This window comes from Corapipo altera, unplaced genomic scaffold (assembly GCF_003945725.1).
Source record: "Corapipo altera isolate COAL_440 unplaced genomic scaffold, ASM394572v1 48, whole genome shotgun sequence".
NCBI classification, from domain to species: domain Eukaryota; kingdom Metazoa; phylum Chordata; class Aves; order Passeriformes; family Pipridae; genus Corapipo; species Corapipo altera.
Genome location: NW_020884931.1, coordinates 1,934,548 through 2,078,726, shown reverse-complemented (window position 1 = coordinate 2,078,726; position 144,179 = coordinate 1,934,548). Strand labels below are relative to the sequence as shown.

At 40.3% G+C, this 144,179-nt stretch overlaps 1 protein-coding gene across 2 annotated transcripts; it reads right to left on the bottom strand.

Moving 5' to 3' along the window:
- Nucleotides 1-39,525: 39,525 nt before the first annotated feature.
- Nucleotides 39,526-126,801, bottom strand: FSHR (follicle stimulating hormone receptor). 2 transcript variants are annotated; one of them, XM_027659349.1, is made up of 10 exons: nt 126,617-126,801; nt 93,723-93,794; nt 68,626-68,700; nt 68,162-68,236; nt 60,486-60,557; nt 58,240-58,317; nt 54,475-54,543; nt 54,282-54,356; nt 49,250-49,435; nt 39,526-43,238 (listed from the first exon to the last, which is right to left on the bottom strand). In XM_027659349.1, the coding sequence occupies exons 1-10, from the start codon at nt 126,799-126,801 to the stop codon at nt 42,011-42,013; spliced, it is 2,115 nt and encodes a 704-aa protein (XP_027515150.1). In that variant the 3' UTR covers nt 39,526-42,010. The 2 variants fall into 2 exon arrangements, with proteins under 2 accessions (XP_027515150.1, XP_027515151.1); XM_027659350.1 differs by lacking the exon at nt 68,162-68,236 and having other exon boundaries at nt 126,617-126,795.
- Nucleotides 126,802-144,179: the final 17,378 nt, after the last annotated feature.

Sequence of the window (144,179 nt, the reverse complement as noted above, 5' to 3'; positions counted from 1 at the left end):
TTTCTGCCACAGAGCTTGAACTGTGACAGCCAGTGGTATCCTATTCTCTCTACTCACCCCTGAAAAAGGCAGAAAGCAGGAAGGATATTGTGTGAACAGCGCATGGAAGCCAAAGGTTTTTTTTTGTACCCTGTCATCCCAGCAATGAGACAGGCAGCCTGCTGAAGGGAGACAGCAATGGCTCTGAACAGCTCTGGGGAAGGGCTCAGGTTGCACTCCTCCATTCCACTGAAATGTGCAGCACACCTTGCCGTGAAGCAAACAAGCAAACCTCAAAAAGGGAAGCAATATGCTGCCCTTGCTCAAAGATCCTATCTCTTCACAGAAGGGACTTTAACTGCCTTTGGGAGTTTTTACTACTACTCCAACTTGCAATTCTCTTCACATAGCGCTTTAGTCCCCAAATAGCATCTTAGAGCTCTAAAAATCAGAACCCCCTAGACCTCCTGCTAGCATAATAAGATTTGTTTCCTGCTTATTCGAGTGTGTCTGTGCGTGTTAAGAGAATTGAGGCTGGGAGCAGGGGGTTGAAGGAGACGATGCCAGGTTGAAGTACCTGTTTTCCAGCTAAACTGCTGGGAACACATAATTATAATCGGCAACTTAAAATATCAAAACATCTTTCAGAAATGCTTCCACTCCATAGCAGCAATTATTGCTGTACAATCATGAGGAAACATCATATTCAAGAACACTTTACAAGAACATGTATATTCAGAGACTAAAAGAACAATAAATGGAGTTATTCCTCCAAAGGCATTGAAATTCATTTGAGCTGATGGCCTCTAATGCATGTTTGTCAAATACAGGTAATGTTCAGCTACACTGTAAATCACAGACTACCAGGGCTTGTGCCTACTGATATTTCATGAAAAGGATGAGCTAATGCTACTTCTGCCTGATTTTGTCAGCTGTATTTAGCTTTATATTTAATATTTATCTAATAGTGGACTGAACCTGTATAACTTAATATGTCTTTCCTTGTTAAATGTAGATTTGGTTTGACTTGTGGCAGAGGTGTGAGAACAGGTCAGTCAGGAACCTGTCTCAGAACTTGAAGGTTTAAGTTAATCTAACTTATTTTTATGTTTTAGGAAAATTAAGAAGTCTATCCTTTCTACCTGTTCTTATAGTCCTCAAAAGGTGGTGAGCTGAGCTAATATTACAAGTCAGGGCCTTAGCCATCTCCTGCAATAACTTTGGTTTTGCTGACACATAAAACATTTAATTAAAAGGTTGAGGGTTTATATAGGCCTCAAGTTGGGAGACTGTTTCTAGTTTTTAATCACATTTTTGAAGTAGGAATGGGAGAGTCCATGTGTGTTTATTTTCACTGTAATAAATATTTCTCCTGGGTGGTTGCTCTAGGGGCTTAGAAATTGAGTGGGCTGCTATAGGGTCTCGACACAGAGTTTGTATGAGCTTTTAAGATCAATGGGCTTAATAACTGGATTTGATCTTTGTCCCTCCATTAGTAACTGTCAGCATTGGCTGGAGCCTCCTCAGCTTCCAAAGGGACTATTGTTCTGTGAAGAGACAGTTTCTGACTACCTGAATCACTGACATCCTCTTTGTGCAACTCCTTTTTGGCCTGTATTTAACTACCATGTCCATTGGAATGTCTTCTAGCACAAATGAGTTGGTACTGGGACTGAAGAAGCAGTTCCTCCCTGGAAGGTGTTTGAGTAAGCCCTGGTCAGAACTGAAACACATGGAAAGGAGATCTGATAGGCACTGCAGGGTGTTCACAACAGCCATCATTTTCCAGGAGACCGCTTGAGTAAGTGTATTCATCCTTTTGAAAACAACCTGGGAAGCTGGTGAAAGGAACCTGCTAGAAAAGAATTAAATGACCTAGAAATGAAGCTTTGGCTACAAAGTGAAATATTCAATTTTGTTTTTTTAAAAAACTTTGTTACTCAGTATAATTTTGTCTGAAGTTTTCTCACACTGTTCCTGCTCTTGGAAGAGGGTATGTGGCAAAACTAGGTTCTAAGGATATGAATTTGTCTGAAGGCCATTTATGAGAGTGCATGTTGCTAAGAAAGTACTGAGTTCCCTCTATATACCTTTTTACTACCAAGGAGGAAAAGTGTGAGATACGTTTAGCATTTGGGGTTTTCATATGTCAGAACTACAAAAAAAAAGGGGGATGCAGAGAGGAACCAGACCACACTGACTGCCCTTCCTTCAGTGCTGTCTTACTCTGCAGTATTTTGCTTCCGCAGATACTGGTCCATTGCTCAGTTTCTTTGGTTCATCAGTGCAATAATGTGACAAAACTTTGCAGGAGGTGATGCTAAAGGAGTTTGGTTTAGACTGTTACCTGCAATAAGTTGAGTAATGTCAGTGAGATAGTCTTCAAACTGCTAGATATAAATGATTTGGGATAAAAATGTCACTCTTATTTTTTTTCTTTTTTCTTTTTTAATATATAACTGACTTCTGATTTCATCATTTTAAAGAATTTTAAACATCCACTCAAATGTTAATTGACTCACAATTGGGTAGCATGATGAGCAGATGCCACTTACCTGTTCCTTGGCACCCTGAGCAGATACCACCTGCCTTCTACAAGGCATCATAAACAGATTCAACCTGTTCATTGGCAATGTGAGAGAAAAACACCTTCTGTATTCCCTGAAAAATGGGGAGGTGCCACTTGCCCTCTTATTATCATAAGCAAAGAGCTGGCATGTACTTTCTGCCTTGTGTCAGCAGTAGAGATCAGAGATTGCCATTTATTTCAGATGCGCTCTCAACTTTAGATGCATCTGATGTCTCATTTTTAAAGAACAAGTAGTTGTAGAAGCAATCATCACAGCAATAACAGCAATGCTGTATTTGTGCCTGGAAGCCCAGTCTCAGATCTGTTCATGAGGCTGATGGATTTTCCCATAACTAAAATTTCAGGAAAGTTGCCAGATGAGGTTAAGTAGTTTGTCATTATTTAACTTGGCTTGTGAATTGAATTTATGGTGGTGTTCACACAAAGCTTGAAGGATCTCTGAGTGTTTTGGTCGGGAGTTCCTGATAAACTTGAGGTTTGCTTTCTCCCTTAAATAGCTGATTAGCTGGTGGCCAAAGAAGGAATTCAGGCTGGAGTGAACACCCTAATGCTATGAATGTTGGCTGGAATGAGCCACTGAGACCTACTTTGCACCAAAGGAAACCTATAGAATTTGCACATGCGAGAATTAAAAGCTTGAACTTGAATTAAAAACTCTAATGGTCTGGAGAACAAACCAGAGTGTCCTGGAGCTGTTCTAGCTGTCCTGTGAAATGATGTGAGAAGGGTAGAATTCATCAGGGATTTTTCAGAGTGAAAGATTCTCGGTTTCATTCACATCTGTGCTAAGGATGAAAATGGGCATACTTATTTTATATATATACTTTATTTATGGCTTGCAGGTATCAGTCTCAAATGCTGTTGCAGAGAGAATTTTCTTAACCAATCCCTTTGGCTATGTATTTCATTTTGTCCTTCTCCACAGCTCTCCCTTTGCTGACAAGCAGTAAATATACTTGTTATTTGTCCTGACTTCAGTGAATGACATATCTTACCCTTCAGTATTATCTCTCATTAAGTTGTTGCTCCTGCTTCTTTCCTGCCCAAGGCAGAAGCCTCCAAAACATTTGCCTTATTGACACTGCAAATGTTTCTCTGTCTTCTTCCATGCTGTCTTTCATTCTTGAATAAACTTCCTGTAAAAATTCATAAACTCCCTCATTATTTTCCTTTAAATCCCTTTTAAAAACTCTCCTAGGCTATGATACCCACAAGAAACTCCTGAATAACAGACCACTGGGTGTATAGATCACAGTTTCTTGCAATGACTGAGAGTATTTCAGTGTTTTCTCCCAGCAGATGATATAGTTTTGTATTGCTTTAATTTCTTCTGTGAAGCTGCCGTGTGTGAATGGTGGAATTCCAATATGACTGTGGATGGACAGAGCTCCTGCAGACCTTGAGGAGATGATGCAGAAATATTTGCCTCATGGAGAGGCAAGAGAAAGCTCTCCTGGGCAGCACCAGAGCCTAAATCAGAATGGCAGCCCAGAGGGATGACACATGTACGCCTTGTTTCAGCCAGGACCAAACCATGTAAATTTGTTTTTTTCTTTGCAACTTTGTTGCCAAGTTAAAACTCAGTTCCAGTGGTTTCCAGCGTTGCATTTCTATACAGCTGTTACAATTAGGATCTGTACCTTCTAAACTACCGACAAAGCTTTCATTTTAAAATTCATGATGCTGGTGGAGCAATGTTATGCTGAGCAATGAGCGTCCAGCAAGCTGTGTGGGCAGCACAAAACAGTAAATAGAATTTCTGAGGATACAGGCATCTATTTGAACAAGCTCTTGGGCACATCAAACTGTCACATAAGATTTCCATGAAGAGCTGGCATGAAATTCAAATTATGGGCAACTATTGCTTTCCACTCTGCTGACAATTGAGAATGGCTCTGAGTCTCTGCTGCAGGCCACTCCTTTAGCTTAACATGACCTGACAGACAGTACCCAGCACTGTGCATCACAACACAGAACATCACACAGTGCATCTGAAGAGAGAAAGGGTCAATCCCAGGGATAGAAATACTTAAAATAGATTTTATAGGGAAAGAGTAGTCTTTATTCACAAAAGCTCAGTATGGAGGGATTTGGCTTTAATTCCCCTCTATAGCCTCAGGAAGTTGGTGATGTGCTTCTAATGCAAAAACTACCACCACTACCATCCTGCACCATGGATGATGCTTGGGTCAGTGGGAAATTCAATGACCAAATCTCTTGCTTGCCTTGTGGCAGCAAATTGGCACCCTCTGCCTGGGTGGCAACTCCTGGTGCATCACACACTGAGCTCGCTGCAAGAGCAGCGATTCTCAAGCTGTGTTTGTATGGCTTTCAAATTGAAACATGCCTCCAGCCCCTTCTTCTGCAATACACATGTAAATTGCATTTAAAGTCTTCTTCCTAATTTAATTTGGAAATAATATAAATCTCAACCTTCTCTCCAGGTGATCAGAACTGCATGTGCTGTGTCAGGAAAAGACCGTGCCCAGAAGGGTAGTTTGGCACAGTCGTCTTCTTTGTGTATGAAATATCTAACTGCATTTCAGACCTCATTATAATTTATCTTGCTCTTCCCTTCTCTACTTCTTTCTCCCCATATATTAGGTCCTACACAGCCTGCAAACTCACTGAGCTTAATGTGTGAATAAAACTTTTCACTACGCTCTTTTACAGAGGTTTCAGATTAGATCAAATAAGAAACTTAGCTGACTCTGCCCAATGTCTCAGCGAGTTTGGGTCCTCCCAGAAGGTCCATACCTATAAATAACACATTTCTGCAAGCTCAGTAGCAAAGCATAGACATGTAAGTGTGAGCTGGCCTCCCTGAACCTGGCAGTGGCAAGTACACCATCTGCATTTGCAGAATCAGAGGCAGCTGCATTGCATAGCGAGTAGTTACTTTGGAGCAGCCCCATTTGAAATGATCTGGGAAAGCCACAGCCCTCTGCCTGACCACTGTGCCAAAAAAGATATTGGTGTGTTCCCTGGAAGGAGCCAATATACCTTTTCCAATTTCACCACAGCACCATATGGGCTGCAGAAATACAAGGGCACAGTGCTTTTTTAGCCAAGGAACTGCCAGAGGTTCAGTGGGAGGTGATCATGGGCTGCTGGTGCAATTACAGTGAGGAAAGTGCAGCATCAGTGGCCTTGCATGCAAAAGACTGTGGGGATGTAAGAGGGATGGAGTTCTCAGTGCACAGTTTAGCAACTGTGCTGCTCTTTCTGTTCAGAAAGTTAAGTGGTAGCCTACAGGTCTGGAGATGTTGGCTCATGTTTGGTTCAGTTCAAAAGCAGAATTGCAGTAAAGTGATAAGGGAATCCAGAGGCATCATTCAGACAGAGTAGAATTAAGGCCTTATGTGGATTTACATTCATTTACCAATTTCTGATTTTCAAGACATGTCTTTTCCTGAACTGGAAAGTTCAATTGACAAATCTTAGCTCTTCACTTCACAAGTCAATCCCTCCTTCTCTCTGCTGGGAATAAAATCACTATTTGTAAGAGCAAGGACTATAGAGGGAGCTGTAATTACCATCCATATTTTCAGATCATGCTATGGCATAGATGAGAGGTCTATGTAATTTTGACAGAAACACAGAATTACAGAATTTTCTAAGTGAGAAGTTGGAAGGGATTTTCTAGTTGGAAGGGATCTACAAAGACCAGTTTCTCCAGTTGGAAAGTCCTGTTTATTTTACTTTTGAGTAACTAACTCTTTGAGTACTTGACGCAGACCTCTCCCTGCCCACCTCTTGCAGCCCCTTCCTGCACCCCCCACCTGAGCCCAAGAGCTGCATCATCCCTGGCTGGAGGAGTTCAGCTGGTGCTGAGAGCAGCACTCCCTTTTACTTCCTGCCAGGGATGTGCCATAGCTAGGGTGAATGCCAGGTGATTAAGTCTCTAACTAGAAATGTTGTCCAGCTGATCGTGTGCATAGGAAGAAAATAAGAAACACTTTTCCTTAGAGGAGTGGGAGTAGGGGCTGTACTCTGGGCATTTCTGACTTCCACACCTCTGGAGTTGGTTAGACTCTGCCTCTTGTGGTGTGCAGCATCTGGTCTTTAAATAGAAAGGGTGTTTGGGAGATATATGCAGTGCCACGTTTGACTCCATGTGATGTAGTGAGCTGAATGAGAAGAGCCCATGTCACCTGCCCCAAGCAGTAGGACTCCCCCATTCACCTCAGAGGTTCTCTGGGTTCCTCTCACAGCCTCCTCCTTCCCCTCTAACTACTGTCTGGGGCTGTGACAGTTGTGATATTTGCATGTCTCTAATATTTGCCTCATTTCAGGCTGCTGGGATTGGTAGAGGCTTCAGTGTGCAACTCAGCTCTGGCACACATGGTAAAGGATTTTCCAGATCTAAACCTGTGGGCCTGCAAGGATGGGGCTCAGGGACCTACCAAGTGTGGGAACACATCATATCTAGCACATACAGGACATGAGTATAAGGTCCTATGGGTGTCCTTTTGCAAGTTCCAGCTCTTAAAAGAGAACAGAAACCACCTGGGATTCAAGGACAGTGAGATCCCAGATCATACAAGAAAATCCCATCCTCTAGTTCATCTTTTAGAGGAAAGTAGAGCTTGAAAGTTGCTATGCCATTATTCTTCCTAACTTGCTTGGCTCCCTACCGTCACATTATTTTTAACCTTTTGTTACCCTTATGTGCACCTCTATCCTTTTTGTGAGTCCTCTAATTTTTTTCTACCTGTCACACGTCCCATTTCCTCCCTGTCCCCATCCTATATTCCCTTTCCTTTCCCTAATCCCTCCCTGCAAGATTTTGTTTGTCACTTTCTCTTTGAAAATGCTTCTAAACATCTTCTATTTTTCTCATATCACATCTTCCCAAGATAAAATTCTATAATACCCCTTTTGACAGAGTCAGGCAGCAGTAACATTTGTTTTTCTTTTCCAGGCTCCTGCCACCTCTCTGATATGAGCTGACACTGATGGGGTGTAGGTCAGATTTGGTGGCTACTGCATGTCCCCCCAAGCTAGCCAGTGGATGTGAAATCTGGCAGGCTAGACAGCCTTTCAGCTACTTGGCCTACACAGGCACTAAGCAATTTGTTTGGTCTATGAGCATCAGGCTCTATCTTTATCTCTCTGTGGAGCTTAACTCTTTACTGGATGCTGTTGGAAATGGTGCTGTCATCAGGTGTGTTGTAGATGCCATTAACTGGAGTAATTGTTATTTGACCCCACTGTGTGGGAAGTATGAGAGTTCAAGGAAGCCTCCCAAGATGATTGAGCTGTCATGGTGATAGATAGAAAGGATGAGATCTGACTGCCTAATCATGCAGCACACGGGCTAAGGAATGAGCGGTGCCCTACTGCAGAGTACAACACCTTCCTGTGCTGCTGTGATGAGGAGCATCTGCAGCGAGGGAAGATGGGAACACTAAATGAGAAGGAAAATAAAAGTAAAGGGATGGGGGATAGATGCTTCAGATCCATAGGAAGATTATCCTGAAGAGCACTAATAATGGGTGGGGTGAAAATCCCAATAAACACAACAATTATATCTTGAGAGGTGTTTGGGCATCTTCACATAGAAACCTCTGGATATACAGTGGCCCAGAGTTATGTGAATGTTATTCCCTGGCCCTTCCTTAAGTTTCTTTGTTACTACTATAAAGGTATATTATAGTAATCAGATATGATGTTGCCATTTAAAATAATTCTAAATAAGGCAAAAATTATTACTGTTGGTTGCCAGCCAAGCCAGTTGGTCTTTTCCTCATTTGATGGACTAAAATCGCCAGCTCATCTCTGCTTGGATTTTCTAGCATTTCCTGGGCATCCAAATTCCAATTGTCTCTTGCTACACTGACACAGTCTGACTGCTATGTTACTGTTTGTTAAACTGATATTTATCCTTATCCTATTCTACCTATGAAAGCTATTTGATATCTAAACCATCTGCATCTATACCTGTATCTATCTGTTCTTGCATGCATAAATATTAATCTTAGGCCTACTTAAGAGAGCTTTGATTGAAGAATGGCTCTATACCACTGACCAAGTTGACCACCTTGAATATTATCACAACCTATTTGAGACTCTGGTTGGTATTAGCAAGACAGTGTAGTGGTCTGTCAACCTGTCAGTCCTTTCAGCTGTGCTTTAATGTCTCCAGGTGGAGCTCAAACCCTTCCTTGTACAACCCTCAGGTAAACTAAATTAACACCTGAGTACTCTGAATCCTGACTTTCAAACAGAAGAGGTTGTTCCCCTTAACTTGGTTAATGCATCACACCTACCTCCTGTAACTTGTGTTTTCTTGTAGTAGTAATGGTCAGGCTTAGCTGGTGAGATGTGTTAGGATTTGTGAGCTTCTGGAGGTCTTTTTGCTGTTGTGGCCGCGGTTCCAATAAAGGTGCTGACCTTGGGATAGATTTACCTTCCACATCGAGGGACAACATCTGGTGACAAAGTTTAAATCGGTGGAGTGAAATGGGCAGGTAACACTGACCTATCAAAGGGAACCTGGATGGTGATATAGCTCATTCTTTATATGGAGGGGCTGGGTGGGCTCATCTGGTGAACTGGTAGCTTTACTAATCCGGAAATAATATCTAGAGACTACACTCAGCCCTTTACCAATGTGGTAAGTTAGTTCAAATTAAGCTAATTAGCTCAAATGATAAAATCTGAGGTAGACGCACTCAGATATATTCCTGACTGTTCGTGAAAATGGAATGAAATAAAAAGTTTAATTATTTTAGCTCTTAGAGGTTAAGCGAAATAAATCCTGCTTTATAGCTTTTTCAAACTAGATGATGGCAGAAAAATAAGAATGATAGGAGAGTGAACTTGATAATGAATGTCGTCAGTAACACCCATACAGTAGGCCAAAACCTCCTCCTCTGAATGTCAAAAGTAATAAGTCTCTTTATCAAACCTATAGTGTGCAAGGGCCATGCATAACTGAGGGTCAAGATAGGGGATCAAGAATCATATTCCTGAGTAAGCTTAAAATGCTCTAAAATTAATACCCTATGTATATGTATCAGTTTATAACCTCAGCTTCTTGTTCTTGATCGCAGTAATTATCAATAAAAGAGTGGATGACTGAACACAACATAGAGACCAAAATCTGTGAGTGCTGACAGAGAGATACTCTTCCTTCTACAGCTGGCTGGCGCATTAAGCTCTGGATTAAGCAATGTCACCATGTTGTCATCCTGGCTAGTTTTATTCTGAGGAGGAGGAGCACCTTTGGCTCTGTTCAAACTCAATGAGAGAAAATTGGTACCTGTGGCTGGTGTTTCAGGGCAGAGCCCAACTTCCAGGACTGGATGTGCATGAGCATGAAAAAAGTCTGGATGTCTGCTGCTCTCCAGTATTTTATGTGTTTACTACACACATGAAAAGCCACCAAAATTAAAGTCAGGACTCTATTAGAGTGCACTGAATGGAGTGGCTTGGGAGTATCGTGTTATCAGATGGTTTAAGGATAGCAACTTTGTAATTTGATATAAAGCTGTTCCCAGTTCTTCCTCTTTCACTGCCTTCTCTCTCCACCTGTGGCTCAGGTTTTTATTACTCTATCTTGTTCTTTTGCACCCATAACATTTTTCCTTCTCTTTATCCACTGTCTCCTTCATGTCAAATTTATTGTTCATTATTTTATTTCACTCTTCTTTTTTTTTTTTCTTATTTTACAGTTCTTCTCTGGTTATCACGCATACTATTTCACTACCTTTTTCCCCTGTAGCTTAGTTTTAGGTCACCTACTCCTTTCAGCTGCACATCTGTTCCCTCATTATTCTTCATCTTCTCCACAGAACAGTAATGGACAATAGCAACCAGCTTCCTCTCCTTCTGTACATGAGGGTCTTAGGGAACTATGTTAGAAAAACAGGGGCATGCAAAAGAGCAGAGATCCTCTTTTGCTTGCTGGTCAGTGAATGAGCTGTTCTGGTGGGATGAATTTGGCAGGCAGAGCGACCGGGAGGAAGGCAGCTCAGAAATGACTCCTTAAGGCATCCCTGGAGACTGGGAAGCAGTGCTATCTGCTTTGTTCTCCTGTAAGCATTTGCTTTTGGTCACTGTCAGAGGCAATGAACTGAACAGCCCTCTGGTTGGCCCTAGCAAGGCCAGCCTCAAGGCTGCCTGTTAGTGAGCAACACAACTGTACTGTCAACACTGCTCAGGCAAGGGCACCCTCTCCGCTGGAGGGGACCCAAACTCTTGGTGAACCATGGTATTTATTCCTCAGAGGCAGAAATCAACTCTCAGGTCAAGTTCTCACCTCCTGGGGATTTGCACAAGTATTTTCAGCCATATACAGACAAAGTTTCACATGGATGGCTGAGTCCCACAGCTCTTGTCAGATTAGAGGGACATTTCTGCCTGCCCACAAAGAAATGATAGAAAAGGAAAAAGCAAAATGGCTAGCACAATCCTGTAATAGGATTACAAACATCTCAACTCAGTCTCCCTCTGCTTGTACTTGCTGATTACTTACAAGACAGTCTTTCCCCACCAACAGCCCTAATCCTGGGCTTGAACATGCCAAATCACTGTTCAGGGCTATCAGCCCTAACCCTGGGCAGGTACAACAACACCCTGCTCAGCTCTGTGATCAGATAGAGAAGATGCACATGGTATTTGGTTACTTAACTCTTTGTGAGAACACAGGGAAACACTTGGCATCTTTGTTCACATCATCTTCTGCTGGCCCTGGGAATCACAGATGTGCCACTGGTTACAGTGCAGTGTATGTAACTGTGTTTTGTTATAGGAGTAGCCCACCAAGAGTAAACCTGCAGGTGGAGCATGGATGCAAATGTGTGAGGCTGCATGGCATCAGCAGGCAAACCAGTGCATGTAATAAGAAAGTAGCAGCAGAAAAGTTAGGAAATAAAATATGCTGGGAATTATTTTAAAGGAAATCCATGGTATACTAGGAGGGAAATATTAAATGTGTCAAATATTGGTTCTAACCTACTGAAGTCTACTCTGGCTGCATTTTAGATGTTGCCCAAAACAATCTTCAGTGAGTGATGAACTATTTGAAAAAGAGGTAATCACACAGCCAGCAGTGTGTGATCCCCAAGAAGGATATCACTATAGACTCATCCTTTTTAGGAAAAAATCAGGCACCAGGAGTAACGTGGTGAGCAGGCTGTGACAACAACCCTTCCTCTGACCACTGATGCCTTCTGGCAGGTCTGCTTTGGCTGGACACTGCCTGCTGCAGCCTCCACGTGCCCCCTCCAGTCTTTATGGTTGGTGGTGAGAAACAGAGACAAAAGCAACTTGTGACACCCCCAGCTGGCTAATTGGGAGTCTTTGCCTGGTCAGTCAGTGCACGTCTTCCTTTCAAGGGATGGGACCGTGGGTCCAGGAGCCATCCAATTTCTCCCACAGCTGCCCAGGCTGCATTTTGAGGTTCCTCCCCTGGCAGGGAGGTTTTCTTGCCTGGCTTCTGGCTATGCAGAGCTGTGGACGTCCTCACATGGGTTTGGTAACTATGTTACCAAATTGTTAATATGTGCTACCAAATATTTTTACTATCTGCTATGGAGAAGACCTAGAAATGTGACTTCATTGCAAAGGGAATTATTATTTTTTTCCTAATGATTTGCTACAATCAGTAGATTCTGGTCAAATATTTAGTCTACAGACTAAAACTGATTTTCTTCCAGAAGTAAGGCAAACACTGGGTACTCAAAAATGAGCTTATATGCACTGCAGTGTTAATCTGATTTTAGAACTAGCAGTCATCATTTTCTTTATGCTGAGAATGATGGACAGGTAACAAAATAGCTTGACTGTAGCTCTCTATTCCAGCTGGCAGAAAGAATTCACTTACCTTCTACAGGAATTTCCAATAAATCTATATTTAATATCATTCATAGTTTATCACTTGATGAAATTACTTTCCTTCGTGAATGTGCAATAAAGTCTGACGGTGAAATATGTAAGAACATTAAATTCTCAATGGCCATGTTATGAGCAAAGGTGATCTAACAAAAAATAATATACTTTAAGGAGCAGACAGCAGGGCCCTGTCTCTGATCTCATTGACAAGGCTTAACAGTGGTAGACCTCTCTTTACATTAGTAAAATCGTTCATTTATATGGATGCATGGGAGAGAAGCTCTTTCTTCCACAGATCTGCTTCTCCTCTCCCACACAACAGCTCAAATGGGTGATTTTACTAATATAAAGTGTATCACTTTTTTCTAGATCACTTTTGTTCATGAGGTCTGGTTCAGTGTAAAGTCAAAGATAGAAATTCATTAATGAAAGAAGAGAACCAATTAATTGTGTGACAAAGCCTGAAAAAACTATAACTATCCCACCCAGAAAAAAATATTCCCCTCAGCAGACTATGATTTCCCCTATACCACTTCCCATTTAAGCTTGGAAAGCTGAAATTGTGCTGTTTCTCATACAGAGGAGAATCTCAACATTGGTAGTCACATTTCTTTGGGTTCCTGGTGCTTATCATCTACTCCTCTTACAGGGTTAAAGATCTGGTTCTATTTTTAGAAATAAGAAAAAGACTAGCATTTGCTTGAGGATTATGGTTTAAAGTGAGTGATGTGCTCATAAATGTTTTCTTATAACTGGGTACTTTGCATATTCTCTTATTATCTCCATTTTACCTGAGAAAACTGACTGTCCTTACACAGCCCTTTGCTTTTCTCTCTCTCTCTTTTAATTGTGTGTGTTTATTGGATTTAATTTCTGGAAAAGTTTTTTGTAACCTAGTTAAAAGGTGCTGCCCTTTTAGTGGTCAAATAAGGCTGAAATCCAATTTGAGCCCTCCTGTGTGGTGCCCTTATTTATGGTATCATTACAGGTTGTTTCAGAAGAGCAAACCCTCTGCAAAACTTTGAGGATACTTATCTAGCTAACACCGTCACTTAGCTATGGCTGGACTCCAATCTGATACCTTAAATTCTAGCCTCACATAAAGATAATGCTTTTAATCAGAAAAGTGAGACAGGTTGTAAGGGCTTGTTCACAGTATCTGTCAGCAGGGAGCTGGAGTGAAATCAGGACAAAGCCTAAGCCTTTGTTTCCAAAGATGTTTGTGGCTTGAGCTCTGAAGGCTTGCTAGCAGCAGGACCAGATAAGTGCAAGGAGAGGAAGGACGAGCCTACACTGCTCAGGCTTGTACCTGGTAACTGCCACAACTGCACTCCCACCCTATAGAAAATGTAAGGTTGAGTGTGCTCAGTTATAGAGAGACAAGAGGCAAAAGCATGGACAGGGGTGAATACTGCAGAAGTGCTGATGTGATACAGATCCACTCTCTAGCAGTGCTTGGACATCTGCATTGCAGGTTTGCTGTGGACGAGGTGGAAGCTGATGGGCCAAGAAAGCTACTACAAAGTGTTTGAGGTTCATCAGCTGTTGTGGGAATTATCAGCCTAATTGGTTTTCCTGTGCTTGGAGGCCACCACTAAATTTTTGCAGAAAAGGTGTCACTTGAGGGAATTTGGAAACAGTTGATTAACCTGGCCTGCTGATTGCATCTGACATTTATAATGCGATATTCCAGGTTCCGTTTCAACATTTCCTCTTCTATAAGGGATCAGATAAGAACAGAAAGAATTACTCACTGCAGTAGTGCAGGAGCTGATTAACCTATATGAGTGTAAATTCCTAACTGGGACAGATCAGCTACTTTTGCATTGTGGCAATTTATGCAAACTCAGAGTTGTATACTGGTGATGTATGAAAAAAAAATTCTTAAAAATAAACAGCCCAATACTCAACCAAAATTTCTGAAGTAAACATAAAAGCATAGTAACTTTCATAAGTGCAATGAAATTGTACTGGATTTAAATATTTCCTTACCATCTCTCTATAAATAAAAGTATAGGAAAGTATCATCTTTACAGTTTAAAGGAAACAACTTTCTGGGATGAGATAAGGATAATTTTACAAGTTATAGTTTTAAATATAAAGAATTCATTTATCTTAAAGCCTAGTTTTAACTCTCCATAAAAAATATAAATATGTATTGGTTTTGGATAAAAGACCTCTCCTTGGGAGTTTGCACAAGGCTGAGCCTGCAAAGTAGTTACATGGCTCTAGGTCCACATCTTCATGAGAGGTAGAAATTGAACTGGAGGTGTGAAGACATGGGAAAATTCATAGCATGCCTGGATGCTCTCGCTCAGAAGTTTTAAGTGGCTGTAGATCTCTGTAGTTTATGCCTTGGAGAATTAAATTATAGTGAATTAAAGACTCTGCTGCACAAACTCCAGTGATTCATGGTGGGAAGATTTAACCGATTAGCAGTCTGTTCCTTCCTCTAGCTGGAGACTTCTTCTAGCAGGGTCATAACTTGGCCTGCCTTCAACCTCTCTGCAGTGAGTGCTGCAGTTATCACTCTGTCTTATTAATTGCTCACACAATCAATTGCAGTTTGGATTAACTCTCGAGGCAATGAACTGTGGCACCAGGAATTAGAACTTCCCCTTTGCCTGTGCTCTTGCTTTGGTGATAGAAATAAGTGGAGAGGACAGGCAGGTGGAAAAGACAGTGTCCTCTGTCATGCCAGCTAAATCTTGCAGATCCTATGTGTTCGGACCCTGAAGCCACCTAAGCAGCTTCCTGAAGACTGAATGTGCTTTGAATTATGCACATCGGCTCCTGCCTGCTGTAGGTTTGCTTTGACCTTCCTGAGCATGTATGTGTAAACAGGATCCTAAAAAGGGGGGAGTTCTGCCCTACCCAGGCATACAGGAGAGGGAGGATGTGTAAGTGTCCTTGCCAGCTAGAGTCACCCCAGGAATAGTCATATAGGAATTAAAGGGCGCATTTGCTGTTTGCCTCCTGGTGTTGTCCGGTTTTCTTACTGAAGCTGTAAGCCTGAGTGTCTTGCTATAGGTAGGGATGCTGAGTGACAAAAGGTCTGTATTACCCACTTCAAGAAAAAATACGCCAGTGTGCAGTAGGTACAGAAAGAGTTGAACCCCATAGGGATGTATATTGAGAAGTGTCTGAGCACGGTGTATTGAAGGAAATGAGATAAAAGGGAATCAGGGCACGAATAGACTTGTACATGATCTGGAGTGGCCCCCTTGCCTGCAGTGGCAGGAGAAGGGGATGCTGTGGCTGTGGTCCTTTTCTGTGTCTGCTGTGATTTCCCATGGAGGGATCTATGCTGGCCGTGGCAGGGGGGCTGAGTGCCAGGGGGCAGGACAGCTCTCCGCCTCTTCTGCGCGTCAGGAACAGAAACCAACATACTGGAAAGCCCAAAACAACCATCAAGGCCACAGGAATGCCCTGAGTTAATTCTTATTTGAATAATTAGTGAAACCAAACCAACTCTTCCCCTTTTTATGCAACATTTTTCTGTGATGGAGAATCCAATTTACTCTTGGGAAATTGATCCAGTGATTAAATACAAACCCTGTTCAAAAACTGCACTAGGTTTTGAGCCTCATTTTTTCTAGTTGCAGATTCTAGCCATTTGATCTTTGATATATTTGTCTGGGAGGTAACAAATTGAGATCTGCTCAAATTCTTTATCCCTAGATAGGAATTTTTAGGACCTACTGAAATAACTCCTTAGACATGATGGGATAAACAGCTCGAACCCCTAGAGTTGGTTGTTCATAAATGTGCTTTCAAATTCCTCAGTCATTCTCAGGAAATTTCTTGGAATCTTTTCTAAGTTTTCAGAGTTTTTTTGAGTGACAGATGCAGCATTTCCATCACAGATGGGTAAGTCTCATATGCAGAGAAAATCTAAGTTCCCTGCTTCTATCAATACTCTTTAATTAGGTACCTAATGACTGCATTTGTCCAGAGCCACAGCGCTGTATTAAGAACTCACATTGAACTGTTTATCTGCAAATCTGTCCTGCTGAAGATGTTTTTTTACCGTAGAGAGCCAGGGGAAGATTTATCCTGCTGCTGCTTTAAAGTGCAAATACTTTTTCTAGGTGGCTTTGCTAAAGCATGCAAGATGCCTCAGACAGAGAGCCAGGCTCTCTAGCCCAGCTAGTATTCTGCAGTGACTTGCTCATGTTTTACTATGTGAAGACAGGAGGCTGGTTTTTGCAATGATGCTCTGTCCCACTCTTGGTCCATGGACACAAGAAAGAATTTAAATAGACTCATAAGCACCAAGGGAACAGAGGGAGGCACAACACAGCAACTGGCACCACTCTCACTTGATTTCCCATAATGGCTTTGTTATCAGGACTAGATGCACTTGTCAAATTTCCTCTCCCTTGCAGAAAAAAAAAGAGAAAAGGTGACAACAATACATCCCTGAGGGCTTCGCACCCGGAGCTAATCTCTCCAGCTCATCCCAAGGCTGTGAAGTACTGCCTGAGGAACACCAGTCTGTGAAAGCAAAGTAGCCAGCATGCAGTTTATTTATAACAGCAGCAAGACCCAGAGGAACAGTGCCTCGGGGATGGTAGAGCTCTCCATATTGGTTTGTATAATAAAGACTGAATATTTAGTCTTTCAGGCTTCTATTGATGCTACATGTTTGTGTTCTGATAAGGTGGTTTGCCCATAACCTGCAGATATCAGAGGAGCAGCAGGTCATATCCTGGTGGCCATAATGTATAACATCCTAGGGAAATGATGTGATTAATGGGGCTGGAGACACTTCCTATGTGCTACAGCAGTGAACTGCACAAACAGTAGTCAGCAAAACCAGCACAGTTAATAATTTCAGTGTAATAGGTATCTACCACCATGCTATAGGGACACCCAGAAAAGCTTTCTGCAGCGAATGTGCTCAGGTGGAGGAGGGGACCTCTGGGCTTAAGCAGCACAGAATGTAGATTGGAGACATGAAGGTACAGGAGGAAGTACATTTGAGAAGGGGTTTGGGTATGATTCTCTACACCATTACTTTTAACTTCCTTTCAAGTGAGAAAGGGAGACATTTATACCTGTATGTGTTGGCACTGAAGAGCTGCAAGTGACAGCCCACTGGAGGGGTGACAGGGGAGTGCCACAGGAGAGGGCTGGAAGATGTGTGAGTTGCCTTGGGTCTAAGACAGCTGCCCATCTTCTGGGGAGTTGCCTGACCAAAGTGACCCAGAAGATTTTAAAGCAGCATACAAATGAGAGTGAATTAAGAGACACACTGCACATTTGCTCTAGTCATATTACTTAAACTCAAGGTTACAGCAATGTAAAAGCACTGAGGCATTTAAAGAAAAGCAGTTTTGTAACAGCCTTTCTACCAACATGAGAAGCTTGGGGAATAAATAAGAAGAATTACACATTGCCGTTTGTGAAAAGAAATTAGATACTATTAGGAGTAGTGAGAAGTTGGTTGGAAGACTAAGATAGCTGGAGTGCCCAAATACTGGCCATAACCTCTGTAGAAACATTAAATTGGGCAGCAGAGGTGTGTGTATTTTGGGTGCTGAGAGGAGCTCTCTGTATTAAAGATGCCATTTGAATCTCAGAGCACTCTATTTCTAAAAGACTAAGAGTTCTTACATGTTGAAGCTCACAGGGTTAGATAAAGAAGGGTTGGGAGGCAGTGGCTGAATGGTGGAGAAAGAGTGAAGGTCAAAGACCTTTGTAGGTCACCACAAATAGGACGTAGGTAGCATCCCGTAATAATCTAAGTGACTTAAGCAGAGGGAATAAGCAGAGGAGGTCAAATTTTGGAGCACATATACATTCTTCAGTTCACGCCATAACCTTAGAGTTTCTAAACATGGTAGGCAAGGACAGAAGGACAAAATCCCCCAATGTGTTTGACATATCTTTAAGAACACCTTGTATTAGATATTATTCTGTTGAATAAGGCAGCTTGGTTACTTCAGAAGAAAGTAAAAAGCATTCTTGAAGTTCAAGTGATCAAACTAAATTGCATTTGCTAATCCTAACTGGAAGACAGGTATATCTAGCAACCTCTCTACCTTGGTTCCTTTCTGCTCTAAAAAGGGATAGTTCTCAAAAGACAAAATCATAATGAGAAAAATTGAAACACCAGCATACAAACAATAATACATAGATAATTCTTCAGGAAAGTTTTATTAAATTTCAAGCCCTTGCAATTCAGCAGTGGGGGAAAAACAGGCCACAGTCTCCTGCTGATTAGAAGCAGGAGCAGTGATTGTATGTGAAACCAAATATGTGTATACACATTCACACACATTCCCAGATAGGAAATTGGAATGTGAGGATCTTTCATTTAATAGAAAATTCAGAAAGTTGATAAAAGAGGCTAAAACCAGTGCTGAACAGCCTAGGCCTCTTTTTTTAAAGGGATTCCTCAAATGTATGAGGAACAGATGAAACCTTAGTATTCATACATGGAGAGTCATAGAGGAGGGTGAAATTATCCTGATAATAAAAAACTGGAATGTTTGTCATAATGATGTCGTTGGAATCATGATTAAAGATAAAGTATATTTTGCAGGAAGTGATAAAATCTTTTATTAGACCTCCTATATCAGTATGATCAAAACTATTTGTTAGTCTAACAAAGATATTATCTCTCCCTGAAAGCTTTGTCTCAGGACTGTTCAATAATTGTTTGTTCTGTGCTCAGAAAGAAGGAGAATGATGGTTTCACATCTCGGTGTGGTAACACTCTCTTCTGTTCTTAATTAGGGAGGATGTTAAACAGCAACTATTGAAGTTAAACATTTTAAAATCTCAGGACTACAGTACTTGTGTCCAGAAGCATTGAAACATTTACCTGAGGAGATTTATGAACTGCTTGTACTCATTTCTAGCAAGTCTTGGATCATGAGGGCTGAGGGATGCCAGAGAGAATATTATGTCACAATTTAAAAGGGTGAATTGAATGACCCAGCAAATTATAGACCAATTAATCTAGCGACTCTCTGAAGGAGACATCATGTAAAATAGAAGAGGATCCATAATTAACGAATTAAAAATAATGGAAGAAGTATTGTTTTAGGTTTATGAAACATCAGTTTGCTCAGCTTAATGATGTCAACGCAGTATATTTTGATTTCTGAAAAACAACTGACACTTCCCATATTGATGAAAATATTAGTGGTCTGGAGATACCATGGTGGGGCCTCTCTAGTGGATCATATGCCAAATAATTCTCTTAGTTGCAAAATGTGACTGTGAGTGGAAAACTGTTATCCAATGGAGAGTATGTTTGTTAGTCCTCCACAATAATTCATTCCAGTACTTGACACTTGAACAACTACTATTTAGCAACTTTATGATTGATTTGGAGTAATGATCACCTGTGGAGCTTGCAGTAGTGGTGAAACTGGTGGAGCGATCAAGAATGCTGGAGGGAATACCAGCAGGCATACAAGGTAACGTGTATAGGGAGAAAGCGTGACGGGCATCTCGTTAACAGCATTAGATCTTCCAATGCAATAATGCTGAGACCTGCTCAGGGCTGGCAGTGGACAGCCTGTTGGACATATGTACCAGCTGGGCTGTGGAGGCTGAGCAGGTAGATGCACTGCTTGGGTGTACAGGGGAGAGGCTGGCAAGAGTGGATGGGGTTGTGGCAGTAGCTCTCTGTGAAGCAGCAGTGATGTGGTTAATGTTGCACTGCACGCTGTCCTGACATCCTGACTGTGAAGCACCAAAGCACTGGGAAATTGGAGAGGGTTCAGAAAGGAGCGCCTAGATTATGTGCAAGTCTGAAAACATGCCCTGAAGACAGCAAACCTGCAGTGCAAGTGAGTTTCTAATCAGAAAGGCTGGATCACTCGCTGTGCAGACAGCTTTAACAGCCATTAAACTTCTTTTAAAAAGAGAGGTTAAAGTTGTTTTTATTGCTAGGGTGTGTCTAGTTTATCCAAGGCAAAGAGGCAAGCTGTTCATTGTATATGTCTACCTAAAGGAGAAGGTGCTGGTAAAAGCCAGCTCTGTAATGCAGCAGGAAAAAAGAGTAAGAATGGATACGGGAGAGAGATGATTCAGGGTGGACATAAATATATAAAGGCATGCTTTTCTTTCTTTTCTCTTTAAGCAGTGATAGAATCACTCATGTAAGCATCTTATGTTGGGGTTACTATGCTACTTAGACCTCTAACCATGGTTAGTTTACCTTTCCAGGGGACTCGGCACAAGTGCAACAAAGCTATAAATTTGCTGCAGATGATGCTGGGTGAGGTTGTCTGTGCCATGCAGATACCTCTGTCAGTATTGCCCTTCTGGCCTTAAAATGCTAGAAATGAGAAATGTCTCACTGGTTTATGTGAGCAGGGACATCAGTGTGAAGACGTAAGTAAGCTCAGTTGACAAAGTAGTGGGAATCTTCTGTCAGGCTTGGGTTTAAGGACAGTTAAATACAGTGAAGGGTTGGGGTCTTCTGACAAAGCAGTTCATTGGTGCTGCTCTTTACACTGACAAAATCATATTTTTTTTTTTCTCCTCCAGAATTTTAATGATCCTGTACAGATGTAACTTTGTCAGTATGGGAGAATGGTTCTTATGGACACAAGTGCTCAATTTGGAGATCTCAAACCACCTTTACAACCTTCATCTCTTCAGTAAAAGTCTCTGGATGGTGAAAACTTCAGAATACCCATCTAGCTCTTATGAAATCAAACCCTTAGGTAAAACTCATAAAAAAAAAAAAAGCAGTTGGAAAAGAATGATTTTATTTTGAAGAACTTTGCATTTTGCTATATATTAAAATATATTTTGCTCTAATCTATTCCTATATTTGCAAGCAGAATCTAAAAAGAGATAATACCATGCAAAGAGCGCAGTGACCCGACACATTTACCATTACCATATACTTGTAGAAGCCAAATGAAACAAGAGTGTTTTCAATTCCATGTAAATAAATATGTATTTTAATAACAGTTAGTGTCGGTTCATAAAGAGAAGCACACTAGGAGAGTTCTTTAAGAGAAGATTACACTCTCGATGCAAAATCCTTTCCTAGAAAGTGATTGAAAAGAAATATGAACTTACAAAATATCATCTCCAACATAGGAAAGTCTCAGCTCCATTTTGTTCTGTCTCCCTTAGGAAAGTGGAAAGGCATTATTAAGGCATATCAATCAATTTTGGTAGCACCTTTATTGCCTAATGTTATCGTTTTGTACAAACTGATAATTTCTCCATGTATTGTTTACATAGTACATTTTACCCATCCCTGCTTCCCCCTCATAAAAGTTATTAGAAAAAAGTGCATGTGTTGAATAATACATGTGCACAAACCTCTCAGTGGTACTTTGACATTATCCACCACTGGCAAAATCCACAAGAAATGTAAAGAAGAGGTGGTCCCTTTTGCTTTAGTATCGTAATCCCTCAACATCAGCCATAGCCTGTACTCTTCATTGGCTTCACCTTCAAATTGTACAAGTCTCTTTCAGGGAAATGTGTCACAGAGTGGTGCACAAAGAATAAACTATAGATGTAACTAGAAATTAAAAAACCTGCACTGTACCACAAATCTGCTGTCAGACTCTGGTTTTGCCTAGAGTTCAGTACTATTTGAATCTTGGGTTTCATCTCCAGTCACTGCAGACACAGAGTCAAGGTTGAAACTACAGTAGTTTTTCCAGCATCTCCTTTGGTTCTTACATTTATTTATTACTTACTTAGCATGAAACAGCATGTAGTGAGTCAGTGCTGCCATGCAGGAAAGTGGGACTGCAAGAAAAGAGCTGTCTTACCAACCAGGCCCTCCCCATCAAAGGCAACATGTTTTAAACATTAGATTACAAGGAACCACTGAACACCCCTTGCACATACAATTCTTCTCCTTGCCAGCTACAAAATAAACTGAAGAAATGTGGTAAAATACCAAAACCACCAAATACAGTGTGAGGTTTTAGCTGGAGAAAACTCCCAGTTTGCCATGAAGAGGGCCATACCAAGTGACAGAAAAAGGGGAAAGCAAAGAAACTAAAAGCAGTCAGCAGGGGAAAAAAAATGATTGTTGCAAACTGATCTGGATAGAAACAGGCTTGAGTCCAAACCAGATGATTAATTTAACCCTGAACAAATGAGGGAAACATGCCAGATGGGCACCTGGAGGGGTTTAATATCACTGAGCACACACTGTACCGTCTCCTTTGGACCAGTTTTTGTGCTTCAGAAGAAGGTGAGAAAAGACCAGCCCTTCACAATCCAGGTTATGTATGCATAATGAGGAAGAAAAAAAGCAAAAGAAGCTCCCATGTCCCCTGTCCTAGTACTCTCAGAGATTTGAGGCACGCATAAGTGCAAAATAGATAAAATGTGAACAAGTGCTATTAACAAGTGAGCTCTGGTCAACTCCCTGCTCTGAAGATATTGAGAATTTGGGAGTTTGGGGATTGATACAGCAATCCTATGTTTTAATCCCTTCTTTATGCAATCCCGTAAGTATATCATCCTCATTTTAAAACAGTGGGAGGTCCAAGGTCTCACTGTCTTCTATGTAGACTGCTTCACAGTTTAATTTTTTTGGTTAATCAGACCAAGTTTTCCATTTTCCAGTCTGAATTTGTTCTTGATTCTCTCATATCTATTTGATTTTGTATCAGTGTTATTCTTAAAAAATTTTTATTTCCTTGATGTGCACTTTATAATCCATTCATACATAGTTATGATAATGGTGATGTCACCAAGAAAACGGTATGTTTGAAAAATGGAACTGGGACAGCCCACATCTTCTGGCAAGGAGCAGTAACTGTTGACTGCCTGTGACTGCAACTACTTCTGGAACTTACATTTTTGGCTAGTACTGCTGAAACACTCAAACTATTTCACAATAGACCTCTTGCAAGTTAGAAGTGAGAAAATGCTATGAGTCCATAATTAGCATTTCAGAGACCCGGGCTCTCTTAGTACACGCAATGCAGTATCTGCATTAGCATCTTCAGGCAGAACCAGAGTGGGTTTTGAAAGTAGCTTCCTGACCATCTCTCCTCACTCTACTTTTGGTTCCAACTATGTGGTAGTCTTGGACCACATGGCCTTTTCAGAGCAAACTAGAGACATGCACCTAATGCACTCTGCCTGTCAGTGTGGGTTTAGCTTTATGGGCCCTGACTAGAAATAAATATGTAGCAAGGATTGCTCCATGTGGGTGCTGTGAACTGAACACAAGTATCATGGACTTCTTTGAATATTTCTCTTTACAGCTCCACTCTTCTTGAGCTGTGCTACTTGATCAATTTTAGATATCCTGCATGACCACTACAAGTGATTTCAGGATCTGTGGCCCATGTTTACCAGCTGTAAGACAGGAGTAGTAATTTTTCTTGAGATCATTAGAATTATTTGTGACTTGTGCTGTGCACTTACAGCAGTGATCACAACAATTTTTATAACCTCTTCCTCTTTGTGACACCAGAAATTTGACACTGCTGTTAATTAGTAACCAACTGAGAAAAGGAAGAAAAAAAATATAGCTGAAAATTAATTTACTGAAAAAACCACATGGTTTTGAAGAATTGATTTTAATTTATTATTTATTTTTTAAATGAAAGGTTTTGTTTCAATGTTTTACACTACTTTTTAAAATTTCCACAAAACATGTTATTTTTCATTTAAACTTGATATAAATTTTGTTTTAAAATATAAAACCTGATTATATAACAGAAAAATATATTCAGAGCATTTGATTTTTAAGACAATATGGCATTTTTTTACCTCATCCGGAATATATACTTTTTCAGAGTTTTTCTGTGTCATTTTTCAGGTAAAAGCGTAAATAATCTGGTACAACCTGAAACAAATTTCTTGTAATTTTTCAGAACAATCACGAAATTTAGAAAGAAAAATTTCATTATTTCTTAGGCTATGTAACAAAACACTGAAAGCAAGGAAAATAAGCTGAGAGTGAAATTACTTCTGAAAGAAGAATCTGTGCGTAACCTCAATACTCAGCACAAGCCTCCTGTGGTTACACTACATCACTGGAGTGCAGCTTTGAATCCTAGAACAACAGTCTTTGGTGCACTAATACATCATTAATGTGTCTGCCTTTGCCTCTGAGCTGGCAGAGCATCTCTGCAGAACATCTCTGCTTGAGACAAGGAAATGTGTACCCTCTGGGAGGAGGGGTTTGCGCCTTCATGCAGCGCTAACTCCAGAGGGTATCTGTCCTCAGGGGGCAGCCACCACAAACAGCTGGGTCTCATATGCAGTTGTGCTGAATATATTCACGCGTTTAAAGCATTCCTCTTTACACTGACTCAGACTCCACTAACAACATTAACGAACCCCTTTAGCACAGTTTGACAATAGTTTCAAATTAAGCAGTTTTCTTCCTTTTTTTCTTCACTTTTTTTCTTCACTTTTTTACTCTCTCCCTGTGTTGTGAAGCACACAAATATATCTGAATTTTTTCCTTTTATGAATGCAGCTTGAAATAATTAAATTCAGTAACTCACTTCTACCCAACAGTGAGAAAGATTTTCCATCATACCCAAAGTCATGTGATACTCTACTGGTTTCTGGTTCTAGATCCACTAGGATTTTCTTTCAAATCTATTGGAGACTGCAAAACTTCAGCAGAAATTGCAAACGGAATAATTTAGCTGCCTCCAGAGCAGCACAATTTTCTTGTGTCAGAATCTCCATTGATTTGTTTCATGATCGTTAATAAAATTCACATGGCAAGTATTCTGGGCTTTCTGAGCTCACACACAGGAGGTGATAGAATAGTCTCAGTGTCAATCCCTGTTAGATATTTGTTATGTTCCACGTTATTTATTTCCTTGTGTTTTTCATACCCCCAAGTGAGCCAAATGTGGAAGGCTGCCCAGGTCTTGTAAACCACGATTCCCCAACCTACCTATAGGAATGGACACACTGATTAATTAGAAGGAGACAATTAATTAATACAAGATTCAATGCCATAGAGCATCTGTTCCAATAAAGACAGGCCAGTCACTTCAGATTCTAGAACAAAAACAATAATGTAATGTGTGGCAATATTTTTAAAAATGCCTGATTTTGCCCATGACCCTCCAGTCAAGCAGATGCTAAAGAAGAAGGAGGTTTTTTTTAAATCAGTCAGGCTTGGTTTAGCCAGTGCTGGGTGGATCTGGAGGGCTTTCACTGTGATTCTGCTTTGTGTCCGCATTAGTTATTTTTGTTATTTTTGTCCTCATCCTTGAGGCAGCAAAACGGCCAAGGAGCCTTGAGCTAGCCCTGAGAAGAATACAGTCTTCTAGCAATCTGAAAAGCACCATGTGCATACCTAATGGAGAACTGGGTTGTTCAGCCCAGATTTACACCACGATTTAGACAATGAGTTACCTAGATTTGTCCCTTCATGGGTTTAAGATTAACCCCGCACTCTGATTGTGGTGTTAGTGTGTATGTTCATGTGGTTAATCATATATATCATGCAAGCTTCAGTGATGGAGGATGCTAGGTAGGAAGGAAACATTAAGGAATAAAACCAAATATGTTAAGAGCATACGAGCAAAGCAAACTTTATGTTGCAGATATTCCTTTACTTATTATTTAATGAAATTCAGGCACTCCTGTTGGAATGGGTCTGCAGGAATTCTATTTCATGTCCTGATTTTCCTGTTACACCAAACCATAAGTTCATTCCTCAGTGGACACGTATGTTCAATAACATTGCTTCTAAAAGGAAATAAATATTCCCAGGGCAGTGTCTCTGCCTACAGTCCTGGAGATGATAGCTACAGCTCTGATGGGAGCAACCCTCCTATGAAGAGCCCCTTCTTCCTCAGGTCATGTTTTGTTGTTGTTGGCAACCTGACTGTATGTTTGTCTTGGAGCCTTGTGGTTCACTGTTGTGGATCTGGTGCGTTTGGTGGAAAAACAATATTCCCTTGGCACCTTTCCCTTCTGGGTGTCAAAATGCACTGAAGGGTTGCATAATTTGCTTTGCAGCGTTTCTCCCTTTTGAAACATATTATTACATTTAATCTATCAGTGTTGTGGGTGTTTGGGGTTCATGCTGAGCAGAATGCTTGCATACATTCCCTCCTCGGGATTTCACACAAATATGACAACCTTTCCAAGAATAGCTCCAGGAACACAGTCGGCAATGTTTAAAGTTTCATTTTGTGGGGGTTTTGCTGCTGCTGTTTAATTTTCAGATTTTTCTTAAATTTTTCATAGAAAGTATCTCTTATATCATAATTCACATACAAACTGTGAACATGCTAGGCCAATAAATAACACTTAAATTCTTGGTATTTTACTAGATTATTGTAGTACAGCTAACAATTCAGAAAAATAAAAATAAGTTTTCTTATTAAAGAAGATTTAATACCAGTTTCTCAGTATAATCACCAAATAATATCTGATATCATTAAAAGGATTAAGGGTAAATCTGCAGTGAGCACTACCACTGCAGCCCATTTAAACTGCCTGTATTCAAAATTTGTAACCTGGGCATCAACTTTTGTCCAAAGGCATATGGAAAACACTTATTTTCATGGTCTTCACAAGGGAATTCTGAGGATCTTCATCCTACTGAGCATGTGGAGCATTTTGCAGGAATTACTGGGGACCTCAGAGAGATAGTCCCTCTACAGGAGTTGTAACCTCACTATAGCAGACCTAACTCCCAGAACACATTGTCTTTTTATTGATATATAATCAACCTTCTGCCCCATAAATGGAAAAACCTGGAAATGCATTAAAAAAAACCCCTTGAAAGCATAATGTAAGTCTTTACTAGTGCGGAGAGAGAAATCCTGAAGTGAATGTGCATCTCTTACAAGGCTGGAAATAAACTAATCCATTTTTCTGAATTTCATTCTAGGTGCAGTGCTTATTTGCGGAGGAGAGAGAGCAACAAAATGACATATTTGCAGCAGTATGTGACAAAAAATATATCAAGATGAATGCCTGCCCTTTTGCTGTGAGTGAATCTCTTTTGTCAGACTCCTATAGGGGTTCACTCACCTGTGCAGCACTGTCTCCAGCTTCTCACCTGGTATCAAATGCATCCTAACTCCTGTCAGCTTCAACAGCATGGGCAGCAGAGTTGAAATTTGGGGATTTTCTACACAGCACAGGAGAAACTACAACCCCAACCACAGTCAATTATCTGACTCAACCCTGTTATAGCTCTTTTCCTGGGCACATTTCAGATGCTGTTGACATGCAGAAGTCAGCAAAGTGCTGAGCATTTGCAGAATGGTTGTAGACGGGATAAATTCTTATCACCTGGCTATGCTTAGGTCCCTCTGGAGATGGGTTAACAGGGCTGGCCATGGGTCAGGGCCAAAAATATGAGCCTCCCCTGAAGTCCCTTCTCATCCTTCCGTGTCAAACTTGAGTGTGCACTGCAGGGACCCCTCACAGTTCTTTTCTCTCCTCACACCCCCAGGAGATTCTGGGCACCTTGCTGCTTTTATATAGGTGGGACTACAAAACTTCTCTTACACACCCCATCCTATCTTCAAACAGTTATCTCCCACAGGTGGGAAGCAGAGGAACAACACAGGCAAGGTCACGAGCATCAGGGTGGAAGGAGTTGTCCTCTCCCTTCCCTAGCTGCCAGCACCCTTTCATTTTAATCATGCTTTTTGAGATAAACTTTCTGCTGTTGTCCTTAAGGAAGGAGTGTTTCTCAGTATAGGCATGATGTAATGCTCCTTTTTCACTTCAGAAAGAAAACAGGCGTTACAGTCTGTGCCTCAATAATATCTGTGCTGTTAAATAACTCACTCTGCAGCTGTGTGTGGGAGCACACTGCAATGTCATCTCAGAGTAACTCATTTTCCAGGCACAGCAGTGCTGAGAAGGAAACTCTCTGGCACAGAGCTGACATTGGATGGGGGGCAGCAGCCAGGAGACAGTACCATGCTGGAGGCTGCTTTGCCTGCTGTTTACCATCTGGGGAGTGATGGTGGATCCAGGCATAACCTCCCCCCAAGGCATACTGTGAATGAGGCAGAGCTGAGCATCGTGGAATTGGCTCTCTGTGGTGGACCTGTCTCACACAGCTCATTCCTCTCACCTCTGGTTCCATGGCTTTCTCCTGAGCCAGAAGATCAGCAGGAGGGAGCTGCTGTACCCAGCAGTTTGTTCTGTCTGTGGGACATTTCAGACATTTCCCAGGAATGAGGGGGGACCCTTCCCACCACCTTTCAAGCCTGAGGTGCATGAGGCATGCACTGAAAATATCAGTGTCTCTTTGGGCAATGGGAAAAATTTCCCTTGATGTTCAGCAGCTTGATACACTCTCATTGGTATCAGTGGCACATTTTCCATAGACCAGGGTATGGGTGAGCTGTTGAAGCACCGTGATGATCCTGAGCAGGTTGGACATGCCCTTCAGGGTCTTGCTCACTCACCTGTTTGGGACTGTGAGCCTCTGCCTCTTATGCAGAGATTGCCCCAAGAACCTGAGGTTGCCATGGGGCATGCCCATCACTTTTATGCCAGCTTTCCTGGCCGCAAGCTCTGCTGTATCCCCATAGGCAAAACATCTGATCCTGAGACTGTTCAAAAGTTTTCAGTTGCTCAGAAACTTCTGTCAGCTCCTGCTGCTCAGCCTTGGTTTTCATGTCCTTCTCTGAACCTGAGCCTTCAACATAAAAGACTATTGTGTAGCCACAAAGCAAGACTAGAATTTATTAGTATTTTCACTACTTTGCTGGCACAAAGTGACTGCTGTGAAAGTCCATCACAATAAATTCCTGCGGGATATGATGGCCTGAGCCTGATCAAAGGTGTTAAGGAAGCAGAGAGGAGAGTGAGTGTTTCCAACTGCTGCACGTGTACCAGGAATGCCAGCACTCCTGAGAACTGATACAAAAGGGAGTAAGGTGTGCCCAGCAGTGTCCTGATGGCAACCAGGACTTGGACAGTACTATGAAAAAGGGATTGTGGTTTGTTTTTTTAAACACCTCACCTAAAAGCTTGCAAGGTCAGGAGTTATGTGGCAAATACAATACATTTTCCTGAGGTGCGAAAGCATGGGATTTGCTAATACACAGTATTTTTACTAATCAAACTGGTTAGTAAAAAAAACCACCTCCCTGCAAGTCTATGGAATCTTACTTTCCAAGGAGGAAAAATAAATCATAGGTCAAAATGGATCTCTGGTCTGACCAGCTGTACAAGCCACTACATTTTACTTCTCAACAATCTCTAATGTGTCAGGACCTTAAGCCTCTGCAGAAAAATTTATACTATTTGTCCAAAATGGCTCAGAGGTCAATATAATCTTGTGTTGCAATGTGAAGACTATTGCTCTCTTAACTGAAAGCAATAAGTCAGTCCTGGTTTTATTTTTAGTACCATACACACATTTTCATTAAGCTACACTAAAATGTCACATCCTTCTTCTAGATAAACCAGAAAAAGCTACAGGAGGAATAATTTTGGTCTAGGAGAAGAAGATTAGAGAAAGAGGGTAACAGCTTCTTCTCCCTCAGTCATGGCAAGAGAAAGGGTTAAACGAGCTGTCCAGAAAAACTTGATGAGGCTGCAGGTGTGAGAAAGGAGGAAGCAATACTCACTTCTCCTAGAAGAAAACCTGATGTCCACTCCTGGCATATGTGTGGGTCAAGTTTAGAAAGCAGAGCAATCAGGTGTTGAATAATGTGGAAGGATTTGACAGAAACAGGTATTGAGCAGCAGCGTAGCTAATGCCAGCCCGTTCATATGCTGAACACTGGATACAGTAGAAATCCAGGACAGCTGCTTTCTACTTGAAGAAGAAAGGGAAGATTCTGAATTATTAATATGGGTGGTTTGAGACTGGATATTCTATGCAACTGTGAGTTAATCCCATTAAAGGGAATGTCTAGGAAACCATGATGAAACATCACAAGTACAAAAATAGCAGGCAGTCACAAAACCCTGGTGCTGGGAGAGCTCGGGTGCACTGCACAAGCTTGCCCTGTCCTCTGACCCCGCCAAAACCAGCTGGTGGAGACAGCTCATCCTCAGGTCCCCATCTGCAGAGGCCGTGCCCTTTCTTTCTGCCTGCAGGGCTTACCAACCAGAAGGAAAATGTACTAAGAGCTGGGAATTTGAAGAGCGGAAAAGAAGCATGTTCACAGCAATTGCCCAGCAACTGGCATTTCTGCTTTCTCCAGTGGCTTCTCAATCCTAGGAACTTGGCTGGGCCACCTGTGGAGTGTGGGGTGCACATATCCAGTTCAGCTTGATTTTGTGGCCAGAGGCTGCTTAGCAGTGCTTTTTTTTTTTTTTATCTGGCAGGGTTTTTAAAGCACAGAGCTTTCTTTACTGTGTTATTGCTCTTATTACCTAGAAAATGCTAGCCACTCTCCTGTAAATAATGTGACAAACAGTTTTCATAATTGCTGGCATCTCTACCTCTCCATCAAAATGTATCTAAACCTAGCCCTTCTGAAGGGTTCAGTCTTTGGTCTCAAATGTCTGTTCCAAATCAAGACTAATCCTTTGGGCTAGGCCAAGGCTTATCCTTCTACTACTTCTGAATCTCTCTCAAAAAATAGTCCCACCCATCAGCCTCTTGACCAAGATCAGGCTTCCCGCGTTGAGCCCCTCAAATCTCCTCCTAACCTATTTGTTTGCTTGAAGAGTGCAGAATATTCCCATCTGGGTTGGTTCAAAGAAATATATCAGAGAGGGAAAGGGCAGAAACAAGAAAGCACTTGAGCAAAAAGAGAGAGAAAAGCAACACGAGTGCCTTTCCAGGTGGTGGAGGAAAACACAGGAGGTGATTACAGAAGTGAAATGTGGTGCGACTCGGTGACTAATGAAGGACGAGGAGGAGCTGTAAATATAGCAGAGCTGTAGGCACTGTAAGTACTGCCTGGTCCTCATAACCAGACCAACTGCATGCTCTCTCCTCTCTGAACAAGTGGATGCCTTAGCTTTTAAAATGTTACATGTAAAGAATATGTAGATTTGGGGGACAGACTCTCCCACCACCCAAAAAAGTCAGGGCCCATGAGTAGCTGTTCAACTCAACTTCGTCTCAGGAAGCCTTAACATCGTGTCATTGAGTAGTTAGTGGTGTTCAAGCATTACCTTATTTTTATGTCCTGGCTCTTAGCAAGGAGCAAGAACAGTGCACTAGCAAAACACAACATGTTCATTTCCCCAGCTCCATTCTTGCTCCCCATACACATTGCATAAAAAAAAATTTGCATTTGGACAAAGGACCTGTGTGAAATGGAGGGGAGGGTAGGGACACCCCAGTCCACTGTCTGCTCTCTCCACACAGCCCCCCACTATCTGTTTTGCTTTAGTGCCCACACAGTAGGTGGGTTAAAATATGCCCGATTATTTCACATGCTATTCTCTGTAAGTTACCCTGATGCAGCACATGACCAAAAGCAATTCTGCGAAAGCATTGAGGTCTTGCTCTTGTTTTGCAGCACCTAACTTGCAGTCTGGGGAGAGCAAGCCTTGCATACAGATTTGTAAGTTTGTCAGGCCATGCAGCTCAGATGAGCTCCAAGGTGTGAAGAAGAGGCTAAAGTCAGTCTGCAGATGCTGCTGTGATTGTTGATTTTCGGCATTATTGCCCTGGAAGCAACGAAGGATGGGGTCCTGGCATACCTGTCACTGTGCAGACACAGGTGGGAAGAGAGTTTACTCTGCCACTAGTGGAGATATCAGTATCCTGTGAAGGCAGGGGAGGACAGCAAGAGTGGCTCGTTGCAGACAGGCTTTCCAGTGGTAGGAAGAACTTGGTTAGAAAAAGATTGTTTTCATGAAAGCTGTAAGAAAAGATGGAGATAAAGTATGGAGGTGATGAGGCAGTGACAGAGTTGCATTTGGTAATGGTAAAAGTGGTGCTTGGTGACGAAATGCATTTTTGTTGTGTTTGTGTGTAAATTTGGCCCTAATTCAACAGAGTAGTTCGTTTGGTTTTGTTTCTAGGTAAGAAGACATATGAATCCCTGTCAGAAGCAATGATGAGCCCAGTTGCTTGGCACTTGAGAAGACAGAATATTTTGTGGCCTCTACCCTGCCCTCTTGTCACCTTCCAGTCCTTCCACCACCCTCTTGCAGAGACTAGGGTGTTTGCTTGGAGAGGCTGAGAGCTGAGACACCCAAATCCAGTGCACCTTCTCTTTGACTAGGCTTTCTTCCCTCTGTTTGTTTTTTTTTCCCATACAGCTAGAACAGACAGGAGCTCATGTGTTTCTGTAGCCTGTATGTCTCTTTTCTGCGATTTTCAGCTCAAAAAGCACTGTCTCAATCCCAGGTAATAAGCAGGAGTTGCCTATCTTTTGAGGAAGAATTTTACCACACATTTGATTTTAAAATAGCATGTTGCTCTGGTGCTATTGTGTGATGTAGAGCCTCGGAGCCAAAAGTGCACATAAACAAATGTATGTAAGGAGTGGCTGCGGGTGACACGGCAGGAATGGGCAATTTTTCATAGGCAAAAGACAGGCATTCCCTCCTCAACATGCAATTTGCTGCAGTGCAGAGGGCCAGCACAAAACTTACGTATCATGTCAGCCCCACTTTAAAGGTCATTTATTGTGGAAAATGTCCTTGTGCTGGTTCTCTGAACAGGGATGAATATTAGTCTCTGTGCAGAGCATTGCTCGGTCTTGGAGGCCCAGCTCAGAAAAATTAAACATTGGGTTTTTTTATGAGCCACCTCAGTGTAAATCTTTTCACTCCCTTCATAAAAATTATTTGCATAGTTTTATTTTAAGTAAGAGAAATTTCATTCTGTTGTCCTCCTCCCTTCTACCCCAGCACTTTTTCCTCAGAGTTTGCCAACATTAAAAAAAAGTATAAAGCCTTTGAAAGCATCACTAGGACTCTCTCAGACAGCCATCTTCTCCTTACTGGCTGAAGAGCACAAGACATGTAAGATTTTACTCCAATACAATCTGGGTTCTGGTTGCAGCCTCAAGAAAATTGTTCTACTTCTGAAATATGGCAAAAACTCCTGCTAAGTGCATCTTGGTTTTGTGGACACTATTTATCCGTCCATCGATCCATCCATGCATTCATCCATGCATCCATCCCTCCCACCATAAGCAAATTTGCAGATGATACCAAGTTGAGGGGGCATGTTGATCTGCTGGAAGGCAGGAGGGCTCTGCAGAGGGATCTGGACAAGCTGGAGAGATGGTCTGGTTCCAACGGGATGAGGTTCAACAAGGCCAAGTGCCGGGTCCTGCACTTTGGCCAAAACAATCCCCCGCAGCGCTACAGGCTGGGCACAGAGTGGCTGGAGAGCAGCCAGGCAGAAAGGGACATAGGAGTTTGGATTGACAGGAAGCTGAACATGAGCCAGCAGTGTGCCCAGGTGGCCAAGAAGGCCAATGGCATCCTGGCCTGCATCAGGAACAGTGTGGCCAACAGAACCATGGAAGTGATTCTTCCCCTGTACTCAGCACTGGTGAGGCCACACCTGGAGTACTGTGTCCAGTTCTGGGCCCCTCAGTTCAGGAAGGGCATTGAGGTGCTGGAGCAGGTCCAGAGAGGAGCAACAAGGCTGGTGAAGGGACTGGAGCACAAGTCCTATGAGGAGAGGCTGAGGGAGCTGGGGTTGTTTAGCCTGGAGAAGAGGAGGCTCAGGGGAGACCTCATCACTCTCTACAACTCCCTGAGAGGAGGTTGTAGCCAGGTGGAGGTTGGTCTCTTCTCCCAGGCAACCAGCAGTAGGACAAGAGGGCATGGTCTTAAGCTTTGCCAGGGGAGGTTTAGGTTGAATATTAGGAAAATATATTTTACAGAGAGAGTAATCAGACATTGGAAAAGGCTGTCCAGGGAAGTGGTGGATTCACCGGCCCTGGAGGTTTTTAAGATGAGACTGGATGTGGCACTTAGTGCCATGGTCTAGTAACCATGGTGGTGTTGAATCAAGGGTTGGACTTGATGATCTCAGAGGTTTTTTCCAACCTGGTCGATTCTGTGATTCTGTGATCTCCCTCCCTCCTTCCCTCAATTGTAATTCTCCTCACTCCTCTAGCAGTGAGTCCTTCTTCAGGCTTACCCTTCAAAAGCCTTTTTAGTTTTTTGGGACGGGGAGAAAACCATGAGGGTAAGAAGAGCACTGCTGGGGACCAGCCTTTGTGTCAGCAAGTATTAATTAAAATAGCGTAGATGATCATCTTGTCTCACGTAAAATCAAAACCTCTTCCCTCAGTTCCCTTTAGTTTTCCAAGACTAAAGGGATGCTAAAACATCAAGCCTTCAAAGGAGTTCTCCCCATGAGTGTCCATGAATCCTGGACACCTAATTCCTAACACCTATAGTTCTCTGCTTGCATTGTTCACTCTTGTCTACATGCAGCTGTTAACCTGAGCTTTGCAGGAGTGGGGAAAGCATGGAGATTGCATTATGCAAACAGCCTCAGCTCGCTTGAAGCCTCAGGCATCACCATCTGTGTCTGATAGGCAAGAGGATGCCAGACACCACTGGAGCTGTTTCTCACCTTTTGAAAAAAGGGACAAAGGGTCTTTAATTAGGAAAAAAGTAACCAGAAGCCACTTGGGCTACAACTCACATGGGGCCTTTGCAGAAAGAAAACAAATGTATTTGCTGATGAATTATTCTGAGAGAGGAAACAAACGAAAGGATTCCTGGATAGTTATTTTCCAGAAATTAGGTCAGACCTAATTAGTTGCATAATTAATCGCCTGATTACCCAGCTAGTTAACTCTTAGTGATCTTTTTTGGCTCATGGTGTCAAATGCATACACGTATTTTTTACAGTAGAGGTGCCACGGTGCTTTACAAACTGCAACTCCAACGTCCTGAGTTCTGGGGCACAGCTTAGCACTGGTGGTGCTGCCCCCTAATGCTGTGTGATACGTGCAGGTTTACCTACAGCAACAAGGAGAGATGCCAAATTGCAATTACATATGTTGTGATTTGGCTGCCCTTCAAGTGCTCTTTGAGGTCTTCGGGTGATGACAAGGCTGATGTGAATGCAGGTCACCTGTTTCCTCCCTGATTTCTTATGACTTCACAGGTTGCCCTCCTCATGGAGGAAAACAGATCTCTTAAAACAGGACTAGCACCTATAGTCAGGGCAGTCAAACTGGGAGGTCTCTTTTGAGGGTCTGAGAATGATGACACTTGTCTACACAGGTGCAAAAGGGACATTGAAACCGAGACCAAAGGCACCATCAAGCCTGTGCCTTCGTTAATGGTGTACTGTAGGACAGACGCTGAAGCTGAGGAATAGTAAAGATGGTGTTAAATGTGTGGAAAAATATTCTGAGTGTTACCATGAGGTAAACAACACCTCCAAGTGAAAAAACAGAATACTGATGCCTTGAAAGCTTTTTCAGTGACTAATAAGTGCTTCAGTTGTGACTTTGGAGTAAAAAGATGCCACCATCCATGAAAGGAAGGGAAACTGATACTAAAAGTGGTGATTGTGGACAGCAGTGACTGTTGAAGGAAGGAAGGAAGAACAAATAGTCTAAGAGAAAGGTAATGATGGGTAGCAGGAGAAGCTGAAGCTGATGGAAAAAAACCCCAAACCTTAGTTAATTTAACATGGTTGAAAACACTCTGCCATGCCTGTGCCTCTCCTAGAAAAAAAGTCTAGTTCAACTCAATTGTTCGCCTAGTCCAGGCAACTTGGCTCTGCTGAGAAACAGTATTTCAGCACAGGTACAGCATTGAGGAAAACCTCTGTTTCTGGTGCCCTTGTTAAACTCGGTATTTGCGCAGCCTACTGCCATGTAGACCTATGCAGAGACCCCAAGGCAGAGTGAATCCTGTATTAGTGCAGACTGTAGTGCAGAAATGAAAAAAAGAGAATGGCTTTGGGCTTTTCCTTGACATGAGTTCTGACAGTCCTTGGAGCATGTTGGGATCCTTTAAAAACTGCTCTAATCTGGCTGTGCTTTTCTAGCTTTTGATGGGCCCACTTTATTGAGACTGATTCCTCCCTCCTCCTTCCCCAGTTTCTCCTGCTACACTTAGGGATGCCTTATGCCACCATGACAAGGCTAAAATGCAGATGACAATGTGGGAAAGGAAAACTGTATATACGCTATGTAAAAATAAGATTTTTCTCCCCCCCCAGCGAAATCCAGGGAATGTGTAGAGTCAGGGAGAGGGATCTATTTTCATCATCCTGATTTATGGAAGTCAGCTGGCTCAAACAGAGACTATTTCAAAGCAGAATGTCTTAAGCTTGGGAAAGGGCCAGTTATCCTCGCCACAGTCACTCAAACAAATAACCAAAAATGGGAGAGGGAAACTGGAAGGCAGCATAAGAATACATGTGCACACTGGTACAGAGAGCTATGAGCAGGCTTCTGATCTTCCAACTGCTGATTTCTGAAGAAATATTTCTAAGGGGTGTGGATTCTGTTCCTGCATGATTGCAGGTAAAACAGAACACACTTCTAAGCACAGACAGCATAAACCATCATTTTGAAAAGGACCAAGATGAGGTGAAGTTGAGGCAATGAAGAGTGAAGAGTACAGATGTTCAAGAGATACATACCTATCCATACAACATAGTCAAGAAAAGAAGAAACTGGGAGTATCTAAAGCTAATCAGGCATTTGTAGCTCACAAGCAGTACAAATAATTGCAATGCAAAGGTGACTGGTGATGGTCCAGTGTGGTGCCTGGATCCTTTTTTTTTCAGAGACAGTGTATACATGCTGTTTTTTATCAATCTTTTGCTTTTTTCCTAGTACAATTCTTCAAGAATGAAATAAAATATCCTGACTTGAATTTCCTTTAAAGTTTATCTCTCCATAGGATTTTCCCATGGAAATTTCTATTAGTTCCTGGGAACAATACTTCAGCCAAAATATCCCCTTTAATGCAAAATTTTAGCCACTGGATATTCAGATAACTCATCAGAAATGTCCATATTACTCAATCTTGCCCTGCAATCTTCAATCTACTCATAAATACAGTGTGTCCCCCCCATCTGTGCTCTGCTCTCATTGTGAATTTGCTAATTTTCCCTGTTCTTTTATTGTTGGGGGTACAACTTGATACAAAAGTCCAGATTGGGATAACAAAGACCCAGGTAACACATGGCAAAGTCTGTATAAGACAGAAAAAAGAAAATACAATATTTTAGTTATAACAAGGTTAAGTGAAGCATACATCTGATGAGTTGGGCCTGGAAACATATTTTTGTCTCACACAGCATCATTTCTCTTAGAAAACCAGTGCTTTATGAAAGATTTTCAATGGACTTGGGAAAGTGGGGGGTAAAGGGCTCCTCTGCAGCTTCTTAATGCTTGAAATCCATTCCTGAGTACTTTCATCCCTAATTAAAGGTCACCCACTGGTTCGAGAACAACTGTTAATGAAGAGTTTAATTATCCAGATGACAGCTATAAAATCCTACTCCTGTGCTTGAATATTTTAAAGCAACAAGGCCCACATTTTCAAATATGTGCTTGTAACCAAGTACTTAGACAAAAACTCTCACTGAAGAAGATTGTGTATGAGCCATTCACATTTGCATACACAATGGGAGATTGCATATGCCCACATTAAAGATGCAAATCTGTGAGGAGGTTTGTATGTGCTTACTTGACCGTTTGAACCAGACCCACCTTTCTTTTCTGTTCTTTCATTCAGGGAGGGGGAGGGATGTTTAAATTATTCCTTGAGGATAAATCATTTCACATTATTAACTCTTCTTAACAACAAAGCTGCATAAATTAAATGTAAGATTATCTGCTGTGTTCTCGGTGGAATGATTAGGAGGGAATCTACAGGAAAGAAATGTGGTCAAATGATTTGAAGACTTGCTAAATGGGATGCAAATCTCATCTTGCATTCTTAACAAGCTCAAATGTAGACCTGCCTTCTAATGAGCAAACTCTGCTTGGCATATCTGTGCAACCCCCAGAGCAAAGTTATAAAGAAAATGGATCATGGTTCATTTTCTCTACTGAGTCAGGTTTTTGCTTTTATTGACGCCTTTGACCAGCTGCTTCTATTACCTTTACCCATGGTGACAATTTCTGTGATGCTGCCCTTAGTCTGCCAAGCTGAAATGGTCCCATTTCTCATTTCCCATCACAAGATGAGTGTTTCTCAGGGAGGTCAGGTTTGGGTTCCCCACAAGGTACATGCCTGAAAGAATGATGCTTCTATCAAACAGATGAAGAAGTTGCTTATCATGATCTCACTGCCAGCACAGTCTCTTTGTATCACTGGTGGTGGCACCATAAGGCCAAAGAGAGTCATAATTCTTTAACTGGGCATTTTTGGGGTCTTAGTGAAGTCTAAAATGCAATGGATCGCCACATAAGGGCAGTGAAGAAAACCAGAAGGTATCACAATATTGTCTACTGTCAAGTGGTCTTTGGAGCAAGCTAGCAATGGGCTCCAAAACAAAACAACTCCAAGGTTTTTTCTGTGAGTTGGAGTTAGGCTTTGACTCAGTTTTCTTGTTACCTGTGGCCTCTCTCTCCTACATGTGTGCACACACAGACACATGCTTATTTGTTGGAGCAGAATACTCCACAAAATAGAATTTCAAGCCCAGGATGTAAGAAGGAGGGGAAAAAAATTAGAATGTATCACATAACAAGAACCATCTATATGTATTGAAAAGGAAGAAAATACCTTTCTGAGCTCTATCAATGGATAATATCTTATTTCATAAGAAATATGAATTAATAGAAGAGAGATTTGTTAAAAAAGACCCAAAACAGGTCAGTCTTAGTATGTTATTTGTTGAAGAGGTTTCAAACATACTTTTCTGTGCTTTGTTAACTCTCCAGGACTCTACAGGAGGGTTTTCTGTGCAGTGTCTCACCAGCTGAGCTTCATCTGTAGGTCACAGTGACCTGACTGTGGAGGCTGTGCCGCAAAAATGGAGCTCTCCAGATAAGCAGTAACATTTATTGCATACTTTGTCAGCATATCTCTGGCCATACACTTGTTCTCAAGACACTTTGTTGTGATATTGGTTTTATTAAAATGGATTTCAAAAAGGGAAATGTAAAACAGTTTAAAGGTTACAACATAAACATGTTGTTCAGTGCTGAGAAAATCCACACCAGACTTGTATATTACAAGTATGAAAAAAAATGTATCTTGCATTTTTTTGTTATACTGCTTTCTTCAAACAAAAAACACAAAAAATTCCTACAAACAGACCAATGTCTCATACACAGGTCACACAATGTGTCTCAAAATCTGGAAAATTAAGAATATTAAAATCCAAAGAAAAGTTAAAGTCAAGGGGTTCTAAGGACTAGAAGAAGGAGGTTTTTGTCTTGGCAACTGCACGGTCAATCTCCCATCTTTGGAGGTGCTGCCACAGCCTGAGTTGCCACCAGAGCTCCTGAGCAGCATGGGCAGGATGACATGTCCTCTTGCCTGGGACAAGGCAAGGTGTTCAATTATGCAGGTTCTATTTGCTCTTCAAGTATCAAATCTGACATCCTCTGGAGGAAGAGCTGTGGGCTAAGGTGGCTTCGTCCCTTTGGTGCTGATCTGACTCTGTACACAAGATACAATCCTGCAAGGTCTCTTTTCAGGGATGCTAATTTGTAAAGCATATTTAACTGCGTCCTAATTCTGCAAATGTCTGGGCAATGGGTTTGCACGAAGTAGATCAGATGTATCAAGCCCATGTGCCTGACAAGACTACTTACAAAACTGGCTTCTAGACTATCATGCCTGTGCTTTCCTGAACTACCAGGTCTCATCCTTGGCAAATGGACAGTGCCCAGGCAAAAAAGCGTGACGTGATGCACTACAAGAATTTTCCCTATTTATCAACAAAAATGGGGTAGTATTTGTCAAATAACACTCCTCATTTTTGGCCCAAGAATAGAATCAGGAGCCTTTTTTTAGTGTAACTAGAGTATCTGTCTTTTTGGAACATCATCATTCAGTCATTTCTATCAGGATGGGTTTTAATGGCTGCACACCATTGCACTATATATGATATAAAGTATTTGTGAAAAAAATCATTCCTTTGAATAATCAGAAGATCTTCCCAGAGATGAACTGTCTTTCCGCTCTTCTCTTTCATTCTTCCTTCCCCTGGATCTTGGATGGAGTGTTACTTGTGTAATCCCAAAACAACCCCCAAATCACACTCTTTTTTATCTCCCTTGTTTTATGCACTGGGGAGCTGATAGTTCCTTCCCCGGCTAGGACTGAATGAATAATCACCTCCTGTAGTTATTCACATCAGGTTCATATGCTGAAATGTGAAGCTGATGATGGGAGATTATGGATAGAAGCATCGAGATTTGCTACTGAAATTTTATGAGTTGTAGGTAGGAAATATTTAAAGCACATCGCTTTTAACCATGAAGACTCCAAAGATTTATAACCTCATGGGGCAAAACTGTGAACTGTTTGTGAGGGGGAAATGAAGCCCAGAATCCTCTCTTGGTGTTTTCTTTATGCTCACATATCCACACATATCCACACAATCAGCATGAGAAAATCCTACCCATCCCTAAATCTTTGATGTAATTTGGAATGATTAACCCTCAAAAAGTTTAATATGCAAATCATGTAAAAAGTCTGTACATTCATTGAGATCTCAGTAAAAAATCCTCTAAAATCAGGAAATCTGGATGTGGACACAAAGGATTTTTTTTTTTTTCTGAAGGGAAGGGGAAATCCTAAAAATATTTTACAAAAAATTAGGATTTCCCATAAACTTTTATACTTTTATTCAGAGTTTCAAAAGCCATACCTAGGTCCATTGTCCTTTACACAGGCCAGGCAGGTTAATGCACTAATATTACTGTATGGTAAACCTGCCTCTTGTATCATCTTACGGCAGCCCATTGGCCCATCCTGGCATATCCAAGGGGCCCAGACACACAAAAGTGAATTCAACCCAACTCCGTGAGAACAACTTGAGAGAACATCCTCCTTATTATAAGGGGTTTCTCCTGCCTTTGTTCTTGTGCTTTCTTACCTTGAAAACAAACCCCAAATCAAATCAACTTCTAGAGACAAACTTAGACGAAAAATGTTTCTCTGAGTCTGCCGATCTACATCAACACAAAACCCACCCAAAGCGACACTTCTGTGCAGAGTAAGGCAGGTCCATGCAGTGTGAAACAGAAAACATCAACATAGCTGGAGATGTCTTCTGTCCCTCTGCTGTGGTCAACAGAAATGGAAACAAGACAGGATATTCTCGTTCCGAGTAAGTCTGCTCAAGGAGGGCTTAAGTAGGCCTTCTGTCTCCTGCAAGCCCAGGAAGTACAATTAATGAAAAAGCCTAATTATTTGTCATTGTTATAACACACTTCACACAAAAAGAAATCATTTCTACACATTTTTTCTTCTTTCAATTGTATATAAACACTACTTAATTCTCAATAAGCAGCCAGCATCTTCCTAGAATGAAGGGAATCTCTGTCTGCATGGTGGGAGATACTGGTTTATGATCTAATTCTTTCTTAAGGTAATTCTATGAGAAGACTTTGGCACTTTGGTCTTCAAGAGCTGATGAAGATGATGTACCATCTCTGATGGTTGTTCACTGAACAAAAATAGCAAAGTGGAATTAATTGTTTCTTTCCTCATTAAACCTAAATTTACATGCTATGCTGAAGTCATTATTCAAAAGCACTGTTGGACGTGATTATCACACTGCCTCAGACACAAATACATGCAAGTGTTTCAGTTCAAGTGATTCAGAGGAACCAATGAATAAATAGGGCCATCACTGTTTTTTGATGCAGGAGGGCAATGACTGTTTCTTGTGTGGAAATTAGGAGCAGATGAGGAGGTCTCTGTTCTGTAAATCTGGGCTTGCATTTCACAGCAACCAAACTTGCTCAACAGAATGAAGAAATCCCTGCGGAAAGTCTTGGTGAAAATGGCGTAGAGGAAAGGATTAGCACAGGAGTTGATGGGGTAAAACAAAACCAGAAGGATCTTGGATTTGGACACTGTGATGAGAGGAACCTTGAGTGAGGCTGATATTGCAAAAAAGGATATGGGTGCCATGCAGAGGAAGTCTGTGAAGATTAGTATGGCCATGCGCTTGGCAATCTTGGTGTCACTGTTGGAAGAGATCACATTGGGGTTCCTCACAGTGGAGTAGATGCAGATGTAGCACACGCATATAATCACAAATGCGAGCACATTCAACACTAAAAGACATACAACATAAGCCTGAGAAAATGGTGTTTCTATATCCATGGGCAAACAGATGCTGACCTTCATGTAGCTGCTGACTCCAAATATCGGAAGAAGTGCTACTGTGAAAGCAAACAGCCAGCCAAAGACCATTATAATCACAGCGTGACGCAATCGAACCTTGCGGTGCAGCTGCATGGCATAGGTGATGGTGTGCCACCTCTCCAGGGTGATCACAGTCAGTGTGTAAACAGAGAGTTCACTTGCAAACACTGTGAAAAATCCTGCAGTATTGCATCCTGCCCCAGTTTGCCAGTCTATGGCGTAGTTGTAATACTGGCTTTTGGTCTGGATATCCACAGATGCAATAAACAACAGATAGATGCCTATGCACAGGTCTGCAAATGCAAGATTGCACATCAGGAAGCGAGGTACAGTGAGCTTGTATTGGCTGCTTATTAAAATAATGAGGACAACAATGTTCCCAGTGATAGCTAAAATGCTGATAAACCATATCAGGACTCTTAGAATGTTGTATCCCATGATATCTTCACATGGATTGAAAGCATCAGGTTTTGGTGAGCAAGCTACATTAACTATTTCGTTGCATAAACCGTAGTCAAAGTCATGCTCTGCTGGATCAAATCCTATGCCATAGCTTGAAATATAATCTTCAGCTGCCGATTGTATCTGTAGCTTTTCGCCAGGCTGCTCCTTAAGGTCTTTCTTGGCCTGAGACATGATACATATCGGATGTAATTCGGTGCTGAAATTGTAAAAAGAGTGGAGTTGGAAGCTAAGAGACACAGTGTGAGGTATACAACACAAAATCATCCAGTTTCCGTTAACAGCTCAGTTTTTCTGTTTAACTGATTATATAGATTACCTGGAGCTTGAAATTAACAGTCTGGCTGGTCCTTATTTATAAAATATTACAAGAACAGGTAAGTGATTTGGAAACATCATAAAATATAAGGGAAACAAAAGCCTAATGTTTGCCTAACACCCATGATAGAGTTATCCACCTGGATAACAGCCTCTCCGAGAAGCCTCCCTTATTTGAACTGAATTTCTCACATAGTCTGTCATTGATAAGGTGATTTGTGCGTGGGGGAAATACATGATGATGAATAGCAATGTAAGACTGAGCTTTGAAGAATTAGTCAATTCATCTGTGTTTATAAGGACTCTGTTGAACCACAATAATGCTATGATCCCTTAATATTATTCTCAAATTCCCTTTTTCCTAGAGGTTTTGACCATCACTGTGGCATAGTTCTGTAACTCCATCAGGGCACAGAACACCTCCAGTTTGTGCTGTTTATTTCTTAGTATCTCATAACATTACTGGCCAGTAACATAAGTAAATAACACAAATAAGCTCATGTAGGTTTCCAGATAATACCTAGAAGCCAGATGCCAACATGAACACAAGACATGGTAGACCATTTTGTTAAAAACTGTTCTTCAAAGAAAATGGATTAGAAAGCAAGTGAAGCAAAACCAAGCCAAGCCACACTAAACCAAACCAAATCAAACCAACATTTTAATGGAAGAAGTAGTTGCTTTTGTTTCTGCCAGCAAGTATTTTTTAAACACTCCAAGAATTTTTAGCAGCACAAGTAAATAAAGGAAAAGAGTTTCAAGGGAAAAAAAAGCCTTTGAAGGTTAAACTAGTATTTTTGATAGTTTTGTGTTTGGTTTTATTTCATAGAGTATTAGCTCTATACCCTTCTACATCCCTAAACAAACAAAAGAAACAAATATTTTGACTGAGATGATAGAAAGATGAGTAGGTCCATCAAGTTAAGAAATATCAAGATATATTCCTGTATAGACATGAAATGAAGGGTCAGACTTTACAACAGCTTATCCTAGGCTACCTTTGAAGTTTGCTGTCCCATAAACTTGCATTTTATAACTATGGATTTTATAATCCATAGTTTTGGATGCAGACCTAATCTGAGTTGGGAAATAAAGCAGGGGAAAATGTGTTGCAAAACCAACACAGTTCAGGTCTGCCTACATTCAGCTACAATCCAGACTGCAACTTAGGTGTAAAATTTCTAGGACAGGACCCCAGCTTATCTTCCACCCTGACTTTCAGTACAGTCAAGAGAAGAACTCTCTAGACAAGTTAGGTTGAAAATTTTGAACAACTGGTAGTGGCTTAAAAGGGAGAATTCTTCTTTGTAACCTAATTTTACCCTTTGACTTTGTGCACTCACTATATCTTCCAAAAATTGAGTTTAAAAGGTCTGCAAGAAAGGAAAACTAATGAAGGCCCAGCACCAGAAGGTGAGAGACATTTCCTATGAGGTTCTGAACATCCTCTACCATTATCAATATTTTTTATCTTGCCTGTCAACTGAGGTAGAAAACTGATTTTCTGTGAGGTCAAATATGCACTATGAAGGTCACAATAGCAATAACAAGGCATTACATTTTGCTCCCCTGTGTTCTACTCGCATAAGGATGAGTGAGGGGTCCACTGTATTGATCAATATATCAACAGTTCTCTAGCTGAAAGGGAATATAGGCTTCCAAGGAGCAATAATGGGACAGAAAGTCCCTCATTTTTCGTGCAACAATCACCCAGGGGTACTGCAATTGGTGGTTCTTCGTAAATGAACTGAATGAAATGTTTGTATCCAATCATTTCTCAGCATTAGTTAAAAGTAAACCTTTTCCCAAATTACGGAGGCACTGCCTGGACCTAAGTCTATTCCCTGCTACGTAAGGCCAATTAAATATTTCTGATTATTACAATTTATTAATTCTTGAATTATTTTACAGCCAGTGGTCCCACGTAGAACCAGGGTCCCGTGGAGTTAGCTGCTGTGTTTGCTCCGAGGAGGGTGACAAGGCTGGTTACCTGTACTGTGAGCAGGTAAGAGGGGCAGCTGCGATATCCCACGGGAAGGAAGAGGCATCCTCTGATACTGACCCTTACAATATCTTTGCCCTGTAATGTTTACTCCTTGGACTGTGCAGTGCATTCAGAGCAACAAGTTAAAACCTTGTTTGCCAAGGGATGGGTGGGTCCTTGCCTCCTTTTGAGGCTGTGGGTATTGTAATACACTCCACTTACGCACTCTGTAAAACTCTGTTACTGTTTAGCATTATTTTGCTCAAGTAAACTAGAAAAATAAACTAGAGAAAAGACAACTTAGAGAATAAAATTGAAATTGACAGAGTGCTCTGACAAAAATAAACAAAAATTACTACCTTTGTACAAGTTGTTATTTTATGTGCTTTGTCTGGAACTGGTGACAGCAGGATTTTGTGTGCTGAGAAACATGCTCAGCAGAACAAATAGTCTTAACCTAGGTTCTGTATTAAGCCCTATCTCAAACCAATCATTCTCACCAAAAGGTGACATCAGGTGAGTTGTGAGCAACTGATAGTATGTTCTCATGAGACAAGGCCCAAACATGACTCCTGATTCTGCCACATTTTTTGAAAAAGTAGGATTTCAAGTGACAGGTCCTCCGAAGAATAACGATCAAGTGTAAGGACAGAGTCATATCAATGTCATTCTTTCTGGCAGAAGGCGATCTTTATGTCAAAGAAAGCCAAAAGCTTACTGAAGTTCATAATGGTATATGTCAAGTTGAGGGTTTTAACATCCAACCTCTGCCCTATCCACACTTCAAGGATATTATTTTCCAGTCACAGAAAAATGTGAGGGAGTTCAACATACTGTACCAGACTTAAGAATGTAGCTTACCTTCTGTTAGGCCAGCATCACAATATTCAAGCGTGATCAATTCACAGATCAATATTTAGCATATAGTCCTTATGGGAATGGGAAAAACATCAAAATTGTCTTAAAATTTGTATCTCAGACTGGCAGAGCTTGATTTGACCTTCTCCAAAATTTAGAAAGCTGTAACAGGTTTAAGCTTCCCATTATCACAACAGTATCTGTTCTCTGGCGCAGACAGATTTGGGAGAGGTGACCAAGCAGGATTCGCTATGGCAATTTATTTTTTCTAAGAGTTCGAGTGCTGCAAAAGTGTCAAAGTGGGAAAATTTAACATAAACTGGCAGCCAGAAAGGGGCCACACATCCCTGTTTTAATTCCTTCCCAGAGTTTCCATGTGAACAGCAGCTGCTGCTGCGATCCTTAGAAATGCACTTCTGGGGGTGATAAGGCATCCTTTTTATACTCCCTGGACTACCTGGAAGTGTTCTGAGAGCCAAATAGTCACAGAATACTGATTGTCTCCTGTGAAGGTGCATGACAAGTCAGGACACATCATGGTTCCCACCACCACAAGTGATGCTGCAGGACTGAACCAAGCACAGCTCTTGCCAAAAAAATATTACATGTTGTGTGATCAAGCACTATACAAACTATCAATAACTTTTAAACATCCTGAGCAGCCTTCAATGCACTCACAACTTGTGCCAGCTGTCATGAAAACTGCTTTGAAATGAAAGCTGGTGTAGCTACTACATGTGTGACTCATCTCTTTTGACGTGTATTGTAATATCTTCAGTATTCAAACTGAACACATGTATCCATTTTCTTTAAGCTGGATAAAGGATGTTAGTTTCCCACCAATTTTAGTACAAGACACATGACTGTATGAAAGAAATTACCATTTTTAATTATGTTAAAAAGCAGCTAACAGAAAGGTTCTAGTAAATTTCTATTTATGCTTAATATTTAGTTAAAAATACATCTGGTAGCTATTAAAGACATATATAAATACATTCAATTTTGTTCTGTTGACCAGGGTGGTACAGTTCACAGGCACATTCATTCAAGTAGTCCTATATCATATGTCATAAACAAGAGCATCTCCAACTTACGTATTATTTCTCCCCATTGCATTACACCTGATACTATAGGAGACTGAAGTTGTGACCAAACTTCTCCAGAAGCAGCCCCACCACTGCATGGTACTCCAGCCCAGCTTGTTGGCCATCCATACCTGGATTGTGTGAGCTCTGCACAGGTCTGTTGGCATTTCTTTGCAAAATTATGCTTACCCGAACTGTGGAAAGCGATGTTTTATGTTCTCCTTGGCTTCTTGCCTGCCAGGGTAAAGGCCTCCAAAAGAGGGACTATACAAGGGGAAAAGTGAGTGTTGTGGTCTTCAATTCCCTGGGACGAGTGTGTGACAAGGAAGTTATTTTAAAGCCCAAGTAAGGGGACTAGATACTGGCAGCTTACCACATGATCAGGACTGTTTCCTCCTGTAGCCTTCCTTCAATAGCAACTCTTACTTTGTTTTTGAAAAGTCCAGTTGCTTAATTTAAGGGGTGGATTCTGTGATTTGGGTCCTGCTTAGACCCAAGCAGCTCAGAAGCCAAGTACCTTCAAAAATATGAATCACAGTGACATCAGCATTCCTTTGGAGATTCAGGATTAAACATGCTTTCATTGGACTCATTGGAATACACCACTTTGTCATCAGGGCTGGAAAGACTGGACCCATTCCTACATATAAGTTACTGAACACTGTGTCTGCATAAGACTGCACAAGTATGTGAAAACATCTCCTGCTGATAAATTGTTTAAATTGTTCTAGTGAACAGTTTAGCATTTTGGAACAAAAATGGAAAATGGGAGATGGATTCTGTCAGATACTTCCCTTATCCCTGCAGTCTCCAGAACCGCACTTGCATTCTTTATGCAGACAGTTTTGCAAACACATGTAGCTGATATTTATTGGCTATCAGCACAAGCAAACTCAGTTATCTTCCATTGTTTGGTGACAATACAATGCTAAAAGTAAAATAAATGGCTATCTTAAGTGTTAAAATAGAAGTTACTAACAGTTTATGCTTTTTCTGCATGGTTTTACTGTTCTTTGAAGTTTTATGCAACTTCTGAAGATGATGTCTTGATTTATGACAATGGTTCATGACTTTTTTTTTTTTCTGCCATGGCAAAGTTCAAGTCTTTCAGGACATCCAGTAAAGGAAGAACTTCAAACAATTACAGGGGTTTCCATAGGTATCAGCCATGTTTTCCAGTGACACAAATTCAGGAGGCTCATTAACTACTTGAAGTGTACGTTTCAAGACCGCCTGAGCAGGTGAAAATACTCAAAAAGAGTCATTGATACCTGAAGTCTCACTGCAACTCACTAATAGAAAATTAAAACAAGCATGGAAAATTACAACCGGAGTCTAAAAAGACACCATACCCTCCCACAGTCCCTCTGTTGATTTGGGTAAAATGGATCTGCTCTAGGTTAACCATTTCAGAAGTCACGTCCAAAAACATTGTCGATGTCAACTCAACAGATAAGGTATCTCTGATGCTTGGCTTGACAGTGTTCCAATATCAGTGAGGCTTTCTGAGAGAACAGTATTTTGCATCACTCAGTGGTCCTGTTACCCTCCTGAGTCGATGGACAAGTATTGACCAGCTTCTCTGCAAACACAGCTTTCTCTCCAGCTACCTCCTGAAAAGTTATCAAGCTTTTTCTGTTTAATGTTTTCAGCATGGTTCCAGGCTGATCCAGGACAGCAGATCCAGTGAAACATGGACCTACAACAGGTGGGGACAGAGCTGCAGCTGGGGAAAATACTGATGGTAAGCTAACACAGTTATTAGAATTTAACAATTCCCTGTAATGTGGAGGCAGTACACTGTGTAGCATGCAAACACCTGTATGTATTGTGTATTTATTTATTTCTATCCATTTACTTACCTGCTCTAAAGAGACATTTTCTATCCAGACTTTGAGGAATTTTATTTAATTTACTATCAAATGCTGAAAAGCGCCAAGAAGAAAAACAAATTAAATCACTTACTTTTGTCTTTTCCAGTTTGTAAATGCACAGCAATGGCTAGGATACGTGAAGTTTGCTTCAATCAAAGATCTAAATTTGCTTAGATCAGGAAGCTTTTTTAAATTGTGTGTAGATCTTGCTCTTAGCGTCTTAATGAGTTCTAATCCATGACTTGGCAGGAAACTGATTTTCGTGCTTGAAATATCCCTTTAAGAAAACAGATGAAAATCTTGGTAAAAAGCAAATTTACTTCTGCTCAACAAGGGACTGTCCTACTCATTCTCAGAATAGTGGTTGGAAACAGATCACCTGGAAATCTACACTAAAAAGAGGATCTGGTGAAAAATTAGGGGTTCCTCCAGCAAACTGAACTAATATGCATTGCAAACAACAATCAAATGTTGTTAGTCTGTGAGAAATAAAGAAAAAATTCCCATAATGTTCTGGGTAAGAATTAACAGGGACACAAACCATTAGCGCCATATGACACTGGGTTTAGTAAATACCCAGTAAATGCAACAATCATCCCACAATACTCTTACAGGATAAAAAAGGCTGATGAAATCGCAGTAGAAGTTTGCTGTATGATCATCACATCATGGGAAGGCTGTTGTGGAAAAAGCAATAAACACAAAGAAAGAAGCTCACATGGGGGTACAGATGTGAGGACAGGTTGGGTATATCAGGTTTTGTGCTCATTAGAAAGAAAAGGAGATTAAAGACACACAGGGGTGACATTGTTCAGACTGTTAGGAACAAAAAAACCAAACCAACAAAACATTCCCAGAGGTTTAAAAAACAAATAAAGCACAGACTGAAGCAAAGAATGGGACAAGATTACAGGAGGTTAGGAGATGTATTTATGTGGAAGGCAATTACTGTGTTGGACAGGCTATCAGAGGCAGCGATGAAACCAACACCCATGAATGTATTAAAGAGACCATTAGAGGGGCTTTTAAAAGGAAACACATTCTGCAAACACTAAATCTTGACTTGTGGCATGCAGGGAAGAAGGACCAAGTGTGCTCCATCTCCAGGCTCAGATATTTGGGAATCCTTCCCCATAGCTTCAGGGTGTAACAGCTGGGGCAAAACGTCTCCAAATTTCCCTCACTGGGACACAAACTGTGTCCCTTGGATCATGACAGCATGAGAACACACTTCTTTCTCTTAAAAGGTAAAAATGAACTGCACAAAATCACCCTGTCCTCCTCCCTTAGTCCTTTGTGCTCTCATGGGCTGAGACTGCTCCAGGATACAGTGTTTGCTGAGGCTACTCTGCTCTTAATTCTCCAAGAAAAGACAGAATTTTTCCTTAATCAGGGAATTAAACTGACAATATTTGTAGTTTTCTCCGTGTCCCCTTGAAGATACAGTTTTCAATTCATCTGTAACAGTATAATGTCAGGACAATATGTTATTTGATCTCTATGACCCAACATGCACAAATTGTTTTTATTATCATTTTAATACAGTAGAGTGGTGTCTTGTGAGGGGGAGACCAGGTTTTAGCAGCAGGTAATGAAGTTTAGACAGTTCCTATGTACCATACACACATTTGCATCTCTGTTCTCTGGTTTAAGAAACAAAATTAATGCCAGGGAAGGGCTCTGTTTGAACTCTAGCCAAGCCTAACAAATTCACAGGCAGCTGATAAAGTGGTTTGTAAAATTGGTGTTGGGTAAAGATGATGTGTCCATGCTGTGCCTACATCCAGGCTCTAAAGAAATGTACCACCTTCAACAACTGGACCATGAACTGTGGCAGCAGAGGAGCAAACACAGACTCCACTCCACTGCCCTGACCTGGGGCCATAATTTCTACTGGAAGGGAAAATAGACCAGTGTATTCAAAAATGCTATGAACTTCTGCAGGGCAGAATGAGAGAAGCCTCACTTCTTACAGAGAGGGCTCTGAGATCCTGGGTCTGTTTCTTACAGGAGCTGAAAACAGCAACCAATGAGAAATTTTAGGCTATCCGTTTCTGACTTGGACTCTTGAAGAGGTATTTAGGTTGCCATGAGCAATCTTGATTTTCACATGGGCTGACTATTGCCCTCAATGCACTGCCTAATGAAAACTGTCACCCAGAGTATATGCTCACGAGCCAACAACTAAACAGCAGTTTTCTGCCTAAATCCACAGACAACATCACTCGTGGCGTCATTAAGAGCATGTGAAACTTCATAATTCTGAAAAAGAACATGGAAAATGTTTTCTTTGGCTTGTTAGTTAAAATCGTTACCAAATCCAAACTGTTACTACAATGAGTGGAAATAATGAGCAAATACGAATAGGAATACCACCTGGACTTACAAATAGCAAAAAGGTTACTGGGTCTCTCATAATCTCGAAATAATTTCATAAATATTAAATATTTTTTCCACAAAAATATTTTATTCTTATTTTAACAATTTTTCTTTTTATGTTAATTATTGCACATAAACAGAATTCAGTTAGGGAATTTGATTTGCGAACTCCTGCAGGGGTTTGTTGGTATGTCTGTGAGGGATAGTTATCAATAGACCACTGACATGCCCCCAAACAGCAAACATAGACATTGTGAGGGTGGTTTAGTAACTTACTCCACTGAGTTACCACACAAAGACTTCAGTGCAAAAGTTCTTTGGGATGTTGCTCTCTAGTTAGAGGCTTGATAAGTTAAATAATCATGATGAACAAGATCATAAAGTGGCAATAGGAAATCAAACCACAAGGCATCATCAATTGGAATATTTGTTCCTGTGTTATTTCTGCTTGGCTGTTAGTCATCAGCCTTGACAGCAGCTGGTGCAGGAACAGGAAAATGAATCTGACTTCTCTTCCAATCACTTCCCTTTCCACTGGGAGTCTCTGTTGGATTAGCAAAAATACTGACCAGCTGATGAGGTTTGAAAGGCACATACAGAAATGGTGGGAAATAGCTGCTGGAGCAGAAAGCAGAGGGCGGTAAAGTGGTCGGTGAGAATTTTCTCCATGTATCTAAACTGATCTCTGGCTGCACTTCAGGGACTCAGCTGTTGAGCTGGGGATCTACTGGAACTCTCCTGTAGCCTCCATAGGTGGGTTTCCCATTGAAGACAAATTTCAAGGGTAGGATGGACCACTGCCATACCATGCCTTGCATCGAGTCAGGACATAGTCAGAGAACTAAGGACACCAGCAAAAGCTGGTGTAAGCCACTACAGCTCTGAGAGCAGCAGAAAACAATTAAATGAAACAATATGGCTGAAAACTGAAGCTATGAAACTCCAAGCTGGAAATACAGTGTATTTCTGTATAGAAGCAATATGTATAGGTGTTGGATTTATTAGCGGCTGGATTTACTTGCCTACTGTCAGCATTGAAATCTTTTAATTCAAAACTTGATGTCTATCCAAAAAAGATATTCTAATTTAGCTAAGAGCTGTAAGTCTGAGAGAGGAATTGATTTGTGAAACTCTGTAGTCTGTACAAGGGCTAAGATTGGTGCTTTCTGATTATTTGTGTTCCTTTCACATTATTTTAATACGCTGAATTATAAAATAGAAGTTGAAACTAATTGACTGTAGAACACTGGTTTAAGAAGGTCAAGAGTTAAACCCCGCGATGTTCATTCTAATAAAACATTGCAGTCTGCAACATGGATTTGATTGCAGCAAAACTATTTCTCCCAGCAAAGATATGATTATGGGTCAATCATTCCACAAGTGAAAGTGCATCCCTGGTGTACACTACGCTGATGGATGAGCAAGAAGGCTCTTCTTTCATGATCTCATCCAGGATAAAAAGGTAATTTCCCATCCATGGAATAGTGGATGTATTGGTAATGGAACAGAAAACTTTTTACGCAAATAACTCAGTGTTAGAAATTGAACTATCAAATGAATCTCAACCACAGGCAAATCAATTTGATAAACATTCAGAATATGACTGTATCAGCTATAGCTTGCAAAGAAAATGCATTTACTTTTTGCTACAGGAAACAATGATTTTTCTAAGAAACATCTCTGACATTACTGATGAAAAGATGCTCCACTGGTAGTCTTTTCCAAAGAATGAAGACGCTTTTAGGAAGTGAGGGAAGTGAAACAGAGTGCAGTAACCCACACCATAGCTCTTTATATCATGGGTGCACTGGCCATCACAATGTGGAAACAAAACGCCTTCAGAAAAGCTCTGGACTGAACTCAGGGTTAATCAGACATTTTTCTCCTTCCATTTTAGATTTTTAACCACTCCAACATCTGTGTAAAGTCTTGCAAGAGCTCCAATGACCCCTTTCACTTTTTCTGGGTGACTTTTAGTCCTCTCTGGGTAAGCGGGATAGATGGGAAGAGAGAAATGTTCTGACAAATGGGTGAGACAAAAAAAGGCTCCTACATCTCTGTTGCAGCTCTTACATGTTGTGGCTTGAGCTCAGGAAAACAAGCAGTTCTGCACAATCACAGGCATTTTCAGACCCCATGGCAAACCATGGTTTGAGATAATGGTTACTGAGATTCCTGAGCATCTTACTGCTGAATTCTCTACTGCTGAGATCTCAATTTCCATTTCATCACCCACCAAAGACATCCTGTTGTAACTGCGTGGGATGTGTCTCATACCTGTCTCTACAGGAGATGGGACATCCCAGTCCCTAACACCGTAGATAGGAATTTTTCTTTAAAATTAAGCTTCACAGACACAGGGGAGATCTTCAGTGGCAAGTAATCCAGATTTAAGCGCTGAGAACCACTCACCTATTCTTCATTTTGCTCAAACAAAAAAGCAAAAACATTTTTCTCTGGAAAAATAACCAAAAGCAAAAGCACTACTCTCTTACACAGTTTAATCAACCATGGAGAGGAATCTTAATCTAAATTTCTCACTCGAAATACTTCAAAAACTTGAGGACAAAGTGAAAATAAGGATCTAGACTGATTTTTTTTTTTTTTAATATATTCAGAACTACGTCTCGTTTTGAAGTTCAAGGTCTGTGAGATGTTGAAATCCATACTGGCATTTGTATGTTCTTCTCTGGTCTTTTCTAGGTAGTCAATAATGAGAAAAGTATTGTCCAAATATTACTTACAAAACAACAGGTCCATTCGCTCCCTGGAAGACCTCATTTGGCAATTTTTCTAAGTTGTGATTATCACTTAGATTTCTGAAAAACACAATATTTATGCTGAAACAATCTGAGATAAAAAAAAAAAATAGATCTTACAGAAGTTACCATCTTCTAATTATCACTTTTCAGAATAGTAAACAACAGAAATAGTTACAGCTCATCCAGATATGTTCCATTAAATGCATGATTCTCAATTTCCCGAATTCCATTTTTATTTAGCCATCTGTAATAGAGAAAAGAAAAAGAGAGCTGTGTTCTTATTCATCCTTCATGACTAAAATGTATGTAATTCAAAGCAGTGAAAGGGATCTCAAGCAAATAAAAATGTTAAATGGATATTGAAACAGTGAAATTTCTATGAATACTGGCTGGTAAAATCCCAATATTTGGACAAAGACTTTGGAGAGCACAGACATGAATAGGGCAGATGAGTGCTACCATCAGAGATGACAGTTAGAGTAAGTTTCTGAAGTAAGGACAGAGCTGGTGAAGATGCTGGCACTGCTCATGGCTCCACTGGGAAGGCTGCAGAAGAGCTGGTGTGGCTGTTCCAGGTTAATCCCAAGAGGGATGAGACCAGGATCTTTCCTGTTGGCGCTGTCAGTGACGCTTAGTTTTACTGTTTAGCAAGACTCTTTTGAAACTCTGAGCCATGGCTTAATCTTTGCCAGCTATTAGAGAAAAAAGACTGCTGTTTGCCATGGTCTCACATGCTCAGCCAGGTAGGTGGAGGAGGGAGACTGACTGTACTGAGCCAGGCAGGAGGGCAGAAGGGGGGTGGCAGTGGTGCCAAACTGCTGTGGAAAGTGGGTGATTCCTGCTGCGTCTGCTTCCTTGACAAATTATACTCCCTGCCTGCTCTGTTGCCCCAGTCCCACCTCCCCAGGCTTCTTCCCCCAAAAGGAGACACAGGTAATGAAACTGGGAATTGATGCTCCTGGGGCTTTCTGCCAAGTTTTTACTCCAGTGCATTACCTAATTAACGTTTAACGTCCTTCCCTCTGTCCCTTCACGGTCCTAAAAATTTACATTTGGGTCAGTTATATTTATCATCTTTATGGTGCAATCTTTCATCTCACTTTAAACGTCACTTTGCAGCTCACGCCCTCTCCAACAGGCAATGACAGGTCTGATTGATGGCAGAAATGGCCTGATTTAATTAAACTGTCAGCAAACTTGGACATTTTTTTCCTAACTCACTTTGAAAGCTGAGTATGCAAGTGACCCACTTATCTAAGGTCTGAGGTGGTGAACTAAGGTCAGCACGAAAATCAGTTAAGGGTCTGGCCGAAAGGATTACTCTTTTGACCATGACAGGCAGATGTACACAGCTCTGTGTCTATAATATCTGTCAGGTTGGATCAGGAGAACTGTCACCGTCCCCTTCACTTGCAAGCACTATTAGACATGAGTGAGCAGGCACAGAGGAGAGACGTGTCCCTGCTTACAGCATTTAAAACATTTATTATATTAAATTGATCCTACCCATTTGTAGCTGCCAGGCTGATATATATGTTTTTAATCACAGTATTAGCACTTAGCTGCATTCTCTTACTGAACATGATGCTAATGCAATGAGATACTAAGGTCGTAAAAAAGAGTCACTATTGCCATACAGGGTGGACTATACACTCCTGTCACCTCTCTAATAGCACTGGAATAGTAAAAAGGGCAAAAAAAAAATTACCTAAATCTCAAGACCTCATTATAGCACTTATAGACATGCTTTTCTTGAGACAAATTCTTTCCTCACTTCAACCAGCATTCTTACTGACTCCAGTAAATCTTATATTAGCAACAGGTGACAATGGAGGAAAAGATCCAGAGCTTGGATATAGGGGCCTTTACTTACCATTTCATGGCTATAGCAGGCTTTTAAAACAGGCTTTAAAATTCTCCCACTTCAGGAGGTCACTGCCCCTGAGGTACCATTAACACACTATTTCAGGGCAGGAAAGACCTATCTTAGAGCCTATGCAGACCTGGTAGCAAGGTGAATTTCTTCCATAAATTTCTAGCACTTTATTATCATATGTATCCTCAGTTCCCACCTGTGCTGATCCCACGCATAGCATGAGTTCAGATGCAATCCGAATTACTGGCTTAAATAAGTTCGGAGCCCGTCACAGCTAAACCTATTAAAATTGTTTCTCTGTAGAATCTGGGGGTTCAATGGATTCTGGGTAATTTTAATCATCTTGACATGTCAGGTTTCACTAAATGATGTTTAACCAAAAGTTCCTGCTGCATTGCTGTGACTTCAGTTTTGAATAGAAAATTGGCAAATTTGGGTCTAAAATGACCTAAGTTCACCACAGCACAAGGAAAACCTAATCAGGGACTCTGAAAGGGCACGCGCAGGGCCTCCGTCCCAGAGCAGAACCACAGCAAAGTCAGGACATCACCTGACCAGGGTGGTGGTGGCCAGGTCTGCTTGCACAGCCCTTGCTGCTCTTGCACACACTGGTGGGTGCTGGGAGCTCATGGCAATGGGGCTGTTGAGGAGACAGGGCAAAGCAGCTGGAAGTGGACATGATACATCACCAGGCCAATTTTGCTAACGAACCAGCAGCCTTAAGTCCTCAGAAACAACTATCCTTCAATATCCAGTCAGTAATTCTATCATAGTATCATAGAATAGTTTGGATCGGAAGGGACCTTAAAGATCACCTGGTTCCAAACTCCCTACTGTGGACGGGGACACCTTCCACTAAAACAGGTTGCTCAAAGCCCCAACCTGGCCTTGAACACTTCCAGGGATGGGGCACACACAGCTTTTTTGGGCAACCTGTTCTAGTGCCTCACCACCCTCACAGTAAAGAATTTCTTCGTGATATAAGCAATGAGACATTCTGGGGAGAAAAGAGAAGTCAATTCCATCTGCTCAAGTGGCAAAGAGAGGTCAAAGCACAGCAAAAATCTGGGATATGTTTCTCATCCCTTAGTGGTATTATGGAAATACACAGTACTTGTTGGGCAGTGCTCTGAAAATACAAAGTCCCACCTGAGCAGCTAATATTATCATTATAGGAGAGAAGATGAACCAGTGTACTTGCAATGTCATTGCTTGAATATATATTTGGGAAACCTTTGTGTGTATGGGTCTGTGTGTCTGTATTTAAAACTTCAGAACTTGAAGTAGACAGAGGTTGTGCATAACTGATGGGGGAAAAGGAGAGAGAAAGCTAAGTGACCTGCTACTGGCCTTTCTTCAATTATTGATGATCTGACCTTGCTCCCACCAAAATCAACGTGAGCCCAATCAGTCAATTCAAATCTTGCTTGTCTGCTTCAGTATGTGAGGTAAACCACACACACAGAGCGGGAAATTTTTCCAGTCTGGCCACTGCGTAGGTGAAATGAAGGCAGCTTGTTAGCAAGGAAACAGTATGTTTTGATATACAGACAGAAAGGATCAAAGAAGCCAGCTAGTTCATTAAAATACATGACTGTTCAAGTCAAATGTAGAGTCATCTAACCATGCAGCTTGAAACTGCATTATGAACCAGCCTGTATCAATGCATTAACATTGCATACAAATATACCACATTTCCACAACATCTACATATGTTTTGTCCAAGTAATAAACGTCTGACTGTAAATATTTATGAGTCATGCCATCCTCTTGAACACAATTTGTATCACATGGACTGTTGCTGTAGGTGTTTAACCTTGGCATCAGTAATTACTAAATTTGCTCTCTGCTGTGCTTTTAAAATAAAGAGTAGGACTAGAACACAACAAAAAAACCCCAAAACATTATTTTTTTCATGTCAGGAAAGCAGAATACAGAGATCTAAGGGGCAGGGGAGAAATCTAAAACATCAAATTGAATTTGGAAGTGTATGAAATAGTGCTCAGCTCCTGGTTTTGGAAATGAGGTAACAAGGAGAATAATGAATTTTCTATGTCTACTCACAGAATCACGCTTTCAGAACTCAGGCCCATGAATGAGTTTCTTTCAATTACTCGTATATTGATATTGTCTTGAATATCTCTGAAAAATAAAATACATTAGAAACTACATCTTTTTGTACTTCTGTGAGCCTTTCAATACAATATGCTGTTTCAAACACAGTATTTTCCCTTATATTCAGTCTGAGGAAGTACTATAGGCTGAGGGTAATGATGTAAGTTTTCAAGACTTTTTTTTGCAGAGCACAAATCTTCCTGATAAAAAAGGCTGGAACAAAACCTTTCCAACACCCCCATACTTTCCTCCCAAATAGACTGAAGTCATTAAAATACATAAAAGTGCAGGTCTATAACCCTGAGGTGGATGAAATAGTTCCTCCAGCAAACCTACTACCCAGAAAATGCAATCTGAGGGGCTGTGAGGCCACCCCTTCTCACAGCCTCCCAGCCAGAAGAAGGAAAACCATTAGCCTTTTTGGCCTGATTCAGCAGGGTACCTACCAGCCCATGAATCATTCCCCTGCTGATGTCAACAGGGTTGCTTATAAGCTTTGTATATGCTTAAGAACTTAAGACACAGAGCCCTACCAATGCAGTTGGCTGAAAGTAGGAATTTCCGTCTTTCGTCAGTTGTGGCTGATACGAAAAAAGGAACGTTCTGTTGCTGGCTCAAAATAGGCCTCAAAGAAGTTAAATAGTATTACTCATAATTTAGACTGGGGATATGGCTGTTTCCATGCTGTTTCTTTTGGAAAGCACAGAATGAAATTAATTGTCAGCAAAGCTTGAAATTAAGCGTGGTTCCAAAATTATCTCATGCTGACAGTTCAATGCAGCCACAACTCTTTATTAGGTGACACTTACAGAGAGGCTTCATTCTGCAAATTGAGGTCAGCAGAGGCAGGAATAGGGAGGGAACAAGGCACCCACACAATAAAACTGTATCCCTCTACTAGGGATCTGCACGAGCCCTTTATAAATATCAATGCCCTATCCAAACCTATTTTTGGGACTTAAATATTGGCACAACTGAAGCCAATGGTAATTTTCTTATTGACTCCAATGGGACCAGAGTTTGAACCAAGGCCTAGTTTGGGACTAAAATGGTATCAAGGTCTTCTTATTCTTACAGGAAAGTGAGGAGTTTCACCTGAAAAAACCCACCAAATAACTCCTGCTCTGCAGGACACAGTAATTCCACTCTAGTTAAGACTGGGCATACCAAGGGATACAGGTGGAAGGCTCTGATGCATTTGTTTGATGGTTTTGAGGAGCGAAGTTGTCAGAATTACCTATGTCAAGCGTATTACAGAAATAGATTTCTTGTCTTATATGTATGTATACTATATTCAGACATTTCTCTCTATGTTTTATATGCATTTTTATTTATATTAATGGCTACAACTAAGACAATTGCAGGATTAATGTTTCTGCAGCTAGAAATCTTCCAATCAAATATCTGAAGATCAGAACTTTGCATGTGAATTAACAATAAATCTTGTCCAAAAGAATGCTTTGAATTATACTAAAAACTGATTGAAAAATGTATGTCAAAATTTTTTTGGTGAAAAAAAAAATCAGTCTTTTTCTGATACACATTTTTTTAACAGAATAAAAGGTTCTTTAACAGAAAAATAGCTTATTTTCACACAGAATTTTACACAAATATTTTTGTTCCCTGTTGGCACTTGAATTTTCCATAGAAAAAAATTTTCATTCTCTGGATGGTTTTACTGCAAGGGGAGAAAAAGGCATGGTAAAGATAATTCCCCGAGTTTAGATTTTTTTTTTTTTTTTTTTTTTTTTTTTTTTTTTTCTTTCTTCTGTGATGTGGCCACCTTTCACGGAACAGGGCTCTGAGATCAGTGACTCTTCCCATGCTGGCCAGAAAACTGTCACCAGGTGGCAACAAATTTCCACTGCCATCATCCTGATTTGGATTTCAACTTGTGAAAGAGTAGTAAAAGGCTGTTACTGTCCCCTGGGCCATCCAGACACATGCTCATAGTGCAGTTTAAGGAAGAGTGCTCTGTAAAGTGCAAGTTACAATGCTTTGTAGAAGGGAGACCTAGAGAGAACTGAGACCCTTGGAGCCACATTATCATCAATGTCTGCAAAATTACAGCCCAAAATGATACCGTGAAGCCAATAAATGAATGCAAGGGGAACCATGTCTTGAAAGGCTTTGTTGGAGCAGAAGAACTTTCAAAGGGGGCTTTTGAAAACTAAAAAGCAAACGTTCAAACTTACAGCAAAACTTTCTGGAAAGACTGAACCTTATGGACAGCAGGTAAAAACCGAAGGCCAGTGTTTGATATTAACCTAAGGGGAGAGAACAGACTAAGATTATTTGCTCTGCCACAGGAAAAAACTGATAACTTAAAAAGACGAAAGAACACTCGACTTTTAAAATGGCAGCCACAAAAGACAGAGGTTAGCCACAAAAGTTGGGTTTGCCAATAGGAAACTTCACACTGTAATTTAAAAAGGTTTTTCTTCAAACTGCAAGTTGAATTCTGCCCCACTGAAGTAAAAGGAGAAACCCTACCTTGGATAATTACACAGTCCCTCCTGATGATCTCAGGAAACTTTCCATATTAATTTCCCAACTGTATTCTAAGAAATCAACTGCACTGACACAGCATAATTATTTTCATAGTAGCTGTTTTAAGACAGAAGTATCAACTCAATTACCACAATTTTAACCTTCTACTCTAATAGAGGATACATTAAGTCCATGGGAAATACCATTAATTCATGAAATTAGGAAAGAATTATGTTGCTTTATTCCCCAGCACCTCTGATAGTGAGGAACCAAACACAGGAGGATATTTCAGCAGTTTGTGCAAGCGGAAATGGACCTGAGACTCTGTTCTTGACTACCTCTACCCTCCCACTGCACTGAGCATCACGACCTCTGCATTGCAGTTCCTCTCCATGAAATACCATCCCAGAAATGCTGACTTTGAAGGATAACCCTCTGCCCACAACCAGTGAGGACACATGGTCACAGATATTCACAGAGCTGTACCATGTCTAATTTAAGAAAATTTTGTTATCCAGAGCAGTAACAAGGGCAGGACCAACATGATATTGCCATGCAGCAGGAGATGACTGGTGACAACTGATGGCTGGAAAGAGGGCTGAGTTCAGGAGGGAGGAGCTGGACCAGGCTGGACTCTGACCATGTGGGAGTTTTTCACAGACACCAAAAAGTCTCATGTTTACTCCACTAAACAAAGACAAAATTTGGATTCTTGAAAGTTTAATTATATCTTTGTGGTTTTAATATATGAGATGGTAGAGAAGGTGACCTTCCACTGAGAATATTGGTTCTTTAAGGAATATATTGATAGTATGTAGAAGGTATTTTTTATCCTGGCACTTAAAAAAAATATTTTTTCATTAATAGATGTGACTTCTGGTTTTTTTTTTTTCATAATCATTCCTGAAATAGTTGAATTGTAACAGAAAGGACTGGCTGAGAGTGGAAAAATGTAACATCATTCATCTGATGTTTTTTATGAACCTAGATTATTTCAGGAGAGTTGCAGTCTTTCAGGTTTCATAATCTGAACTGAAACTGAACGCCTGTATGTGACAACCAAATCCTACATTTGGGAACTCAGGATGACACATAGGTCCATAAAATAGTCATTCACTGGCATAAGTACTGCTCTGAGCTCCCTGAGATGGTATCTGGGTATCTTTGGATGCTGAAAAGCCAACTTTGATCTGTCTCATCTTATAACAGAAAGCAATACTTTACATGCAGGGAAAAATTAAAGTGGTGTAGTGAATATTCAAGAAGCCAATTTGGGAAAGTTGCTGAAATGTCATGACTATTTCGTCTCAGGAGTCAGGATGGTCTGACATTGCATTAGCTTAAAAATAACAGCTGTCATATGTGACCAAGAAAGCTTAGCAAAAATGCCTTTGAAAAATTATTACATACAGTTAAATAGAAAGCATGATTAATGAAGCAGGTGCATTACACAAGGCCCTTATTACTTAAAGCACTTCTGCACTTACACTTTATAAAAGGAGTTCACCAAAAAAAATTAGAAGCAATAGGAGAAGAATCTCTAACTCCTCCTTACAGTACTTTAAAATACATTCTTTAAATTACTGGAGATATACAAGATTTTAGTTGAAAGCTGCCTTTAATTTTAAATGAGTCATACATTAAAAATTGATGCAATTCTTTTAAAAGGCCCTTTTAAATACAAATCACGGCATGCATTTCCTTTAGTGGGTAAATGAAGAAGGAAACTGCCGTCAAGTAGTGTGTGGCTATCGCAGGACAGAGGAAAAGACATCAGAAGCTTTCCCGACAAAATGTCAGTCCTCATGGTGTAGCAATGAAAGGTGACAGTATTCTAACATATGCTATTCAAACACTGCTCCCAATGGCAACTTCCTCCCAGCATATCAAAATTCTAAATTGGTTAGCAGGGCTTTCACCATACATGTGTGAAAAAAACATCCTCAATGCCTTGGGTTAATTCTGATCTTTCCAGTATTTCCAAAGTGTTCAGGGCTCAATTTTCACTGGTGTCAACTGAGCAGCATGAGATGAAGAAGAAAGCATCTTTGTCAAATCATTACATATTGAAGTAAATCTACAGGTGGCACAAGGCACTTGATTGCACAGAAGTGCGGAATGGTGATTAGGAGCAGGAGAGGATGTTCTTTTAATTAAATGCAGTAGAAGAACTAAAAAAATATTTAGCTAGACTGCAGCCTAGATCTTCCCTGTCTTTTTATTCAACCAGCAAATCTCCAGAGGCCTTTAAGTGGATAATCTTTTTAGAATGCAGATAATACAATTTACTGAATATCTTTCCTGCAGGACAGCTTTGTCAATATATTTACCATATAATGTATACCTCCTTAGTAGCCTCACTTTAAACAAGTGTGTTCTTTAATCTGTGTTACAACTGAGTCCCCCCTTGCCATGCATAAACAGCTTTGTAAGAACCTATTTTTTTCAGGCGGCTGATGGCTTCTTTCCAAAGCATTAATTGTCTTTCTGAAAAGGCTTACTGGAGTCAGCACTTAAGAAAACACAGCACCACGATCAGCAGAGAAAAAAAAAATCTTTCCGAAACTAATTCCTGGAAGATTCTGACTGCTTATCTCCAGATATAGCAACACGTCTGCTCTTTTTTATGCCAAATTGTAGGAGCTGTTCTGACAAATCTGGGAACACAGTTTACCTCATCAATTTACTGTGGGTATTTGCTAAATTGCAAACTCAAGGTAGGCAGAGATAAATACAACATCACTCAGGAAGCATTATTTTTGTGTCTCTTAATCACACTGGTTACTTCATGCTGCATATGAGTCTGATTCCAGCAAGACATTCCTCTGACTCTCTTACCCCAGGCTCCTTAAATCTGCAACATCCACTTCTGGTGGAAGGTCTTTAACCATGAAGCTGCCATGCAAAAGGAAGGACTGGAGCTTCACTTCTCTTTATTTAAAAGTCAACTCCATGCAAAGGATCAGTAATTATGTGGACTTTGCTGCATCTGCAGCAAGCACAGGTTTGGGTTTAGGAAGCATGTCAGATACACATGTGTCAGATCCTCCATGAAATAAGACCAGGCAGGTACAAGCAGCTGCAAGACTTTGGAGGGTTCTGCAAAAGGGCTCTGCTCCTTTTGCAGATAAAACACATGGCTTGGCAACCTACATTTCCTCTCCACTCCAACAACTCAGCTCATGGTCTCAAAGTTCACCTGAAAGGAGTGTTGCATTTAAGTCTTTCTGTTGTAAACTGAGATTGCTTAATACAGAATGTCAATGTCCCTCTAAAAAAGAACCAAAGGACACAGATTACATATGAGAACTAATTTTGGAAAGAAAATGGGTTTGAAAAGCCATCACTACATTATTAAACAGACAATGCTACAGGTCTCCTTAATGAGAGCCAGATAAATAATCTTGTACCAATGAAAAGGTTAGTAAGTTACCATTTTGAAGCAGTCTGTCCCTCTGGCATATACCCTAGAAGACCAATTAGCAATTCTCTTCACTCCTTCTAAAAGACTGGTGAGAAAGTTAAAGTTGTATGTTTCTAGAAGGTTTAGGCTATTCAGCATGGCATTTTTTCAGTATTTTTCTCTCCTTAGTGTTTTTGCCATACTAGTAATGATGAGGTGCAGGAGACAAAGGGAGTGGGGTGAGCAGGAAATGTATTTGTACCAAAGGTGACGGAGATAAAAGCATATTAATGTTCAACAGCTGGTGGCTGTAACAAGCCCATGAAGCTTGAGAGGATGACAGTGCTATCCTGAGCTTCCTGCCTGCCCATAAATAAGGCCTAGTGGCTATACAACTATTTTTAAAGAAGCACAGAGAAAGCCTTGCAAGCAATGCAAGGAACTGATGGGCTGTGGTACTTGGGCTCAGTCTTGGCACTAAGACTGATTAGTTTTAGTCTCTGTGTTTTTATATGAAAACTGTCAGTAAATAGATACTTTTCTGGAAGATTTTTCCCAGTTGTGTTTTGACAGTTCTCTCACAGTCGCAGCACTGTGTAAGGAATCAGACCATGTGTCTTGTACTCTGCCAGACTGCCATCATAGCTGGACACTTCAGCAGAATCACAATGATCCAAAAGTGGGCAGGTACACAAGTCTCCGTGCTTTGTCATGCTGGTTGCAACTGGGTCTGACTATACCTCCTTACATGGTCAGACAGAATCTCCTAATCTGTTTTGTGACAAGATATTGATGAAACCATGTCCTACTCCTAACTTCCAGCAATTAATGTGAAAATTAGGCTGTAACGTACAAGGGTTTACAAGTTTTCTTTCATGGCCTTAAAATTTTTATCATTTCTGCAATAGCTGTTGATGGCTTTTCTATCCACATAGATGCTTAACCCATTTCTGAATTATTTTTAAATTATAGTCCCACATGTCTACTATCTTTTAGTTCTGTATTGTATAAAAAACCCCAGCCAACCACCACAAAAAACCCCAACTCAAACCAAAACAAAAACTAACTGAACTGAAAAATCATCAATCCATTTACTCCCTCAGCATCTTACCTTATATTTTCACAAACTGGCCCTTCCTTGCATGTCATAGGAAGGTGACTACAAGGACCGAGTTACCTTTACCAGATGCTGTTTTACAGCCTTCCATCAAGGTTTCTGCTTTCTCATTAAATTAACTATCCTATTCTTTCAAACAGTAAAGCTTTCTGCCTTTTCAGTTTCTAAAAGGGCAAGCACTAGTGAATGAAACCAGGGGATGGAGAAAATGGCAACCTTTCCTACAGAAATGTGCCAAGAGAGAACATGAAGGTGTGGCTGTAGAAAGAGAGAGTGATCTGAGCATGATGTAACTCAGCATCACACCTGGGCCCCGCTGCTACCTAGAAGGCTCCAAAAGGGACTTTGTGTCCTGCTCCTGGTCCCTGTGGTGAGAAATGATGTGGCTCCACTGAAGCCAGCAGTGTTGCACTGATTTGTATGCCCAGAACAGCTTCCACAAATTAGCACAACACCTACATTCATCTGCTCAGAAGCTCTGGGCCATGAAGCCTGCACCTTTTGTACTGTTTATAGTCATACAAGACTGGGGGGTTTTGCCTCCTAAAAGGTAGGCACAGCGGGAATGCAGCATAAATCCATTAGTGGAGTAAACACCAAAGATGAATTTTCTGAGCATAAATTAGAGAAAAGCTTTGGTATGGGAATTAATGTGAATTAAGTGTTCATGTATAAAATTAAAGCAAATGTTTTAGTCACAAAATCATTGAGTTTCTGGAAAAGCCTCTTCCAGAAAAAAAAGAAGAAAGCAGGGAACAGTGAAGAGCATCCAGAATGTCAATAAATAGCACTTAATTATTGGGATATATGAAGTGGATCTAGGACAAAATAGAATACAGTAGTGTGGAGAGTCTCTTCCAGCCCTGTATGCCCACAAGAGAAAAAAGCTTAAAACCTACTCAAAATACATTTCCCTCTCATAACAGCTAGCAAATAAAGCTAGACAAAGAGGAGAGGGGAATGGTCAGGTAGACAAGCAATCCTCTGTATTTTTAATCTGTTGCTTCTGTAGGCCATAGTATTGCTGTTGCAGCTGAATTTTTATACAGGTAGAATCTCTGAATATTTGAGTCAACATGTGTGGGAGTGTGCAAATGACAAATGTTCAAAAGAGGCAAGAACCACTAAAGTCAAGAGAAAAACTTTCACTACTTCAGGTATTTAAAGAGGAAATTTACCTTCTCTTCATGAGCTATGATTTCTGTGTCCCACATTTAAAACAACCACTGAAATTGGTGTGTTCATTAGTGTGTTCACATTTTTTCTTCTTCAATTTTGTATGAGAGAAATGTATTCTCATTCTTTCTACTCATCTGTACATCCAACAACTGTACTACACATAGCAGCTTGCTCTGGGCATTTTACATGGGATAAACAAATGCTGTGGTTTCATTCATAGGTAGACAGACCTACCCAAAGACAGTGGTCAGTGCTAAATGACTCAGGCTTGAAATGAGATGAAATAGGCATATGATTTCTCCTCATGAAAATGCAAACTTAAAGCTTTATTTCCCTACTGTCAAGAGAAAATCTGTGTTTCAGTTATGCACACAGAAAAGTTAATCAAGGTGCCTGATGAATTTGGTAAAACAGAAATCAGTCAAAAATCTGTGGAGAGCGACAATCCTACTACAACTCTAATCACATATTCTGGTTCAATGAGGGTTTAAACTGTAATGGTTCGTGTAGTGCTAAATACACCTTATCTCCCAAAGTCCAAATCTTAAATCTCAAATCTTATAGTACAAATTCAAAGCAATGCCTCTTGGCCTTTTTTAGCCCAGAACCTGTCAGATACTAGTGATTTTCAAAGACTTTATATAGCCATTAACTTACTTGGAGCTATGCCTATTAGACCACTGACCTGATTTCATACTGTCTTTAAGAAATATCTAAGCAGACAACTAAACACTTATTTTTATGTACTGAAATGTAGAAATCATTACCAGGTTTCTTAGATGAGTAAGGAAAATAAAGCTTCTTGTATGAGTAAAGTTTCTTGTGTGAGTCAGGAAAATACGAAGGGGTGTATGTGGTCAGGTGGACAGCCACACAAAAGTTAAGTTGATATCCTGCTGGGTGCATATGCCTTTGGTCACCAAACAGCACCACTTAAGCTGTTTAAGCTATGACCATTAAAACTCATTACTATTAAATGGAGTTCATTGGACTTCACTGGGGTTTCAATGCAGAGGAGAGATTATTAGTCATGTTAAAAACATGTGCCAAAAGCTGTGAAAATATATTTGAGTAACAGTTTATTTTAAGGATGCATTCAATTATCACTGAATTTTGATGGCAACCCCATGGAAGTAGATGTGGCAACCGTAGTTGCACAAATGACTCAGTGAGGCTGGTTGATGAAATAAAGCTATACCATACATCAATATATTTGTATTTTAGGGATTTAATCATCTCACATCAAGCATTAATGAAAACTGCTGCTACAGCACTGCCTTTGTTAAAGAAATAGGAATTTGAATGCTTAAGACCATGTGTATGACACGTAACAGAGGGCAGTAACATGGTAAAGACAGATGAGAGAAATTTTTTGTCCCAAAGCTCTCAGGAGGAATTTCAACTTTAATCTGTTTCTATAGACATAAAATGGTCCAGCTCCTCTTCTCATCACTCAGTTCCAACCTGTTGCTTAGAAAGGCTTGAGGAACTTGTGTGTGGGACTACTCCTTGGAACCTATTCAGCTTTTCTGAGGACTACAGACATGAAAACGTGGGTTGACAATATGCAACTAGTAGCAAGGAAAGGGCATTATCCTGTCTTATCACCGAAAGTGCTCAGCACAGAAACACGTGTGCCATTCAAAGTGACCATAGTACTTGCAAGAAGCAAAAGATCTTACAAATATCTGAGGCTTGGAAGGTGTTGGAAGGCATCTGCATCAATGTACACAAGGTTGTTGGCTTTCTCAATTCTTCTGCAAAGAGGAAATGAAACATCAGAGAAAATATATCAATATATTGATGTTAAAATTGTGTTTGTCCTGTGATGTAGTGGAATTATATGCCAAGATTTTCTTTTTGACAGCAGAAGATCTGCATGATTTCAAAGAGCAGCCTACCACAGACTGGCAGACCCCACCACCTTTTGATACTGGTAGTGGTCTGAAGATAAGTTTTAGGTTGACCAGGTAAAAAAAAAAGGACAGTTCAATAAGAAGATGGAAAAGACAAAGGCAGATTTCAAATGCTTCTATATCGCTATGAATTCTTCTGTGCTTACCTGAACCAAACTGCAAAACCTTTGATATGCCTATAATGAATCTTTATAATTGTCTCCTGTGCATTTAGATTGCTCATTACTTACATTTCATGTAGTTTGGGAAGGTTGGAAAACGCATTTGCTTCTATGACCTCCAAGGCATCATTCTGTGAGATCTCTCTGAAAAATAATTTAGAAGCCAAGATATTTCAAGCCATGGTGAAGCAGAGAATGGACAAGTTAAAAATTCAATAGAAATTTATTTTTAAACCCAAGATAGATATCAGATAACAAAACAGACCCCAGAAACACTGCTGAATACTGCCATGTCAAAAACAATATTCAGGAATGGACATCGTCTGAGACTGAAGTTTGTATCTGTAGTGGCAGCTCTGCACCTCCTGCTGCCACCATTCCCTGTGCATTAGAAATCAGGCCCCATCCACCATGGGTTTCTGGATCTCTGAAATTACAAAATACTAAAAGAAATTTAAGGAAACCTTTCAACTCAGTGAAGAAAATAGGGGATGAAGGTGACTGAAATAAAGACAGCTAAAAAGTTCCCTAGAAATATGACACAACTTCAGGAACAAGACACTGCTGTCTAGACCCAATGTGAAGTACAGAGATTAAATCTAAGCCACCAGCAGATGTGCCCTATTAACAGGAGCTGGAGACCACAGACATGAAGAATTCTTTCACACCTTGAAGAAAAAACTATTTGATCTCATCTGTACAGAGTTAATGCCCACTTACAGTCGCAGAACTGCAGAATATAAATGGCCAGTTTACTGTTATCAACACACTAGAATGCATCTCCTGCTAGTCCAGAGTGCACATTTCTTTGCTTCCTTAATCTGTGGGATGGCAAAGAGAGGTCTCAGGCTCTGATGTAATTTAGAGCTCAGGAGCTCTCCTGGTGAACCAAGTGGGCCTTACTGCAGGGCAACCTGTCCCAGTTACATCCCTTATGCTGGCACTGACCAGGAAGGTCAAGGTAAAGACAGCTATACCAGAAGATTCCCCACTGCTGTTTTTTTGGAAATGGTGCAAAAATGCTATTTTCCCAGGCTGAGGTCAGCTGCAGGAAGTAAAATTTGTAATACAGATGTAATTTAGTGGTGGTGTGATGGCCTCCTGGATTTTAATGGCAAGGTAACTGTGCACATCTTTGGAATGAAACCTTGGATAAATAGTAAGATTGCAAACTGGACGACACTTGTTCCTGGATACCTTGTTCTTTTGAAATGATGATGGTTGCAAACAGATTCAAATAAGCCTGAGGTAAAACAACAGATTGTAATGTCAAGTGCACGGTCAAAAAATAATCACAAAAATTATTATGAGGAATATAAAAAGTATTCTACTCCCTTCAAAGTAACAACTGAACCATACCTGACAAATTACTAGCCCATTTAAGACAAACAAAAACCTTGTAAAAGAAGATAAGTTTTCCATCTGACCTGTTCCATTTTAATACATCCCAGTGGTTTAATATTTTAGTTTAATAATATTTTTTTAGTTTAATAAGAAACTTTCCCTCCAGTTTCCTCAAGGTTTTTTTAAGGAAGAAATCCATCTCTCTTCCACTCCAGGAGCTCTAAACTGACTGGAGAATAAAATAATAAAAGTACATGAGGACTGATAATAGGTGCTTGGTAGGGTGCAATGAGACCTGAATTTGTTTAGCAGTGTTGAACCACCTGCTCACATGTGAATATGTTCCTCTTTATTATTTAATTTTCATCAGCAACAAAATGCTTCAACTGAGACAGGGATTCCTTCACACCACGCGAGGTACACAGCCATTGCAAGGGATATCTCAAAAACTTTTTATTATCTTCCTGTTTTCTTTAAAAATAATGCATTATAAAATATTTGTAGAAATATCTAGAAGAATAGAATAGAAGCTTTCATCCCCTACGATGTATTGATATGACAGTACACAATTCACTTGCCTAACTACAATCTAGAAGATGTAACAACGTGGCAGGTGTCTCATACTTTTAAGATTTGGTTTGGTTTTGCTTGTGCTCTTTTTGGGTGGGCAGCAGTATGTGTGCCATTCCCCACAATCCAAAAAACCAGTTGTCTTGAAAAAAAAAGAAAACCGTCAGAAAAAGTAGAACATTTAATGCTAACAAATCCATTTAGCCAGAAGAGATTTCACCCCACTAAGCAGTTCAGGGAAAAATGTTGCAAATTTGTTGGCCTTATACAGGGAAAAAAAGGTTATTAAGAAACCATAATACAGCAGTGACCTCACCCAGCAGATAGTGCTGTTGAGGGTAATAATTTTTTATGATCCAATCTGCTATCTAACTTTGGAACAACTTGGATGACATATCTCTTTTAATGGACTGCTTAAAAATGAATGTTTCTGCATCAGGAGATTGTGTTGGCTTCCTAAGAGTTGGACAGGTTATTGACTTTGTTTCTATTCAAGAAATGGAAGATACAGATCAGATTAAGGTAGGGCACAAGCAGACCATGACACTTTGGAAGGCTTGGAGAATGCATGGTTAAGGAAAAGAATGAAGAGAGTTAGGAAGATAGGAACCTCTAAACTGTTTTTGAAGGATAAGGTTTTTTAAATATTAAGTTTCTTACAGATTAGATTTAAACAGAATTAAATAAGACTCCCATGTGGGGCTGTTTCAGAGATTTGGTAAATGATTTAGCTTTCATTCTAACATTCCAATTCACAGTTACAAAGGTGAGAGTTTGGGGTTTTTTTAAGAGGAATGAAAATACATCCATTTACAATGACTTTTTTTGTGTTCCACCTCAAGCGAATCACTGCTGCAGCTGCTGAGGTTATGAGCATCTCAAGATCAGTAAAAGGAACAAAAGGGAAACTTGTCAATGGCAGAAGGCAGTGACTCTTCTGGTGCTGGGTTTCATCCTTTATGTTCAGGGGATTGCAGGGATGAGGGAAAAGGACAAGACTCTCTGTCCCCTGTAATGAACTGTGCACCCTCTTCTACACTCTCCCCAGGAAATCCTTACTCATCATCGTTCTTTGCAGATGAATCCCAGTTTACAGTAATAAAGTGCTGTTTTCTGACAGAAGGCCATTGCTATTCCTGTCCTTTCGGCTGCACATATATCTGCCAAGGCTGTCATTCAGGTAAGAAGGATGAATAAAATAAAACCATTCTGTTTAGGAGATCAGTCACACACTGTGGACAATAGGTAACACTAATCTGGGTCTTGGTTGCACAATTTGCATGAACAATTTATTCATAGCTGGTAAAAAAATGCCCATCTGCTCATGGAAAACCCAAAGAACACCATCTTGGATACAGGTATCTATGGCACTAAGAGTACAAACCACTGCTGCTCACATCAAACAGCCAACTCAGCAGACTCAGATCCTCTGCAGAGGAGAGCAAATAATACCTGTGGCAGTAGCTACAAACAGAAAAAAGGGATTGCTGGCTAGTGTTTGAACAAGTGATTTGTCTTACAGTATAAATACACACAAACAGATGATTGCTCATAATGTATGTCTTATTATGTGTCATCAAGAGAGAAGATAGGACTGTTATTATGTTGTTTGTTTGTAATGAATGATACTATTAGCTCTACTGCTAGCTATCGCAGGAAATCCAGCCCGGCAATTTGAGCATCATTTCTGATACAGACAAGCCTTTGAATGGATGGTATGCAAAACAATCAGGGGCAATTTCTCAAAAAACCCCAAATCTCCAAACCACCCAGTGCTTGCAAAGTGCTTAGGTATCTGCCTGAGCTTAGTTTTCACTGCATCCACAGTCATATTGATATCAACAGTGATCCTTGAAAGCATAAATTGTTTACTCAAACACATCCTAAAAGAGAAAAAAGTATTCAGTAAAAACATTTTACAAAGGCACAAAGGACAATTGTTTTTATTTTTCTGTAAAGAGGATGTAAGGTTAAGATGTGATATCACATGACTAAAGGATCTCCCCTAGCTCACCACTAAAGTAGCAAACTGGAATCATTGTTACCTATTCGCCAGCAACTGACTGCAGTGTAGCATTTCCGTGTGACAGCCAGAGCCTCTGACAGCAGGGAGAGAGATGGAAAACTGTTTAACCTGCCTGCAAATCTGCCATAAGGCTGGGCTGGGCATGCATTTTCATGACATCTCTGACAGAGTCCTGTGTGACACATAGGAAGTACTCTTCTTCAAACCAGCTGCACTCAGAGCATGACCCATAAAAATCAAGCTACATTGAAATGGCCTTTTAAACAATCCTGGTAGTGAGGAACTTATAGTTCCTGGCAGTTTCTTTGTAGTCCACTAAAGACAAAGTCTCTTAGACTAATCAAAGTCTTACAGCAAAAGCAAGACTGTATTAAACTCACAAACTAATGATCTTGTAGCCAGGTGTTCTTATATTTCAAAGTAAGGAAAGAATAAAAGATGGGAAATTTATGTCTTTTATGATAAGAATTCCTTTCAGGATCAGAGCAGACCATACAGACAAAGTCATTTTCTTCCCTTCTAGTAAACATGTCTATTTTAAAAAATGTGTGTATCTGTGTGTGTGTACGTACACATACAAAAGGTTAACGTAGATGAGTAAGTGGTAACTTGTGTCAGAAGTGACATGGCACATGATGTGAAGGAGGGATATCCCCTCTCCAGTTACAAAGCCCTACTCTGTAGTGCTGGAAGTGACCCACTCTCTATAAACTTGTGTAGTCTTCCTCAACCTCCCTTCCAGAGCAGGTACATACATAGGCTAAATTGGTGATCTGTTCACCTTATGTTTCCCGTGATACATTACAATTGTGTCTTTTGGCCTTTTAACCTCACCCTTTGAGGCAGTTTCTTGCGGCATAACTATCCTGTGGATTCCTGTGAACAGTTTTTTTCACTCTGTAGGTACTTGCAATCAGCAGTGATACTGGAGGTATCAGATACTGACTCCCAGAGCAGGCAGCCTCCCTGCTCTCTGCACTTTTACAAATCAATAGCATTGTGTTCATTTAAGGGAAAAAGGAAGAAAAAAAAAAAGCCAACAATGCTTATTTCCCCTCCCTCCGCCCCCTTTCCATAAATATAAATACTCTTTAGAGTTATTTACCAGATCACTTTTACTCAGTGGTTTGACTAATGCCACAATTTATGTCAAGCTTAAGAAGTAAATAGCAGTAGTGTGGTGTCACCCAGGCAATCCTGCCCAGCATTCACTGGGTGAGCCCCCATGGGACCAGCCTGCAATGTGTCTGAACTGCAAAATTAAACACCTGGCTACCTTTGTCTCCATGTCATGGACAGAGTAGCTCTTATCTCTCTCAGTCTGATCAGAACCAAGCTGGTCTGAAATCTCCTTTTGGAAACTTCCCTCTAAAGTGACAGCAAAATGCTACTGCATTGATTTAAAAAGGTTACAAAAGAAAAGCTATTTTTCTTAAAAGTATTAGAGACTTTTGACCTTTCAAAAATAGATGGTTGACACTCTCTCCTGTCACCTTCCTTGTGAACATGAAAAACTTGTCTCCCTACCATGATTTATTGAACAGCAGGGAGTTGCAGGGTAATATCTCTTAGCAGATATTGATGCTTCAAAAATGAATTCAAGCATTGACTCTTCTCATGATCTCTTTACTTCGCTGAAGGTACACACATGCCTCATTAAATAAGTGGGGTACCTATTTAACCAACTAAGCTTTGCTAGCAACTTCCAAATCGAGCAAAACAGTGTATACATTGGTCTTTGAAGGAGATTATCAGGAGCTGCCAATGCTGTGTCTTCCTGTCTTCTCCAAAGGGTATGACACCATATTCTCCAATAAATCAGTGCAGGCATGAGAAAAAATAAAATGCAAATTTACGCACAGCAGACAGAAGCAAAGGGGATTTTATTTCTATTGGTGCTTTAGCACCATGCCAGCAATCCAGATGAAAGTCTGTTGAGAGTTTGGTTGCATCAAATTAATTGTCCATGTAACAGTTTTAAATTGGTCTCTCTAATCTGAAAAAGCACACGATTAGTCTGCAGAATTGGAACTGATAACAACCGGATCCAACAGAAGAAGCCGCATTGTTGCAGGAATTGATTTTATAATCAGTACAGTTTGGGGGGTAGATATCTCCTCACACTCCAGCACTACGGGGGTGTATTATACTAGTTTTAGTTTATTGCCAGCAAGGCTGAAAATGCATGAAGCTTTGCAGGGTCAAATGAGCAAGAGTCTTTGGAGGAAACATTAGCTTTCCACAGAAAAGCTGGCAGCCCAGAGGGATGGGGCTTAGAACTACGTGCTCTCCAGCCACTGGGGCAGACATATCTGCTGCACCCTGCTTCAGGTATCACTAAATTTTATCTTTGACTATGAAAGCTTGTCGAGAAGACAGAAAAATGTCTCCAAAATAAAAACACCCACTCTGGCAATGACACTTTTTTCTCAGACATGATGGGCTTGAGACCACACTTGTAGACAAGGATGACTGTCCAGCTGAGGAAGGAACATCCTCGTTCAGAGATGCTGACACAAGCTTCATGCCCAAATCGTAACTCCTTCTATGGAAACGGACTAGCAGCATTTATTGCCACTTATCTTTTATTACTTCTCTCTTGGCTTTGATAGCCAGCTAATGATGAATAGTTCATTAAGATAACCTGGGCAGATGAGGAGACTACATTGAAGATAATCATTCATGAGAACAACTGAACAAGGAAGTGGGGAAAATAATTTCCAGGGAAAATCAATAGGCAGACTGTCTTGGACTGGGAGAACCTGTGGCTTCCAGGACCCAAAGTCTAGTGACAGCTTTTCCAAACAGATCATCTTGAAGATGTTTTCAGATACTTCAACAGACAGTTTTGAAATGCTTTAAGGAAGCACACATTCACAAGAAGCCTCTGGAGGACAGTTCATTACTAAATCCAATGTATTACAGAAACAGAAAGATACAGAATAGCAAGTACCTCAGATAGGCACAATTAAACATTTTAGCTAAAAGGGAAAATTCTAAAAAATCCCTCTTGCTCCTCAATTCTGGCATTAAAAATCCTCCCAGGCCTATGAGAGAACACTGAGTATTATTCACCAGAGCAAATAATGTAGTATATACACCCACTTCAGTGAAAATAAATCTCCCTGACTTGACCCATCATGAGAAAAATATTAGCCTTGCCTAGTGTTAAACCCAATTATGAATATAGACATAATCCTACAGCTGCTAACACCATGCACTACATCTTTGAAATGTCCTCCTGAAAGGATTTAGGTTTCTCTTATTCAGTGTTACAGTCTCCCCATGAAATACATTTTTCCAGCACAGATATTTCCTTTTCTCCTCTTTTCTATTTGCATTCGTGCTTCCCTTCCATAAAAACTACTTACTGTTTTTGTGGTTTGTGTCTAACTGAGGCCTGGACCCTACAAACTCTATTCCTTGAGCTTTGGCACCAGGCTCAGCCAAGATGCTACTGCATAAATATTTGCATGATTGTGACCCTCAGACATAACCTACCCAGGAAAAGGATATTCTTTAACTCTTTAAAAGTTAAATCCAAACCTCTGCCTTCTAACAGATTGCCAGAGAAAACACCACCAAACCTGCTAAGTCAAAAGATTTACAAAACAAGTGTGCAGTGAGGGTTATTCATCTGATTATGATACTATCATGAGCAGCAAAAATTAGCGTTAACCCCAAATCTTCAGGTTCTATATTAGAGGAGGCAGAGATGACATGTTATACAAACATGGGAATTACATACAATCCCTAACTCTTTTTTCAGGTGGCTGATGGCAGCCAAGAGGAGCCTGATTCAATACATTTAGAGTCTTATTTTACAAATAACTGAACAACTGTCCACTATGAAACCTTGGAAAATGATATGCTTGCACCTGAGTTTCTCCGACAGAAATAACCCCCATTTCTCAGCAAACACTGCAAGACTGTACACAGTAAGACTGTACAAGATAAGAAAGTCTTAAAAGGGGGAACATGTCATAAAACTTGGGCCAAAATTCAATACAATATCATATTTCTGTGCTTGTGTGTGTGTATGCACAATATTCCAATAAAAGCAATAAAAATAATAAAACACATGGCCCCACGATGGTGCTTACTCACTAAAATCAGCCAAGAGCAGACTTTCTGCACATCTAACTCCATTTACGAAGAGGTTGCTCATGTGTGTCATGAAGAGTCGTTGCCAAATCTATGCTGTGTAACCCAAGCTAGTTGAAGTGCCAGACAAGGAAAGGCTTTCTGTTGTCATCTGCTGATGTGGGGCTTTAACAAAAAAGTCCTCAGACTGGACTCAGCCCTTTGATGGGGAGCTTCAAGTACTGATTCCTCCTGAGGAGTCTCCATAGGAATGAAGCAAAACCCTTGAGAACCCAAAGGTAATTCTTGGCCATTTGGGAACAATTTCTTTCTCCTGTATATGAGTACTTTTATCTACCTGGGAGCCCTTTTCCTCCACCCTGTCCTGGGTCATATCTAGGTGGGGGTATAAAAAGAAATTTAAGCTAGAGATGATTCAAAAAGCCTTATGGAATTAGGTCTCTCTTCTTCATCAAGGGAAAAGTAAGAGGAATCTTCCTCCTTAGCCATAGCACTAAAAAAGGAGGCTGAACAAGAAACGTGGTTTGAATAAAAAGTTATGTTTCCCTTAAAAGTCTCTGTGTCTATTCCTTTGCTGAAATGTACTGCATATACTTATGATATTTTTTCTGTCTGCTTTCCTGTATTGATGTAAACAAAATGGAACTTACAGTGTTCTCATAGCACGCAAGCCTGGCAAAACCTTTTTGTGTTTACAGTAAAACCCTCTGAGGAAATACTACTCATGAGGGGAAAAAATTCCCCCAGAGATCCCAAACCACAAAAATTACCATTTGGAAAATTCATGTTGATGAAATATGCTTAATAAATAAATAAATAAAATTAAATCCATCATTTTTGATTACTATCATTGTTTTAGTTGAGACTGAAGAAGATTTCAGACTCTGCAGCAGAAGGAATGGATCCATTGGTTTTAACAGAGTGGATCTGTATTTGCATTGACATTCTACATTTTAGAGGAGTGCATATTTTCCTGTAATTTTAAATAAGTGTTGTCTCCAGAAAACACACAGCTCATTACACAAAAGGACACAGAAGCACACAAACTCAAAGGCAATCCTGTGGGAGCAAATTAGCTCTCAGATTTAAAGGATTTTTTTTTCATGTTAAATACGGAATTAAAACCAAAAGGCAAACACAATATTGTTTTTCCATCAGACTGAAAACAAAACATGTATTTTTGAATTATTTTAACAGGAAAATGAAGAAACAAATATAACACATATCATGGAACATGATTAGAGTTCCCTCTGAAAGATGTTCTGTCTTGAAGTTACCCAAATTTGGACCAGATCCCTGGGCAGGAGTGCATTTTTCTTGCATGTAGAAAGGTACAGCAAACAGAAAGCAACCAGCAGTACCAGTGCACATCACGTTCTTCTACACAAAGGTAACAGGGTTTCTTTATATTCTGTGAGTTCCTAGATGGCTTTGTAGTATGGCTCCAGTTAAAGATTCCCCACCTGAATCCCTTGTGGCCCATGGCCATGCCTTTGGTGAGAACAGATTATTTAGCAGGTAAGTACAAGGGCTTTTAATTTTTGTCTTTTCCCTAAATTACTAAATTAGGGGCTAAATTACTAGAATCATGTAGTGGGTACTTCAAAACGGCAGGACTTGTTTCTATAGTTGCACCTATTTAACTTCAGGACTACACAAAGCCTCAAATCAGATGCTTTGTTGGATTTAGTTGATCCTAATGAGTTCAAACATACTTTATCTTTTGTTTGTTTTTGTTTGTTTGTTTGTTTGTGTTTTTGTTTGGTTTTGTTTGGTTTTGTTTTGATTTTGTCTTTGCTGTTGTTGTTTTGTTTCTTTTTATTTTAAGTGGTCCACACTTCTAATCAATTTTATAACTTATTTTCAGTTAAATGAATTAATCTCTGTAAGCATACAGGTCCCAAGAAGCCAGACAGAGAATATTTATTTATGAGACCTGTTAAAAGAGATTAATGCTACACAGTGACTCCATTTCTGCTCACTTTTTTCTCTATGTGCTGTTAAAGTCAATTCAAGGACATTCATACACTGAAGACTGAGAGGGGGAGAGAAAGTCCCCTGGAGTTCAGGATATGACCTGAACTCAGTACACTCCTACCTCCTATCTAGACTTGTGACTCTCCTAGATACATTTTGCCTCATCAGTCAAACTTTCCAGAAGGGTAGCAACAGGATGCATGCTCTCATATCCTTCTCCTCCTTAAAGATGTGCAGATGGAGACCTGTTAGGAGAGCTCAGATTTTTCTGTGACATGACTAGTTAGTAAGGAGGAGGAGGAGGAGGAAGGCCCTCATTAAACAAGGAAGAATGCACTTGATTTTCTTTTGGCTCACATTTAGTAAAAAATAAGGTAAAAAGACTATTAGATGTGACTGGCAAAATCTTCCATTTATCCACGGACGAAGCACAGCACAGCCAAAGCAATCAAACCTTCCCACAGTGCCCCACAAAGGACTGTGGACACCCACTGAGACCCCAGCTCTGCTGCAGAGCCATTTCAAAGTCTGGCCAAAAGAGGCTGGTGCTGCTGAAAACCAGCTGCAGCAGCCCTAGCTTGCAATGAATCACCATCTCCTGAGGGCATAGGCTGAGATCACCCTCTCATGGTATGCAAGCCATCAGCCTACCCATGTGAAAATAAAGCGTTCATCACACACATGCGGACTGGATATGAACAAATGACCCAGAAATCTGGGGGGTTCCAAGTCCTATTACCCTCTGCTTGAGTCATTCGCCTGTCGCACAAAACTTGTTGTGACATATTTTGCGTGGGTTGTGGGGTGGGAGGTTGAGAACAACCCAAAGCCTACTTTGTCATTTAGTCCTAAAATTATACATAACTACTTCAACGGACAAATAAAAGAACAAAATGACTACGAAAGAGAAAATCTTCCTTGCTGCATATTGTATCTTCATTTGAATTCCAGCATAGATCTGAATGAATTATATTTTTTAATTTGTTTAACTATGCTAATAGTCACCATGCATTAGTGGTTTTAGCAGTATTTTCTCTTTATATGTGTGACTCAAGAATTACCATAGCAACTTGCTTCCTAATTAGCCTTCAGTTACTAACAATCAATATGATTAGACAAGGTCAGCACTGGAGTAAGCTGTATAGATTTTTAAAAAGGCTACTGAGAGTGAGTAAGGGCAGGTAGAGGAGGAGCTGGCTCCTGGATGATCTTCTCCAAAGAATGGTGATCTTTCCTGAAGAATGATCATTTTTCTGCTATTACTCACTCTCCCATGAATGAAAGGAGTCATGGCAAACAAGAGTTTTGCCAGTTACTAGACTGCAGAAAGCTTTTAGCCTGCCAACAGATTCACAAAGTATGGAGAACAGAAATATCCTTAGAACTGCAGATAAAAAGACACCTTACTGTCACATTGCTGGGACTGATGTTGACTGCACACCACCAAAATCAAGAACAAATATGTCATAGATTTTTATCAACATAGCTACATCTGAAAGCAATCTCCCTGTATGGGAAAGATCGCTGAAGCCTGGAGTAAGTTGACACTGTCCAGTTCACATGAATATGCTCCCTGGGAGCTAAGCCTATACAGTGCTTGGCTGAGATCCTATTAGGAAGCCCTCCCTCTAGAGACCTGAGTGATTTCCCATTGCTGACACAATTCCCCCTTCATTTTTACAGCCTATTTCAGTCGTTAACATGTTTTCTGTTACCCTGAAAGCACAGTGCCTGGCAGCACAGTAGGATGAAAACATAATGTGCTATTCAGAGGTACTCTGGGTCCTGGGAATACAAAACAGGATCCTTGATACTGACAGATGAAGGCTCATGAAAAGCCACTTTACTTGTTAGTGTGTTTAAGTCTGCTACCAAGAAACACAGGCAAAACCATGCTTATTTTTAAATGAACAGTGCGTGTTGTCAATTATGCCCAGGCACACGGCTGTCGCAGATGAACTGTGATCCATTTGCTTTCCTCTCTAGAAATTCATTGCCACTTGTCTCTCTGCTCTGTTCCTCTCTGGAGGTTACTCCTCTGCTGTAAATGTGCCTACAGCCTCAGCTCATGCCAGTTCATAGCACTGGGTCCCCAAGCAGAGGGTTGAGCTCAGGGAACGGAGGAGCCAAGACATGGCACACAGTGAAAATGTAGTGACAAGACGGTCTGGGTAGTACAGTGTGTGCCGTACAATGGCACTTCAAGCCATGAGTTTTGAGGCAATATGTCTTGACCCTCCTATGCACAGAATGCCCAAAAGAAAAATGAAAGGGTTTTAAGCTCAAAAAAGGCAGCTTCTATTAGAATATCAACTAGGATAATTAGCTTTAAAGCAGAAAAACCTTATAGGATATTGGAAGAGAACTGAGAAGAATTTATATCCTCCTCTAACGTTACATCCAGTGCCTTTGGAGGTTTGGAGTTCACAGAATCACAGATTAATTTGGGTTGTAAGGAACCTTTAAAGGTCATCTAGTCCAGCTTCCCTGAGGGACATCTTCAACTAGACCAGGTTGCTCAGAGCCCCATCCAACCTGACCTTGAATGTTCCCAGGAGTGGGGCATCCACCAGTTGTCTGGGCAACATGTTCCAGTGGTTCAGCACCCTAAGAGCAAAAAGCTTCTTCCTGATATGTAATCTCAATCAACCCTCTTTTAGTTTAAAACCATTACACCTTGTTCTGTTGTGACAAGCCCTGCTAAAACATTTCCCCCTATCTTTTTTATAGTCCCCCTTTAAGTACTGAATGACCAAGTTCCTCAGTCGCTCTTTTCTAGTGGCACTAAGCTCTGCCCAAACATCTTTCAAACGCTGTTCATTACCCCTGGGGCTGCTCCCTGCTCTCCAGTGCAGTCCTTGGGTGGCACATACCCATCTCTGGCCTGTATACCTCCTGCCACTTGCAGGACCTCAAAGCTGTTCCCCTCCAAACACGCTCATTAGCCCACAAAGGAAATACCCATCACCCATTCTTCCTGCCACCTGTCCTAAAGAGCCTTATTTAGTTGGAAACAGAAGTAATAAATAAGCACGTCCTTTTCACTGTATTGTGATCAGCCTTTCTCACAGCACAGATGGGAAAAGCTAAAATCTTAAAAATCCAGCACAAGCAGACTTAAAAATTTGGAAAATAAAGATGAAACACATATCAACATAAAGTCTCATTCAAAATAAAAGATAAGTTTGACAAAAGGATTGGACGTGTCTAACGACCAACTTCATAATTACAGATAAAGATGTAAATCCTTGTGCTCTTAACTAGACAAGCAAGACAGAAGTAAACACTCCTTCCAAGTAAAAAAAAGAGTTTAATTCTATTCTCATGTGAAATTCCTCATCTCTCCTTTCAGTGAAGAAACTTCATAGAACAAGACAACATAGAGAAACCACTCCTGAAGTTTGTGCTAAGCAGCCCCCTATTTATTATGTGCACTTCTACTCCTCAGAGGAGAAAGCATCCTATGAGGTGGACAAAACATATTCTCCGTGTGGATGAACTGTTCCACAATTGTTCCAGAAATGTTCTCTCGAACATCCTCCTTCAGTAAGTGGCATCAGCAGCTCTCAAAGATGAGGTTCTGACCTGGAAAGTCAAAAGCCTGCCCTTGTCCCCAAATCCTAGTTTTCTGATAACTACACTGGAAAATGCACAGACACCAGTAGTTTTTCAGCTTTCTCCATTTCTCTCACAATCATTTGTCATTTCCATCTGTGATGTTGGCTCCCCAAGCATTCAAAATATTTTCTGGCTTAGTATCTGTCTACCATCCTAAATCCTAGCAAATTAAATCTTTTCCAGACTGCTTTATGTATATATGTACACATATACATGTATTCAAGTATATAAGTATATATATTGTACCATATGGGAAGTAGTTTAGTCACAAAAGGTACACTCCTCTTACTTATTTTTAAAGAATCAAACACATATACGAAAGCCTTCATTAAAACCAGGTTCCTGTTCTAGAAATCAAACCAAACATCCACAGTGTTCTGAGAGCAAATTGTTCTTGGCTTGGTCACAAAACAAACAACGGGCACAATGAATCTCTGGTTTTACACCTGGGATGAATTAGGGCCAGCAGTGCCTTTGATAGAAAAATCAAAATGCAGCACACTAATAACGATAAAATGCTCAGTTGCCTCTCCACTTAGCAAAGCAGCCATCAAACTAATGATTAAATCCACATCAATCATTTGGCATAATAGAAATAAAGGCCATGCAATATAAAGTTGTCAGAAAATCAACATCTCCTGCTTGGAAAATAAATGTCTTGACTTCATCTCAACATTTTTTTTTCCATAAATGCTGAGGGTTATATCAGCATTTGTATAACAGGAAACCCTCCTTCATTGCAAGATGCCAATTCCACTAACATTATTTCTAAAATAAACAGAAAAGCTGGATAAAATTCATATGGGAAGGTGTTTCTGAAATCCTCCTGAAACTGAATTACCATTTCCTATCTGGTGCTGGACTTCTTTTCAACAAACAACATTAGTAGTGGCAACAATAAACATTGAAGAAAATCCCATTTAGAGAAAATTGGGCACAATTTCAAGGAAGTCATACCTTTTGCACTCACTCACTGATACAGCTACAATACACTCAATAAGATTAATAGAAAAAAATCCTTTAAAAACCTTTTTTCTCATGAAAAAACCCTTTTTTTTCTAATTCATACTTTTTTTTTTTTTTTTTTTAAGAGCCACATTTTTAAAGGAAACCTAGAAGCTGGATATACCTGGAAGGAGATGGCATTACAACGTCTCTTGGGATATGCTGTCACCTGAATTCCCACAGACTCCTACCAGCACAGCACCATGATGCATCAGGAGCCATGGACCCTCATCAGCCTGTCTGTCAGGTGAAGATGAAGGTGCCATAACAACCAGGTGAGGTGTAACCTCTTTTAAATTCATGCGTTTTCTCTCAGAATTGCTTTTTTGTTCGATTTTGCACAAGAATGTAGGTTTGGTTGGGGTTTGTTTGTTTTGTTAGGGTTGTTTTTTTTTTAATAGAAAGAAACCTTTATATAATTATCCTTTTACAACTCTTTAAAAAATGTTTGTCGACTTTAACGCTGCTTACTTTAATTTTGTTTTAAACTTAATTTTTTATTTACACTTGTCTCAAGTCAGTACATTTTAATTCTGAATTCTATCCAGAAACTGGGATATTAATATGTAACTAACACACAAAATTGACTCTTTTTTAAAAAATGAATTATTTAGGGATATTAGAATGATTATACTGATTTTATAAAGAAAAATATAATTATTTAAATCAGGAACATATTCTGACACATCGTATGAGAGGACCCATCTTTTGTCATGTATGAGTAATGAATTATATCTGAAAAGGTAGAATGTAAACAGAAACAGCAATTCTGAGTTCTCATTTCATTTTGTGATGTATATATGCAAGTTTAATAAATGTATCACTCGTCCAGCATAAGAATTATTTTATGTTACCTAGCAAATATGTATTTTTATATTTACAAAGTCACTTAGATGGTCATTTATTATACCTTGAAAGTACAAGAATCTCTTAAGAAAATACAACTTGAAACTTCCTTTACTTCAAAATAGAGTGAAGCTCCTGGAAGGAAGAGATGGAAACTGAAGAGGTGACACATTTTGGGGGAAAATTTTTGACTCTACCATCATCCATCTTTCCCTCTTGAAACAAAAAACCCATTCAAAAGCACCTGAGATGAATCTCAAAAAGCTGGCCAGTGAGCAGACATACCAACTTCGTCAGTATGCATTAAGCATTTCCACGGGAGAAAAGAAGAAAGATTATAGTATTAATTCTGCACCACAGGATGACCATCAATTCTGAGGCTCCTTGGTAGGTTTGCCAGTCGCAGTAATCAGCTTCATGCCTCTAATGCAAGGACCTAAACCGAGGTTGCCTTGCAAAACTTAATGATTCAGAGGAAGCAAATTTCTCCTTATGATGCCAAACCTGCAGCCCGTCTGGCCCAGCGTCTTGCTCCAGTAGCAGCAAAGGACACCCAGAACACAGTGTAAATGCAGGGCAAGCCTACTGAGAAATAATCTTACTAACTGAGGGAAAAAACTTAATAATTCACAGCATTTTCATTTGCAGAGGTTTTTTGTTTTTTTTCTTTGACACTGGACTGAGACTTTTTCTTAAGAACTGTGCATTTCACCCACAAATCTCATTTTGAACAAGTGTGGCTACTGCAGAACCTACATTTAGATATGCAAATCTTAATTTAGCATGCACTTAGTTTTATCTGTTTCGTTTGCATGGAAGAAGGCGGAAGAACATTGGATCAAAGTTTCTCCCTAAAGAAGAGTGGGAACTCACGCAAGCATTTGCCCATATTTCATCTTCTATGAATTCAGGTAATCTGAACAATGTGTCTCTGGGGACAGGCATTAAAGCATTTAGTATACATTCAGACAAGTGGATTCCTCTTTTTTTTCTCTCTCTCTGTCTAGACATCTGTAAAACAGGGACTAGAAATGAGGTGCAAGATGATTCTCCCATTAAATACTTCAGTCTTTAACACTAGCTTCACATCAATGCAGTTTACAAATAAAGATTCTGCTAACAGTTCATTACCACAAAGCTCATTCTTGTTCAAAAAAAAGGAAGTAATAACAAAATGTATTTATTTTTTTTCTGTTCTAAATTTATTATATCAAAGACAGCAAGCATAAAGATACTAAACCACACAGAAAGAATTATGGAATACTTCCTTTCTTGTATTCTAATGTGTTTCAATTAAAATATGCAAATATTAGCATGATTTTCTGGGACTTTTTGAATAGAAAATTTAGAAAATGTTGATATGGACACTATTAATTGATTTTACATTTCCTAGCTTCTTCTTCTAAGGGTTTTTACTTTATTTGTAATTTTGTTCCACCAAGCATTAGCAAAAGATCGAGATTAGATCATGCTTTCCCCGAAATATAGCAAAGCTCTTTGACATCAGCAGTGAGCTGCTGACATGGATAATAAATTCCTACTTCACTTTTTTGTAATTGTGCAAGGGATGACAACAATAACTGCGAGTGCAAGGCCTCTTCCACAGATAAGCTTTGACAGGGAAAAGTGGAATACCAGGTGATGATGCAGCAAAATGTTTATAGATTATAATAAAACCACCTGGTCTTCGTTCATTGTTTATTATGTTTAGAACCCAAGGTATAGCTTCTACTTTCATGAAATAATTTGAATTGAGAACACCAGACTTCCTACATATTCATACCAAACACAGAAGTTTACTATCCACGGGATGATATTTGCAAAGGCTGCAGGAGGGTCATCTGAAGCAATGGCACTCCCTGGAGAAGAAAAGGTGCTGCAGCCACTCACAGCCACACAGACAGGCAGTGGCACAAGGCACAGCTCTGCCCAGCTCCTCCACCAATGATGTGTTACAGGACCCTTGAAAGAAGCTTGCACAGCTGTTCACCTTTCAAATCCCATTTGAGGGAACCCGTTTCAAAGGGCAGAGTGTTGCGATGGGCAAATGAAGATTGACACCCTGGATGCTGCTGGGCTATGAAACGTGTATGGCACATCCAGCAGAGGATAAGCTTTCTTACACTTCGCTGCTGAATCAGAGACCTGAAGTGCAAGCAGTCCCTCCACTATAGAAAAGCCCTGCTTCAAAACCACTGATCACCATTAAGCAACTGGGATGGGGGCACCTGGGACTTGCAAGTCCACCCGCAGGAACCAGGAAGCCGCCTGTGATTCCTCCCTACCTGACCAGCAGTCTGTCTGCTGACTCATACAGGACTAGACCGGGCATACAGCTGGGAAAGCCCCACATATAACAGTAGTCCCATTAAAACATTTATTCTTTGGGATGACAGCCTGAATTTTGAATTTCTTTGTCTATGTTGGTTATTCACCTTAACATTTTTGAACAGTAGTCCTCTGTTCCCTGAGAGAAAATGCATATTTAGACTAATTTAAATGCATTAACTGGCATACTCATTTTCATGACCTGTCCTTAAGGTGTAGAATGTTTCACATAACTTCCTCAAATGTAAATTGGAATTTAATATCTGTAGGGTTGCACCTTGGGAATATACCCTGCACTATTTATTACTGAAGTATGATTGTTTCTTTATTCAGTATGTACTCTGATATGCAGAATGCACTGTGTCCCCCTTTCACCTTAGGGATGTAAATAAATATTTTTGTAAACATGCACTACTTAACTTCTGTATCACAGCAGATCCTGAAAATCCATATTTTGGTGCTTGTAAAATAATAAATAGCAGATTTTTCCAAATGATGCAACAAAAGATAGAAAGAAACTCCTGCCTAGAACCAATTTCCAAATGTCTTGGTTACGCTGAATCCTCACAATTTTCTCAAAATAGCTTTAATGATCTTATTTAAACACAGCCTTTGCATACCAAATGAAGCAGCACACAATGCACTGTGCAAGAAAAATTGGAGAAGCTGCAAAATGCAAAATGCTGAACAGCTTTCTTGATAGCAGAAGACGCAGACTGCTTGTCCTTAAAAGATCATGTGATTCCTGCCTCCCCTCTTGCCTCCTCTCACTTGGGTTGACAAGTGTTACAGAATCACATGCTGGAGCTTACTGAAGCTCTTTTCAAGAGCACGTGGGATGGGTTAGCCATTTGCTAGCCCAGGAAGCTTTAGTGGCTACCGCTGAAGAAGCTCTGGATAGTGAATCCATCAATCCACCAAGTTTTTAAAACTTGCTAAATAAAGTGAAGACTTCCAGTACGCCACATTCTCCAGATGAGACCTTCACAGTAAAGCCAAGAACTCTGCTCCTTCATCAGTTGCAGGAAAAGAGATAACCCTTGATTCAAAATACTCTCTTCTGTTCTCTGCTGTCCTCAAGTACCTCACCTGAGTTTGGCTGAAACCTAAAAGATAACACAGTATGATCTAATTAAGTCAAAGGAAAGTGTGACTTGCTTTTTTTTCCTACAGGGGCAAACAGGAGAGATTTTAGCATCATACATTGTGTTGATTGTTGTAGATGAAATAAGCTGGTGCTCATGTATCTAGGTCATAGACCAGCAGCATTTGTTCTTATGAATGATCACTGGATCAACAGTCTCAGCAGAAAAACAAAACAAAACAAAATAAAACAGAAAAGCTTGAATGCAATAAGTGATGAAGTAAATACATGATTAAGAGCTGCTTTTTCCTACAAATTCATAGGGAAGCAGAAGATAGTTGGAGCATATATTCTTGCTGTTTTCCATAGACAGAAAAGTTCAGGTTCCAGGACTATCAACTTTTGTAGATTCCCTCGACCCTGAAAATTTTAGCTTTCCAGGATTTCCAGAGCTCTTTAAGGATTTAGCTCATCAAGCTCTGTTATCCATAGCACAGTTTGTGCTCTTAAACTGTGCCTTTGCCAAAATCTGTTAAAGAAATGTCCTTCTCCTATTACTCCAAAATACAAAACAGGGCCAACAATGGTGGTTTTTTTCTCTGTGATATTTTCTAGTTCAAGAAGGATTTCATCCTCATAGCTGAATTTCCTTAGGCTGCACACTGGTTGGATTTGAAAGCAAATGATGAACCAAAGTATTATGTTTTATCTTAAACCCTTCAAAAAGAACAAATAACTGATGATGAATTTTCAAGTGGATTGTGCCTCAGGGTGCAGACATGAGGCCTCTTTGGCTTGCACAGGGTAATGCAATCAGACCAAATTTCCTGTAAATATGATGCCAGAATCAGGCCTTGTTAGATCAACATTCAGAAGTCTACTTTGCTACCTTGTAGTAACAGGAGGAAACAGCACAAGGAAAAGTGAGACTTAATATTGCTTCAGACAGTCTCCAAATTAAGCACTTTCAGTGCAGCTTGAAGATGACATAGCTGCAGCAGGGCACGTCAAATTGATTTTGCCAGGTATGTGCCTGCATGGCACTGATTTTTAATTTAGTAACTGGAATGTTAATTAGTTCTGGGAGTGCAAACAGGTTGGTTAAGCAGGAGTCCAGACAAACTGCCACACGTCAGTTGTCTAAGACTTAGGAGTAGACTAAACATGTACCAGGAATAACTAATCTGCTTTCCTGAACACCTATTTGCTAAATTAACATGAAGCCAGAGTTTTGCAGAAGTCAGAGAGCTGCTAGCAACAAGATGGCAACACTGTTCCACAGACTTGTGTGTTCCTGAAATAGTTTTCTATATGAAAATTCAACTTGCATGTTTAGTAAGAGAAATCTCTGATAATTAGAGCCTGACAGTTTATTTCATAAATTTAAACATTTTATCTAAGAAGACAAGAAGATCTTTCTCCTAGAATATACTTGGGAAAACTTGTTGCACCATATGACAGTCTACAGAATGGACATCTCCTGTTTTTTTCAGTAACTGAGGTAATTTAGATGGGTGAGGAGATAATGACAAGCCAGAGGTAGTTCAAAAGCGCTCTCATTTTTTAAAAAAATTAAAAAATGACAAAAGTATTCCAATGACAATGTTGCCAAAATAAAAAAAAAAATAATTAAAAATCAGATGAAACACAAAAGATTTTGTCTTGGTAACTAAAATTAGAGCTGCACAAGGGAGAGCAGATCAAGTGCTTCATGCCATCATTTCCCAGTCACACTATTTTTTCCGTGATGAGTCATAGTCCCTAGTGTCCATTCTGGAAAGTCCTTGGAGAGTCCAAATGGCAAACAAGGGAGATCTTGCCTGAGTACTCTGACTGAAGCCTAACTGAAAGTATTTGATATTTTCTGGTAAAATACATCTATTCAAAGCTCTCAGCAGTTTGGGTGTTTGAGAAGATACTAAAACACATAGAGAAAGCAGGAAAATATTATTGAATTATTTTTAATTGAAAACTAGAAATTTTTGGTGCCTGTGTTCAAAAGCCTTCATTCACTTTGAAAGTAAATACAACAGAGTTAGGATTCCTATGAAAAACTCATCTCTTATTTAACTTAGAATCATAGAATAGAATAATGGAATCATTTAGGGTGGATAAGACGGATATTTCACAGGGTATTCTGAGTTGGAAGGGACCCTCCAAGACCACTGAGTCCAACCTCAGACCAAACAACACCATGTCAACTAAACCAAAGCACTAAGTGCCACCTCTCTGGGTAGTTCATTCCAACGTTTAATCAATCTTTCTGTGAAGAAATTCCTCATGATGTCCAACCTTAACCTCCACTGATGCAGCTTGAAGCCATTTCCTCTCATCCTGCCACCAGTTACCAGGGAGAAGAGGTCAAACCACACCTGGCTACAACCTCCTTTCAGGTAGTTACAGAGAATGATAAGGTTTCCCTTGAGCCTCCTCTTCTCCAGGCTAAACAACCCCAACTCCCTCAGCCTCTCATCATAAGACCTGCTATCTAACCCTCACCCAGCTCTGTTGGTCATCTCTGGACTCGCTCCAGACCTCAGTATCTTTCCTGTAGTGAGGGGCCCAGAACTGGACACAGCACTGGAGGTGTGGCTTTGCCAGCGCCGAGTACAAGGGGACAATCACTTCCCTAGTCCTGCTGGCCACACTATTGCTTATACAAGCCAGGATGACATTGGCCTTCTGGACCACACTGCTGGCTCACATTAAGCCAACTATAAACCAGCACCCCCAGGTCTTTTTCTGTTGGGCAGCTTTCCAGCCACTCTATCCCCCAGCCTGTCACATTCCATGGGGTTGTTGTGACCCAAGTGCAGGACTTGGCACTTCACCAAGTATGGAATCTCATACTGCTGGTCTCAGCCCATCTATCCAGCCTGCCCAGATCCTTCTGTGGAGCCTTTCTACCCTCCAGCAGACCAACACTCCCACCCAACTTGGTTCTGTCTGCAAATTTAATGAGGGTACACTCAATCCCCTCATCAATAAAGAGGTTGAACAGGACTGGCCCTGATGCTGATCCTTGGGGGACATCCCTAGTGACCAGCCACCCTCTGGTACCATTCACCTCTACTCTCTGGGCCCCATCATCAGCCAGTCCTTAACCCAGCAAAGAGTGAAGCTCTCCAAGCCATTGGATGCCAGTTTTCCAGAAGAATGTTATGGGAGACAGTATTAAAGATTTTACTGAAGTCTAGGAAAACTATGTCCACAGTCTTTCCCTCATCCACTAGGCTGGTCACTTGGTCATAAAAAAAGATTAGGTTGGTCAAGTAGTACCTGCCTTTCCTAAACCCATCCTGAGTGGGTCTGGTGCTCTGGTTGTCCTGTATGTGCTGTGTGATTGCACTCAAGATAATCTGTTCCATAACCTTCCTGGGCTCGGAGGTCAGGCTGACAGGTCTGCAGTTCCTTGGATCCTCCTTCTGACTCTTCTTGTTCATGGGTCTCCACTGGTCAACTTTCAGTCACCTGAGACCTCCCTGGTTAACCAGGGCTGATGATAAATGATAGAAATGGCTTTTCAAGCTCTTCCACCAGCTCCCTCAGCACACTCAGGTGAATACCATGTGGCCCCATTGACTTGTGAGTGGCTCAGCAGGTCACTAATGACTCCTTCCTGCATTTCAGGGAGTTTATTCTGCTTCCCATCCCTTTCCACCACCTCAGGACTGCTTACCCTGAGCATAACCTGTCTTTCAGTTAAAGACTGAGGCAAAGAAGGTATTAAGTACGTCAGTGTTTTCTTCATCCTTGGTGACAATGTTCCCATCCTGCGTCCAATAAAGGATGGAGATTTTCCTTGGCCCTGCTTTTGTTGTTAAAGTATTTATAAAAATATTTTTTATTGTCTTTCTCAGCAGTAGCTAGATTGAGTTCTGAGTTTTCACCTTTCTAGTTTTCTTTCTACGTGCCCTAACGACATCCTTGTATTCTTCCTGAGTTACCTACCCCTTCTTTCAGAGGTCAAAAACTCTGTTTTTTCCCTGGGTTCCTGTGAAATCTCCCTGTTCAGCCAGGCAGGTCTTCTTCCCTGACAGCTTGTCTTTTGGTGCATAGGGATGGTCTGCTCCTATGCCTTTAAGATTTCCTTCTTAAAGTATGTCCAGCCTTCCAGGACCCCTTTGCTGTTAAGGATTGCTTCCTGAGGGACTTTCTGAACCAGTGTCCTAAACAGGCCAAATCTGTGTGTACAGATATGTTGGACTGCACAAGATACTGTTTTTTCTTCATTAATGTTTCTTCAGTAATGCATTCAGGAAATACTGTCACTTCATTTTTAGTCTATTTAGTTCTAGGTGAGCACATACATATACTACGTTGAAGTATCTAATTTGTGTACATCAGGCTATCTACATTTTACCATATGGAGGTACCACAATATTAATATCTGTTTGCCTTAAATAGGCTACAGTTTGCTTAATCTTTCTTTCTGTGCATGATCTTGCAAGAGTAAAAAGGCTTTCATACAAAGGCTGCGTTTTTATATGCAAATCTATTATTTGATTACCCACTTTTTTGTCCCTACATTATCATGAATATTTCTGATGAATGTTTTATGGGTTAGGTTTAGGATTTGCGAGCTATTTCAATGCCATATCATCTGCAAATACTGCATCTTTGTTGATGTTGATTGGTCTCATTTACATATTTATCACAATTTTATTTTCAAGGGTGTTTTGCTATAAACTGTCTGTCCCCATTTCTCCTCCATGTACTACTAGTAGGTGGATGTATTTTCAAATTGAGCCCATTGCCATATACAATTTTTTTGGTTAACAATAAATCACCACTTAGAGACAAACTATTCAATACCTTCATACCTATCTGACATATGGTTTCTGAGTAATTGAAGATAACAGAAGCAGCTCACAATGCACTTTGCAACTCAATTCATAGACCAGAGAGCTCAATGATTTTCCATAAGGACTTGGCTAAAAGGAACTCCACAGGACTGGGGAGAAACAAGTGCCAACAAAACTGGCAATGCAGAGGTGATCTTAGCCCTAACTAGGACTTTTCTTTTATCGAGAAAAATGACCTTTTACAGTGATGCTTGCTGGGTTTATGAGAGGCTGGATCCATAAGGGGGAAGATTTTTAGTTTGTACATACTCAGAGAAGATTCCTGAACCTACAGTTATACCCTGAAATGTATCTCCTATTTCAGAAAAGGCAAGATGCCATGTGAGCATTACCACTTGCTACTGATAGCAGCTCTTCAATCCTTGGATGTTCACTGTTTGTTCTTCCTCCATCCATTCATCCATGCTTCTCCAAGTCCAAAATCCTTTCACTTTCTTGGCCATACCTTCTGGTGTGTTCACTTTCTTGCTAAATTCCTTACTTATGCAAGAGTACAAGGGAAAAGGGTAGAAAGGGTGCAGAGAACTGTCCTTTTGAGCTTTGTCATTACACACATAGCACTGAAAAGGACACTGAATTTTATGTGTCCCACTCCCACTGTACTGGCAAGTACTGGCTCTGTTTCTAAGCAAAATGTTATTTGTCCATATGAAAGAAAAATCATACATGCCCAAGAATATTTCAGGTTGGACAGTGACGGTTATAATTTCTGGTGCTAGCACCACATAACCCATAGATTTTCTGTTGTTAAAGAATAGCTGGAAAAAACATATTAACAAGGGTAATGATAATAAAAATTAAGGTAATAATCCTTCTAGTGGTGGAGCTGCAACACATCCACAATAGCATACTAATGAATGTACGATACATCTGGTTCGTCAGAGGTGCTCATAATTGTATCTCCAAGATTATCACTAAAATTCATAGAAATTAGGTGCTTACACTCTTTGTGTGCTAGAATTTTTGGATCGATCATCCATAAGAAACTTCTCTCACACATCTTGCCAGCTGACTATGAACATGCACAAAACAATCTTCTTTATTCATAAGTGAAAAAGGAATTGGCTGACCTGTTCTTAACAGGAGTGCTTTCCTCCTTAATCTTTCCACTGTTTAATTCCAAAACTCTCAAAATAATCAGTTTCCTGTGATCTGTTATGGCACTGTATTTATTAACTGCAATGACACTCTATGTTCAACCAGTCCTTTGACTGAAGACTGCCCATTTACTGATACGAAAATGTATTTATGACAACATTGTTCTGAAACATGTGGTATTAACAGTAAAAGTTTGTATTTTTTTTTTAAACCCAAAGATGAAATATATGAAGCTCACAGATAGGGAGCTGCAACCAGAAAATGCTGCTTGGAGTAAAATAGTTGTTGACATAATACGTACATTTTCTCTAGGTCAAGAAGTCCTGCAAAAGCTCCTTTTGGAACGACTCTCATCTTGGTGAGGACAAATCTCCTGAAAATAGAGAAAATGGGGTGATTATTCTCTATTCACAGCACAGGACTGCACGGTAGCCTTGGTAGCACAGGAGAGGCCTTTATCACTGGTACAAGGATAGTCTCTGAGCTGAAAGCTTTAGCATCTAAATACAGCTGTAACATTCAAAGCATTTGTGGGACTCCAGCTGCCCTGACCAAAATTACAGCATAGTATTGGATGACCACTGGGGCTCCTTAGGGGAAAAAGCATCCATCAGTAGTTGCCACTTGCTGTTTGTTTCAGTAAGAAATCCAGACCTGCAACTCCTCTGTGTGCTGGGAGTGAACAGTGTCTTTCTCATCTTGACTGCTCTTTTGAGTGATGGTCAAGCATAGGATGAAGGCTCCCTGTGGACCCAGATGGAGGTGAGTTGCTTACAAGGCTGTAAGGTGGTACATCCAAGCTCATGCAGGATGAACCTTAACCTGCTGCACAGATAATTTAAGAAGTCAGCTACTATCTCCCATCAATGCAACTTTATTAACTTTATTGCTTCTCACAGTCTCTCTTCTAATTAGTTGATAATGTGCACCAAAATTGGGACTTTGGAGTACACAACTCGATCATAAATGCTCCAGGACTACATTTTTATCATTTTTAAAGGTCATGGAATATACTTGATCAGGAAAAATCATTTAAAATATCGTATAAATCTTTTTGTTAAATTAGAGTTTTCTCCTTTAATGACAGTAAACAAAGAGGACTAGAAAACTTCTGATGGCGCTTAACAAATGAAAGGTAGAGTTTCTACTACTCTACGGAGAAATAAGGTGTTATCAGTGTAATTGTTTTCTTTCACACATTTAATCATGCATAGGTAGAAAGAACAAACAATTGTATATATTAGCATGACCTGCTCATTGCAAGATATCGTATAACACTGGTTGCATTGACTGACAGTTGTAAAAATTTTTTTTTCTTTAAAAAAACCAACAAACCCACCTTTGTTACACACATGAACATGTTATATACATACATACATACACACATTGCACTCTGTGATTCACCTTCTTAGTCTATTTTCCCACAGAAATGGAAATGATTTTTTTTCTGAATTACTATGGAAGTCTTTTTTTCGGTGAGCATATCTTCCAGATCACTCCAAATTGTTATTGTCTCAGAACAGTTTTTGCATGGCTGTTAGGGATTGCCTTTCATCTCCTGTCTGTGCTGCCTCAATGTAAGGTCTGCAGGAGGACAGAAAGGGGAACTCAGCCTGGTACGATCTGCTGTGCAGTCCTGCAAATTTTAACACAATGCTCAAAACAAGAGACTTTCTTACTGTTCACATAAAGTATTCATGCAATCCTCATCTATGTTTTATTTCAAGAGATTAGCTTAGAATTTTCATGGAAGATTATCAAGTTTTAATCAAAGTTCTAGAAGAAAAAGTATTACTCTGACAGAGTACCAATGTGAAAGGTTCCCATTCTTTAATTGTAGGTCTTTAGTAGAATCTACCCCCTCAAGAGTTAGTATTTACTTAAGCAGGACAAAGTCAGTGCACACCTCACCTAGCTCTAGAGATGTCACTGTGATTACAACAGGAGTGAACTTGGCCCCACACTTTTTTTAAACATTGAAATTTATGGTATTCTCAGTCCTGAAAGACGATGAAGTCAATTTGGTATTTCATTATTCTTGTACTATCATTAATGTAAATCAGAAAGAGCTTCAACATACTGTCACACAAGAATTACAGTATTGAGATCATTATGCAAATGTTAGAAGGATAAAAGAGCTTCCCAGAAAAGGCCTATCCTGGATTAGGCAATTTGTAAAACCCTACTGAAAACAGGGCTGGTGTAATGCATGCAAAGCTACGGCTGTGCTTTCGGAGCAGTTAGACACAGAACACCCAGCAGGCTTAGTGCTACAAAGCTGAACCATCAGGAAGCTCTTTAACTTTGATCTGCTTTGAAATCTTTCTCAAACTCAGCTTTGTAGAAATGCACGCCTAATTTCTGAGCCCTAGAAAGCAGGCTTTGTCTGAAAAGCCACCTATCATTTTTTTATGGCACTGTGCTAAAACGAATCCTCTCTCTGCATGCTTAGGTCATCAGGACATTTGCAATTTTTTAATTAAATACTGGCCTATGCCATCCTTCACCACAACAAGAAATTACATTCTGATACAGAAACTAATGGAAGGAAGGGAACCTCATTCATGGATGGGGTTACTTATATGAGAAAAGCCACATCTGCATAGAATTAAAAATCAGACCTTGAGTTTCTTTGTTGAAGACTCTGATATCCTGCATTCATAAGGCACCAGAATTCAGGAGCCACATGTCTAATGCCTTGAGGCAGTTAAAGTAGAATTGAAATTTAATAGCTGAAATCTCACATTTCATTTAAAAAAAATTAAGGTTAATTGTTTTTAAACATCTCTGAGTAGGCTAATAAAGTCAGCGTTAATGGTATAACGAACATTGAAAATTAGAATCAGCTACTTGTTGAATTATCAACTGTATAATGAATAGGAGTCTATTATAACTAGCTAAATGCTGTATTGTCAATAAATCTCACCAATTAGTCTCCAAGAATCAATCTGTACTTAACTTGAGATACTGATTGTTCAGTAGCAATTCTTTCTGAGGTACATGGAAAAAATAATTGAAAAGCCTTTCCTTGGTTTTGTTGCTGGCACTATTTTAGGGTTAAAGAAATGAATACAACCCACCTTTTTCAAGCATGTTTCATGTCACAACAAACAGTTAAAAAAAAGTTTCCTTTAAAAAACATGCATGTAAGAGGGATAAGCAGTATTTGGTCCTAAAAATTTATGTTAGCACTTAGACACCAGTAAGGAGAGCACTGAAAAGCTCTCAGTGAAAAGCTCTCTTCAGTGAACGGTGTGGAATTAAAAACCCAGAGCCAGGTGCCCAACATAAGGTATTAGAAAGGTTAGACTGAAGGTCGGGTGATCCAAAAATCCATATGCAAAGTTAGCCTCCAGGAAACATCAAATCTCATCTCTCAGGGCTTTCAGCACCAGCCTCATCACACACAAGGACCCCCACTCGCATCAGGCTTTGCCATGAGGGAGGAAGCATTGCTGTCCCTCAACGCAGCCCTGGCAGCCAAAGCAGACACATGGAATGGGAGTCCTCTCTTCAAGTCTTCCCCTACATTGAGTGCTACAGCTTTCTGAATTTCATGCCTCAGGAGGATGCTCAGTGGCCAAGGGACCTCTTCCTGTCCAGGCTCAAGCATCATGCAGCCAGGGCTAGACTTCTTGTGCCACTAAAGAAGACAAGGGGGAACTTACCACCCTCTCTAGAGATCTTACAATTAGAGCTGATTTCCCTCGAACAAATTATAGAATTGATAATTACCTTTTTAAGTCCAGAGTTTAGTGATGCTAATATTATTTGGGCTACAGTAGGTCCCAGAAGTCCTAGAAAGGACTCCAGTGTAGGAGCTACCAAAACCTGAACAAGTGCAAGAGCAGAAATCAGAGGAAAGGAAACAAGCCCCAGATGGTCACACATCAGATGGTTATCCTACATCGTGTGAAGGCAATACGCATAGCTGGAAATAGAAGAATGACAATATTAACTATTGTTATTTGCTATGTACAGAACTATAATATAGATGTAAATGTGGCCCATTGCTCCTATACATGCCCTGATATCCAGGAGAGGTCTCTAAATCCTGGCTTAAATATATCTGTTGAAAGTGATTCTTAGACAGTTTGTTGATAGATACTGTCTGCTCTAGTAGTACAATCACACTTATACTTTATATACTCCTCTGGACTGAACATGCAAAATTTTCACAGCTTTTTCTACTTTTAATTTTTAAGTGGTTTTTATGCCTGTTTATTATATAATTTTTATTTGTCTCATGAATGCATGTGAGTAAATTCCTCTATTATGAAGCTACTAAAAAAATGTTGCTACTTAAAGCTAGACCTGTCAGGACTAGGGCAGAACTATCTCCTACTTATTTGTTTATTTATATAGAGACATGTAAACCTGGTTATTTAGAGCAGTGGGGTCTCAGTTAATATGAAGCCAGTAACACAGATAACATACACTTTATATCACTATGAAGTGCAAACAACAGAAATACATCTTGTTTCTGTATGGTTGTGTCTAGTATAAGAGAAATATCACAGTGCTACTTAATCTCAAAGCCTATAGAGGACATGATGCAAAGAACAGAAATTAGCAGGTACTGCTAAAATGCTCCTGAATAACCCTCTAACATTTCCAGTTATGAAAAGATTTATTGATCTTTTCCTAAAATAGTCTTCTTCAGCTGAAGTAGTTGAGACAGGCAGAATATAGGACATAAAGGAAAAAAACCCTCCAGAAAAATTAATGTTCTCCTATCCAGCCCCACATGAATCCAGTGACAGAAAAGAGACTGACCTCATCATAAAAGGATGGAGGACTGGATGTCGTTATTCAAGTATCCGGTGCCCAAGGTATGGGTGATGAAAAAGACTTGGTAAATTAGAAGTTAAAAAAGTGGGCCCATATAGGTTTCTGCTAAATGTCTCTGAAAAAAAGTGCATAGGAAACCTGTGAAGTGTGCATATTAAGCAAATCAATGTGAAGACACATTTCTGAGGTATTTGTGAGGTTAGCCATTTATGTACAAAATTATGCATTTTACATATTCAGCAAATGAATTTTCAGACCCTGGTTCCACAAGTTTTTCTTGAACAATTACTAAGATGCTTTTTGGTAGAAATTTTCCATCAGAGCTTTCTCCTGCTCTGCTTTAGTGTCCCCTCCTCCCAGCCCCCTTCCTTACCAGATGCCTCCCCACCACCACCGGTAATAATCTGGCGCAACAAAGGAATGCGCTGATTATCAGAAATTAGACTGCTTAAAAAAAATAAAATAATTTCTGCTCCATAAAGCCTGGCTGAATTTAGGTCTTTCAAAACACTCTTTAAAACTCATTTCTCAGATCTACTTAAGTCACACACAGTTAATCAGAAAAGTGTGTGCATTGTAGAATTATCTTCCCTGGCTCATGTAAATTGCAAATTCATGACGTTAAAACGGACTATATCAAGCAGATACTATAAACTTTATAACTTAAGGACCAAAGGAAAATAAAATAAAAAGCCAAAAAGATTTAGTGGCCATAATACTAAATCACCAAATTTGGTTCCAAAGAAATAAACGTGATAGGATTTTGAAGAACATTTTACTTTAATCTCTGAGCTAATACACTGATGCTATCACCTTCTAATTCTCTGCAACAATGTGTATTTTGTCACAAAAAGATTAACAATTAAATTTATCTTACTATCTGTAATTCTTTTTGGTTGTTTCTTTGTTTTTGCTTCTTGCTTTGGAAATGGGCTGGAGGTTACAGTACAAGCAACAGATGACTCTGCTTTACATCAGAAAAAGACAAAATGATGTTATGACCTATTTAATGTGCTCTTGATTAAATGCACAAATCAACACAAACCTGCACCCTGGTTTTTTTTTTCAGTTTTTGCTTGATTAGTTAATGCAACAGTGAAGGACTGTTTTGCTTTTCATGCCATAATAGGAGAAAAAAAGATACTGCAGACCACATCCCAGATGGCGTAAATCAATTGAGCTGTGTCACCTTGGTCCTAAACTTTTGTCCTAATTCTCATTGGAATGAATCATGAGATTCCTTTGAGCTAAATGTGATTTAATTTAAATTTATGAAGAACATTTGTAAGCCTGCAGCTGACTGAAATGGGTTCACATTGCCATATGACTTCACTATGACTAGGGTCTTGTTCTAGCGAAGATCTCACTGGGAAGGGGCATATGTGGATATACGTGAACATGAAAGTATTTTTCATAATCAGTTGCCTAGGTGGAAAATCTCTGTAATCTATTAAGTAGCTTGTAGCTGCTTTCAGTCATAGCTATGTTTTCTCTTTCCTAACAGCAGGAAGAGAGGAGTACAAAAGTTGTAAATTGGATACTAAAACATCAGGTTTCAAAAACCATCGAGCTAAATGCAAAAAGCTTGGTTTAATTTGCTTTTTGGCTTTAAAGTCTTTAGAGTGCATTCATATCTCTCTGCAAAGCTATTTTCAACCCTCACGAGGCTTTAATTTAAGAACAGAGAAAGATTTATATTAGTCACCTCAATTCCATGAGATGCCAAAGTAGAGGCTTTGTAAGGCTGACGGGATCACGAGGACTGGCACCGGCAGTGACAAAAAATGTCTCCCACCATCCTGCTGGCTTGTCTTTCCAGAGAGCAATGGCATTATCTTAAGAGAAAACCAAAGCCAAGCAGAATATTTTTTTAATAATGACTATCCATGTAACTATAGATTCATTTCAGAAAATATACCCTGATAGCGCAGGTACACTTGAATAATGGAGGAAGAGCTTTGCAAATCATTTGTTCAACTGAGATACGATCCAGTCTTAGAGGCCCTACGTCACACAGATGTAAATGGATTTATAAGAGAAAGACCATAATCCCATCCTAACATGCACAATCTGGATTGAAGCATATGATCACTGCGGCCACCTAATGTGCTTAAGTCAGCTGCTCATCCCTTTCAAGTGCTTGCAAAAGGACAAGTTATCTTGACTGTGCAGCTGGTTTCTCCCTTTCATGGGATGATAAAAGCTGGTAAAGGTGAGTATTGCAAGGAAAACATACACAATACACATTTTATGGAGAAGACAGAAATGCCCTTCTGTCTTTCGGGTTGTACTGGGAGTGACTAGGAAGAGAGTGAATTTCCTTCACAGCATCTTACAGGGTGCTGTGGTTTAGACCTTTAACCAAAACTGTACTGATAACACACTAATCTTCCAGCTTTTGCTGAACTGTGCACAGCACTGAGTCTGCCTTTGTATCTCACTTTGCCCCTGCAATGAAGACTTTGGGGGGTAGGCTAAAGGCTGGGGGGACACACCTGGCGGGTGACCCAAACCAAGCAGGGAGATATTTCATACCGTATAACATCATGCCACACCATATACCATCATGCTCAGCAACACAAGGGGAAACCATTCTTCTATCTGACTGAAAAATGTAGGATTAATCTGGGAGAGCACATGTCCTCCTTTCAGGTATGCTACCTGGGAATCCCTTCAGGTCTGGGAGTGATATAAAGAGCATCTATGAGAAAGAAAATATTTTGGTTTCTGAGCTATTAAACAAAGTAATGTACAGACAAAGTAAATACAATTAGAAATGTGTTTATAAAGATGCCCATCTGCTTTACAGGTCTGAATCTAAAAGGCAATATGTGTAGCAGCTCATGAAGAGTTGCCCCTTAATCTTTACCTGTGGTCTTGCTTAGAAATCAATTTCCTTTTCTTTTTGATTTAGATCAAAAGGATAATGAATAGTACTGATGGCATTTGTATTCTAAATTTAGTGAACACTTGCCCAGTGTAATAATGCCTCCCAGCCACAAAAACTGGACGGAAGCATTTCAAGACCACCCAATGTCCTGTTGGCTTTTCACTTGCAGAGTGCCCACAATACCATAATATGGATAACAAAATTCCTGTTTCCCCGTCAGAGCTGTGATGGTGCTCACATAGGCACACAGCAAATTAGCTGTGGGATTTGTTTTTCCCAGAGGACCTTGCTTAGGTCAGCTAATAAGTTGCACACAGTGCCCCTCAGCAGCTAACAGCTGATAAGGAGAGATAAGGAAGGACAGAAAATTGTTGTGAGGAAAAAAAAAATCAAGCATCTAAAAGATTGTAAAATAGGTCAAGCAATGTGCTTGTAAAGCTTACTCTCCCTCCTCCCTTCCTTAGTTTTCCAAAACCATGGCATGTTTAGTCTCAGCACTGATACCCTTTTCATTTCTGGACAAAGCATGGGCTGTCCTCAGTAACACTGCTATATCCCCCCACGACGCTGCAGATAGCTTCTTTCTGAGGTCACATGTGCAGGCAGTTAAAAATAAATCTCCAAGATGCTTTTAAATAGCTCTGCTTGGATAAGGTGGGATGAAACTAGAGATGGGGCATTAAAAAAAAAAAAAAAAGAACAAAACAAGATGGAGGACAAGGGAAAAAGAGAAGGCAGCAAAATTCCCAGTCAGAGAAAGAAATGCAACACTAGGACTTTTAGTCATTCTGAGATATTTAATGCTCTACACTTAGTGTAGTTATTTCAGTGAATTTAGGTTGGGTTGCTTTACATTAAGGTGAAGCTGGAGAGGAACAGAGTTGCGACTATTCAGACGAGCTGCCTGTGCATGTTAACTCAGAAAGTCTCTGACAAACAATTTTGTTGAAGATTTAGGTGCAAGTAGCAGCCACGCACAAGATATGTCACAAACACAAATGACATCTGCCCTGGGCAGAGCACCCTCTCATACAAGAACCTTGGTCATTTCAGTAGATCCAGGTGGCTGCAAGTCAAAGGTCAAAATGTGCATCCTGCACTCTTGCAGCAGGTAAAGCAACGCTGTCTTGGTAGGAGGGATCATCTCCCTTTAAGCTTACCCAGAGCTCGAGCAAAACAAAGCTTGAGGTCTGGATTCCTCTATATTAAGTACACACGGAGAAAAAGAGTTTGCTGCTGAGTACAAATTGCAACAAACAAGTCTTCTCACAGTTATCATGTTTGCATCCGGTAAGAGTTTAACTGCTTGGAATGAGTTAGCCACAAAAAAGGCCAGCAGTAAACTTGAAAGCACAGTTAAAATTGCTTCTATTAATGTCAAAGGCATGCTGTGAAAAGTGTTCTGTGTAAGATAAATAACACAAGTGAATGAAGTTATCCCATCTTGGTTACAGAGAGACAGGAAATAGTGATTACTTTATTTGTACAAATAGCTACACTTTTATTAGTATTGATTATCTTGTAAGACACTACACTACTTTTCAAAGAGTACATCCTTGTTCCTCAGAGCTTACTCAGGTGGGCCTTTGAGAAATGTACAGCATGTGATAAACATGCAACTTCCTTAAAATCTGACCTTGATATATGCAACCATCTTTATGATAAGGAGACATTAAAGTTTCATTCACTCTGAGCACAATCGTGGTGTGGTATCTATCTATATTAATATCTCTGCGTATTTTCCTAACAAAAGGAGCATTGTACAAGTACAGGCTATTTCATTCTTGCAAAGAAAGTGTTTTATTTTGTGTTCTTTCCCATGAGCAACTTGTCAAGGCAAATAGGGTTCTAGAAAATGTCCACAGTCCAACCACATGGGAGGCTTTTTAAGGTATTGTCTTCAGAACTTTCTTTCCCCCTTTTGATTCAGTGCAAGAATAGCCATCCTGCTCACACACAGCCAGTCACTTAGACTCTTTTCCTGTTGCAAGAATGTGTCAAAAAAGATCTTATTTCACAGCAGGGAAAGAACAGTTCGTTGTCCGAGGTCGTAGCAGAAAGGGAACAAGTGTTCTTTGTGTGTTTCTACCTCTAAGACCTTGGGACTTTCTATGTTGGCAGACCCACTGTACATGACGTTATTTTTATTGAGTGAGACAAATTCTCCAGGGACAAAATTCATTAAGTTCTGGGTTGGACACCTTAGTAAAGGTAAAAGAGAAAGAGAAAGCTTTTCTGCAAAACTTTTTGCTGAACCATTGCTGTACAGCAAAACGCCAAATAACTTCTCTCACTTTATCTTGCTTGGTAAATTCACTAGAAACAGCTAGTGTTCTTTTTATCTTCTTTCTCGTCCATGTCTTCATAGGCACTATACCTATGCTGCTTAACAGGAAAGAGCTGAAATATATCAGAATATTAATAAAATGAAAAGAAAGACACTCACTGTTACATTCCCTAATTAGCACGCACAGCCTAATAAGTAACAGGGTCCCCACCAAATATTTGGATTAATTTGGATACATCCAAAGGCTTGTTTGAAGTTGTAATGAGATATCAGATACTCCTGATCCCAGAGCAGTCAGAAAACACTTAAGAAACAGCACTTGGAGATTTGATTGCACTCTTTTTTCCTCTGTATCTGAATATGAGCTTTGTAAAAGTAAATATTCTCTCTGCTATCTAATACGTGCTGTATTTTCCAAAAGCAGTGTGAGTGCCAAATACAGCTAACTCAGCTGGCAGACTCGGGAAAACAGCATCTCCCGAAGGAGGGGTCCCAGATGCAAACAGCATGTACTCTGCTGTTCTCAGGGCACAGCTAAACTTGTGCTAACATAACTAACCCAAAATACAGAAATGAGCTGGGCCTATGCCGTACATTCCCACTTCTCCCCAACAGTGGTGAGTGAAGTGTTTACTTCTTTTTACGTACTGAAACCCACATTTAAATTTTAAATACTTAGATTTTGAAATAACACTAAAAGTGACAAAAGTTAAAACCCCACAACTTTAGTTTTCACCATGTGAAAAAGGGAACTCCCTCTGGTCACGTCTTCCTCTAATATGAATGTTTCTTCTGACTCTTTCAGGTGGATGGAAGCTGGCTTCTGGAATTGCTGCTGGCTGTGCAAGAGGATGAACCACAAAGCACATTGAGAATGAAAGTACCTATGAGATTATTGTGAGAAACAGGTACTTATAAAAGAGCTTATATGTGTATGTGTAAAAGAGCTTATAGTCCTTGCACTGTAGTGCACTTTGCACGTTTTATTCAAGTCCTGTAAACATTCCTGCTTACTGCCATTGCTCACCACTTCCCACATCACTGGTCCTCTTCCTAGTCACAGAGTTTCCATGCCAAGAACTTTTCTCAGCTCATCTATTAGAGATTGCTGAGGGAAACAATCACAGGGATATCAATTGCAGGTGCCTGGACTCTTTCAATTTCATCCTACACTCTCCTGAGAGCATCTCTTCTCCCTCGCAGTCTTTCTCTATTACTGAGATCTCTCCCCCACAGACATCACCAATTTGATAGGGAATGAAAAAGCAAGGAATTCTCATTACTTCTCCTTGTGCAAAAATAAATAAATAATTATGTTTTCCTTTTATTTCAGCAAGAATTACTTTGCCACTGCAACTGCTGAATTTATCCACCTGCCTTCCATTAGCCATGAATTTATTTTCACATAATAAAATGATGTTCCTGACTAAATATAGCATGGCAGCGAGTGTACCAGTATCCTCAAAAATACTAACTGTACTTTATGTCCTTTAAGACTGATGGGTCTCTTCTCAGTAACACACAGGGCAAAGCTTGCAATGGTGTCAAGCATGGATCTTTACTGCATTTGAAAGTATTATTGTTCCGGAAAGAGGCCAGCTTGACCCATTGGCAACTGAAATACTACCTTATGTTCGGAATAAAGATGTGCTTCGTGCTTCCACCTTCACAGTGCTTCTCAAACATGAACCCTCTATGTAGCACTTAATAAACATACACAGTCCTCTTAAAAAGGGCGACAGAAGAGTGAAATAGAAATGGGAGAAAATTGACCTGACCATGGCACAGCTGCAGATTATGGAATAATTCTAAGAAAAAGCTTAGCAGTTATGCCTGTGAAAATATATTCTTTGCAACACCTAACAGCAGTGGATAAAACCTAGGCTTCTGCTACCGTCCTACACACACTTCCACCATCTTCCTTGAATGATAACTGTGTCATCAGCTCTAAATGACTGTGGTAGGCATCTCCTTGCATTAAATTGGATTAAAAAAAGGCATGTGTGTGTGGCATTTGGGAGATATGATTTAGTGGTGTACACAGTGGTACTAGATTATTGTTTGTACTCAGTGATCTCGGAAGTCTTTTCCAACTTTAATGATTCTACAATTCCATGAAAACCTCACTGGAAGAATTAGATGTTAACAATCATCTCATTGAAGGAAGGTCATAAATGGCATCCCACAGAGACCAGCATGAGGCCTGGATACAATAGTTATAGGTGATCTGGAAGGGGGGTGAGGAGTAAGGTGACAAATATGTGTGATGACCAGGGTAGTAAGACAAGATCTGGGTGAGAAGATTTGCAAAGAAGGAGGAGTCCAGTCTTCACACAGCCTGTAGTTCAACGCTGTAACCTCCTTGCTACAGGACATTGTGGATGGCAGGCATTCAAGAGAAATGGATAAATACATGAAAGCAAAATATGTGAAGAGGGTTGACTACCAAGATATCCCTTTACTCAAGATATACCTGAACCAGGCAGAGCTGGAGAGGTACACATCTCTCTCCTGAGATACACATCAGAAAGGAAAAGAACCTGCACTGCAGTCAGCCTGAGACAGTTCAACCAAAATGGGGGGACATACCTAGATCAGCATGACCAAACACCACCTATTCTGGCACTCTTTGAAGCAGGTGGTATATGGATTGAAGTGTTGAAGTGTTCTTCAATATTTAGAACTACTGCAAGTTTTCTTATGCTGCAAAAGAAGGGATTGCTCCTTAGGCAGAAGATTAAAGAGCAAAACTCAATCGGGGTAATATTTTCAGCACCTTGTTCAGACTCCTATTTCATTACGCAGAATTGGCTCTACAAGACACTTCCCAAAATAAATGTGACAAGAACACTTCAGCATTCTTTAATAATAAAAATATTTAAAGAATGTCTCAGCTTGCCACGAATTCTTTTGCTAGGTCATTTTATAACCTTTGTAAAATCAGGCAAATTGCACTCCCACTGCAAGTCTCAAGTTGTCCCTTACTCTTCACCCAGCTCTCTCTTTGGGAGGTGGACTATAGGGCAAACTGAGGCTCCTAATACACCAACCTGTTACAGGATGAGGCTGGTCACCTGACAAACAGGGACAGAGATAAGGCAGAGGTGTTTGATACTTTCTTTGCCTCTGTCTTCCACATGGCTGACAGACCAAAGGGGTCTCAGTGCCCTGAGCTGGAGGACCATGACTCTGAGAATGATCAACTCCCAGTCAATCCTGAAATTGTGAGACATCTGCTGCTCCAGCTGGATTCTTACAAATCTATGGGACCTGATGGGATTCATCCCAAAATCCTCAAAGATCTAGCTGATATCATCACAAAAACTCTCAATGATTTTTGAGTAGTGTTGGGAATCCAAAGAGGTCCCAGCTGACTGGAAGCTGATGAACATTGTCCTGATTTTCAAGAAGGGCAAGAAGGAGCATCCTGTCAACTACAGGCCCGTCAATCTCCCTTCAGTGGCTGATAAGGTTATGGAGAAGATTATTCTGGGAAGTATTGAGAAACATAGTAAAAAGACAATGCAGTCACTGGTCAAGCCAGCACAGCTTTATGAGAGGAAAGTCTTGCTTATCAAACCCGATTTCTTTTTGTGACAAGGTAAGCCAACTAAGTGGTCAAGAGAAGCCAACTGATGTAACCTTTTTGGATTTCGGTAAAGCTTTCAATACTGTCTCTCCCAGGATCCTTCTGGACAAAATGTCCAGCAGAGCTGGATAAACACATCATGTGGTGGGTGAGCAATTGGCTCATGGGTAGAGCACAGAGGGTAATAGTGAATGGGGACATCAGACTGGTGACCTGTCACTAGTGGGGTTCCACAGGGCTCCATCTTGGGCCCAGTGCTCTTCAACCTCTTAAATGACTTGGACACAGTTTAACAAGGGAAAGTCCTGGATTGTGCACCTGGGATGGGGCAGTCCTGGGTGTATGTACAGATTGGGGAGTGAGATGCTGGAAAGCGATGCCATGGAAAGGGACCTGGGGATCCTGGTCGATGGCAAGTTGGATATGAGTCAGCAGTGCCCTGGCAGCCAGGAGGGCCAACCATGTCCTGGGGGGCATCAGGCAAAGCATCACCAGCTGGTCGAGGGAGGGGATTGTCCTGCTCTGCTCTGATCTGGGGTGGCCTCACCTTGAATATTGTGTGCAGTTTTGGGTACCACAATATAGGAAAGATATTAAGCTATTAGAGAGTGTCCAAAGGAGGGTAACAAAGATGGTGAAGGACCTTGAGGGGAAGCTGTATGAGTTGCGGCTGAGGTACCTTGGTCTGCTCAGCCTGGAGAAGGGAAGACTGAGGGGAGACCTCATTGCAGTCACAACCTCCTTGTGAGGGGAAAAGGGGCAGGCACTGATCTCTTCTCTGTGGTGACCACTGACAGGACTCGAGGGAATGACCTGAAGTCAGAGGAGGTTTAGATATTAGAAAGAGGTACTTCACCCAGAAGGTGGATAGGTGCTGGAACAGGCTTCCCAGGGAAGTGATCACAGTACCAAGCCTGACAGAGTTTAAGAGGTGTTTGGATGATACTCTTGGGCACATCATGTGACTCTTGGGGATGGTCCTGTGCAGGGCTAAGGTGATGTGGACTGACATAAAAAGTACAAGTAATTTGAGGACAGATAAATTAGGATTACTAAACAAACAACAAGAATGTCAGGCAACCCCCCGGACAGGAATTATATGGAGGTTGAAAAAGTATCGTGTTGCACTATTCTTAAGCTACCCTTTGCAGTTCCCAAGAATCCCTGTTGTGCATAGGATTCTTGATTCAGCTTACCATAGCCATAGCTTATATTGCGGAGAGAGACCAGACAAAGGACAGGGTCCCTTCCTACAGAAGAAAAACTTATCATAATCTATCTTTGCTGGGCTATAACCCTGCCTGGACACCTGGGGGCAAGGAAGCAGATCGTGGAAACTGGATCTAGCATGCCCTTAGTTGGTGCTGATGGGTCAAATTTGAGCTGCTGACCACTCACAGTAATTCATTTCTGGGATATGCAACATCTCTGTGAAGGTTTGGGACAAGATCACATCGTAAACAAGCTGCATGGATTTGCTTTCTTACTGTACCTGAACAGCTGTGGTTTTGCTTAAATGTTGCTTGTAGCAAGTATCCTATCAATATTCTACCTGTGGCTCTCAAGTCAAAACAAAGATATCTTCCTAATGCACCACATAAAGAATTTCTAACCTACAAAGAAATATTCAGTAACACCAACTCCATCTTTCTGTGCCCATATTGTTTTTGAAGTGAAGCACAATGTTTTTAAAAACAGACCAAGGCATTGGAGGATATTACTCTATACTACCTTACGCCTGTTTCCTTCATGACAATATCAAAACTTATGTTTTGCCTGATTGAGTTCAGCTGATAGTTCTGACATATTGCAGAGGAAATCACAGGCTTTAGACTGTGAGGATGACCAAGCAGACCTCACGATAAATTAGGAAGAGAATACGAGTTTTTTTATTGTGGAAAGAACACTTTACAGCCACAAACACTGAAAGGTGCAGTAGCCATGATACACAGTCCCTGCACAAGCAGGACACAGAGAGCTTTTAACCAGCTGAAGAATTTTGAGGTTGAAGATTTCAATAATTTTGTTAAACTGAGGGAAAGAAGGCTACAGTAGCATCACCGGCAGCATGCATTGACAGTAAATAAATACCATTAAGTCAATAAATGCTAATCCTTGCCCAGAAACTCAAATTCAGCTTGGTGCTAAAAGGTGTCTACTTCCTTAAGGTTCTATTTTTAGTCCATTTTTAGTATAAAGACTTCATTTGATATATCTAAGTCTGAATAAACGTATTTATTTTCAGAGAACTATCAACCAGCTCCTAGACAAACCTGTGCTTCCCAGGAAGTAGTAGAGAAAGGACTTCCTCTGCTGGTCCTTAATTCAGGAACACAGAAAGTCCCATTAACTCCAGGATGGCAAGATGAGCACATGTAAGCAAATACTTTCTTTTGTAGCATAAAGGTAGTGCTTTGATTTAAGACAACAGAGAACAATACACTGTAGGCCACCATCTGAACAAGCCCTGCATGAAAACGAGTCAGGTAAACTTTCCTGATTTCACTTCATATATCAGAAAAAGGAATCTAAACCCCCCTGCTTGCACTGGAGGTGTGAAATAAAATGCCTTTTTTTTTCCAGAGAGAAACAGGGAACAAAAAAAATGAAACACAGAACAGAACTCTGCTTGAAAACAGAGTGAAAATAAATCAGCAATGAATGGATTAGCTTCAGATCAAACTGCCCGGAGCAGCCTGATCTGGAACAGCAGAGCACTCAGGGCTTGTGTTTTTTAAATTAGTTTTAATAAATAAAATCAATAGCTCAAATTATGAAAAAGAACAAAAGCACAGATCAAATCGATCAAGGCTGTAGCTTATCGTTATAAGCCAAGGGGTGTCTTCTCTTGTATGAATGTGATAAGGTGACACAAGAATCCACTTGCAGCTTTTCAGTATCTCTCCCAGAACAGCTGTACATAGAGTTGGACAGAGAGCCTGAAAATACTCCCAGTTATCCGAACACAAACACAGACTTCCTCTCCTTTTCCATTCCCCAGAAGGAAAAAATATCCTAAAAGGATAATAAGTAAATCAGAAAACTAATCCTTTGTCCTGAAGATAAATGCAGGAATTTACAGAGAGGAGAGAACTAAATAGACAAAGAAACACAAAGTATTCTGCATTATATATAGGATTTAATGCTCAGGTGAAGAGATTCTTCGTCAAATCACTGGAAAAGTGTCTTTCCACATATTAGGTTAGGCAAGGGTGTTGGAGATCATTCAGATTTTCTCTCTACCCTGAATAGTCAGTCAAGGATTATCTACTGGAGGGGAGCAAGCGGATGTCATTAACTTCAATTAGACTTTTGGTAGTGGGAGGCGGTAGTTGCATACAGGCACCTCATTTACCTCTTTATGCTTTGTATTTGTGTTGTTGTGTTTTCATCCCCAAAGCGATTTGCTCTGGGGAAACTGCAGTGTCTTACTAGCAGGGGGCCTGGTCACTAAGGAGCAGAGCCAGCAGTTGAGTCCCCACTCTGCACAGGACACCTTTGCCAGGGCACACAGCTGGACAGCTGTTACGACAGGAGCTGGGCTCTAGGTCAGTCACAGCAATGTAAGGGAACTGCACACAAACTGTCTGTAACACCACATACCGCCTGCAGTGGTAGGATAAAGTAGAAAATCCTACATGCCTCCTTACTCAGGGTAATATGGGGATGACCCTGCTTCAGACAAGCTAATTTTGATTAATAGTGGACTCCTCCCCCAGTAATGAAACCAAGGAAAAGCATATTGAAGCTCCAAACAGCTTTTCAAGTCTTGGTTGAACTCCAGGTCACCAGCCCTGGTTCTGCATGTATTGTTCATCACCAGGACACCACAATGAGCTCCCCTTTCATCTCTGGGGTTTTATCCTACACGCCCCGACCACTAGCTCTGAAGAACCAAATCTATGCAGGAAACTAAAGCACTTAAACCCCCCCCTCCCCTTTTTTTCTACCCCTCCAATAGAGCCTTTTGTTGAATGTAAGCCAGGTACAAACTACCAGTCCTGAATTTATATATTCAAATACAGCAAAACTGAAGAGGCTTTTGGCATACCATGTGACACTCTAGAGGTGTGAGAACAATGCTTGGTGCTGATAACCTCTGCTAACTCCCATTCATCCTCGGGCTGAAAAGCTGGCATCACTTACATGGGCTTTGTGCTCACATATAGCACAGAAGAGTCTTTTTCATTGCTGTGGTTGAATTATAGATAAACAGCAGAAGACGAATAGTAATCTTGTAATAATAGAGTATATGACAGATGTACTACTGAAAGTCATTCACATGCTCTAGTGATGAGCATGGTTCAAAGCCTATCTGGAATAGACTTCCATCTTGCTAATAAATATTCAGAGACTTTATAGTCTTCAAGGACGTAATATTGAACATCTGACAGAAAATTCAGTGTAGATCCATAAGCATTTTTTATTACATTTCGATCAGTAGTAGATTTCTTAATGTTTTATAGCAAGCAGTGCCTTTGCCAGAAGACACAGAACTTTCTTGGGCAAAGTACTCAGTGGTTAACTTCAGGTCCAACAAAATAAAGAAAATACCAATTATGATTCAAGTGTAGTGTAATTTATTTTCTATTCAGTGAGGAAGAATTGATTTTCCCAGCAGTGTCGCTTACACTGTAATGATTATTGCACATAAGACAACTTAAGAAAATGATGGAAAAACAAATTAGATGGGCTGCAGATCATTGGCTTATCTTGACTGCTCACCTTGAAGAGAGAGTTAGGGAAACATAAGATGTAGTATTGGATATCTGGGTACTTGAAACCTCTGTTGTCCTTCCACCTCCTTGATATTCCATATTAAAATTTCAAAACAGAAATAAACATTTCCAGCAGGGATGAAACAGCACATCTTGCCAGTCTGAGGATGTCTGCTTAATTAAAAACAATGATAACTTGCTGTGACAGAAGATAATTAAGGGGGTATAAATCGTACAAGAACTTGGCTTTGCCTAATGCTCTCATTTTATATAAACACCTATTCATGAGTCATATGAGAAAAAAGTTGCCATGATTCCTTGGTTTCTGCTAGCTGACACTTAGTACTGATGACCCAGTGCTAAAGCAATGGAATAAAAGACTGGGCCAATATTATGGCACAGTCTAATGGAAATCAATAGAAATTCTTCCCCTGATTTTTCAATATGTATTGGATAGACCTTTTATTGCATGCAAAAGCCTGAATAATGGGAACAGAGGTTAACCAATCAGCGGCACAGTGATAATCTCTACATGCTGAGATGGAATTGTCTTGATCAGAGTTTGTAACAAAAAAATGAGTTGGCCTCATGTTCTTCTCTGGCGACATCCACAATCAGCCAATGTACCGTACATTAAGCGCTGCACATCTTATCTAGCTGATAGAATTTGCTGCAAGAGGCTTGGTTAACCATGTTTGGCTTAGCTTAAGGGCAAGCAAAAATGACAGTCAGAATCAACCACCAAACCTGAAATGTCATTGTGAAGTTTCACATATACCCTTCCGAAATCATTATATTTTTCCCTCAGAGTTATTTCAAAGATCTGCATCGTTACTTTATTCTAATTGCAGCTTCCTTGCAGGATCTCCTATCTTTTTGCTCTGTTTTACATGGCAAAAAGTCTTTCAGGTTTTAAAGGTGAGATGGCTTTGCAAAAAAAATGAGAGAATGCACGAATTTTGCAGCTGATTACTTTGTTAAGAAAATGTGCCACTAATTTATACCCTTTGAGCTGTTGGGTTAGATGCAGTGCTTGATATGTCAGCCTTTTTGATTATTTCATCACATTAGCCAACCACTTTTTTTAAAAAAAATGTAATGTCTACATCTATTCTTGCAAATAGATTGTTCAAAGAGGAGGTATGATAGCAGTCAATCTCTCACTTTCTCATATTAAGGAATTCTTTTGACAATGAGAAAATGAACATTTGTTCTGAGCTGACAGTTGTAAAGGATGTGTTTTTTTCAGGGCTTTGTTTTTAAGACTGTAGTGTTGCTTTTGGGAAAGGTTGCAGTTTGTGTAAGTGCTACTGTTATTACTGTTATTGAACACAGTACTAAGGGGTCATATACTGAGTTACTGAAGAGCAGATCACAGAATCACAGAACTGATTAGGTTGGAAAAGATCTCTGAGATCTTGGAAGGGACCCTCCAAGATTATTGAGTCCAACCTTTGACAGAACCACCACATCAACTAGACTGTGGTACTAAGTGCCATGTCCAGTCTTTTCTTAAACACCTCCAGGGACAGTGAATCCACCACCTCCCTAGGGAGTCCATTCCAATGTTTAATCACCCTTTCCGTAATGATGTCCAGCCTGAACCTCTTCTGCTACAGCTTGAGGCTATGTCCTCTCATCCTGTAACTGGTTGCCTGAGAGAAGAGGTCAAACCACACCTGGCTACAACCTCCTTTCAGGTAGTTGTAGAGAGTGATAAGGTCTCCCCTGAGCCTCCTCTTCTCTGGGCTAAACAACCCCAACTCCCTCAGCCCCCCATCATAAGATCTGCTATCTAACCCTCACCCAGCTCTGTTGGCCATCTCTGGACTCGCTCCAGCACCTCAATATCTTTCCTGTAGTGAGGGGCCCAGAACTGGACACAGCACTGGAGGTGTGGCCTTGCCAACGCCGAGTACAAGGGGACAATCGCTTCTCTAGTCCTGCTGGCCACACTATTGCTTATACAAGCCAGGATGACATTGGCCTTCTGGGCCACCTGGGCACACCGCTGGCTCACGTTCAGCCAGCTGTAAACCAGCACCCCCAGGTCCTTTCCTACCGGGGCTTTCCAGCCGCTCTTCCCCCCAGCCTATAGCACTGCCTAGGGGTTGTTGTGGTCAAAGTGTAGGACCTGGAATTTGGTCTTGTTGAACCTTATAGCACTGGCCTCAGTCCATTGATCCAGCCTGCCCACATCCCTATGCAGAGCCTTCCTACCCTCCAGCAGATCAACACTCCCACCCAACTTGGTTCTGTCCGCAAATTTAGTGGGGGTACACTTGATTCCCTCATCTAGATCATCAGTAAAGATATTGAACAGGACTGGGCCCAGCGGTGATCCCTGAAGGACACCCCTAGTGACCAGCCACCCACTGGTACCATTCACCTCCACTCTCTGGGCCCAGTCATCCAGTTGGTTCTTAACCCAGCAAAGAGTGCAGCTCTCCAAGCTGTGGGCTGCCAGCTTTTCCAGGAGAATGCTGTCAGAGATGGAGTCAAAGGCTTTATTGAAGTCCAGGTAGACTGCATCCACAGCCTTTCCCCCTTTCTCTCATCCACTAGGCAGGTTACCCGGCCATAAAAAGAGATCAGGTTAATGAGACAAGACATATCATTTCTAAATCCATCCTGGTGGGCCTGATTCCTTGGTTGTCCTATATGTGCTCACACCGTGATCACTAGTGATTGCACTCAAGATAATCGGTTCCATAACCTTCCTGGACACTGAGGTTAGGCTGACAGGCCTAGTTGTTCCCTAGATCCTTCTTTCAGCTCTTGTGGATGGGTGTCCCATTAGCCAACCTCCACTCACCTGGGACCTCCCTCGTTAAGCAGAACTGACAATAAATGACACAGAGCAGCTTAGTAAGCTCTTCTCTCATCTCCCTCAGCACCCCAGGATGGATCCAATCTGGTGCAATGGACTTGTGAACCTCTAAGAGGCACAGTAAGTCACTACCTACCCCCTCCTGGACTATAGGAGGTCTATTCTTCTCTCCATCCCTGTCTACCAGCTCAGGGGCTGGTTGCCCTGAGGGTAACTGGTCTTACTATTGAAGACTGAGGCAAAGAAGGCAGTAAGCACCTCAACCTTTTCCTCATTCTATATAACATGCAATGAAAGTATGGAAAGCCACAACTAACATACTTTCTGCCTCTGTGTATGCTTTTTGATTTTCCTGCCTCCTTCATTCAAGTGTAATCTTTCGAAACACACAGATGTTTCAGCTGATTATCATTTATCTGGCAGAAGTAGCCTCTGATTTAGTGAGTATTGCTATTTCAGCATTGAGATAGCAGGGAATGATTAGTGATTGGCTTGACACTGTTTTTTTTCTGGAAAGTATTTTCCATCATCACTTCTTCAATAAGATCAACAGGAGGGAACAACATTCAGATGACCATGCAAGCCAAGCATAGCTTGGAAGCATGCCCTTAGGCAGGCTAGCAGAGGAAGCATGGCCATTAGCTTCTATTACAGCAGCTGCTGAAATAGACACCGAGGCTGAAAAGACCTTCCAGCAGGGGGAACTCAAAGCCACAAAAAGTCCTACACTGATGGTATACTTGGTGATGAAGGTGAAATTTAGACCTCCATATAATTCTGGGTGCACCTTTTTCCTTCTTTGGACCATTTTAAGAAAAGCAATTGACATCATACTGAAGCTTAAGGCTTCTGGGACTTGTGGGCTTGTAGGATTGAGAACAAACCTGAATTACTTGAGTTCAGACTAACAAAGCCCTGAGCACTGCTACACAACACAGGTTGAAGTCCAAAGCTGTTCATAAAAGCAGGATACTAGGATGTGGTGCTTCACAGAAATGTGTAAACTCCTTTATACAGTGAACATTGTAGAGGTGTATTCTAGCTGGCAAGTCAGGCACTGCTAATAAAAACAGCAGTCTGCTATCCAACCAACTCAGACGTTAACAAGCTTTCTGTGGAATGCAGAAAATCTTCAAGGAGACGCAAGTAGGAACTTCTGAAGCACCCCTTGCCTCATTCCCTACTTTAGCTGATAACCACTACTACGTGCATTCAGCTTGGAGGGCTCTAAATAGATTAATCTATACCTAGAACCAAGGCTGCCCCTTGGCAGCCTGACACAGAGGGGGAAATAAAAATAAAGTCTTTCAAAGCCTTGAACGAAGAGACAGTCTCCCTGTTTCTGGTGCCACTGGAGCGTCTCTTCTAGACAGTGTTCATGCTTCCGACAGACAAAAAAAACGGCAAAGCCCTTGTTGTCCCCACCAGACCAGGGCATCAGTACCTGCAAGGGCAAGCACTCTTCAATGGGAACTTTGCGGAGACTCGTGACTCCACATCCAGCCCATACAGTGCTCCTAAAAGCCCAGGATGGACGTGCTCCAACTTCTGGGGTAAAGTGTTCAAAAACCAACCTGATTTCTGGGTTGTGGGCCCATGCAGCACCCTCAGCCACACTGATCTAACACAGCAATAACAGATAGAGAAATGAAGGAATTCAAAGTAATATGGTTTTCTATATGAATATTGTATATATATAAAAAATTCCTGTAGGTGCAACATTCATGTATTTGCAAAAGGCTTTAGCTAAGGAGAAATATACAGATAATTAAACTCATAAAGGGTGAAAACCTCCCAATTAGTGCTCCATAGGCAGCCCTATTGACCATAACTGAGCCAACAGTTAGCCATAATTGAAATGCCCACAAAAATCTCCACCTCAGCTGTCTTTAAATTACTGACTGTAACACTACTGTGAAATGCTGCTCTTCTAATACAGTGACAGAGACTGAAACAAAAAAAGTACAGAAATGGAGAAAGTGGAAAAGGTGATGATGCAGAGGTACCAGGTCAGTAAAAATGCATTTGAGAGGAAAAAACCCTGAAACTACATGCATTACTTGAACATTAAAAAATAGTAGAGTTATGACTTTCTCTGCTGAGAAATAGCTATTAGACAGAAATATGAATGTGCAAGAGGTAATTTTTTTTATTTGTTATTTGGAAAAAAGAAACACACTGCCATAGGAGTACAGTCTGGTGATGAAAAATATCCTGAAGGGGCTAAGCCACTGATTTGTTACCTTGTACTCTTGGGAAATTGCTTGTTTCTTCCAACCCATAGCTTTGCTGTTTCTGCAATGGATAAAATTATGCTTATATACTTAACAGGAATGTTGTGAAGTCTGTTAGTATTTATAGGAAACTTCATGAGCCCTAAGAAAGTCTTATCATTTCCACGTGGTCTGTTAAAACAGTTAAAATCTTCCCTAATAATTTTAAATAAATTTAAGCAGTTGCTTACCTGTTTCATTTGTGCTTTCAACATCCACTTTATCTTTCCCCACAGTGGTTTTCTGTCTACCATGATAGCACTAAGTCCTGAATCTGCAAATACGCGCAGATGGGCAGTTTCACACCTGCAATTCGTCCCACTGGGAGGCAGTGGAGTTGCGTGGGCAAGCAATTAGGATGTGTACGGATGCCAGAGGAATCAAACCCTGGGTTTTCTTGCAGGGTATTCCCTCACAGGGGCTACTAACGCTGATTTCAAAGGACTGAAGAATGAGGTCTGGGCTTCATCTGCCATGGCAACGATATACTGCAGATAGGAAATTACAGCTCATGGGATTCGGATACAGTGAGTATTTCCCCCAACCAGCAATTCCACCTAGAGAGAGTTGTTCTGCCAGGGCATTTCTGGGTTTGCTGTCATTTTCTGACACAGTTTGTACTTCTTTTATGACTCTCCGCTTGCCAAAACAAGAAAAGCAAAAAATTTCCACATAAGCCAAGGAAAACCTTGGGGACAAGACAAGATTTTTAGCATCAACACGCTGTCTTTCCAGAGCATATGGGGTTTATAGCCTCTCTTCTTATACCTTGCTTGTTCAGAAATTTATGTGTGTGTATAAATATTCTTGCTGGGAGACTGGACTCCAAGGAAAGACTCTTCAGAATTGATTGCTTCCCAGAAGTTATCAAGAAGGAAAAAATGGACTTGGCTGATGTGTGCTCCTTTTTTAAAAACCTATGGAGAGACTGGATCTGCCAGAGCAAGCAGCACAGGTGGTGCTTCCACTGCTGGAGACAGATGTGCTTTCCTACCTTGGTGAGTGTCTGTGGCTCTCATAGGCATGAGTGCTTCTCATTGCTCACTTACAAAGGGTCTGTCCTCAAAAATGCCTGTTGGGCTACTAAAGGCAATAGACTAATATATTTATATCATGTGATGGTACAAGAGAAGAAAGACATTCCAAAGGTAAGAAATGAATTCCAAACCTCTCAAAGCTAAGGGTAGGCAGGGGTGTTACACCAGGGATCTTTTCTAAGCACAAGGCCTTGAAGAGAATGTAAACCACTGAAAGGCTTTCGGAAGGTGTGTAAAGAATACCATTATAATTCTTAGTCTGCCTATGTGACAATCCTTTTCAGTGAAGAAAACCAACCCCAAATAACTACATATCACTTCTTTCCATCCCATGCTCCTGGTTTTAGTAAAAAACGCACAGGTAGACAGTCCTTCCTTCCATTGTTACTCTCTTCCACCTAAGCCTGGGCCACCTTAACAGTTGTAGCTATATATGTGTGCTACTGTTTTCCAATGTCATATTCTTTACCTGGAGCCAAACTCATGGAGCAAGAAGTTAAACACAGACACTCTGTGCACATTCACAGGTGTGTGCACACATGCTGTTCACTTCTTGGGCTAGGATCTTGTTTTGGGGTAAGGATGAGGGAAGACAGCTTTATAAATATCCCATTGCATCCTAAAATTTTATGATTAGAACATAAATACAGTACACCACAAACTCTCCTGAGAAAACAAGCATCACTTTCTTTTTCAGTCTTCACACCGTCAATCCAGTTCTTCATTGCATGTTACTATTTCAAATTAAAATTATCTGCTGACCTTCATTTGAAGGTATATTCCCTCTTTGCTCTGCTCTCAAACAAAAGATGAATCAAACACTGAAAACTTGGAAGTTTTCCCCACTGCATGCTTATGCACATAGTGTTTTTAGAAAACCACTGAAGATTCACAGATTTCTGACAAACAAATATTTGTTAATTAATGCCAATTAACTGACTGTATTTGGACAAGGATTCATATCAGAAAGTACATCCTCATGTATGTAGATATGGGGAAACTTTATGTTAATAGGACCTTTACCGGAATAATGCTACATGGAAGTTCACAAAACAGGATTTCCAGGCAAATATGCTAAAATACTGACTAGTAAATGCATTCTTGAGTAGATAAGAGAGCAGACAGAGGTGAAAGTTTCATCCTGCAGCTCACCTAGCAGGTATGTATTTAAAATTGAGGCTGTCCTGTCCATACCAAACTCTAAATAAGTTACATTTAAGGATACAGCATTATTCAGCTAGTCCAGGAAAAAACAGAGGCTCAGCAAGCTCAATATACTTATGAAAAACAAAGACTCATTCAGCTGAGTTGGGTTAGATGCTGTTTTCATTCCACTCAGACATGTATTTCTCTCTGCATATAATAACAGTCTGTAAATTCTCCTCTAGCTAACAAGGAGCAAATGCATCTGAGTGGTTTGATAAGGTAGTGGGAGATAAGAACCATCCATACCTTCCAGGCTGAGCTGAAACACCTAAGGATAGTTGGAGGAAAATACTGAGCAAAGGTAAACAAATCACAAGATTTCTGGACTCTAGACCCTCAAAAGCAAGGAAACTGCATCTGAGAAAAAGGCAGAAATTTGGCTCCGTATTATAGTGTGTGGAAGAAGACAATTAGAAGAAATAATTTTCTGTGCTCTTATGTGAAATCCAGACTTGACTCTGACCTATAATTTGAAATAAGCTTCATTTTAATGACTCAAATTTCACTGCTAATAAGAGCAGTCCAATCAAACTACAGGCAAAGTGTGTGAAATAATTTACAGGTTTTGTCTGAAAAGGTCAAGGTCTTAAACAAAGAAAAGTGACTTTTCCTACCAAAGTACTTGCCCCTCACTGTGTAAAACTAATAGACTGCTATGAAAAATAATACCTGTCTTTTGTGCCCAAAGTATCTTGTTTACCAAACACACACACACACACACAGCACACACACACAGTCGTTACCAATCAGCTGCTGCCAAAATGAACAACACGTGGCTGACAGAGGTCCCCATTGCCAGACTGTGAAAATGAACCGAGTTCTTTCCACTGAAGTTAATGAAGCTATGACAATTTAAATTAACTGTGAACCTACCCCAATTATCTTTTAACTTGCCTGCACAAGAACTTGGGAAAGTTAAGCAGAACTAACTAAAATGCCATCAAGACAGAAGAGAGTGAGGCATGAACACTGCATGGATTTCTTTGGCTCCTCAGTTGGATATCTAACAGGTTTGTTTATTTTTCTTTGGCAGATAATTCTGTTTGGCTTTGCAGGACCCCCTCCTGCATACAAACTGCTGTCCCCTTCAGGATGTATATTCACTTAGCATCTCTCCTCTGTGCAACTCTTTTCCCGGTTTTTGCGGTATTTCTCATCCACTCTCTTCTTTCACTCTTGTTAAACTCTCACATAAGCAGTATTTTCAATGACATGTCAGCCCAATGAGATCACTTTGGCATCTGCAAAGGAAACCCTGGAGCTGCACAGCAGACTTTCTCCTGCTTGCTTATCAGGTTTAACATTTTGTGGTTGATACTCTTCCAGAGGAATGCGATTTGGAGCTTTTCAAGATACCTCCCACTGGAGATCTCCAGAAATCACCTCAGAAATGTTTCTGGGATTATCAAGTATTTGAGAACCTTTTTAAAAATTTTATTTCTTTTAAAGTGGCATGGCCTGGAATATTGAGGGAGATAATAAGCTTTATTCTTCTGGACTGCAATTCTGATATGAATCTGTTAAGGGCCTGATCCAGAAACTGATTAATTCAAATTCCCAAGCTGCCATTTATAAACCTGAGTGAGAAGCTGAAGGCGTATTGCATGGACAAATGCAGATACAGGGATAACAGATGAGCTGTCCTGGCTTGATGGCTCTTACACTACAGGAGCTTGTACCCTGCTGGGCCAGAGCATGAGGAATACACACACACATCCCCCTTTCTGCATCTCTCTCTGCACGAACACCCTGAGCTCCCTATGTAAGGGATGGGAAGGAAACTCAGTGAAGCTGAGACAGACACACATAAGCACTTTAGTGTCATTCAAACTCATAAAAGCACCCCTCAAAACTCTTCCCTAGAGCTCTATCTACGCTCTGCTCTCCCAGCTAGCCATAATCATCTTTGAGTATCAATAGGATTTCCTGTACCAGTGTCCCTACATAGAATGACAGATGAATTTAATACATTTTAATATTAGACTAGAAAAGGCAACAAAGTCTGAAATACAGCGTTTAAGTTCTGTGGAGTGAAAACTGATGAGTTGTGAGAAACTGTTCTAAGGGGAGTAAATAAAGATAGGAAATCATCCATAGTGTTGAAGTTTTAGCCTGACATACCATTCAGACCAAAGGAAATTAACTGCAGCATGACACCAGTGAATTCATGAGTCCTCAAATCTGCTTTGTATGCATGTTGTTGTCGGAAAAGTAAAAGATAGACCTCCATCCTATTTTGTAATGTGCTCTAGGCTTACTAACTTCTCAATTTGGACCACATTTTAGTTTAAAACTACTTATTTCAGATCTTACTGGGGCTTTTCTTTCCTGCTGTGCCTCTACACTAAACCTTCGTATTAACAAGCTCGCATCTCATGAATAACATTACTGTCAAGCTCTCCTAGGTTTTAGCTATATCCATGACTTGAATGGGGAGACATCCAAATGAAGACACCATATTTGAGACAAGAAAATGTAACACCTACAAATGATCAGTTTAATCTTCCAAACACTTTAGAAAAATATTGATTATTATCTCATTCAACAAGCACGTTTTGATTCTTTGTAGGAAACGAAGCAGATCAAAGCTAAAATATCTAACAGAGTCTTTGTTTCAGGACGTGGAGATGACCAGTCCAGGAACCCATTCTGCCTGGTATCAGATGTGTGGGGATGCGTTACAGGTTGGTTTGCATGTGTGTGTGTGTATGTGTGTGTGTTTGTGAGAGACAGAAAGAGCTGGAAAAGCCAGGCATTATACACTGGGAGAATCTCTCTGCAGCTGGACCCAGTGAAGGGCATCAACTTGGTACTCTCTCAATGCTGCATAAAAACAAAATCAAGTCTTGGCTTTCACTGTTTCCCTGCAAAGAGCTCAGTGATTTGACAAGTATGTCTTGCCATTAAATTTTAAGTGAATGTGTTTTCATTTCAAAGATACATTATATGTATATGCAGACACCCGTACACCTTCAGACTTGAACATACATGCATCAAGCTGCAGATCATACTAGTAAGGTGAAGTCATGTGTATGTATTTATTTATAGCACCATGAGCAAGCCAGCAGAGTACTGCACTGCAAAGCAGCTCCTATTGTGTGCAGCATACCTCCTCGTGTTCAAAAGCTCCTGAAGCTTTAGGAACTGAATGTTTCTATAGAGATATATATTTCGTCATTTGTACTAGCTGAGGATCTGTCCTGCAGAGTTTATTATCCTTTTGTGTAATTTTCTTCCTTTTCTTCTTTTTCCCTTTTATGATCTGCTTATTTCTTTTTATCCTCCCAATTAAAATATCAGAGTTCAGAGTAAGTGTTGGATCACTCCACTGATATACAGACAGTAATTGTACAGCACCTCTATAGCTTTCTGCTTCGAAGTATGAATTGATCATAAATTCAGAGTGAGAAGAATGTAACCCTAAGAGATGCAAAATTGGTTTGAATTAAAAACTAATAATATTAAAAAAGGCTTTAGCTAGCATGTAGTATGTTCTCCGTATGCTCTGCTGTGAAAATATTCTCATCCCATTCTGAAAATATGTGGATTTATTGATTAACTCTATGATTAACCTCCATAACACAGGGAATTCAAAGTTTCACGAGTCTTCATTTCCTTAGTTTACTTTATCCTCTCTGCACCTTGTCTTTCTTAGGTTGAGTTCAGTCTGCCCATATAAACACCTGAGCTACAAACCGTAGTTGTTTGCAGGTTTCAGTGTAATTTCAACTGTAAGTGTGAAAGAATAAAAAATTTCCTAATTGTAGCTGTCAATGACAGTGCTGCAGGTATTGTTCACATAATTTGCAGCTTCTGTCGCTGGGAAGCGCATCTGACTCACCCCATACATAACACAGAACTTGCTATTTCAAGGCAGCCAATGTTTTAGTGCTCAGACATCTACTCAGCCTTGACTTGATAATCTAAAATAAATATCCTTGAGCAATTCTACAAAAACACCTATGCAGCAAGCAAGTAAAAACCCTGCTGTTTATAGTTTGCAGATGCTTGGGAGCAAACACTCTATATAATATACTTCTAAACTGCTCTGACAATGGCTAAACTGCCTCACAGAACCACAGAATCATGGAATCATTAAGGTTGGAAAAGAACTCTGAGATCCCTGAGTCCAAAGATTAATCCAGCACCATCATGTTCACCACTAAATTATGTCCCCAAGTGCCACATCCACGTGTCTTTTGAACACTTATAGGGATAGTGATTCCATCACTTCCCTGGGCAGCGTATTCCAGTGCTTGACCACCCTTTCAGTTAAAATATTTTTCCTAATATTCAGTCCAAACTGCCCTTGGCACAACTTGAGGTCATTTCCTCTTATCCTGTTATTTGATGACACTCAAATAGTTCTGCTGAAAGTAGTTTGTTAAATCTTAAGAAGGATCCCTTCTGAGAATAAGTTTTTTGTTTGCATTACAATCTCAAAGCAAGACCTCTAATAACTAAAATGAAATCTTAGTGAATACTGATGATGGATTACAAAGCTTGACATTACATTTTAAAACTGGTATAAATCTTCAAGGAGCAAACTGCCTTTGGTTACTACTGAATCATCGCTCCCCTCTTCCCCAGAGGCAATTAACAGTTAGTACTTTGACACAGAGGAACATACATTTCCCACCTGAACTTTTGGCCTCTGGTTTCTAATGGATTGACTCCAATTCTCTTAGGCATTTTGATATCTATAAGAAAACCCCAAAAAATTCTTCTATCCAGCCAAAGATAGAACAAAAGCAAAACAGCTAATAACCACAGACTCCTCTGCAAACATTCAGAACATGCCAGCTGCAGAGTGCTTGCAAGTCTGCAAAAAGCAATGTACAAACCAAGCTGTAACTATCCCCTCATGAGATTTTGGCCTGTAAGTGAAAAAAGTAGATGCAGCAGCAAGAAGAGTAATGAAATCCTATGGATTCTGATTCCTGCTCTGTTTCCACATGGTAAGTACAAAACAAAATCACTCACTGTAAGAGGTTACCAGCCTTCCCCTTTGCAATAACTTTACTAAGGGAGATGCTAATCCAACCAGGATGAAAACCCTGTCTCATGTACCACGCTGCAGAGCTCATGTTCACTGTTGTGAACTATAACTGTGGAGTGTAAGCTCTCACTGATGGGAAAAAGAAACCCATCACAGCAGCACATGACAGTGACCAACCCTCAAACACTGAAAGATAATAACAATTAAAAAATCAGCAATGGCAAAGAGAGAAGGGTTAATGAGGGCCATGTTTTTATCTTTATCCTGAGTTTTCCTAGCAAGTGACAGAGCTGGCTGCCACAGTGTCCCTACTTCAGAAAAAGCTGTAGTGAAATAGAAACACAGAGCAACAAGTGAGGCTTATTAGGCTCCTGTTCTCAGTCCAAAGTATTCACCAGCATGTTACGTTTTAAAGACACTAGGGAAGGACTCTAGTATAACTTAGGAAAGCTATCAAGGCCACGTAAGGGAAGGTGAGGAGCTTTTAGTATACTGAAGAAACCCCTCTCCTTTACATCAAACGAAAACAGACTGCATTCAGTACTTCCACAATGATCTCTTAAGTGAAAAAAATACCTTGCAGGAGCTCTACGTACCAAGAAATCACTGCTTGTGCCCTGTACAGGGTTCTTAGACACTGTGGCCTTCTGTGCTCAATTTGCTACACTGATTTTAAAACCCTTTTCAGTCATTGAGACTTTTTGAGGAAACATAAAGCAAGCTTTTTCTGTTTCCAAGAGTGCACCTTCAATGTCATCTGGAGCAGTAAAACCTATTTTAGTCACCTGAATCACCCCACTGGGCACTCAACAGAGAGATTGCAGAGGAAAACACTTTTCTAGAGTTCCGTTTTGATCCTGAAGGAAAAATCTAACATTTATCTGTCACTTAGCTGTTCAGGTAACATATCTGAACGTATTACTAATTCTAAGGTTTGGTATATTCAAAGCAACTCTAGGCAGTTTTCAAATTTTTAAGCCATGCTGAAATCAGTCCTAGGGCTATACTGATTGAATGGGATCAGAATTGCTTCCTGAGGAACCAAAAGCTGGTTTATTTTGTGAGAGAGAAAGTGAGAAGAGAGCCAAGTTGAGAGATTCTAACTCCAATATTTGCACAGCACTGCCAGAAGAAAGCATTTGTTTCCTGTTTTCAGTCACACTAATGTCTGCCTGTTTCAGAGAATACATACTTATGCTGAAGAACCCACAAATTAGCATCCTCAACAAACCCTCAAAAAATTAACAAGGAGAGAACAACCCCCATTTTGCTAACAGGTGCTTTTCAGTGATACTCTACTTCTTCGCAGAAATAATTAAAAAAATGCTTTTGCTTAATCCCTAGAAGGCAGACCTTAACTGCGTAATCTAAAGAAACAATCAAAGCAAAATTAAGCAAAATTAGCAGTATATGCCTGGAGCACAGGTCACTCAGGGTTTAGATGACCTACATCACAGATGGATTATTTTTCCCTCTAGTTGTGAGAATGATTTAAACTTTTACTGACCTTTTGTGGTTAACTCAGACATTTCTCTCAAGTTTTCACTGCAGTGTGCTTACTCAATGAGCATAACAACTCCTCCTTCTGTACAAAACAAAACTTCTGCCCTAGAAAAACTCTGGCATAGTAACTATGTGCAAAATTGGAACAGGGGTATATTTTTCCAACTAGTGACATATCATTCTTCATTGTATCCTCCCTCCATCTTGCTACTCGACATTAATCAAAGGCTTTATCCGGGACTATCCTTTTGTTTTTGCTTTAGGTCGTAATGATGTAAGACAGCTGTGGGTGTAGGCAAGGGGTGATATAATTTGTTTAAAAAAAAATTAAAATGAAAACAGTCGCTTACACCGTTACATATTTGCCTTTCTGTAAACGTGTTTGGTTGCCTGTGCTACTTACAAAGAAAACAGCTGCCATACACTATTGTTTACACTACTTTATGGAAAAAAAAGAGCAACTTTAAGATAGATAAAACTCATTCTCTAGTAACTCAGTATGGTATCTTCACACTGTTCACTCCCTCCAACTGCAGTCGTGCTGCTCCTGATGGAGGAGGATTGCTCTCTGTTCATCAGAATCCTTTCTGCAATGCCTTTGTGATTTCAAAAAGAAAACATTAAGTTTCTTCTTGGTAAATGAGCACAAACCTTCAGAAACCTCCTGCAGTACAAACACAAACGCTCATCATCAAGTTGTTTAGGGTAGACAAGTTGCACTACACGTTCCGACAACACTGAAGCAAGCTGTAAAGAAAGCTTAGACTTTATGCTTCAAATTAGTGTCACAGCACCAAGGAAGCTTGTTCAAAATTTGGTCTGCACTTCGCATTATAACATGCTATATTGTTTCTTAACAGAGATCTTAAAATGAGCACAATCAGAGAAATGGAGAGTAGCTTCAAGATGTAATTAAGTGAGCGTTGAAGGAAGGGCTTTGCTTTGCAAACATCCAGCATTAAGTCTTCCAAGATACTCCCTATAAACCTGACCTTTGCCTTGCCAAGCAGCAGTTTGTTTTGCGAGTCAGCAGCAAGGCTGCTGCTGAGAACCATCCCCTTGCCCTACTTACAGTTCAGTGGTGTTGGTAGGGATGTCCCGGGGAACATGGACCACCTTGCTTTCCTCACAAATGAAGACCCTTCCCATGCATCGACAGGTGTGGTGTTGGCATCCCAAGCAGCCTGCCAGGAAAAACAGCAAACAGGCAAGGACTGAAGACATCTCTGCCTTCGCATCTGTGCCTGTCTCCTTCATATCAAAGGGAGGAACACAGAGACCTCCCAGACCAACTCCCTGGATAGAAGATCCGCCTCAAAAGCTGGGACAAACCATGTGCCCCTTGGGGGATGAATCCTCAGCAAGTTTCACTTCACGACCCCAGATTCTTTGTGCCCTTAGAGTAGGAATAGAGATGAGCAATGCTGATTTTCCATGACACAAGTATTTTATATTTAAAGTGGTGTTGAAATCATGGGACCCAGCTGTATTAACCAGGGCTCTTTTAATGCAGTGGGTATCTGCCCTGCGAAAAGCTCCCTCCTCCTCAGCCACATGTATTTTTTGGTAAGACCAAAAGTGCCAACAAAGCATTTTTACTTTATACAGTCCAGAAACTTTTGTCCCTGAAGGAGAAACACCCTATTTGTTACAGCATTTATGCTCCCCTTCATGGACCCAAGAGTCCCTGTTTTTGTATTCCTCCTAGGCAAAAGACGTGTTATTTTTTATGTGGCATATAATCTATTTGATAGATTAAAAGTTCTACAATCCTCAAACCAGAGCTAAATAACATGCCTTTTTTTTTCCAGCTGTGATTATTCTTCATGCACTTGCTGATTCATCTCCTTTTTATTTTGGTACCTTTATAGGAACTCAAGCAGAAGATGTCACAATCCCAATAATGTCTGTGGACTAGCAAACTAATTTCATCATCTGGAAAAGAAATCCCAGAAATATACCAAATGACTATTTGGAACACAACAGGAGCAAAGCAGCTTCAAGGATATCATCAGAAGGCCTGTATGTTGAATTCTAAGGGCTCTTTGAGTCCTTATTTGTTATGTTTACTATTTGACTGAGCTAAAGTATCTTGTTACAAATATTAATCCTGGAGGAAGGGACTTTGTGAACTCTTTGCTGTCGCTGAGTCATGCTGCGCCAGGCTATTGTCTGGAACCAGGGTTACTCTACAAGATGCCTGAAGAGAGCATTTTGACATAAAGGTGGGGGGTTGTTTGTTTGGTTTGATGGTTTGGTTTGTTTTTCTTTTAAACTGTAAATAGCTGTTTTGGATACACAGCTCTTATAAATCGTATACATTTTAAGTAAGTAAGGGAGCCACAGGTGATTCTCCTGACTCACATTTCTTAATCTTGTTAAAATCTGCTGTTAACTTGTTTTTCTTTTTCTTTTTTTTTTTTTTTTTTTATTTTTAATGGCTGGTTTTGTTTTCTTCTTCCATAATCAAAAAGCATAAACAAGTGTAATGAGACAGAAGACATCAACTTTTCTCTGAACCGTGCTGACCAAAAGACTCCATCCTTCTCACCTTTAAAATAAGCCTCATAATGTAGATGTTTCTGAAGGGAACTAATTAAGATTTTAAAAGGAATTAAAGTAATTCTTCAAGTTATCTTAAAAGCTATCCCAATTTTAACAAACTTCACTAAATATTTGTTATTTTCCCCCCAGCCATTTAAAGTTACTCAAGATGAGAAGAGCAATATTCAAACAAAAAAAAGGTAAGAAAAAATCATGACAATCTCTTTTTAACAATGGTAAGCTTATAATGAATTGCAATAGTATTCTTTTAATTGTCTGTGTAAAACACTGTCCATTTTGCTAATGACAGTGACTGCCAAAAAAAAAACTTTCTAAAACATGTGACCTTTTTTTCTCATATCTCTCTATGCTCTTTCCTTTGAAAGATTTTAGACCTACAAGGTCTTCTGAAATAAGCAAATCTTCAGTTGCCTTCATACTCAAAATGATATAAAATGCAGAATTGCACCCTATGATCAAACAAATTCCCATTTAGTAAAATTTTGCTGTAGCCCATTGCAAGTTGGAACACTTCAGGATTTAAACAAATGCCAGGAAGACAATTCATTTGAGGCTTTTGGAGTTTTGTCTTTTCAACAGAAGTCTCTAGCTTTTACAGTTGTAATCTAAAAGCAAACAGGAATTCCCCCCGCCGCTGCCCGAAATACAAAAGGTGAAGCTTGAGAAATGTACAAAGCACAAGAATATTTAATTACAGAGGAATTTAAGCCATATCTCTTCATCCTGAAATACATCCATATAAATGGTCATGTTATACTGATGAAATGGATAGCAATATTTATGACATAGTTTAAAAAGTGGTAACATTCTCTAAATGTCAAAATAGTTTTCACTGATATGAAGACATTGCAATTTGATTAACTCTGGGTTTTATATATCAAACCACAAAATTTGTTTCAGATGATACTAATAATTCTTCCATATGCAAAAGTAAGGAGATCAAAAAATACCACTGGGGTTACAAGATGTCTTTGCAATTATCAGTGACTTCCAAAATTATAACAAGTATACTTTAATTTAATACAACTAGTAAAACACAGATGTTCTAAAACATCAGGTCAGGTTCAGTAGAAAATCATGAGTTTAATGAAGAAAAATTCAATCCTTCTTATTTTTGATTGGAGAGGCCATTTTATCAGTACAGTACATATTGCTTCATTTTCATTTACAAGAGTTAAGAATGAGATGACAATTATTAAGTCATAAAAAACTCCCTCTCAGACCAGAAGTTTCTCTTTTAATACTGTGGAGATAAGACTTTGAAGGAAATATGTGGTTATCACTACATTCAATAAAACCAGACTAGTATGCTAAACAGAACTGACATTTCATTCATACTAGAGCAAGCACTAATTCAACACCACACAAAAACTATCTGAGAATAAATGAAGATTCAGAAGGTTGTCTGAGTTGTTTTATACATATGATCCAAGGTCTTAAAGAACAGACTCTGGTGTCTGTTAATATTTTGACCTGTGAATGTCTCTCCTAATTTCTTTACACTACTATCAAATGGCACACAGTCACATCATTACAGTCCCCTGGATGGATTAATCGGATGATGATTCTCTCACTGCCAGTTCAGGAGCACAGCTGTGTCCTCTCAGGAAGAACATCCATGTAAAAGAGGGGGAAAAAAACCACTTCCCGGTCTCTTTCTGGGGAGGTTGCACTCACAAGTCCTTCTTGAGTGCCATGATTGCAGCTACAACCACGCCTGAAAACCCAAAGGACCTGTTGCAGATGATCCATGACAGTCACTTAAAGCTAGTCCTAAATATGCTCCACATCTTTGTGCCATCGCAGGGTTTCATACTTCTTCCTCATTAGCTTCTTGAAAGCAATGCAGGTGGTAGACTCATACCTGCCTCAGCTACACATGTTGACACCTTCAGAGCATCATGTGCTGGGACCAAGGACGTATCTCATGGAAATGGCTGTGATGCACTGTCTTTGAGATTCTTACTGTTGAATGTGTAAATGCAGAGATGATGGTGCTTTCAGATATTTACAAGAGCCTTATCTTTGCATCCATTTGCAGAAGAACTGTGCTCCAGCTGGCAAATTGGTCTTGAGAATGTAAACTGTTTTCCTGAGTAAGAAAACAGAAATTTGCCCAAATTGAAGTACTGTAGCAACAGACATGCAATTAAGTGAATTATGACAGATATTCAATGATGACATTACAGATTATGAAATTAGATGGTATCTGGGACAGACAGTTAATTCAAGGTTATATAGTCACCAAGGAAACTTTTTTTAAGACAGTGGTAATAGAGTCTGGTTGATAGGACTGGCCTCTAACATCAACATTGGACTCTAAAATTAGCTTTGGTCTAATTCTGTGAGCACTAAGCCAGAGGAATAAAAGGGTTCTACAAACCCCATCCTCTGCCCAAGCAGCAGTGCCGGTCCCAGGTCACTCCGTCACCCAGATTAGTGAGGTTACAGAGGAAACTAAAATGAACCATCCCTGCTCTCTCTCTCTCTTACCCTCAATAAACTTGCTCCAAATACAACTCTAAGTTCTTCCACTACAGTGCAGACATGGTCAGCTCAGCATCTAAATCCAGCTGTTGGAGGTGTGTGAACAGCTCTTCTTCTTAAGGCAGGAAGCTCACCAGGTGCAGGAGTGCATCAGCCTACAGGCAAGCAAGTTCACAGCAGTGTCTGCTTTTGTTTCTGTCTTTTGAAACACAACATGACAGCTAATTAAGTAAATACTGTTTCCACTGATGTTTCCCAACCTTAGAATAGTGTTTAATTACTGAATACCACTTTAACACTGGCTTTGCTTAACAATAAGCATTCTCTAAAAATGTGTAGGCAAATAAATCACTTGTATGAACAAATGACATAATAACCACATCCAAAAAAATTTAATCTGTCAGAGTGGAGATTTCTTGCTCTTTTAATGATTTCTATCACATAGTTTCTCTCTATACTAGGCAGCAGTAGCACCTATTATCCTGACTACCAAGCAATGAGCAGAAAAAGATGTTTTTTATTTAGGAAAGCTTGCAGTGTGAGATGGAACAGATAGACACCTAAGAAGAAACTAGAGGAAACTACTAAAAGGGACTTCAACACATCATTGATTTACCTTTTATGAATGACCAACAAGGGTTTTAAAACAGCAGATCACTGAGGCCAACAGACCGTTGACCTGACAAAAATATAATGTTTTAGGTTCTTTCCAGAATTAGCCTTTCTGAACAGAATATTTTTAGCTTCCTCTTTTTTTCCACATATGAAGATTATTTTTAATACATTTGAATGGACAGACTTTATCTGTGCCCTCAGTGTCGAGAATATAAAATGATAAAGTAGCCTAATAAAAGCAGTAGCTTCTTGCTCTCTCGTTTTTTTTAGCCATCTGCTCATATGCAACCTTAACTGCAAAAAAAGAGTGAAACTGAGACAGTAAATTTGCCACCAGAGGGAGTGCATTGACTCGGGAAGACAACACACACTAGCATAAGGAGAGGATTAGAAGTTTTATGGAATTACGCTCATACAGATTTCCTGTGACTGCCTGACTCTTGACTTCAAAACTTGGCTGTGATTAGTTGTCCCCTTATTAAATCGCACCTCTGCAGACTGCGGAGCAGCAATAATCAACTACACTGTGTCTCTTGCTTCCCTCTTAGCCACCTCCCCCTCCTTAAAAATGAGTTAGAAACTGCCGTAAATGGTCCTGCCTGTCTGTTTAGCACAGGAAGGACACTGCCCAGCACAGAAGGATCTTGGACACTTCTAATGCTTCTGCTGACATTTCTCAGCAATGAGCATGTGCTTGTGCAGGGGAATTTCGACTTTCTTTATTTCACTCTGCCCCAATACTTCCATGGCTTTGATGGCTGACAAACTCCCACTCAGCCCTTTATCTACATGATTTTTCTGAGGCAATCTGAGGATATATCACCTCATGTATTTTCAGACCACAGGAGACATATGCAAGAGACAACAGTGAAGTCAGAGAATAATCTTTGCCACTCCATCTAGTACTGCTCCTCAGGTTCAGGTCTGTTCATCCCCAGTTGATAATAAAAGACACAGCCCATCTGCTAGGTTTCTATCACATGTCTGTAGAAGCACAGTTATAGAAGTACTTTTTCTTTCCACTGTCCATGAGTGGGTTTGACTAGACCAAAATAATGCACAAGAGACACCAAAGCCTGCCTAGAATTGCACTTTGCATCATATATTCTTCCCTGCCACCTTTCCCAGCCAGAAAAGGGTATCTGAAGGTCAGAGATGTGAGGCAGGAGAAACCTTGCCTAACTGTAATGTCAAGGAGAGCTGCCTACAGACATCAATAACCATACACTGTTCACATTGGCAGCAGTAGAACCTCATGAAATCCAACAGGGACAAATGCAAAGACCCAAACCTGTGGAGGACAAACTCCTTGCAGTGAGGCGGAGTGGGTTTTGCCTGTTCAGGGAGCAAATCTGCCAGTAAATTGAGAGAAGTGATTATTCCCCTTTATTCAGGACTTGTTAGACCACATTGCCAGCACTGTGTCCATTCTGTGATGCCCAGTAGAAGAAAGACATCATTTAATGGAGGGAGTTCAGGGTAGGCCACCAAGATGGTCAGGGTAGGAGCACCCTGTGAGCTGAAGCTGAAAGACCAGGGTTTGTTCAGCCCGGGGAAGGGATGGCCTGTGGGGACCTAACAGTAGCCCCTGGTACCTATGAAGTGATGGCCTGTGGACTCAGAAAAGCAGTCCCCAGCACCAATGGGATGGTGATCAAGAAGTGGACCAGGCCTATTTCAAAGTGTAGGGTGGGAGAAGAAAAAGTAACAGACACAAGTTGAAACAAGTGACATTCAGGTTGGTTACAAGGAGATAATTTTTCACCTTAAGGACAGTCAAGCAGGGGCACAGACTTCTAGACAGGTGATGGAGGTTTATGGGACCAATGTGAGGTCAAACTGGATTGTTCAGGGACTTACTTGGTCTGATTGCTTTTGAGCATGGTTAAAATATACTACTCAGCTATTAGTCTTTAATCCATAAATAAAGGAAAAATGTTCATCAGCATGAAAAAAATAGGCTGGCAATGCCTCCTGTCCACCATTTCAAAGTTCATGAGCCTGCCATTCAGGAAGCTATGCAGTTTAGCAACAAACCCGAACTTCTTACTCATTGACATTCAAGAGGCTATTAATTCGTTCAAGTACAATTTATTATGACATAAAATGAATTAAAGAAACTTTAATGATGCCTCCACAACATGCCATAATTATCATCTCATATTAAAGAAAGAGAGCTGCCTGGCAGAGCACACATGAGGAATTTCAAAGGCTGAAATACTGAGATTTCTGTAAAGAGAAAACTTGCTTAATTCTTCTAGTACTTACAATCAGCCCACAGACAGTGCTAACAACCTGTTGTTTGGCCAGAGCAATTAAGTTTGCTGAAATTCCCTCAGGTTGGAGGAGAATTTCCAGCATTGAAATACATTAAAGAGGTCTGAAACGGAAATACCTTTACAGCATACCATAGGTCCCTAAACACTATCGAGATACTCTGCAATGCGTAAAACTGTATCTTTTCTTGACCTCATACAGTTCAGGAGAAACCATCTCTGCATGAGTAAAGGAAGAACTCAGCCGTGATTGATACATAAAAGACACTAAATATCCTTCCGGGAAATTAATTTCATTCTGACACTTAAAAAAAAAAAAAGGTAAGGATGACAAATTAACATTTGTTAAGATCTCTAAAGAAGATGCAAGTAACTAACTAATCCCTGTAGCAGATTGAAGAAAAAAAGGAGAAAAGAAAAAAGAAGCATTGTGCAATTAGTGTGGGTTATTAATATTGACAGAGGTAGGCTAAAAAAAGTGGCTCATTTACTTTGCAAGACTTACAGTGTGTTGTATATTTCTTACCTTCATGACAGGTAGGCTAAATAAGCTGCCTGAGGTGACAATTAGGAGCCAAAGAGTCACTGAGTCTTTTTTTAGCACTATACAGTGAGAATGAATATTGCACATTCATTTTAAAGCGTCCCTGAAAGGGTATTTGAGGTTTTGCCTACTTTTGGTGAAGCTTTTACAGCAAAGTAAAAAAATTATTTCATTTCATTCAATGACTGATATGGAGCTACATTAAAACATAAATACTCTTCCAATCTCCAGCAGTCATTTTCCTCTTTCACTCTTCCCTGTGCTTCCTGCTGGGACTCCTCAGCTGCTGCTAACAGTACTGTTTTCCACAATCAGATCCACTGCAGTTAATAGGATTATTTATGGAACAAGGTTCTGCCAAACATGACTAAAAAATTCAGAACCTGTCCCTTAGCATATAAAATAATTAAAAATGACACATGCACTTAAAAGTAAGCAAATGAGCATTGAAAGGAAAGCTGGGCATGTCTAAGTCTTTATGCAGCTGGAGCCCTGGAAAATGAAAAAGAGCAGCTCCAAGTTGCTTCAGCAAGCTCGAATTAGTGCTATAAGACTGTCCAGTGATATATTCCTTCTTGGAATAGTTTTCCTTTGACACTTTTTCTGCCAGGAAGCAGGTTATTGCATGGAAGGCGACAAAGAGGAGCCTCCAATCCTTGATCTGCCTGCCAGTGCTCTCAGCACAGAGGGAGAAGGTCAGTCACAGTTCTCTGCAAAAGGAGGAGAAGAATAAGGTCCTGACATTGCTCTTAAGGCAAAGAAAGGAATGACAGGTAGACTAATGAGATTCTGCAGATGATGAAAAAGAAGCTTGTCCATCTCTCTCAGGTGTTTTATAGTCCTCATTACCACGTTCTCAAAGTGCCTCGCGGTTCTAATGCCCATTTTTATCCCCACTTCTACAGCACAGAAAGACCTCTAACATCATTTTACAGATGATGTCAGGGAAACTAATGGCACGTCTGCAGCCTGGTGGTGGGTAGATTCATGTAGGTGCAGAGCAGAAACCCCAGGGAGATGTAGGTTTGTGCATTGAGTAGTTTGTGATAGTGATGTGCCCAAGACAGGAAGCTGTGCTTATGGGCCCTACACTCCAAACACACACATAGGACTTCTGACCTTCCCCTGACTCAGCTGCAGCCACTTTTGGCATCTGCACTGTGCTTCTCTACACATCCAGCTGTGACCTGGCAATGGAGAAGCATCACTGCTGCCTGCAGCCCTGGAAACTCACTGGCATCCATAAGAGTGAGCATGGGGAAGGACAGAGATGCATTGTGGTTCTCCCTCATATCTCAGTCAAGACCTCAAATTCCTCCGTCACACCTGACATTTACATAGGACTTACTTGCTCTTCAAAGGATTCAAACAAACTTTATAAGCCACAGTTGAAGTCCCAACAGATGTACAGCTACCCAAATTGAAATCTGGCCAGTGTACCAGAAGACTCTGACCTGCGTAGGAAAAGAAAGTGCTAACAGATTTGTGTTAGCCTACCCACCCTGACAGATTGCATGTCTTTCACTCAGAAAGGCTCTTCTGGTTGCTGCCACCCTTGTGACGATGCTGGGATATGGTTCACTGATGGGTTAGAGAAGAAAAATTTTAGATATTGAAAAAAAGATTTAAATCTGTTGAATACTGTAAACTCAAAGCAGAAAGAAAAGTCATGCTCCACCAACATATTTCATTTTTCCTACCTCTACTACAATTTTCCTTACCCTTTTGACTCACATGACATGGTTTAGCATGATAAAATTTATCAAGAAATGACATATCCTGTTGTGTTGCAAACTCAAATATCTTTTGAACTAAGTTGACCACAATTTGGGCATAACTACCCAAACAAAACTGTCTGTGGAAGGGTGCATTTTACCTTTCGTGGTCACCATTCTTTGCTGTTTTTAAGATGGAGCGCAAAGGCGAAGCACAATCTGTTAAATGGTGCCAAACCAAGTAATGAAGACCACATCTTGGCTAATTTTTGCTTGTCCAAGTGAAGTTCAAAATGCCTGGAAACTGAAGAGCTCTCAAGGGAGGTTTTTTTACTGTCTCTTAAAAAGCATCTCTGTGATATTTTGCAAGTGTGTTTTGCGTGTGCTCCAAGCTGAGCAGAAATCTCATTAGGACTCATTAGTTCACACTCAGTGCTAACCAATCTTACACATTCTAACTCCTGATTGGCCTGGTATGTGTGTAAAGTGACTTTGCTTGCAGAGTAGTGTGTGGAGAAAGAGTGCCACGTAGCCAGGCTCAGGGAGATCACTCTTGCTTGTCTAAATACAAAGCTAGAGAATGGTGCTTTACACCCTCCCAAACCACAGCAGCTCTGGGAAGTGAAAAGAAGGCTCCTTGACCACATACGGATGCCCTCTTCAGAATGCAGGAAGGTTGAAAATTTCCTTATAGATTCTGGATCACAGAATAATCTATTAAATCAGTGCTTGCAGTGATGAGCCAGTTGTGCTTGTTTGCTGCTCTGCACAAGTAAAGCAGCTTGTATCTACTCAGGATATTGTGCTACTCTTGAGACCATTTTAATCTGTCCAACCCTTCTGTGCATGGCAGTGTAACCATAGGGGTCAGTGAAGATTTATTCACAAACTGTGTTGACATTCACCAAACTTTCAAGGATTTCTGTGTTTGTGCTCCCACAGTCCCCATAAACATTTCAACATCTATGCAAAAACCATGAAGCAAGCCTGATTCCAACAATGGATCCATTGAGTAAATGTCAACATGCTATTTATACCAGCTGAAAATGAGTGTGACAATAAAAGAAACAGAAAAGTACCAACAGGATACAGCTAACATTATGGAATATGAAGCGATATAAGTGAGAAGCACATAGTCCATGTTGTCCTTGGCTTCAGTGCAGCAGTGCCAGAGCACCACTGCTGAAGATTTGAACTGCAGCAGTCTGGATAAACAGCTTGTCTCTGGATTTGAGCAGCAACAGCGAGACATCAAAAAGGCAATAAATCTCAGAGAATGGTGGTAGGGATGTGCTGCTGGGCTCCCATATAATCAGCTTTTATGGAGAGCTTTCCATCGCTTGCTCTTAAGGCCTAATTGCAAGACATTATCTGGCCAAACAGTGTATGAACTAGCAGGTAATAATGATTGCCTGCAGGAACCTCAGGTAGTGCAGCACACAAGATGAGGAGCTATTCTTGCCTCGCTTATTACCCAGGAGCTGATTCAAGGAGTAGTTACAGTTGAGCCATTAAGCCACTGGTCACCCTAATAGATCTCAATTCAAATTCATTATAGGAGTGATTTTACCAAATGCTAGCAGTGACACTGAACTGTGAGAAAAGGATTGAATTTTGAATGAGGAATAAAATTACCTAAAAAGACTCTCTTGGGAAAAAAAAAATTAAGAAATTAACAACTTTAGTCTCTGCATGTTGTTATGCAATCTTACTGTACTGGCATAACCTTATGCCTAAAGAAAAAAAGGATGAGTAATAGTCAAGGTACATGATCCACTGTACAGGTCTATAAAGTTTTGGGGGAAACAGAAACTCAGATCAAATATACCCTTCAGATAGAATATTTGGCCAAATCTAAAGTTAGTGTCAGCTGACAGAGCAGCAGAAAGTCATCCAGCTTCTGGGCAGAAAGCACGCCTGCTGCAGCAGGAAAACATTCCCAAGGCTGATCGTGGCCAATATTCACACTTTCACATCCTACCACAAACTCTGGATTGCATCACTGACAGACCACAGCTGTTGTAGGGAGCATTCTCCAATGTGTGTAGGAGAAGGTGACATTTCTGCCATGTATGAAGGTGACAGCACCAAAGTTAAGCATCTGTAAACAGCTTCTGTTTCATCCCTTTTCTTCTTTGTCTTCAACTGATCTGTCAGAGTCTAATGTAGCACATTTCTGACAGTATGCAGAGGTAGAGAAGTAAATACTATTTGATCTTACCTAGTCTTCAGATCCCATGGTGAGATTAGAGTTCCAGATTCATTAAAGAAAAATCAAGCATTTCCCAGATGTAAAGCTCTGAATCCACCCCATTCTGCAAAAAGGTTGAAACAATAGATCCCACAGTCCCAACTGTACTTGACTTCTCAGCTCAACCTCGTTCTGAAGCCAGATGCCACCTTCAAAAGGAACTGACTATGGCACAGCACAGGGCAGAAGCAGGCTGAATGCAGAGAAAGGTCCAGCATTCAACTTTTCTTCCATCTATTTTTCGGTGCATCTCATCAGGAAGAAGATGGGGAGACTTGTAGAGGATGATTAACTCAAGAAACATCATTAGAACAGGAAGAGGGGTGCATGATCACACAGAGATACATCCTCAGTGGCAAGGATATCCCTTAGGAAGCTGGTGATAGGGACTGCTCTGTGCTGAGAGGAATCAGAGAGCCAGTGAGGGCAGATAATACAATTACACTGTTCAACTTCAGCTCCAGATGAGCAGTAACCTATTGCAAAAACCAAATGGCAGTCACCTAGGAGGTCTAACACACCTCAAATCAGGTGGTTGAGTTACTAATGGTGATATGTAAGCATATTAACTACTTAAAATGTCCTCCAATCTAAAGAATGGGTGTAATATCAATCCTTAAAAAAAGGTTCCAGGGAGATCTGGGGAATCACAAGTCCGTAATCATGACAACACTGGGCAAATTAGCAGAAATTGTAACAAAGCATGTAGCTACAGAGCATGAAAAAATGCCAGATTTGTGAGAAACTGCTGAGGGAAATCCTGCCTTACAGATCCTTGCAGAAAAAGGGGATCTAATTGATACAGCCTGTTTGTATTTCCAAAAGGTTTTTGACAAAATTCTTCATCAAAGTTTAATAGGTTGGGGGAAAAGGGACAGTTCTGACTTGGGGAAAACAAAAAATAGATAGGACACAGGGGTCACAGAGAAGATGCTGAAAAAAATATCTTATTTAGAAAAATTTGGTACAAGTCTACAAAATAAGGAGTGGCATGGTGGTTTGGAATCAAATTTTTCAATATCTCTTTCATTCCAAGAACTATGGGTCATCAAATGAAGCCAGGAGAGCTGTTTAACACAACAGACAGAAGATCTGTGTAATTGCTTCTTAAGGTATATTGTGACTGCAACAGTGGACACTGACTCAAGGAAAAATTCTATGATTAACTCAAAGAGACATGATTTTGGGTTGCTAAATGAACAAGACACAAGAGACTTAGGAAATCCCCAGATATGTATGAAGCTGGATTCTGACAGAATATTAGGGGAAGGTAATATATAAGTCTGATTGCTTTAGGTATCTATTTATTACCACTTCCAGAGACAGAATAGCAAAACTTTGTGTGAACATTGTCACCAACTTTAGGCATGTGAGACCCTACAGTGGCCAGTCCTGACTTTAAGAGAATTAGCTTTTTACAATAGCTGAAGACCTTCTACTATGTTAATTGAAATACTTTATTTATGTTAATCTGCGAAGTTTTCTGTTCAACATACTCACTGTCTTGTATAGAAGTATAGCACTGAAATACACTGGTATTGATAATTCTAGCAATGGGAGACACTTCCTAGTAGTGAGCTCTTGAGTCATATATCCTTACTGCCTCCAGATTCATGTAAGGACAGTGGCTCATTACAGAGAGTTGAAATCATTGCTTGCCAAGTACATGTCTAATTTTATGAATTCGAATTGTTTCATGCATACCAAAATCACAACTCATGATTAAACTTGGATACTAGCTTGAAAATATTCCTTGGTTAGGGAATTCCACTGCCAAAGGACAGTTTGCCCTGTTCTGAAGAAATGCATCAAAGTAAATTATTTTTGCTTCTCCTTTATTAAGCTAATCAACTTCTGAGCACCAAGAAACATCTGATCTCTTGGTGCAAGGAGTAAACAAGGGGAAAAAAAATGTTTCTCTTATCACTTCTTCAAGTCTGCTTGCAAAAGGAAGCAAGACCATCTGAACTAAGGTGTAGAACAACTACAGCTCTGACTTAAGGGGTATTACTAGCAAATTATCACAAGTACGGAAATCATCAGAGTAAAATTCAGCTCTGAAACACGTAATTCTATGTGTTCCCTCCCCTAGGCTTTCTCACAGAAACAGAGTACCACAGGACATGGCATGGTCTTTTGGTGGTTTCTTTTTTTCAGAGTGGTAGAGAAATTAATTTTCAAATTGTCTTTGCTTTGGAGGCTTTAACAAAATTTCAGTGTTCAGTGAAATAGTGAGATAAAGCAAAAAGAAAGATGTCTTTTTTTTCCCCTAAGAGCTATATATGGTTATGAAAAGGAGAGAGATGTTTTTAGGAATTACAGAGTTCCCTGACAGAAAAGAACTTAGCCAGTAAAATGTTCAGAGCCAAATGCCTTGATTTGGTACTTCTGCTGTATTTTAACGTTATGTATTTATCCTTCATTAACGATTCACTGAATTTTAGTGGCTTCTCAAAATAATGCACTGACAGCAGTCTGTATTGAAAGAGTATGTGAACTACTAAATTTCCCTATAGAGCTCTGCAATTGTTTGTGAGTCCCGCTGTGTACCCAGTGATCATGTTTTCTGTTGAACTTAAATAGGGACCAAGTATCATGCTAGACTATGGACTTTCTATTCATTAATATTTATCTTGGGGGTTTGTTTTTGTTTTGTTTTAGCCTAATTTTTACTTTCCTTTCCAAGGATACTTCAGCTTTTAGAAGACTCCCTTGACTTGGATACATCAAGCTCTTACTAATGAGGTGGTTTTGTTCCCTGAAACCAAGGTGCTCGATACTTTTCTATCTATCCTATTAATGCTGATGTTTCTCTGTTTAAAAGAAATAATAAAAAAATCATATTTCAATTTTTAATAAAGTCTACCTTTTACACTTTGAATTTTTTTTTGGTTTCCATTTCCTTTGAGACCTTCTCACTACCACAGATGCTCAAAGCCCTGGCCAGCTGTGGTTTCTATCTCCCAGAGGCTGCAGGACCTGTCTCAGGAGGTACCACACTGATGCATGCACTGATGCATGCACAACCTCTGGATTTGTCACGTCTCCATCATCTGCTTATGGAAAGTGTAGAGCTCAGTAGCGCACAAAGGATCAGAGCTCTGTGTTGCCAGCTCCATTTTTCAGGCATTTTACTCCCTAGCTTTTCATACTCAATATTTTATTCCTATGTGGTGCCCCTCCAGTGCTGCCTTAGCAATCTGTCAGCTTATGCAGTTGGTCTGAACATGAATTGAAACACAGTGTCTGCATACTGGAGGCAGGGCTTGATGGAGGATCACATAATAATGGAACATGATAAAAAAAGACTGCATTTGATAGAGAGCCAGAAAGAAAAGGAAGGTTGGTGACAAAGAGTTAACATTCAGACTCCTCAAAAAATTACATCATCAAGTTGGCAGTTTCTAATGAATTCAGTGATTCTATTTAGCAGTGAAAATGCTGTTTGCTGCTTGGCATTTCAGTGCTTACATAATTTATACTCTATTATTTGATAATGTATTGAAGCAGGTTGTTGTCTTTGGCACCATCAAAGGTGTCTGCTAATTCACTGCTTGACCTTCTCTGCATGCATGTAAAATGGAAAATAAGTGGTACAGGGTACCCTGCGACAGTTCCGAAAATGACTCACTGTTCAGTTTGATTTGGATGAACCTTACCACTGAACTATAGTTCTATTTATCTATGTCTGGAAAAAGTAGCAAAAAGGTCGTAAACCAATATTTTAAAAGACTGGCACATTTCTGTTCTGTTTGGTTTCTCCAGACAAGTATCATTTTGTAACCTAGGTAGTGAAAATGTACTGGCATTAGGACTGGACATACTATGCTTCTACCCAACCCATGTCTATGTAGCCAAAAGTGTCCTGTCCTGAGTGTTCAAAGGTGTTCATCACTGAAAACAAGAAGAGATATGCCGACAGCCAGCACACATGTGGTAAGAAGGACTCTGCTTGTATATAGGAACATTTTCAGAAGTATTTCAGCTTTTGAATGCTGAACACAAACAGTTTGCATCCAGTTTTCCAAGAAGTTTAAAATGTTAGATAAAAGAGATCATCCAGAAGGCACCAAAGTAATGAGAAAAACAACCAGAAATATCAATCCCAGAGAACGCTTTGCTTCATACATCCTCTGCAATGGGAAGGACAGAATGTGTTGCCAGAATGTGATGAATTAAAGGAGGCTCAAAGGCTGTCCACTGACAGGGTCTTCCCAGTAGTGACTCAGCTGCTCAGCATACCCTGCAGGGAGCACGTGGCAGACAATTTGCACATGCCACAAAGTTGCAGTTTTCTTCAAACAAGAAGCAACGATTTTTAAGCACCAGCAGATTCCCATTACTTCACTTTGGACTGCAAAACTAGGGATTCTACTTGCAGATGCAGAAAAAAATATTAGTTAATACCTATATTATTGTGCTGGTGCAGGCTCACAGAAGGGAACACATGAAAGTTTACATGAGGTGACAGAGCTGTCACCTGTCCCTCACAGGCTTCATCCTACAGCCCACACTACACCTGCTGCTGTTCAACTGCCTCAAATTGAAAGCACATTCCAATATTTCTTTTCCTTTTTAATTTCAATTTTGTGTCTAACCTTGTAGAAAAATAAGTAGAACAATGTACTGGAAGAGGCAAGAAAAATTTAAATAACTTGTTAGTGCCAAAGTCATTGAAAGGGTTATTTAATCAGAGATGCCTGGTAGGGGCATAAGATGGAGAAGGTTACATTGTGGCATGGTTTTCTTGATGCTCTTTTCCCCAAGCATGACTTTTTTCCTCCTGTGAGTCACTTTTATGTTTTAGACAAAAGAGTTGTGAGCCACAAATACATGTTAACTGGAATTGATCAAGGACAAAATGAATAATTTACTTTCTGAAGAGGAGATCATCTATATCGCTGCAGACTTTTTAGCAAAGAATTTTTTTTCCATTATGTTATAGCCATCCTGTTTCAGCTGTATTTACATGTGGCAAGAGTGCTGCTTTGTTTCTAAACTGGCACATCCCAGCAGAAGTGCCCACCTTTTTTTTGTTTCAGCGTTTCTGATCTTAAAGAGCATGAATTATTCACAAAGAATTCCATATATCTTCAAAACATTTCTGTTAAATAAAACTGCATATTTAATCCCCCCCCCCCCCCCCCTTGATTATCCACAATGAGAAATAATGATTTGGATTGTTGAAGATGATGAATTCCAAGCAGCTCTCTACATATGGCTACACCCACTCCCCCTCTTTTTGTCAGACCTATTCCCAGCCTGACATTTTGTGCTACTTTGGTACAATTTGTAATTTTATATATTGTTATATTACATCTATCTCTGTGATAGTAGTATCAAAAGTTTTTTAATAGTGAAAATAAAAAAGAAAAACAACCCAGAGTAAAAGGTTGAATAAGATATGAGAATTCTCCGGGCAATCAAATAAAAGATGCAAATAACTAAACACAGACAACTTAACTGAATACAAAATATATATAGTCAAAAAGCCAACAACTCTGCCATTTTGGTCCATTCTCTTTTAAATTTCTCTTTTTAAGGTATACATAAACTCTACCACTACAATTAAAAAACATGTTCAGGCAATGTAACTAAATTCCCCATTTAGACTGAAAAAAAAGAAATTTTTAACTATTCGGTTTCTATTAACAGTTCTCAAGTCATCATATTGTGTTTTTGTTTCTCCCTTTCCTTCCTTTTGGTTTAGATTTCTGAGTCAGGTGCAGAATAATAAATCTATCACAGGCTTTCTGCATAACCTCCACATGTACGTGTACCTTAACTTCCTTAAGTGCCTTAAAATGGTGAGAAAAGTACTGCTAATTCACAGGATTACCACAAAATAGATTTTTTGATTGTGTGACACTCATTTATTGAAGCCCTGAGATCAGTGAATATTACATCGCATACATAAAGTAAATATCAAAGTTGTGTATTAACTGCACTCTTGAAACTTCTGGCTTAGAAGCTCAATACATTAAATTATTCAAACATTTTTGGCCTTGTGGATATCTCAAGCTTTGCTATATTCTGATATTAAAAGTGCATTTTAAAAATACAGTTCTATATTTTCTGCATTCACCTTCGAAGCTGAGGAAAGCTGTACTGATGCGTAAAAGTAAACAAGGTCAAATGAGCAGTTATCGTTTTTTCACAACCTGTGGCTACAGAAAATTTCT

Coding starts and splice junctions, on each gene's coding strand:
- FSHR (XM_027659349.1), bottom strand. CDS start 126,801: ATGAAGGAGACAGGCACAGATGCGAAGGCAGAGATGTCTTCAGTCCTT. Junction 60,558..68,161: donor CTTCCAAGCCTCAGATATTT/GTAAGATCTTTT, acceptor CTCTCCCCTTAG/GTTAATATCAAACACTGGCC. Junction 54,544..58,239: donor AGTTCTGAAAGCGTGATTCT/GTGAGTAGACAT, acceptor TCTCTATTACAG/ATGGCTAAATAAAAATGGAA.